The sequence below is a fragment of the Gopherus flavomarginatus genome, chromosome 2, assembly GCF_025201925.1.
Source record: "Gopherus flavomarginatus isolate rGopFla2 chromosome 2, rGopFla2.mat.asm, whole genome shotgun sequence".
Classification (NCBI taxonomy): Eukaryota; Metazoa; Chordata; order Testudines; family Testudinidae; genus Gopherus; species Gopherus flavomarginatus.
In genome coordinates, this window is record NC_066618.1 from 222,897,120 (window position 1) to 223,041,298 (window position 144,179).

A 144,179-nucleotide genomic window follows, 5' to 3' on the forward strand; every position below is an offset into this window, starting at 1 on the left:
CCTTTGAATTCTTGCATTTTGACAGCCACAGTTACTGTGAACTCCTCAAACAGGTAAAAATAACTTTGGAAGTGCCCCATATTAGGTTTGTGGGATTTTGACACATTTATAACACCATCGGAAAGAAAAGAAGGCAACTCAAAATTGAAGGAGTTATAGAGGAATTTGCAAGATACTTGTAGCTAATTCACCTCAGCCATTAATAAACATTTCTTCTGTTACCATTGTGATGATTAATTGAAGTTTTCTGAACTGAGACTAGAATCCCAAGTCTGATGATGCTACTTTCCATAAATCCAACTGACTACTTTTTCAGTGTTGGTGGAGAACATTAATTTGGGAGAAAGCAAAATTTGTTAAACAAATAAGTAGTTTCCCCTGTATCTGTTCACATCCATTTGGTTTTATTTCTAAGGCCATTTAAATACAAGAGTAATGAATCCTAAGTGGACGATGCTACTAGAACAAGAATTCTAATTTGGGTCCACAGGGAGGCAGAATGTACTAACAATAAAGAGAGCTGGGTTAGCTAAGGGTTAGGCTCCTGCATTTGTTGCCAGTGATGCCATGCAGGTGATGAGTGGAGTTACTGTGGGAAGCATGCCAGTAACTCAGTACTTACCATATTGGCGGGTAAGATGGTGACTTTCTTTGTTCTTCAAAGAAGCAGTAAAGTGATACAATAATAGATTGCAATTGAAGGGGAAAACAAAACAATTAGGAAATCAGTATTTGTATTCAGTCACTTACAATTAAAATAACACATTGGTTGACCACATCTCTAAGTGTACACACTTGTCTTTCGCTTCAGTAAGGGATACAAATATAACAGCCCCACAAGACTCCTCTAGTTTTATTTTGTAATTCATTGATGCTTTATTAATCAACGGAAGATGCATTTCATTGAACTGGATTAATCCTGCATAAGTAATTTTGAAATTTCCTGCTGAAGTTATTTTTCATTTCTGTGAACAAATCATTTATTTGGATTTTCATATATCAGGATCACAGAGATTTGCCACAGTCAGATTTTAATTTTAGCTACATCTGAGCTGGCTTATAAATTAGGGCACACAGTTTTGCATGAGAGTATCTTCTAAAATCTGTAATTGGTGTGGAACGCCGACATGCACAGAATACATCTGACAAGGTCCAGGGAGTTAGGTTCAGTTCCACTGATCAACATCTATGCTGCAGATTAACTGAATCTTTTATGGCATTACAAGCCCTCTAGAATTCATTAGTGTAGTTTCCCTTACCACTAACCACCCTGACCTCCAGCACTACCATTGTTACTTCTTTGTTCTGACTGTTAAAGGCCTAAACAAACCAAAGGCAAAACATCTCCTCTTTTATTGCTGGTATATAATAGAAAACAGGATCTGTATCTTCAATTGTACAGCAGAATATATTTTAATAACTTAGGGCTAGTACTCTTGTATTGCCACTTGTCTGGGGTTTCTGTGTCCACTCACATACACCCAGCATACTCAGTTTAAGGAGGATCTGTAAAATCAGATGACTCTTTCAACAAAGATAACTACAGTACTACATTGGTGAGTCAGTCGTATTCAATCCTTTGTGAGGTATTGCATGAATTTTCCTCATAGGTTGCCCTGAGAGGCAAGGAGACCATTCACACCTGCATTTTAATAGCAGGAAAACACAAATAAATGCTAATAATAGCCTTACATTTGGTTGCCTACACAAAACTTCAGGGCTTCATTTTTCAGTGGAAATTGTGGGTGCTTAGCACCTTTCAGGATGGCAATTAGCTGGTGGAAGACATGTCCCCGAAAGAGCAGACCATGCCCCTTTCAAGGCATGTGTGTGGGTTGACAGGTTAGCAAGGCTCTCTCTCCTCTTGTGCTTCCTGAGCACTACGGAGGGATACTACCCTGCTTGCATATAGAGGGGAAAATGTCTCATCTTCCCTTCTCCCCTCTCCCTTCCCACTGTGATACCAGCAGACATGATTTTGTCCTTTTTGAGACTCATAGCTATAGCATTTTAAATGAATTGGCTTTGGAAAGCAGAACGGCAGCTGTCACAAATATGCTCACATTACTTCATTTCTCTCCTCTTCTGGTATTTCCCTTTGCTTCTCCTCCACTCTGCTCTTCATTCCTCCTGTCCTCCAGTTTGTATCTTGGAACCATCTCTCCTTCTTTTCTTGTCATCTCGTCTCATCAGTTTCTCCTCTGACCCTGATCCAGGAGACCCTGTCCCCTTCTAAACCTCCCATCTTACTTTTCCTCTGACTAGTGTCTTTCTCCTCTCTCAGGACTTGCTCCCATTTCTTCCTTTCATTCCCATGTGCTCCTCCTAGCCCCTGTTCCTTCTTTTCTGTATCTGTCCCATCTCTCCTCTTTGTTTCCAGTTTCTCTTATGTTTTGCTTTTTCTCCCACACAAAATATAAGAATAAAACCCTCTCCTCACTCTCCTTTTTCTTCCCTTCTCCTGTCACATTCTGTACTCAACACATACACTTAAAAACATCCTCCTCTTTGTGTCTCTCAATCCATTTTCTTATCTGCCGCCACTCTTCCCTTCTGTGCTGAAGATTTTTACAGGCTTCCATGTCCTCTTTAGAACAGGGATTATAAAAACTTCACTGTGCCCCTCAGCCCTCTAACAACACCACTATTGCTGCTGATCCGATAGCACCACATCCGGCAAGATCCATCTCTTTCCTCCTCCTACCAGCCCAAGGCTACCACCTGTCCCAGCTCCTTAATCTCTCACCTGTATTAGTGCTACTAAGCTAATGAATGAAATACACATAATCAGAAGTGTTAATCACAGTTTTAGGGAAATTTTGAAGAGGGACAAAAAAAATCCCCATGAGTACAAATGAGAGTTTGGATTTACTTTAATGAGGATCCTTTTCATTTAATTTATTATGAAATGGATGAGAATTAATTTTTCCTTTCCCAATGGGCAGAGTACGTGACACTCAAAGACCCGAAGAAGTGTATTTCAGAAGTGTGCAATGGAATTAGTATTTTCCTGGGGTCAAATTCTGCCCTCAGACATGCATGTGGGGCTTTCGCTGATTTAAACATAGGCCAAGCATGTGCATTCAAGGGAAGAATTTGATTAATTACATTTAGAGCATAGAGTATATCACTCTTGGAGAACAGTGAAACGGTTATGCATATCTGCAAAATAAAAATGTTTACGCATCTACGTGATAAAAAATTTCCAAAGAATTTAATGTAGATATTATTTATACATACACTTTATAAGTAGGAATATGGCAGACAGTTGAATTAGTACATAAAGTTTTATTTAAAGTTTTCGCCCTACAAGCAAGCTTCATTTACACATTCTAATACTGTACAAAATTTACATTCTTTGTGACTTACTCAGTTAGCAATTTCCTTGGTCATGCCTTTCTGAAACATAAAGATTTACATACAAGCCTCATAAATCTTTAAATTATCTTGGTAAAAAAAGAACTTTTTAAAAGGACAACAAATACCCTTTTAAAATGGTACATTTTAGTAGAGACAAGTAACAGTCACTGGTTTATGGCAGACCTTATCTTGATCTTAAATGTCATTCTAGGTTTCCTCATTTAATATTGTAACGTTTCCTTTTCATATATATTTATATACTTTAAACAGAAATGAAAAAAGTCATGATTGCACCAAATATTTTACAAGGGATCCCTTGGATATGAACAATACAAATAAATACAAAACCAACTAAAATTGCACTCTACAGTAGAAATGGATTGAGATTTCAGGATATACACTCCACCTTTATGAGTTCCTTAGTGATGCTATCTGTGGCTTTGGAAAATAATTTGTTTAAACAACTTTGTCTGCATGGGCAGCTGCCTCACCAATTGCTTTACTGCATTTGTACAGCCTCAGTCTCTACTGAATTACTCCAGTTTTACTTCAGTGTAGTTCTGCTGCATGCAAGAGAGCTACATTGTCATAAAACTGGAGTGATGCCATGGAGAAATAGTCCCATAATATTTATTCTCCATTGTTTATATCACTCTCTCGGAAGCCTGAATGTATAGTTTAATTTCCAACCAAATTTATCCTTTTTCTATTCCTATATATGTAAAAAACACAATGATTTTCCCCCTCTGTCTACTCCTACTGCAGCAGAAGCTAACGTACAGCAGCTGTTTGCTTCTTGTTTATGTATCATCATCAATTTATATCAACAAATATTCACAGTTTTGCAAATACTCAACCTGATCCCTACTGCCTTTCACAGTGTAAGCATTTACAACTTTACAAATGAAGGGCCAGATCATGAGCTGGTGTAAACTGGAGTGCCTTTACTGATTTTCATAGAGCTATGCCAATTTACATTGGCCAAGGAGCTGGCCTGAGTGCAAAGTGGATGTAAAACACCAGTGATTCAGAATGGAAAAAGTGGTTACTAACCTTCCATAACTGTTCTTCGAGATGCATTGCTCATGTCCATTCCATTGTAGGTGTGTGTGCTTGCCACATGCACTGATGCTGGAAGTTTTCCCCCTCAGTGGTATCCGTAGGGGATTGGCTCTGGCGGCCTCTGGAGTGGCGTGCATATGCACCAGTATAAGTGGCACCGCCACCCCCCTCTTCAGTTCCTTCTTGCTGGAACTCCAACAAAGAGGAAGGAGGGTGGCTCATGGAATAGACATGAGCAACACAACTCGAAGAACAGTTACGAAAGGATAGTAACTGTTTTTTCTCCTTTGAGTGCTTGCTCATGTCCATTCCATGTTAGGTGACTCCCAAGCAGTATCTCCGGAGGCAGGAAGGAGTTCATGGATGTGTTAATTGTAACACAGTTCTGCCAAAGCCAGCATCATCTCTGGCCTGCTGGGTGATGGCATAGTGGATTATGAAGGTGCACACTGATGACCATGTTGTGGCCCTGCAGATATCCTGGATAGGGACTTGTGCCAGGAAGGCTGTTGACAATGCCTGAGCTTTAGTTGAATGGACCGTCACTATTGGTGGAAGTACAACCTGCGCCAACTCATAGCAAGTACGGATGCAGGTAGTAGTCCAAGGCCTTTCATCCTGTCAGCTACTGCAACGAAGAGTTGAGTTGATCTGAAAAAGGGCTTTGTATGCTCTTAGTAGAACACCAGAGCCCATCAGACACCCAGGGTGTGAAAACGCTTCTCCTCATTGGACGCGTGAGGCTTCAGGCAGACTACCAGGAGGAAAATGTCCTGGTTAACATGGAAAGGTGATACCATCTTTGGCAGGAAAGCAGGATGGGGACACAACTGAACCTTGTCCTTATAGGACACCGTATATGGGAGCTCCGACATAAGGGCTTTAATCTCGGTAACTCGCCTCACTGAAGTAATATCCACAAGGAACGGAACCTTCCATGACAGATACAAAAGAGAATAGGAGGCCAGAGGCTCAAAGGGAGGGCAGTGAGCCTAGAGAGGACTAGGTTAAGGATCCATAGGGGCTCCAGGCCCCAGACTGGGGGAAAAAGCCTTTCAAGGCCTTAAGAAACCTGATAGTAATTTAATGCACGAATACTGATCTGTCCTGGACATGGGGATGGAAGGCTGAGATGTCCGCCAGGTGCACTTTGATCAAGGAGAAGGCTAGACCCTGATGTTTGAAATCAAGCAGGTAGTCCATAATGGACTGCTGAGAAGACTGAGTAGGGGAGATCCCCCTGGTCTGACACCCAGCAGGAGAGCCCTTCCACTTTGCCATGTAAGTCGCTCTAGTGGAGGGTTTTCTACTCTCCAACAGAATGCACTAGACTTGACTGAAGCAGGCCTGCTCCTCTGGGTTCAGACATGCAGCATCCCTGCTGTGAGGTGGAGAGAGGTTCAGTTCAGGTGCAGCAACTTCCCGTGATCCTGAGAGAGTAGATCTGGGTGGTTGGGAAGTGTCCATGGGGGCGCTGTTGCTAAGTCCATGAGCATGCGAAACCAATGCTGGTGCGGCCATGCTGGGGTGATCATGATGACCTTGGCTTTGTCCATTTTGATGTTTAGGAGGGTCCTGCTTATAAGTGGGCTCGGCAGGAAGGCGTACATCAAATCACCTGCCCAAGACAGGAGAAAAGTGTCAGAGAGTTATCTGCTGTCGGGCCCTTGGAGGTGGCAGAATTGATGACACTTCCTGTTCCATCTGGTGGCAAACAGGTCCACTTGAGGAGTTCACTGCCTCTGGAAGATCATTCTGGTGATATCCAAGTGGAGGGATCACTCATGGTGAGAACAGAATGACCTGCTGAGGTGATCTGCCAGTGTATTTCGGACTCCAGGAAAATGTAGAGCCTTGATGTGTATGACATGCTGGGTACAGAATTCCCATAGTTGGAGGACTTCCCGACAGAGGAATGAGGACCATGCTCCTCCTTACCTGATGACATAGAACATGAAGACCATATTGTCCATCAACACCTGAACTGCTTGATGGGATAGTTGCAGGAGGAACACTTCGCACGCCAAACAGATGGCCCCGAGCTCCTGAAGTTGATGTGCAGTGCCAACTCTTCCTGGGACAACTTTTGGGTCCTTAGCAATCCGAGGTGGGCTCCCCAGCCAAGGTCCAACACTAGCACCAATGTGGTTTTTGGGGTTGCAAAAGGTACTCCTTCAGACACGTTTACTGGGTTGGACCACCATTGCAGAGCAGTAAGTACTCGCTGCAGAATTGTAAGGACTTTGTCCAGGTGGTGCCAGATTGATGCCAGCTACATCTGATGGGGTCTGAGCCTCAGTTGCGCATGTGTCATAAAGAGATAAATAAGAGTTAATAGAACAGAAGTACTTCATATCTCTTTTGCCTGTAAAGGATTAACAAGATCAGTGAGCCTGGCTGTCACCTGACCAGAGGACCAATCAGGGGACAGAATACTTTCAAATCTTGAGGGAGGGAAGTTTTTGTGTGTGCTGTTAGTTTTTGGTTGTTGTTCTCTCTGGGTGCTGAGAGTGACCAGATGTGCAACCAGGTTTCTATCCAATCTCCCTGATACAGGTTCTTATGTGCTCAGAATAGTAAGTACTAGGTAGATAAGGCGAGTTAGGCTTATGTTTGTTGCAAATGTGTATTTGGCTGGAAGGAGTTCAAATTTGTATTTTGCTGAAAGGATTTTAATTTGTACTTGTATACTTAGGCTGGGAGTGTATTCCCAGTGTCTATAGCTGAAAGACCCTGTAACATATTCCATCTTAAATTTACAAAGATAATTTTTACTTTTTCTCTTTCTTTAATTAAAAGATTTTCCTGTTTAAGAACCTGATTGTTTTTTTATTCTGGTGCAAGACCCCAGGGGACGGCGTCTGGATTCACCAGGGAATTGGTGGGGAGAAAGGAGGGAAGGGGGGGAGAAAGGTTTATTTCTCTCTGTGTTAGGATTACTTTCTCTCTCAGGGAGAGTCTGGGAGGGGGAGAGAGAAGGATGCGGGGGAAGGTGAATTTTCCTCTCTGTCTTTAGATTCAAGAAGTTTGAATCACAGTAATCTTCCTCGGTAACCCAGGGAGGGGAAGCCTGGGAGAGGCAACGGTGAGGGAAATGGTTTACTTTCCTTGTGTTAAGATCCCTCTGGGTCTTGGGGGTCCCCGGGCAAGGTTTTGTGGGGACCAGAGTGTACCAGGCACTGGACTTCCTGGTTGGTGGCAGCGCTACAAGTACTAAGCTGGTAATTGAGCTTGGAGGAAGTCATGCTGATACCCCATCTTTTGGACGCTAAGGTTCAGAGTGGGGAATTATACCATGACAGCATGTCAAACTACATAAATGCGCACTGCCATGTGCCGTAGCAGTCTGAGGCATATCCTGGCTGTGGTGATAGGGTGGCTCGTCAGTTGGGTGATGAGACCAGACATTGTCTTGAATCTAGGTTCCGGGAGAAAGGCCCTGACTCAGGTAGAGTCCGGAACTGCCCCAATGAACTCTATTCTTTGCACTGTGACCAATGTGGATTTTTGTTCATTTATCAAGAGACCCAGTGCTTGGCATGTGGCTTGCACCACCTGAAAGCTGCGATGGACTTTAACCGCGAATGACCCTTGATAAGCCAATCATTGAGGTACGGATAGATTTGAATGCCCTAGCACCTGAGGTAGGCTGTGACCACTGACATGCATTTTGTGAACACTCATGGCGCTATAGCCAGGCCAAATGGAAGCACCCACTCAAACCGCAGGAATCTTCTGTGTCCTTGGAAAATGGTAATACGTGTCCTTCAAGTTGAGTCTCCAGGATCCAGGGAGGGGATAATGGAGACCAGAGAGACCATGTGGAACTTCAACTTCTTGAGATACTTGTTGAGGCCTTGCAAGTCTAATATGGGGCACAGCCCTGCTTTGGGCTTCAGAATGAGAAAACACCAAGAATAAAACCCTTTCCCTCTTAGGTGTAAGGGGACTTCTTCTATGCCCCCAACTCGCAGGAGGGCTTGCACCTCTTGGGCGAGAAGTTACTCATGAGAAGGGTCCCTGAAGAAGGACAGGGAAGGGTGGTGGTAGTGGGGAGTAGAAATAAATTGTAGGATATACTCCACTGCCACAGTGCTGTGGACCCACCAGTCCAATGTTATAGTGGCCCAAGTGGGGAGGAAAGGAAAAAGGCGGTCTGAAAACAAGAGGGGTGCAGGATCCTAGCTGCAGACTGGGAGGTGGCCCTTGGGCATACCCTCAAAACGCCCGCTTGTTACCAGGCGGGTAGCGGAAGGAGCCCGAGTGGGAAGAAGGAGCTGGTTGTTGGCCTTGTCTGCACTTATAGCCCTTGCCCTTCCTGTGGTAGGGCTCCGGATGGGCCTGACTGGCTGGTCTTTGAGGTTGCTGTGGTCTGAATCTCTTTCTAGTGGGGGTCGATGTATAGAGACTCAGGGAACGTAGAGTAGCCCCAGAGTCCTTGAGCCCATGTAATCTTGTGTCTTGTGTCCTGGATTGATTGCTGAGCCTTCGTTGATAGCCCGGAAGACATCAGCCACGATGCTCGTCTCATCGACACGGCTGTTGTGATGGACCTGGTAGCTGAGTCCACTGTGTCAGAGGTGGCCTGAAGGGCTGCCCTTGCCACATTTCTCCCTTCATCCAAAATGGCCAGGAACTCTTGACTGGTGTCTTCCGGCAGCGAGTCTGCAAACTTGGCCACAGACTGCCACACATTGAAATCATATCTTCTGAGTAAGGCCTGATGGTTTGCCATCCATAATTGGAGGTTGGCAGATGAATAATTTTTTCTGCCAAATAAGTCCAACCTCTTGCCATCCTTGTTTTTGGTAACTGGGCTGGGTTGCCCTTGCCTGTCCCTCTCGTTGGCCGCAGAGACCACTAAAGAGTTTGGGGCTGGGGGAGAATACAAGTATTCAAACCTGTTTGCAGGAAATGGGCAGGAGAGAAGATGGGGTCTTCCATAAGGCTTTTACCAGCTTTACTACCCCTTCATGTACCTGGAGTACCATGCTAGATGGGGCTATCCCAGCCAGAATATCGAATAAAGTGTCAGAGGGTTCCACCAACTCCTCTGCTTCCAATCCCAAGTTTGCCACCATTCTCTTCAGCAGCTCCTGGTGTGTCTTGGCATCATCCTGTGGCACTGTCTTGGACAGTCCTGTCACCGCCTTGTTGGGTGAGGATGATGAGGAGCCAAAGGAGGGGGAGGGGCTGGCTCAGCATCCCTTGCACGAGTGGTCTTCACCGAGGCCTGAGGGTGCTTCTGGGCCCCTTGATCAGAGGGGAGGGCAGGAGACTGTTGCTAACCTCCTCCCTGACACCCCTGACACTGAGTGCTGCATCTGTGTCTCCGATACCTGGGGAAACCCCCATGGGTTCCAAAAGTACGATGGGGTTGGCCATTGGCCCTGGGGCCATGCACTGGCTGGTGGCCCTTGAGGAGCCCCCCCAGAACTGGTTGTTTGTGGCTGGACAGAGGGACTTGCTATCTCCTAAGACTCTAAGCCTGAGGAGGAAAGTTTCTGCCGGGCGGAACAATGCAGTGCCGATGCTGCATCCATGGCCCCTCCATGCCTGCTATCCCAGTGACTGTGGCTGGGGGACAGGTACTGGGGTTCCAGGTCCTAGTGCCATCTGTCCGCGGACTGACAGCGGAGCTTGGCAGATTGACCATGGTACACCGGCAATCGACATCTAGAGCTCAGGGACCCCAGAGATTATTGCTGTGAGTCCGGCGATCTGTGTCTTGGTGCCAGAGACCGGCTTGTGGTCCCAGCAATTGGCGTCATGGTCCTGGTGGACTTCGTTGCCCAAGGAGCGATGCCTCCGCTCCAGCAACCGGTGCCATGATTCCAGGTACCAGTGGCATGCTATGGATCTGCATTGACCATAGGGCAAGCGATGCCACACCTCAGGGGACCGGTGCCAAGAGTCCAGCGAACAGTGCCAGGAACTCTGGTCGGTATGGGCAGGTCAGAAGCACCTCTCGGGGGATCCTGCTTCGACATCAACTCCTGCAGTGCCAGGGAGCAATGCTGCACAGACAGAGACTGTTGCACAGACCCCAGTGTCGGCTTCACTCTAGAGACAACTATGCCTTGATGGGGCATTGGTAGCACCAGCAAAGACATGATGTCTTTTGTAGCCTGGAAGGGCTCCAGCATGGATGGGACCTACAGGTGCTGGGAACCTCTGCCACTACCGGGGGTGGCTGGTGGGTCCCTTGGAGGGCTGGGTTGCCTAGCTGGTGATGCAGGTGCCTGGCTGGGCTCCAGAGACATGCTGTCCCACATGGGCCTATGCTCCTCTTCGGACTTTTCCTTTTCAGTACGGGATGTCACAGAACGCCCTGTCCCAGTGCGCTTCCTTTGCATTTTAGCAGGTACTGGGGACTGGGACCAGCATTGGGAGGCCGGTGCCGGTGGCACACTTCATGCTGATGCCACTGTGCTCGGAGTGGAGTCTGATCTCAGCAGTTTGGAGACTGGCACGAGGGCCGACTCCATGAGGAGCGGTCTCAGTCTTATGTCCTGCTCCTTTTTAGTTCTTGGCTTGCAGCTCTTGCAGATGTGACACTTATCGCTAACATGGGTTTCCCCTCGACATTTCAAGCAGCTTTGATGAGGGTCGCTGATTGGCATAGGCTTTTTGCAGCGATCACAAGGCTTGAGGCCTGGGGACTGAGGCATGCCCCGTCCCTGGGCTAAGTCTCCTAGGGGACTATCTAACTTAGTTAGTTAATAGTATTACAGTTATTAAGAGAACAAAAGAACTACTCATCTAAGAACTATTTACACAATAAATAATAGGAAGAACACTGGGTAAGAGTACTTGCCGAAGCAAGGAGATGTTCCAGTACCATCACTGGCAGTAAGAAGGAATTGGGGGGGCCGGTGCTGCCTCTTATACCGGCTCATATGCATGCCACTCCAGAGGGTGCCAGAGCTGGTCCCCTACAGATACCACTGAAGGAAAAGCTTCCGGCACTGGCGCATGTGGTGAGCACACACATCTAACATGGAATGGACATGAACAAGCACTTGAAGAAGTATTTTATGTGCACTGTGTACAGGTCAAAATCCTTATGCAAGCCAAGAGGCAGTGGAGAACCAGGCACAGTGTTTGTTAGTCAATTACTGCTGCAAAAGGAAGACATAAGCATAAAAACACATAGGGCCTGATTTGCTACTGCCTTGCACCCTATGTAATCAAGTACAACTGTGTAAAGTGGGTTAAACATGCAACTTTTGTGATCTGGGAGCATTTTGACTCACTTTACCAGATGTAAATAACAAAACAAGGTATAAGGCAGTGGAGAATCCAGCTCTGTATTTTTCTGGATCAATAGAGAAAACCCTTCAAATTATGAACATCTGAAGGTAAACCAGAGACGAGGATTTTAGCCACTTACAAGAGACCCTTCAATTCTATGCATACTAATTTAAAAGTCTAAAGACGTACCATTATGTTTAAATTCAGTGTTCTTGTCTTTGAAAGCAAATAGCAAGTGTGTTCACTTCTAATGTTAGTGAAAATGAAGATAAATTCTTGTATGTTTACTGTATTAATGGACTGTGTTGTCTTTTAACTGCTTATGAGAAAAACTTACTTTGTAAACCCAGAATTTGAGGTTTAGGCCAAGATTTCAGTCACACCAGCTATAAAAAACATTCATTCCATTGATTTTAGTGGAGTGGTTCTGCATTTATACCAGTGTAACTAAGAGCAGAATTTGTTCCTAATCCTTAAAATCACTATTGCAAGAAGTGCTCTTCACTACACTTACACATGGGGACTTTGAAGGCAGAGTGTATGAGAAGCCAAGTTGTGCAAAAATGGAATGACATTTCTTTACCTTTTATGATCTTTTGATGCTGTGTTGCTTGCAGAGCATATGAAGTAGCTGTAGGTTAGGATTACAGAGGGGGAGACAGTTCTGCAATGCAGAGTGAGCTTTTCGGTGTCTGAGTTTTGAAGCATTCATGAACACAACATCTTCATGACTTCACATAGATCACATGCAGGTAGAATATAATGCACAAAACTGATCTTGTCTTTTCAGGCTGTATTTGCACATTTAGCCTTCATTTTTAAAAGTTAAAATCCATGTGAAGAATATTTCTGTAGCGGGAAAAAAGTTAAAATCAGTCTGAAATGGCAGTCTGTCAGCATGTAATGTTCGGTGTGTTCTAGCTACTTGCTTCACAAGACACCGGCATCTATCTGAGATGAGACTTTTTGTTTCCAGTTTGCTTTTAAAGCATAAATCTGAAATAAGGGGTCAATTATGGTAGTTTTGTTTTGCCAGGAATTCTGTTCTATTAAAATATTTACGTCACCCGTTATTACTTTCCAGAATGTAATATTGTTCATTTCAGTGCTTCTCGAATATTATTTGTTGTACGGTACACAGGCTGGCAGTATGACAGTCGAACATGCAGGACCTGCAAGTGGCTCAGCTACATCTCCTTCTAGTTCTGTCCAGGTTCCTTTCTCAGGACTGTAGCAAATAGTAGAAGATTTGTAGGCTCCCTATGACAGAACAAAATCTGATTGAAACATTGTGAGAGCAAACTTGAGACATTTTAAAGAGGCTCAGTTGTCATGAAGTGCTGAACACTCACCCTCTCAAAATCAAGTCAGTCTGTATCCACAAAAAAACGAGGAGTCTGGTGGCACCTTAAAGACTAACAGCTTTATTTGGGCATAAGCTTTCTGCTAATGCCCTAATAAATCTGTTAGTCTTTAAGGGGTGCCACCGAACTCCTCGTTGTTGCTCTAAAGGTGTCGTTAGTGAAGTATACAAGTATTGAGGGACTCAAAATCACTATTCAATTTTGCCAAATTACACCCCTCTTTTGTATCACTGCACCTCGTGCAAATTAAAATAATATATTCTAAAATATCTTATCTTAAAAGGAAATTGAAATACTGAAAAAATGCTAAAAGTTCCCTACAAGTGACTGATGCTCAGATTAAAAAAACTCTGAAGCTGTCTTAAATCAATCCATGTCCTCTTCCCCAACTTCATTAGCACATATACTCATGTACATCATGCAAATAACATTACCAAAGCTTTGCTTCTTTTTTCTAAAGTCAGCTATAAAGGGGCTGACCTTTCTCTTATCTGGCAGTAAATCGAAGGTCAATAGAGCTACCATGCTGTACAACTAGTGTAAGTTTGAGGAGAATCCGGCTCAATGTGTAGGTAAAAATATTTCAGTCCAAGTCAATGGGACTATTCATGTAAGTAAGGGAAGCAAGATCTCAAACATACATTAAAATTACACTTGTTTAATAACATCAAAATGTACATGTAGGGCTACATTTTCCAAAAAATTGCAAGTATTCTAAACTATAAAAATGTACATAGGTGCCAAAAGGCAATTGTGCAGACAGACGTACACTTGCAAATAGGCACTTTACACAGAAAGTTCCATCAATTTTAAGTTCCACTTAATTTTATGTAGTACTTTATGGGCCCAGTCATGTACCACTGAGGTCAATCCTGACTTCAAAGCACTGTATGACATCAACTAAACCTCACAGTAACAGAATAAAACAGGTAGCTAAGTACTAGTAGTCCCCTTTAGGGAAATTAGAATGTGAAGTGACTTGTGCCAGGCCATGCAGGGAGCCAGCGGAAGAGCTGGGATTATAACCCCAGAGTTTTTGATACCCAACTATGTGCTAAATCCTTTAGATGACAACATTTCACAGCACCTGTTTTGCATGCCCAATCCCCAGGGTTCAGTGGAACTTCTTGTTTTACATGTATGTGTGTATTTTATGGATGTAACTTAAGCAACAGTGTTTTCAGGCTAAGGCCCAGAGTTTTAAAGCTATTTAAGCACTGCAGCTCTCAGCGTTGCAATGCCTAATTGATTTAGGAGCTTAAGTCCCATTTTCAAAAGTGTGTTAGGCACTTTAAATCCCACTGTCAGTTAATGTCCTAATTGCCTATATCACTTCTGTAAATGAGATTTAGGCTCCTAAATCACTTTGGCAGTGCAACGCTAAGTGGAGCAATGCCTATATAGCTTTAAAAATCTGTAACTTAGCCCTTAATCTATATTTTCATAATAAAATAAATTTGGAAATGAAATAAGATTATTTCCATCAGAAAATCAATAAGTAATGTCAGCTTTACAAACCAAGCTGTAAATCAGCCTCAAGAACATTTTCAGTGCATCCAAGATTTTGACGGCCGTTGATTTATATTTTCAGCATTTCTTAGAAGGAAAAAAAAGAACAGGCAGAACTTTTTTCAGACAGTAACTAAAAATTGCATGAGGAGCCATTTTCAGAAAACAGGTACACACCATACTCCAACTGTAGCCTCCGACAAGGTAAATACTATCATCAAGAACTGCACATCCAGGGCCACTGCGACCTTCCAAAATAGGAGTCTGAAGAATATTCCACTGGTCACCTTTTGGATCATAGCATTCCACAAGCATCACATCAAGATGGGAGAAACCTAAATAAAATATTTAGAAAATAATTTAAAGCAGGCATCTTTAAGTTTCTAGATCCTTTTTAAGGCCACATTTATTTCAAAAGTACAACTGTGGCCACCTCTAATAGTTCCTGATAAATGGTAATAGTAATAGGAATAGGAATTTTCTAAAAAATATGAAAGTCAGGAGCTGCAAAGTCTGGATTTGAAATTCTGTGGTGAATTTGTATGCAGTGTTTTGGTTTGGGCCCATACCTATTTAAACAAAGTGAAAATACACAGTAACAGTTCCAGTCCTCAACTCCCCAACCATTATCTTGCATTTAACTTCCACAATCACCTGCTATCCAGGAATAAAGATATCGTACTGGCCTATCAGCTGCAAAACTATCCACTCCCCATCACAGAGATCTCCCACAGGCCAGCGACCACATTGTCTTATATTAACCTCCAAAAATGGGCCACACACAACAACTATATATGGAGACCAATTTTATGCTATTAACCTTACTTATATAGTTCAGAAGTCCCATGCCACCAAAACCAGTGGTCAACTTTTTCCACATCCACCCTGATCAGATGATGAAAGACTCCCAAATAACCTACCCTTACAATAAAGGCCTAAAATATTCCTGTACTTGAAACAAGCCAGCAAGATAGCTGCAGATGTTATCATAATGCAAAAATCTAAGTTATTCAGGGAAAACTGGCATTTATTTCATTCGGCCACTAGTGAGGGTCTTCCACCTGTAACTGGAGGAGAAGTGAGGGTAAACAGACAGAAAGATAAAGCTAGTGATGGGAAATGTTCTGAGTATTTCGAGACTTTCCAATGTTTAAGGTTTTGAAAAACTAAAATTTCTTAATGTTCAATTGTTTGTTTTTTAACTTTAACTTAGAACTTCCTGACTTCAGATGTCTGGGGTTTTGCTTTTTACAAATATTTTATTTACAATGTTTTAAATTAATAAATATTAAGACAGAACCGTAGCACTTTCTCAATGAAACTTTTTTATAAGGAAATTTCTCTATCTTTCAAAAAAAATTATTCTATTTCTTCCTAACACTAGTAAGTTTAGAAGAAAGTCATTTTAGAAAAGAATGATGAAAAATCTTATCCAATGTACAGATATGTAAGCCAGTTCCTCTAATGTTTATTTCTTTAACTAGTTCAATTTGTACTAACTCTTTAAAAAGCATCTAACCCAAGGTCCCTGTAATGAATCAAAAATAAAACCGCATAACAAACCTAACCAAACCAGCGGCTTCTCTTCATCCCAAACTAGAAAATAACTAAGAAATGATGAAAGCAGACCCCAAGTTAAGAAATGATGAAAGCAGACCCCCAAACAATATTCCTCCTCACCAACCAATTATCCCATCCTAGAAGTGGGGGCAGTGTTCCCTGAAGATCAACAGATCCAAGCTATTCTGGACAAACATGGGATGGGGAGTAAGTTTCAAAGTTTAGGTTGCCTCAAGTAGAATGTCTTGCTAGTAGCTACTATTTTATACAGATGGGGTTCCAGCTTGAGCACCAATGCTGACTTCTGCAGCAATAGTGCATGGCGAGAAGCTGTTCCTAAAGTAGACAGGTTCCAAGCCATTTAGGATTCTATCATTCAAAATCAACATCTTAAACGTCACCCAGAAACCACAGATAGGCAATGCAGAAGCACTGGTGTCATATGCTTCCAGAAAGATACTCTGCTTAATAAGCAGGCTGCCATATTCTGAACAAGCTTCAGTTTCTAGCTGATTTAAGGTGTAGCCTCATTAGTGTGCATTGCAGCAGTCATGAAGGAGCAAAGACATGGATTATGGTGACACAGACCACATCCACAAAAAGAATTGTCACTCTCTCCTGACGGAGACGAAAAAAAGCCTTCCTGGCCACTGCTGCTTTGTAATAATTAAACAGCAGCTGGGGTGCAACGATGCCCCCAGATTGTGAAAAGGTGGGTACAAGTCTTCCAAGCAAGAGATAGATATAATGCTCTCTCTCTCTCTCTGGTTGCTTTCTGCAACCAAATCAGTATCACCCCAGTTTTACTGGCATTGATCTCAGCCAGCTAGACCTCGTCCATGCCCCAATCTCCCCCAGACATTGAGTAAAGCATTCAATAGCACTGACTGGATCAGACAAGATAATGAAGGAGAGATGAGTATCAACAAAATGAACATACTGAAGCCCATGCCTCCCCACTAATGCTCCTATTGGCCCCATGTACACAAGGATGGAAACAGGGAGGGAGACAAGATGGAGCCCTATGGAACACCACATATGAGCTCCCTTAGAGGTGATGAGTAATTACTTGAAGCCACCATCAGGGACTGCTCAGCAAGGAAAGAATGAAGAAACCACATTAGAGAAGCCTTATGATACCACTCTTGTCAGGAGAAGAGCACCTACCAATACCACCACCACTGTTGTACTTGTACCATTTGCAGGTCTGTATCCAGATTGTCAAGGAGATCTGAGGCATCTAGGTCTCTGAGATTGATTCTCCACTGCCTTGTACCTTGTGGAATCATTTACAATTGTGCACAGTAGGTGCAAAGATATTATAAAACTCTATAAAATTGGAATGATAGCACTTATGCCCACTTTGCACAAATGTAAATGACTACACAAGATACAAGCAAAATGGGAGAATCAAGATCTGATGTGGAAGCCTACAGACAATATATATGTAAACAAGGAATTAGGTACTCAAAAAAGGCAAAACTAGATCTGTGCTCCAGCTTTCATTGGGGATCAATGCATCACACAATTCTGAGATCTTCACGTTAAGCCATTTTGAGTTAAGAGTGGACAAAAGAAGTCAGAATGATTTTTTTAAAGTGTAAATCCACTCTTTTTTGATAACAGCTTGTTAGATTGGCAACAATGTCTCTTCTTTCAGTGATCAAGTCTGCAAATTTTTTAGAAGGGGTCAAAATGTGGTTTAAAATTGGCACCATCTTATAGTCTAGACTGTGGAATCTACTATGGTTCTATAATTCTTATAATGTCCCTCTGAGGTAAATTGTATTACTGTCGCTTTACAGATGGGTAAATTGAGGCCCAAGGACATTAAATGATTGCCCAAGTTCACACAGGGATTGAGTTGATCAGCTAGAAATAGATAACAGGAGTACATGCTCCCATTACATGCTCTATTCTTTAGACAACATTTCCTCTTATCAAATATCTTAAATCTCAAGAAAGCCCAAACAATTTTAGGAACACTGCAATAAAATTACAGTCTTAGTAATACACCAATATGATTTGTTTTATATTTCTATCTTCTTTCTCATCAAAGGGAACAGAAAACAGAAAAGAGAAGGAGAATGTAAGACTTTCTGCGAAAGGGCACTTGGTGATATAGGTAGCCCATAACAATGATGCTTGCAAAATTATTAGTTTATGTTAGGAATGAACAGGTGCGACGAAATGATTTTGCATCACAGCAGAATTTTCAAGGGACCATAATGAGGCCAACCCAGTGTGATTCATAGATTCATAGATTCTAGGATTGGAAGGGACCTCATGGCAAGACCAAATACTGTCTAGACCATCCCAGATAGACATTTATCTAACCTACTCTTAAATATCTCCAGAGATGGACATTCCACAATCTCCCTAGGCAATTTATTCCACTGTTTAAACCACCCTGCAGTTAGGAACTTTTTCCTAATGTCCAACATAAACTTCCCTTGCTGCAGTTTAAGCCCATTGCATCTTGTTCTATCCTTTGGGGCTAAGATGAACAAGTTTTCTCCCTCCTCTTTATGACACCCTCTTAGATACCTGAAAACTGCTATCATGTCCCCTCTCAGTCTTCTCTTTTCCAAACTAAACAAACTCAATTCTTTCAGCCTTCCTTCATAGGTCATGTTAGCTAGACCTTTAATCATTCTTGTTGCTCTTCTCTGGACCCTCTCCAATTTCTCCACATCTTTCTTGAAATGCGGTGCCCAGAACTGGACACAATACTCCAGTTGAGGCCTCACTAGCGCAGGTAGAGCAGAAGAATGACTTCTCCTGTCTTGCTCACAACACACCTGTTAATGCATCCCAGAATCATGTTTGGTTTTTTTGCAACAGCATGACACTGTTGACTCATATTTAGCCTGTGGTCCACTATAAAAGACAGTTACTCACCTTTGTAACTGTTGTTCTTCGAGATGTGTTGCTCATATCCATTCCAATTAGGTGTGCGTGCGCTGCGTGCACGTTCATCGGAAGATTTTTACCCTAGCAACACCCAGCGGGTCGGCTGGGCGCCCCCTGGTGTGGCACCGCTATGGCACTGAATATATACCCCTGCCGACCCATCCGCTCCTCTGTTCCTTCTTGCCGGCTACTCCGACAGTGGGGAAGGAGGGCGGGTTTTGGAACGGATATGAGCAACACATCTAGAAGAACAACAGTTACAAAGGTGAGTAACCGTCTTTTCTTCTTCGAGTGCTTGCTCATATCCATTCCAATTAGGTGAATCCCAAGCCTTACCTAGGCGGTGGGGTCAGAGTGAGATACTGCAGAATGCAAAACTGCTAAGCCGAAGGCTGCATCGTCTCTGGATTGTTGCACCAGGGCATAATGGGAAGTAAAGGTGTGTACTGAAGACCATGTAGCTGCTCGACATATCTCCTGAGTAGGTACTTGAGCTAAGAAGGCGGCCGATGAGGCCTGGGCCCTGGTAGAATGTGCGGTAAAATGACCCGGAGAGGTATGAGCTAGATTGTAGCAAGTCCGGATGCACGCCGTTACCCAGGACGAAATCCTCTGAGAAGAGATGGGTTGGCCTTTCATCCGGTCCGCCACTGCAACAAAGAGTTGGGGCGTTTTGCGGAAGGGCCTCGTTCGGTCGATATAGAAGGTGAGCGCCCTACGGACGTCGAGCGAATGTAACTGCTGCTCCCTACGAGATGTATGTGGTTTGGGGAAGAAGACCGGGAGGAATATATCCTGGTTGAGATGAAAGGCCGAGACTACTTTAGGGAGGAACGCCGGATGTGGGCGTAACTGTACCTTGTCCTTGTGGAACACCGTGTATAGTGGGTCCACCATCAGAGCCCGAAGCTCAGACTCTCCTAGCCAATGTGATGGCTACAAGGAAGGCTGTTTTCCATGCCAAATATAGGAGTGAGCAGGTAGCCAATGGCTCGAACGGAGGGGACGTAAGTCTCATCAGGACTAAATTGAGGTCCCAGAAAGGAGCGGGGCATCGTACTAGGGGGTATAGACGCTCCAAGCCTTTGAGGAACCTCGAGACCATAGGGTGGGAGAAGACGGAGTGAGTACCTTCTCCGGGGTGGAAATTAGAAATAGCTGCCAAGTGCACTCACAAAGATGAGATAGTGAGGCCTTGCTGTTTAAGATACCAGAGGTAGTCCAAAATAGTGGGGATGGGAACCTCCGTAGGTGGGACATTCCGCCTTTGACACCAGCAGGAAAACCGTTTCCACTTGGCTAAGTAAGTAGAGTGAGTAGAAGGTTTTCTGCTACCCAGGAGTACCTCTGGCACCGGGGCAGGGCAGCGGATCTCCGATTGGGTTAACCATGCAGGAGCCACGCTGTGAGATGGAGGGATTGTAGGTCTGGGTGGAGAAGCCTGCCGTGGTCCTGCGTTATCAGATCCTGATGAAGGGGCAGGAGGATCGGGTTGGCTATCGAGTGGTCCAGCAACGTGGTACACCAGTGTTGTCGGGGCCACGCAGGGGCGATCAGGATCAGGCGAGCCCTGTCCCTGCGAAGCTTTACGAGAACCCTGTGCACCATCGGGAAGGGTGGAAAGGCGTAAAGCAGGTGGTTCGCCCAAGAGATTAGGAAGGCGTCCGATATTGAGCCTGGGGCGAAACCTTGGAAGGAGCAGAACCTCTGACACTTCCTGTTGTTGCAGGAAGCGAAGAGGTCTATGTGGGGAAAGCCCCACTTCTGGAAGATGGAATGTACATCTGGGTGAAGCGACCACCTGTGGGCGAGAAAGGATCTGCTGAGATGGTCTGCCAGAGTGTTCCGGACCCCTGGGAGGAAGGCTGCTACAAGGTCTATAGAGTGGGCTATGCAAAATTCCCACAGTTGGATCACCTCCTGACAAAGGGGGGAGGATCGAGTCCCTCCCTGCTTGTTTATGTAGTGCATTGCTATTGTGTTGTCCATAAGCACTAGAACACAAAGGCCCTGCAGATGATGTTGGAACGTCTGGCACGCGAGGCGGACTGCTCTCAGTTCCCGGATGTTTATGTGCAACGCTAGCTCTTGAGATGACCAGAGGCCTTGCGTGCGACGATGGCCTAGGTGTGCTCCCCAGCCGAGAGACGATGCATCCATCGTTAGGGATATTGAGGGCTGTCTCGGTTGGAAGGGCATTCCTGTACATACCAGGGAAGGTGTTAGCCACCAGTTGAGGGAGCTCAAAACGCTCTGAGGAACGGTGACAACCATGTCTATGGCGTCCCTGCCTGGGAGGTAAACTGAGGTGAGCCAGGTTTGAAGGGGACGCAGGCGTACTTTGGCGTGCTTGGTTACAAAAGTGCATGCGGCCATGTGGCCAAGAAGGCTGAGGGAGGTGCGGGCCGAGGTCGTCGGAAAAGTTTGGAGGCTTTCTATAACTGAAACTAGTGCCCGAAACCGGGGTAGTGGAAGGCAGGCTGTTACGAGTTTGGAGTCTAGAATGGCCCCAATGAATTCTATTCTTTGAGTGGGCACTAGAGTAGACTTCTCTAGATTGATCACCAGGCCCAACCGCTCGAATAGGTCCGTGACGATGGCAACATGCCTGGTGACTTGGGCCTCGGAGGTCCAGCGAATAAGCCAATTGTCTAGGTAAGGAAAGACGTGTATTTGCCGACGACGGAGGAAGGCGGCCACTACAGCCATGCATTTTGTAAACACGCGCAGGGCGGTAGAGAGGCCAAACGGAAGGACCGCAAATTGAAAATGTTGATGGTGCACCATAAACCATAGGTACCGTCTGTGCGGAGGGTAAATGGCGATGTGAAAGTATGCGTCCTTCATGTCGAGAGTAGCGTACCAATCTCCGGAATCCAAGGGTGAGATGATGGTCCCCAGGGACACCATGCGGAACTTCAACTTCTTCAGAAAGACGTTGAGTCCGCGCAGGTCCAGGATGGGTTGGAGACCTCCTTTTGCCTTGGGGATTAGGAAATATCGGGAATAAAATCCCTTGCCCCTGAACTCCTACGGCACCTCCTCTATAGCTCCGATGGAAAGGAGCGTACGAACCTCTTGCCAGAGGAATTGCTCGTGAAAGGGGTCCCTGAAGAGGGATGGGGACGGAGGGTAGGAGGGAGGGGGCAAAATACATTGGAGGTGGTATCCAAATTCCACCGTGCGTAGGACCCAACGATCCGAAGTTAATTGGGCCCACGCAGGGAGGAAGAGGCAAGGCGGTTGGAAAACTGAAGGGGATCCTGGGGAAGGACTGGTGCTCTGCTCTCGGGCGCACCTTCAAAAGTTCGGTTTGGGTCCTGCTGATGGTTTGGCGGGACCGTTATTTTGGCCCCCTTGGGAGCCCGATTGCCGTCTGCGGTTCCTGCGACCATGCCTGCTGCCAAAGTCTTGTCGTGGCCTGGGTGGGGGGTAAGGGCGCTGAGGCTGGGTACGGAAGGACCTCCGTTGGGTTTGCGGAGTATGCATCCCGAGGGAACGCATGATGATGCGATTATCCTTGAGACTCTGGAGTCTAGGGTCCGTTTTCTGAGAGAAAAGGCCCTGTCCATCAAATGGAAGGTCCTGGATAGTGTGTTGCAGTTCAGGAGGTAGGCCTGACACCTGCAGCCACGATATTCTCCACATTGTAATTCCTGAGGCCATGGTTCTGGCCGCCGAATCAGCAGCGTCGAGTAAAGCCTGCAGGGAAGTCTGTGCCACTTTCTTCCCTTCCTCCAGAAGGGCCTGGAATTCCTGGTGGGAGTCCTGTGGGACCAGTTCAGCGAACTTACCCACCGATTGCCAGGTATTATAATTATATCTGCTGAGCAGGGCCTGTTGGTTAGCCACCCGCAGTTGGAGGCCTTCGGCGGAATAGACTTTATGTCCCAATAGATCCATCTGTCTAGCCTCCCGCGATTTCGAGGCAGGGGCTTGCTGGCCCTGGCGCTCTTGCTCATTCACAGATTGAACGACCAGAGAGCATGGAGGAGGATGGGTATATAAGTATTCGTACCCTTTAGAGGGTACCATGTATTTCCTTTCCATGCCTATGGCCGTGGGAGGGACAGATGCCGGAGATTGCCAAATGGTGTCCGCTTTGGCTTGGATGGAACGGATGAATGGCAGAGCCACGCGAGTTGGCGCATCTGCCGACAGTATGTCTATGACCGGGTCTTCCACCTCCAGGACCTCCTCCACCTGGAGATTGATATTTAAGGTGACTCGCCGCAGAAGGTCTGGTGGGCTCGGAGGTCGATTGGGGGCGGACCCGATGAAGAAGTACTGGCTACTGCCTCGTCTGGTGAAGAGGAGGACAACAGACCCAGCATGGCTGGCTCATTTAGTGACTCCTGTTCCTGAGGAGCATCAGGGTCCGGGAACACCTGAGGGTCCAGCGCCAGAGCCGATTCGTCTGTACCCGCTGGAGGAGGGCGGCTAAGAGTGGCCTCTGGTGCGCGATGTTCTGACGGGGGCGGAACGAGATGGTACCATGGGTTTGCCTTGGGCCTGGTGATATGCCCAAGGCATCCAGAAGGACCACTGAGGCGCTTGTTCTGTGCCCTGAGCCTCCTGGAGGACACGTCTATGCGTTTCTGAATCCCCGTTGGCGGTGCTATCAGCGTGCAAAGACTCAGATGGGTGCCATGACGGCCATGGCGGAGCAGAGAGCACGTGAGGAGGAGCCCTGTGCGCAGGGTACCGTACATAGTGCAGCATCGGACAGCGGTACTGGGAGTCGTACCGGTGCCGAGAGGTTGACCAGGACCTGCGACCAGTGCGGTGCCGGGAGGTCGATCAGGATCGTGAAGCTCTATGGTGAGAGCAGCTGCGGCGCGAACGGTGCCTGGAGCTGGACCACCGTCTGGAATATCGGTCCGGAGAGCGGGATCTTGAGCGGTGCTGCGAGTACGACCGGTACCGAGAAGGAGATCGGTACTGGGACTGCGAGCAGCGTCTAGATTGGGACTGGTGGCGAGATTGGGAGCGCTGGCAAGACCTCGATCTTGAGTGCTGCCTGCCTGCGGTGTCGATGGAAGGTGGCCTGACCAGGGCAGGCTTCCCTGTTGACGTAACAACCCGCACCAGCAGTGCCGGGGGTTGAGGCAAGGTGGGCTCCGTTAGGGCAATGAGTTCCCTCGCTGTCGAAAAGGTCTCTGGCGGGAATGATAAGCTCTACCGAGGCGTGTGCCAGGGAGCTGTCATGCACCGGACTCGACGGCTCTTGCATGGCTGGAATCAACGGTGCCGAGATTGCCGGTGCCGCAGCAGTTGTTGGTGCTGGGTGGCTCGGTTTTGGCTGCTGCTCAGACTGTGGTGCAGATATTGGAGCCGCAGGAGCTTTGAGCTTTTTGGCACGCGGGGAGAGGGAGCGGTGCCGGGCTGGCTTCTGGGCTGGTGACGGCTGGTGTCGGGACATCTTTGCGGTGCCGGCGCTCTCCGGTGCTGACAAGGCACTTCTCCCTGGCATGGACTGTGTGGCACTCTGTGCCGAAGATGGAGGAGTGAGGGTCGCCTCCATTAGGAGCTGATTTAGACGAAAGTCCCGCTCCTTTTTTGTCCGCGGCTTAAACGACTTGCAAATCCGGCACTTATCTGCAAGATGGGATTCCCCCAGGCACTTTAGGCAGGAGTCGTGGGGGTCTCCCGTTGGCATCGGCCGGCGGCAGGCCAAGCACGGTTTGAAACCCGGTGAACCAGGCATGGGCCTGGGCACCGGGAGAGGGGAAGGGGCTAATGCCCAACCCTCTGAACTATATACACTAACTACGTTTACAAAAGGGTATTAAAAATATTAACTACAACTATAAAACTAAACTATATACACTATAAGTACTAGAACGAGTGAATAGCTAGGGAGGTGAAGATCAGCTAAGCCGCGCTCCACTGTTCCAACGACCGACACGGGTGGCAAGAAGGAACTGAGGAGCAGATGGGTCGGCAGGGGTATATATTCGGTGCCATAGTGGCGCCACGCCAGAGGGCGCCCAGCCGACCCGCTGGGTGTTGCTAGGGTAAAAATCTTCCGATGAATGTGCACGCAGCGCGCGCACACCTAATTGGAATGGATATGAGCAAGCACTCGAAGAAGAACCCCCAGATCCCTCTCTGCAGTACTCCTTGCTAGACAGTCTCTTCCCATTCTGTATGCGTGAAACTGATTGTTACTTCCTAAGTGGAGCACTTTGCATTTGTCTTTATTAAACTTCATCTTGTTTACCTCAGACCATTTCTCCAATTTGTCCAGATCATTTTGAATTATGACCCTATCCTCCAGAGCAGTTGCAATCCCTCTCAGTTTGGTATAATCTGCAAACTTAATAAGCGTACTTTCTATGCCAATATCTAAGTCAGTGGTTCTCAAACTTTTGTACTGGTGAACCCTTTCACACAGCAAGTCTCTGAGTGTGATCTCCCTTATAAATTAAAAACACTTTTTAATATATTTAACGCCATTATAAATGCTTGGGGAAAAGTGGGGTTTGGGGTGGAGGCTGACAGCTCGCGACCCCCCACATAATAAACTTACTCACGACCCCCTGAGGGGTGACGATCCCCAGTTTAAGAATCCCTGATCTAAGTCGTTGATGAAGATATTGAACAGGGCTGGTCCCGGTGTGCCCAGAATCTGTCAGAGATCCCACCCAACATTATAGTATACCCAGAACTAGTTATGATGAGGTAAAGACACTGACACTAGCAGAGATCCAGGTTCACAAATGAGTGCTTTGCCATTGAGCTATCAGAGCATCTTTACTACCTCAAGTCAATGGAGTATTTGTTGCAGAATCAACACTACAATCCACTCTCCCTTCACTTACTGTTCTTCTTTGAGCTCCTCATCACTGGGCAAATAAGAAGAAATGTTTTCCAAAGAACTCTTTCTCAAAACAACAGACTGCATTTTGGGAGCAAAGATGGCAAATACCCCACAACAGAGAGCAACTCAGCCAGGGCTGAAGCACAGAAGGCAACAACATGGTACAGCAGAAAATACGATTGTAACATGTTCCATTTTATTTGTCTGATGAAACTGAGAGATGCCACCAGGGAGATCAGAACTGTGGTCACAACTTCCTGAGTAAAGAGACCTTACTAAAGTGTGTATTACAGTTCCATTTAATTGTAATCAACACACGTTCAAATATACTTTAATCAACATTTTGCTATTCTATGGAATATATGAGTCAAGGAACACAGAGTACTTTGTTTACAACCCCACATTGAGTAGGCCAGATCTTAAGGCCGAATCCTCAGCTGGCATATATCAGTGATATTCCAATGGAGTGATGCTCTCTATTTATTAAACTGAGGATCTGACCCTCTATTTATAAAACATTAAGAGTCCAATGCTGAAACCCTTCTGGGAGCAAATATTAAAAATATGGAACTGCACTCTCTTTAGTTAAATGTACATAGTGTTGCAACTCTGTCCTTTACTTATTGCTTTCCTCTGTAGCATGAAAGGACAAAATAGAGCCTAAAAGAAGAAATGAAGAGGGAAACAGTTCCAGTTTTTACATACCTCTTAATTTTGTCATTCCAATAGAAAAAAGAATGGTGGAGCTCTGTGGAAATAACACTAGAATGACATTTAAACTGCTACAGCTGTGCAGCTTGTGTAGACATGACAGTGACAGCACAGGTAGTTAATCACTCCCATCACTGTAGTTAATCCACCTCCCTGAGAGGCAGTAGCTAGACTGACAGATGACTTCTTCAGTCAATTTAGCACTGTCTACACTAGGGGTTAGAGTGGCTTAACTACATCACTCAGAGGTGTGGATTTTCCACATTCCTGAGCAACGTAGCTGGGTCAACCTCACTTTTTAGTATAGAACTGTTTCAAAGATCAACATTTCAAAGTACTCAAAGACCAGTATTTTCAAACTTGGCACCTAAAAGTGGCCTGATTTTCAGGAGTGTGGTATATAGAGAGCTTCTACTCCTTCTTTCTTTTGGCCTGTCCCACCTCAGAATGCGCCTGTAGGCTACACAGAACTGGCTAACCTAGTTCTGCACTTGGCATAGAGGCACAATCTAATAGCACAGTGGTATTTACTGAGACTTTATGCTTCCCTATGGTCCCTATATGTGCTTAGTGAGCTAAGGTGCTTCAGCCAACTATGCATATAGGTGAAAATTTTCCAAAGTGCATGAGGCTATGTTTACAAACAAAGATATGATTGTATCATGGGTAGTCATAACCTTGTTGACATTAATCTAGCTAGAACAGGTAACAATAGCAGTGTAAATGTAGTGGCACAGGCTTTAGCACAGGCTAGCAACCAGAGTACATACCCAAGCTCCCTACAGGGATTGTGCTCTGGTTGCTAACACATGCTGAAGCTTGTGGCTTCATAACAAGGTCGTCCATAACAGAGTCATAGCAGTACAGCCAGGGGACATATTCTCAATCATGAACACCTCTTACAAAGGAAATATACCTTCATTAATGAAATGTAAATGAAGATGTCACCTTGCAAGAGCAATTTGCCTGTGAAATTTTGTATGTCTACATTGTTACGCTACATTTACACTACAAGCTAGGGGTGCAATTCCCCTGCTCGTATACACGTACTAAAACTGGTGGGTATGTACTCGGCATGGTTCAGGCTGCTTCTGCGGCCTGTTCTATTATGGCTACATTGCTATTTTATACTCACGTTATTTCAATGAGAGGTAGCTTGAGTATGTGTAAACAAGCAGGACAATCCCACCCCTTGCTCATAGTGTACACGTAGCCCTATTTTCCCCATATTAGCTTGATTAAAGCTACGTAAGCTACAATCATACCTTCACTTGTAATGTAGACACACTCAAAGTGACTTAAGGTCTCATTGGGACTTAGGCTCATAAGTTATTTAGGCACTTTTGAAAATTTTACCCATGGTCATTTTTACTGCTTCTCTTGCACTGTCAGTTAGTTTCCCCTTTTGTCTGTGTGGCTCTTTCATGCTGCAACGGGGGAGACAAAACAAACAAATTTGATTATAAAATGACAGACATTGTCAGGGAGACGGGGCAGGAGAGGTGCATGAAATTTCTTTAAACTCACTTTTTAAACTGTCTAGATTACACAGCATCCTTTTAACATTATTGGGAGTGGCATGTACATATTCAAAAAAGAACACTGGATGCCTATACACTAGTGATTAAAGAAAAGCTTTTAGAAGATGAAAACAAGAGACCTTTAAACAGAATTAATAAAGAAATTAAATTCACAGGCTACATTTAATATTAAAAAGGGATTTTAATTCTCTAGTCCTAATATTTAATGGATGGTTTTTCATTAAATCAGGGGGTTGTTTCTCTGTGAGGCTGTGAATAGAACTCTTACTTCACATCTTGGAAAATGATTTAGAGGAAAATATTGCTGTTACATTTGGGTCAAAGAATAATCTGTTTGTTTCACTGAATTCATGGTAATGACAAATTGTCCATGCTTTTGAGTAATAGAAGCTCCTGTTTTTTTATTATCTAAAGCATTCATTACTCATATATTTAATGTACTGTTATAATTTTGAAATAATTTGCATAAGATGTTTTTAAAACTGCTGGCTCAAGCATCCTGTTAAATTGTGTTTCAGGGTTTTTAAACTTAGTTTAACAATGACTAGCTAACAGAAATATCCTCTGTTCAGAGACAGGCCATTGAAATCTTGTTTTGTTAAAAAAGGTGACCTTTCAAATGGTTTCCTCCAATTGCATACAGTCGATCATTCATTACAGCCAAAGTGTGGATAGCTCGCTTTGTGTTCATGTCCTGTTTTCGGGCCCAGACGTCCATTACAGGATCGTAGCAGTACAGCCAGGGGACATATTCTCCATTATGAACACCCCCTACAAAGGAAATATACCTTCATTAATTAAATGTAAATGAAGATGTTGCCTTGCAATAGGAATTTGCCTGTGAAGTTTTGTATGTAGCAGTAATACGAAAAGAGACTTACCCGAAATATATATCTTGCCATTGTGCACTGCTCCTGCATGCGCTGCTAGAGGTTGCGGTAAAGAAGATACATAACGCCATTCATTCGTCTCTAAATTATAGCATTCCACACTGGACAAGTAGCCAGTTTCATTTCTTCCACCAATCACATACAAATTCTTATCAAGCCGACATGCATAGAAACTGGCTCTCCTAGAGTAAATAAATAAATACAAATGATCCAATTAGTTACTAAGACAATTCTTTCATTCTATTCTTTGAACTAAATTAGCTGTTACTTTAAGTTCTACTTCAAAAAGGAGTGTCTGTGGGTTTCAAACATTTAGGGCCATTTAAAATTGGATCTGGTTTGCTAATGAAATATGTGCTCTGCGTCAAATGAATACTTTTTGTTTTTCATGTCAAAACAATTAACACTCATACATCTGGCAACGAATATCTTTTTTTTCCAAAGCTGTTTGTTGCTTTAAATACCACTGAAGGATAAAAAGGTGCTTATTAATGTTTGGGGCATTTGGTACTTTGTAAGGATATAACAGCTTAGTAAGACAAAGTGAAAAATGAGGTAGATAATGTAACAATAATAAATTATCTTGACATTCACTTTCTTTATGGTCCTTCAAGGGTCATTGTTCCCAATTTACTAAGAGAACCACATCATCAAAATTTTTCTTCAATTATCATTTTTTTCTTCCTTCTGCAGTACTGCAAATAGAACAACTTTCCTTAAGCCAGGCATAGTATTACATTTCTGCCCTTTAACTCACAAAGGTCCAACTAACTAACTCTGATAAAAGTTTTAGCCATCTGCCTGGTTTCACATGCAACTCAGGTACACAGGAAACTAATTACTGTTTCTGGTCAGCGCTATGTGCTGACAGAACTTCTCCTACATTTTGCTTTCCTGGCTCCTTCAAAATTAATGCTAAGTGTTTACCACAGGAATAAAAATAGAGTATTTGGGGTGTTTTGAGACTTTCCTAGTTTGGGCCAATCCTTACTTATGGAAGACTCCCCAGATGTTAATGGGAGATTTCCCAGAGTAAGAATGGCTGCATCAGGCCCTTTACTTGTAAAAAGCATCAGTATGAGGAAGAAAACAGCAATGCTGAATAGCTGTACACTAGGACTAGTACGTAGTTTAGGCTGACAAGACTAAGAGGGCCCAATCCTCCAGTCCTTACTTTTGCAACACTCCCAAGGGAGTCACAGCCCAGACTGACACTGGTGTTTTAGACACTACAAGGTACAGTTCTAATTACTCAGTGTAACTGAAACACTATATCCAATTAATAAATTGCGAGTATAGCATATAAAGAAAGCAATTGGACAAGTTTTTCAAACTTGCGTAGCTAATATAAGACACCTAAATTGAATCTAAGCACTCAAGTTTGAAAAGGGGTGCCTTTGTCTACTCACAGCCAGTCTTTTGAATCACAAAATAAAGTTCCTTAAGGCATCACACAAATTGTCAAGTTTTACTTAGGCCTCGATCCTGCAAGTCTTTGCAAGGAACAACGCAATGAGCACAAGGTGAGCTGAGGCTATGTGTAGTGTTAGTAAAGCTAAACAATAGGCATAATCCTCCATACTAAACTGAAACTCCAAATCCTGTGTGTTGCAACTCCTTTGCAAAGTCTGTCAAGGGAGTAGAATGACCAAGTCTGATGTGGTCTAGCTGCTCCCAACTATGACCTTATTCTTACAATGAGGCAGGAGAGATTTGGTGCCCATGAAGCAGTGCTCTTGCTTATGAGTAACTGGGTTGTTCTGAATTTTCTGTGCTGCCTTTTATTTTTAACTTGTGTGTACCAAGGGCGGCTCCAGGCCCCAGCACACCAAGTGCGTGCTTGGAGCGGCAAGCCGTGGGGGCCGCTCTGCCAGTCGTCGTGAGAGTGGCAGGCAGGCTGCCTTCAGCGGCTTGCCTGCGGGAGGTCCGCTGAAGCCACGGGACCAGCGGACCCTCCGCAGGCAAGCCGCCGAAGGCAGCCTGCCTGCCGTGCTTGGGGTGGCAAAATGCCTAGAGCCACCCTTGATGGGTACATGGGCAACCTCAAACATACAGGATTAACCCCTTAGGCACAAGACCTAAATAACACAGGAATGGCTCAGAGGGAACAAGTCTCACACCAACTACCAAAAGAGAACACGGCAGAAGATGGCTGAGGAAAGGCTCTGGACATAGCTCCTGGCCTCAACAAGAGCTGTTAAAATAAATTATGACCATTTCATCCATCAATCAGTGGTCAGCTAGAAGTTGCTGCCATGTATTCTCTGCATTATCAGGTAGCACAAAACACACATTTTGTACCCTATCAATTTATTCTCAGACAGGTTAACTAAACATTTATAAACTTCTTCCATCTTTTCTGAGTACTGGCTATTTACAGGACATTTTAATAAAATCTATGTCCCCTATTGTTTTCCTGCATAGCTACGTTCAGCTAAGTCACTTTTTTTCTGAGTATGGTTGGACTGTATGGTGGGGGGTGGGATATAGAGGGTTTGTTGCTAGTTTTGGAGTTTATGGAAATGTATTGTGCCATGCTGCCTTTTGATATATATATATTTATATTTTGTTAATAACCATGGCCATTTTAGTATGTGGCAACTCAAAAATTATGTGGTTTTGTTGCCAAAATATTGTACATCCTCCTTCCATATGATAGCTTTGGAGGCCTGTACAATATTTACTAGATTTAGGAGGCATGCGATTGTCCAATAAAATGTAAAGTATATTTTAATGAACAACTTTCTTTGTGCAAAATTGCATATGTGAATTAGTTATTTACATAGTGTCAGCAATGCACCATGTGCTTAGACATTACAACTTGACATCAATAATATAAACATCTACATAACTGGCAGTCTCTTTAACTTTTGTTCAATCTCAATATACAGCACTTGTTACAACAGATCTTACTATTTTAACAAAAAAAAAAAATCTTAATACTGTCCTCTATGTGCACTCCTGGTTTCATCCACAGAGTGTCACTGTTAGGAGCAAAAATGAAAAAGCGTGCTTCAGTCTTCTGATTAAATGTGTATGTATATATATCTGCAGAAACTCCAACAGCAAGGATTTCAAGTTTCCCTCATCTTTTTTCTCTATGAAATACTTTATAGGAGCACTGTGTAAAAATAGTGCATAGTTAAAAGTCTTTTAATTGCTGTAAAATGTGCTCCAGACTACAATATAGTATGAAAAGTCTCAGCCTAGGAATTTCCCCCCAACAAAACTGGGAAGAGACTGTCCACTCTAGTAAGAAAAATTATACTGGACTGTTATTGTGGATTAGAATATTGGTTCTGCATTTTGCCTCCAGCAGTAGCCAATACTTGATGCTTCAGGAAATAGTGAAAAAGACCCCATAATGAACTTAGCTAAATTTTACAATGCTGTACATAGGAAAGGGGGACAAAATTCCTTCCTGATTCTCAGAGGCTATGAATTTATGCCCTGAAACGTTACATTTGATTACCAATCTTAGGCTGAATAGCTACTAATGTTATTAGTGATCATAACAAAGTCTGGATCTTTTAAAAGAATATGATCAGATTATTTTTTAAGGAAAAGGTTATTTTTACTTATGTTTAGTTTACTTACTAATAAATCCATAGATTAAAATGATTGTAAATTAATGTATTTGTCTCCATTGTGTTGTTTACTTTTTCATTTCACTTGGCTTAGGACAGTGAAACAAGGCTGGCAGTTTCCAGACAACTTCACTTTCCGTTTCTCATGCACTGGTACAATGCTGTATTTTTTAGGTTACAAACAATGCAGAGGAAACTTAAAATAAAAACTTTTAACTGAAAAAAATTAAATATCATGGAACTGTTTTGAATGATACTAAGATTTATAACCTGCAATTCTGGGCTGAAACTACCTGATGGTTTCTCTTCAGATCCAGAAATATCATTTGAGTCTGACATTTAGCAGCAGTGAATTCCATAGGTTGGGCAATATCGCTGCTATAACAATATTTCCTTTTATTGGACTTATTAGTTTAAATGCACTTCTCTTCAAAAAGTATCCCATTGTGCTTGGATCAGAATATTGGTCCATCTACAATTACGAAGAAGGCAGGACTGATCAATTTTTACTATGCCTTTCTTAATATAATATCTGACAAGTTATTTAATATTCACACAAAGTGTTATACACCAGTAAATATTAAGTATTAACTCAAGCAAACAGCACAAAATAATTGACTTTAAAGAAAAGGCAAAACATGCTGCTGTGGCACTCAGTCCATAACGGGGATTAGATGTTTGAATATTTTTTTATAACTCAAAAATGAGATCAGTCTAATATGGATTTCAGCATATGAGATAAAAATTCATCATCATTTATCCATCACAGATTTTACACAGATTTTTAACTTAAGAATTTACTGCATGTGCACAAGACCCATATTTACCTGACAGGCATTTAAAAGGAGCCATTATAGTTTATCTGGTTGATTATTTTCAGACTAAAATCCCTACGTGGACCATATTGAGCCAAAAGGACTCATTAAACAGACTGTATTGTCAACGCTGCCTGAATTGTGCCAACAGACATAGGGTTTAATCCTGCACTCTTTACTTGAAAAAAAAAGCTTATTGACTTTGAAGAAGAGCTCTGTGTAAGCTTGAAAGCTCTCTCACCAGCAGAAGTTGGTCCCATAAAAGGTATTACCTCACCCACCTAGTCTCTCTATTGACTTTACCAGGCATTTTGCCTGAGTAAGAAGTGGAGGTGGGATTGCTTTGCAGTTCTGTAATCAGATATATTGTCTTCTAAAAACTGTTATGTTAGACCTCGACGCAACCTCTGAGGAAGTTATTACAGGCTAGCAAGTAACAATACTCATTTTAAGAAATTCCTAATCACACTTTTCAGCAAATTCTCCATCCTTCGAGAGAGGCTCTATCCAGAGGTAACTGACCCATTGCCTGAGTTATGTATCCTAAGTGGAAGGGGAGAAGGTTAATTGTCTCACTCTAAAGCCCCCAGCAAAAGGGACTATTATGATTAGAACATTACATTTAAACAAAATTTTGTAACATTTTAAGTTACTAACCGTTTTGAACAGTGATTTATCACTAAGCAGAATAATGGGGAAATGCTGAGCAGTCAGAAGGTTCTAGAGGATTTCTAGTTCTTGGTAGAAACTCACCAGAAACTAAAGCTGACTTTCACTAGGGGCTTTGATCCAATGCCCATTGAAGCTAATGGCAGTCTTCCAAATGATTTCCATGTGTGCTGTATCAGGCCCTAAAAGCATCTATAGTATGTTAGTAACTACTTTATTGGTGCCTATGGATTTGCAACACTCTACCACTGGGGTAACTAGCAAAGAAAATACTATCCAGGTTTGTTCAAGAGATGGGTCAAATCCAGAATCTTGAGGCCCAGGGACAGCTTCAAGTTTTCAGATGGTTCAAATTTCTATGACTTTGGTTCTCTGGTCACACTCACATCAAGCAGGGGCCTCCTGGTTCTGGTTCAGATGTAGCTAAAACTCCACAAGATTTCCAGCATTTCTGAGCAAAATTTCCACAGGAACAACTCATGATATTTCATCACTACTGACTCCAAACACAAATTTTAGCTCAAGCTCAGATTCTGCCTCAAATCTGAAACCCATACCTAATCGAGATCCAAACATCACCTCCTCTGATCATCTGTAGTTTATTTCACTCTCTTCTATATCACAAATAAAGTGAGTATAGCACAGACCCACCAGGCATATTGTTTGACACAACACACAAAGTTAAGGTCACACTAATGCATACACAAATTTAAACTTTCTCTACTGTTTCTAGTGCTACTAAGCTGGCCATCACATGTCTTAATATTGTCTCCCTTCCCCCCTACCCCCTTCTCCTTTCTGAGTTGTGAGGAGCCTCTTTTCTAATCCAAATAAGCCTCGCTTGCTGCCATCCCTTAAGTCTGAATGAGCATGTAAGAGAGGACATCCTGTCCATCCTCTTCGCAGGACTTTTGCTCCCATAAGATCTAGTGAGGATTTAGATCAGAGTTACTTCAAATTCCCTAAGAATAGTGGCCAATTTCTAAGTTCACTGGCTGATTTACATACACCCAAGCACTTCTTACATGACTATTATGGAGTTAGCCCCGGTGTATGAGGAGTTTCTGTCAAAAAAAGTATTCTTGCTGATCCCCTAAAGTGTTTATACACTCCATCACATAACTGTTAGTTTTTTGTATCAGATCTCATGCAATTCCCAGAAACAAAACCCTTATTAAAGTAGAGTTAAGGTTGAAAATACAGTATGTGTAAAAATAGCTTAAGAGGAAAGCCCTTAATAGAACACTGCTGTTCTAATTATCTTAAAGGCAGAAAAAAGAATCCCAGATATTTGTAAGCATGTAAATGCAGCGTTAAGGTACTCCAAAACAGTCGAAGTTCTGTCCTTACATCCCGACAAACTACAGTGTATTTGGCTATGACAAGTATGATACCCACTAGAGTTGGGTGAAATTTTTTGATCAAAATGTTTTTTGTCAAAAAATGCAGATTCACGTTGATTTAACTTGATTGTTTTGATTGAAAACAAACAAAATTTCCAAAAATACTGAAATGTTTCATTTCAGCCTTTTCAAAACAAAACCTTTTGGTTTTTCAATTAGAGATGACTTTTCATTTTGAAATTTCCTTTTATTTTATTTTTTAAAAAATTAAAAATATACAATTGCTGGAAATGAGCACAAAATGTTTTGTTCGATCTGAAATGATTCCCTCCACCTGAATTTTCACTTTGCTGAAAATTTTTTAAAGAATTTTGTTTCAGGTGGACCCAAAAAAATGACATTAATTTTTTTTTTATTTTATTTTTGGAATTTCCAGCAAACCAAACAATCCATTATTCACATAGGTCTAAGAATCACTACTAGCAAATTAGTTAGAAGCTCTTTCAGCTGGAGCTCTCTTAAATCCTGTATCATTTGACATTTCTCCTATGGCCATCTTAAACAATGTCCATAGTGGCATACACTGCCTAGCTGAGTTTAAGGTGTCCATAGAGGCAGGGAGCTTGACTGCAGCAGATAGTTAAGAGTAAACAGAGTTGTAACATTTCCAGCACGTGGAGCTATGGAATTATCTTAAGAAGGTGGGATGGGAGTGGGTCAGGTCTTGTACAAAGTGTAAGAGGAGAGATTTTGGTGAACTGGAGGATACTCTTTTGAATTTTTTTCATAAAACATAAGTCAAAACTTGGATTTCCTGGCTTTCAAATATTTATTTTAAAACCTACAAGATTCCACTAAGGATTTCCGCCCCTTAACGATAGGATGCAGGGGTATGGTGCAGAGGTAGGTTTAAGGAACCTTTACATTCCTCTCGTCTTGGTGCTATTCTAGTGCCAGGCCACTCTCCAGTACAAAAGAAGAGTAGCACAAATGCTGCTCTAATTTGTGCAGGCCGCCAGCAACTCCTACTGGCAGACCAAGATCACAGAGGAGTGGGGCTGCAGGAGCAGCCAGATAAGTCAAGTTTAGGACCTCTTTGCACTGCTGCAGTGGCAAAAAAATATATCCTCACAAAGGAGAATTGGGGTCTCAATGTTTCTGTTGTCTATAACTGACACTGTACTGTCCTGTATCTACTGGACACTTTTTGTGACGTTCGGCACATGCAACATAACTTGGATGTGACAACCAAACATTTAGAAAATGAAAACGACAAACTCTGCAGCACATTTTGGAGACTTCAGAAAAGGACACAATCCTGCAGTCCGTACTTAGGCAACTCTCCCCCATTAAGTCAATGGGAATTTTGCAGGAGTTAGCACTGTAGGATTTGGTCCCTTGACTTTTGAATTTGGAATGCTTCAATAAAATTAGAAGCACAAAGAGAAACAACAATAAACTGAGATTTTATCTTCAACATCTTTACTAATTCTACAGCATTCCCTGTTTCCAGAACTAAGCCAACCCTCAGCTCCTCTTAAGACAACAAAAGAAATAGTGAAAAATTTGGAGCAGGTTTTTACCTCTCTTGCATGGGTGGAAGTTGTATCCAGCTGTTAAACCTGGGATCATATCGACTGACAAAGTTTGTACTGTGTTTCCCTGTAAAGATAGATTATTTTGACATTCAACTGTTTATTTCATGTACTTAACATCACCATTTAATATATTAAATATATTTTACATGTTGGCAGTTTTTATAAAGGGTCTCCTTTTTATAACAATGTATGAACTCAGCACATGTTGTTATTCAATAAATGGGGCACTACAGTATTTGAGCTAGCAAATATCAATGGTATAAATAAAAACATAAAGAATAGTCTTTCATTCTATAATAAGAACTTGGAAATATGTATTTGAAAACAGAAACCCTGGTATTTTCAAATCCACCATAAATAAAGTTCTCATGACACAACAGAAAATTATTGCTCAAGATGGGGCTTCTTCATGGCATTTTTATGACTAGAGGACTTTGTGGCAGTTTGAAAAACCACAGGAATAACATGTGCTTTCCTTCCTTCCCACTTCATTTCTATTTGGAGCAAGGTGAAAAAGATTGTTTAAATAACCAGGAGTTACGCAGATCATTAACATGTGTTGTGTGACCGCTACACTATTTTGTTTTTATTCTACTACCTATCTTTGGTGTAAGTTAGCAGGAGTTATACATGTGCATTGGGGGGAGAATATACTCTTAGAGTCTTATTCCAAGTGTGTTAACTAAAATGGGAAACATGAGCAACATAAGCCAGTTAACTAGCTTATCCCTGCTGTTATACCCCAGAATTGTATGCATGCCTTCACGATATTAAGATTGCACCTTATTTTACATACAGATTGACATCAAAACAAGAAGACTAAAGCAAAAGAGTGTATTGCAATTTCTGTGTAACACCTGAGACTTCAACACATGAGGGTCTCTGAAAAAGAAACCTTTGTTTATGTATGTGTGACTAAAAAATTGAATTAGAGGCTCCAAAAGACAGTAGGATAACCCAACCGTATACATCACAGTTAAATAAATGATCAGAGGGTACTCTGCAAGGTGAATATTTGACATTGTCAAATCATCTAAAGGATTGGTCCCCTTTGCTTCTTCTTTTGTACACAAACCCCAGGATACATTTATAAACATCAAACTCATAGATAAGAACAATGATCCAGCCACAGTTTTTAACTCTAATAATCTAAGAACGTGTTCTACAAGGATTTAGAGAAAGGCACATGTTGTCTTCTACTTCTGGAGGTAAATTTCTCCTCTGTACTCTGTGAGAGCATGCTTACAAGACAGGATGTGGTAGGTGACTGCTGAAAAGTGCAGTATTTTCTGCCAGATCCAGCATGTCCCTAAATCAGGATTGAGGCCCCATTTTGCTGGGTATTACACAAATATATCTGAAAAGAGAGGGTAAGATTCTGCCCTGCTGAAGGCAATAGGAGCTCCGCCACTGACTTCAGTGAGGCCAGGATTTCACCTGTGGTCCCTGCCTCAAAGAGCTTACAATCTGTAAAAACAATGAAGAGATGAAGGTTGGGGGCAACAGATACAACATACAAGAAAAAGAGTTGGGTTAGTAGTAGGCAGGCACACGTCATGTTAATTCCAGGTCTTTTTAAAAAATCTGTTTATATATTTATATTATAAAAAGTAGATTTACAGAACAGTTCATGGGCAGGTACTGAATACAAGCTTGAATTCTGGGATGGTTCTAATGCTGCTATTGATACTACAGACCAAGATCTCAGAGTTTATTGTGCCCTCAGAACTCCTTGGCGGTATAACAGCTTTTTAACTGTTGTTACTCTACACGCCTCTGATTTTGTGGTTCTATACTTCATAACACATTATGCATTGGTGCTAGCATAGGAGTTTCCAAACTGCCAAGCACAACATGCTTTAATGTGGATCCTCCAATCTATTCTTGGAATTCAGTTTGAAAGAAAATTGCATGCACCAGTATGCTTTGCACGTCAGCCTGGCGTGCATGTTAGGAAGTATTTCTCACTATGTAGAAACCGTGAACTGCATTTGAAAATAAAAGGGCTGCTGTTCCTGTCCAGTGAAGTGAGAACAGGGGGAGTCAGATTAGGCAAATCTGTGCAAGGTGAATGGGAGCAGTAGCTTGTTCCCTCTCCCCTAAATCCTGCAAGAAAATCTTCTGCCTCAATTCTGCAGTCAGGGCTTTGCGAGGCAGTGCTAGGAGTGTTGCCAGAGAGTAGCTGCATTCTTCAATGTACTCCCTTACAGATCCCACAGATAGTCAATGCTGCTCTTAGCAGCATTCACCCCCACAGGGTCCCGTTTGTGGCTGGTACTGAACAGCCATGAGAGGCTGCAAATGACAAAATGGCTCTCAGGCTGCCAGGGTGAAGAAGGAGTCCAAAATATGTCCTGGAGGGTCCAGATGCTCTCTCTAGAGGTTCCAAGTTGTATGGGGTTGGGAGCAGAGCTCCTCAAGTGTCTGCCAGTTTGGTGGCTCATACCCACTGCCCCTACCCCTAGTTTCTCCCATCCCAATGGGAACCTCCATCCAATGAACAAAGAAGCAGCAATGAAAGCCTAATTTTGATTCACATAAACAAACAAAGCAATGAACAATGAATTCTCATTTACACTACACACCATTTACACTGCTCTGACAGGTCAGTTACATTCACACTCATTTTAACACCCCTTCCCGCCCCTTTACACTGCCAGAATTGTATAAAAGGCCCTTAATGTAAATGATATTGGGTCTAGTGTGTGTAGGGATGACATGCTTTATTTAGTCTAAATAAAATATAGAAGTAGTCCAGGAATAAGTGGACAATGTATAGTGTATTATATTCATGTCCAATTTTTTGTAATGTATCAGATCCATCTTTATTGGGGTATACATGTACAGTGATCACCAATATCAGTAGTGCTCCTGTCCCAGATCTATTCTGTTCATACATTACGTTTATCTGGTATTTACAGAGTTTGAAAAACTTGATCCTGTGAACCAATTTCTTACATGGAAGTTGTTTTACTCCTAGGGAGAGTGTCTTCAACTCACAGAATAAACTTCAGACTCTAGTAGTTGATTTAGATGCCTTTGCACTTAAGATATTAAGAAGGATGGACTGGTGGACCATCTGATCAGGAAAGCGGGGTTCAATTCCTGCCACCGACACAGCCTTCCTGTAGGACCTTGCTCAAATCACTTAATCCCAGTTTCGTCATCTGTTAAATGTGAATACTTATACTTCTTTCTCAAACCTTTAGTCTGTCTTGACTACTTAACTGTAAACACTCTGGTGTAGGGTCTGTTTCTTACTATGTGTATGTACACAATGGAGCACCCCAAACAACAGCCGGGGAGCCTGGGAACTACCGCAATACTAATAATAATTATAATGAAACAACATGTACAGCAAGCTCCTACTTAGAATACAGGAGATTCAACAACAGAGATGAAGGGTTTTTTTCTCAAGATATTTAGTGATGTTTTTAACTGCACCGGAAATATGCTTATAGAGTGGACTGAATTGTTTGTCTCAGATTTTAGGAAGTGAACAGATGTAACAATTTTCTATAATTTGGTTTAGTGCAGATGCTGAAATGGGGTGTTCACAATAAAATATATGCAGTATGTGTAATTTCAGCTGGATCTTCTGGTGGTTTAAAGTAAAAATGTGTACCTGCAAGCTGTTTTATGGTTTTCTCAGTCATAATTATCTCTGTTACACAGACTGCTACAACTACAACTTGTTCTTCATGTGCAAGCTTTCTAACAATGCCCGGACAATTTTGTGAATTTTGCAAGGCACAGTGTTCTCCTTTTGCTTTGTTCACAAGACTGTTAAATTGTTTAATTTCTCTTTGCAGTAAATTTATGAAGTAATCAAACCAAAAGAAGGTTGCAGCGGATAATCTATATGGAAAGCTCTTGTACAAGACTAGAAAAAGGACCAGTTTGAGAGTCTTGAGACTCTAGATAATTAACACATTAACAACTTTAGCTGCAAGTGTCTGGTTAAACATTGAAAAGAGAGCATTCATTTACTGCAATAGCATTATTATATTATTACTGGAAGGAAACTGGCAATGAGGGTTAAAATTCTGAACAGCTGCTGCCTGGTGCCTTCACTTGAAGGAGTCTGTTCTGATGCCTCTGGCATTTCCCAAGGGATGGGACCCGAGGAACAGTGGAAAAGCTAAAGCTCCAGATATTTATTATGTCATTGGCCGGGACATAAGTGATCTTAACCAATTCAATAACTCAATCAGGATCGTTCACTGCCTACTGCATCACTTGATGTGATATATTAAAATCTGCACATGCTCTCTTTTAATGTTGTGTACATACCATTCGGGTTCCACTGGTCTTCTCCTCCCAAAACGAACAAGAAGTTTTCTACTTCCACAACACAGTGATGGGCGCTATTATATGGCATAACTGCAAATAAAACAAAGTATTCTTTATCATTCTCTATCTGAGCACTCTGTTTATTTAAAAATTTTTACTTTAGCAAAGGTACAAAACATGACTCTGCAAAATCTGGAACTGGATACGTAGGTAATGCACAGCTCTAACTATGTATGTGCAGTGAATTTGCAGCAGCCAAAATCTGATCGATTAACAATAATCTCACATAAGGGTATCCTGCAAATTACTGAAGAATAACCATGTTACATGAATTATGGTTACTAAGACTACTCACACCTGTCTGACTGACATCTACAGGCATTCTAAAAATAAGAGACACATGAAAATGGACCAAGAAGTCTGGTATTTCTCTGAAAACAAGACAGAAAATGCTAGGACACATTAAAAAAACCTCATCCCAGCTTTGTTCTGTTGGCAATGCTTCCACAGCAAGAGTCAGTATGTTCAGTAGCTTTCTATTACACAGCAATGAACAAACTGCATTTCCATACAGTTTTAAGTTTTTAAATTAAGGTCCTGCTGATTTAATGCTTTCTCCAAATGTATACGCTTAATTTCCTGTACAATGTCATTAGCAGCACAACCACACATTTTCTATTCATCTAATCAGGAAGCCCTTCATTAACAAAGATCAAAACTGTGATATTAGGTCTGCAATATCCTTTTTTGGGAAGTGTTTTTAGGATTGTTATTATAGGCCTTGGCTAAAACCATTATAACTCTATTTTTCTTTTCATTTCCATTTTCCACAGCAAGAGCTAAGGTACAAAAACAGATTGCTTATATACCGTAATGTGTACTGATCTGTGTTATACAGCACTATTGTAATATCATAAGGTAAATGTAAACTAACATGGTATTAGTTATCATACCACATGCAGTAGTTTTGGCCCAGTGACACCAGTAGGAAAAATGATGTCCTTGTTCAGCTCATCATATGGGCACCTTAAATCTAGGTGAGGACAAATGGGGAGGTGATGTGCATGTACAGGCAGGGAACTTATTGCTTGACACGGATCAACAGAGCACTTAGGAAACCACTGCAGTGGGAAATCAATATGACTCAGGGCCAGCTCTTACTTTGTGCTCTTTTGCCAATGCCAAAAAAAAAGCAGCTTATCTCACACTTGGATTATTTTGGGTGATATATCTCTCATTTCATTTGTCTTATTATCTTTTATTTTTCTCAGAATGCAGTTATGCAGTATAGCATATGCAAATAATAATAAGAAGAAATATGCATAGCTTTGTTATTTAGGACACATTTTCTTAAAGATCAAGTGGGCTCATTTAAGCTTCTTACTGAAGTTTTTGCAAGGCAATGATGAATAAGCAAGGTGCATTTTTAGTTTTTAGTAAAGGTTGAATATTATTTTCATAGTCTGTACTCTTACAAGCCATATAAGTGAAGCAATTCTTAAATTACGCAGCCTGGTTTAGTGGAAATGCATTAATGAAGGTTATTTGCTACTGGTAAATTTTATATACCATGAAGTAACTGGGACTAGACACTCTATAGGGATTTTTACCATATACAGGTTGCTAGCATGCTGAACGAATTTAAACACCAGAGGTTTTGATATCTTATTAGTCAATGCACAGTGTTTCTCCCAAATGCAAAATATTTTCCGCATTCTTTAAATTTCAGTCACTTTCCCCATTTTGTAAACCTTTTCTTATAAACTGGACCTTAGCCATTTTTCATGTAGTTTGAGTTGCAAGATGAGATTGTATTCCATAGGACAATAGTGTTTCTTTCTCTACATGCCGAAAAGGGACTCTCCAGCCCCAGCAAGCAGAGCCACCAACTAATATCTACACAGCTACTCTGTTATTTTGTAAAATTAGGATCAAGCCAATGACTTGTATCCATAACCAAGTTCTCTCTTGTTCTCCTTTAGTCAATTCCTGAAAGATCTTGCATTTACCAAAAAACAAAATGCACACAGTACATCACCTGCAAATATTTGTTACCCTTTGTGTTTGCATTACTTTGTTTACTCCCCCACATTGGTACAAACAGAGAGGGTCAATAGAGGAAGAAGTTATATTTTAAGTTTTTCAGCAACTGACATGCACATAAATGATCATGCATCCAAGAGTCCCATGCTTAGAAGGACAACTAAGGGTAGGTCTACACTAGGGGGGGAAATTGATCTAAGATATGCAACTTCAGCTACGTGAATAGCATAGCTGAAATCGAAGTATCTTAGATTGAGTTACCTACCGTCCTCACGGCATGGGATCGACGTTTGCGGCTCCCCCTGTTGACTCCGCTACCGCCGTTCGCGTTGGTGGAGTTCCGGAGTCGACAAGAGCTTGTTCGGGGATTGATATATCGCGTCTAGATGAGACGAGATATATCGATACCCGAGAAATCGATTGCTACCCACCGATATGGCCAGTAGTGAAGATGTATCCTCAACCTGGAAAACTTAAGGGCTTAATCCTGCTCCCACTGAACTAAATGGCAAAATTCTCACTGACTTAATTGGTGCAGGATTGGACTTTAATGGCCCAAACCTTTAGTTGTTGCTCAGGTAGAACTCCTAATAAAGTTAATGGGAAGTTTACCTAAGTAAGGGCTGCAGGACTGGGCCTTAAGAGAAGAGGTGACTATGACATGAGTCTACACTAGCTTTGCTCAGTTTCCTGTAATATTATAGGCAATATTTTGTGCTCAGCGCTACATGAATTTTGACTGTGATATTGTGCTCCGCAAGCTCTGAAGGAGGCAGAATATCAGTTAGTATCTGAGAGGAACTTCTTGCCCTGAAATTGCAATATCCCCACAGCTACATTTTTAACACCTAAGTATTCTCAGTGTCCTTCATAATTCTGAATTAGTTATGAATGAAAACCATGAAAATGTGCAAATTTTATAGCTCTAAAAATGCCCTTTAAAAGAGAAAAAAACCTCTAGCTCTAAAATGTAACTTTTAAAAAACTGGTGTCTTAGTTTTGCACACAGTCTAATTTTTCCTACTGCATAATCAAAACATATGGGTGGGACAAACCAAAAGATAAATTCAGGCTCCAATAGCATTAGTGGAATCTATTGATGTCATTCATGTTACAAGGGTGTAACTGGCGCAGAATTTGGCCCTCCACACGGTCTGACCATATAGACCAATACTCTCATTAATTTTCTGTCCGTCCCTTTGGCTGCTGATTTATTTTAATAACATGAATCTCAACCTCTCATTTTTAGATTTCAACTCAGGTGAACACCTGCCTGCCCCATGAAAAAGGTATTTGAAGAGAAGTTTGTATGCCATGCTCAAACACAGCCCAGTGTGAGTTTTTAGCGTGTCAGTCAGTGAGTTAGAGGGAAAGGGTAAAGAGAAGCTAATCAGGATGAAATGAGATTAAAGGCTGTCTAATTTTACAGCAACTGTGATCCATCAGCCACTGTGAAAGTGACAGTGGAAATGAATGATGGAGACAGACAGGTGGGGCTGTACATTTCACTGATTTATCCTCAAATGCACTGGGCCTTATTTTATTGAGTGAACATGACCGCATTTATCATGACTGTCATCTAAACCCACTTCCCTCCATTTAAAAAGGTCACTTTACTAGGAAGAAGTAGGATAGAGGCACTTTCAAAACAGATTTAAAATCTAATAAGACATGTTTATAAAGCCCTGTGCAAGAATTCTCAACTTTATTAAACGAACTAGTAGAGTTAAAAGAAAGGGGAAAAGACCACTAAGTAAAAAAAGAGGAAGGGCCTTGGTTATTTGAGGAATGTGCTTAGATCCCAAGGTGATAAATGCCTTAGATTCGGAAATACCCTAGACAGACAGATATAGATTAGATAAAATAAGCAGACATCACCTCTTCCAATCCTCCCTCTCTTCAAAGCTCTTGAAGTCTAAGATCTATCAACTCAGGCTCCAATGGACCAAAAATGGAACCCAGGAGACCTAGCCGGCCTGAAGGGTGAATGGCAACTTCTCAGGTAGCTAGGTACCAAACTTTTTAGAGCTTTTTAGGTTAAAACCAATACCTTGAATTATGACAGAAAATGACTCAGAAATCAGTGGAGATAATTGTGGAATGAGCTGCCTCTGAAACACCTCACTAAACAAATGATCTGCTGCATTCTGCTTGAGCTGATGTTCCTGAATGCTCTTCTGCTATAGTCCCATGTAGAAGACATTCTAGTAATAAACACATGTAATAATGTGTACCCTGCAGAACTCATTAGAGTTGGCCATATTTGAGATGACAAAAGGCACAGATAACTATAGCGATGCCAACATCTAAAAACAAAGGCTACAACCTTATAGCTAAGGACTAATAGAAATAAAAAGCACTTCTTGGCCAATGCTGCTACATGGCTATCCAGAAGCAGTGGGGATCCAACAGCACATGCAGTCTCCGAACCTGTGTCACAGCGGGCATACTCCCCTGGTATACAGCTGGCCATGCTTTGCACTGCTTCCCCAATTCAGTTTTGTCAGATTAAATCTCAGCCAACTCTCTCTCATCCTAGGCATAATCTCTGATGGGCCCTAGAAACTATTCAGCTATGCAAAAACTCCTCTTGCTCCTCCCACTCTAGATTCCCCGGCTGGCTTGTCCTCATTTCAGCACCAACCAATGAGCAGGTCGAAACAACAGGAGTGGTACGCCCCACATCGAGAGGACTACAATGTGGATCTTTATTCCTGCTTCCACCAAAGGAGGAGAGCTGTGACAGACACACACACACACATGCACTTGCCTCCCTTGCTTTTACCCCTCAGCTACCAAGAGCTCACACAACACAGCCTGAATCTGAGCAATGTTATCTGCCAAAATTCCCTCAAAAACTATATCTGACTCTGGTCTTTCATGTAAACAAATTAGATAAGTAGATTTGTCACTGCCTAGAACAGTTTATCTGATTGGGATTTTTCAGGTGCTCTGAGGGAGGTAAAGAAAGCTTTCTTCACCTACAGCACAGCCACAGCATAGCATTTCAAAACTCTAGATGCCCTAGTCATGCTTGTCATCTGTTGTAGGTCATCAGTATACCATCATCACCTGTGAAAATGAAATAGGGCAAGAAAGTGTTTTAATGGTCACTATGGGTATGTCTACACTACAAAATTAGGTCGAATTTATAGGAGTCGGGTTTTTAGAAATTGTTTTTATACAGTCGATTGTGTGTGTTCCCACACAAAATGCTGTAAGTGCATTAAGTCGGCAGACTGCGGTCACAGTACCAAGGCTAGCAACGACTTCTGGAGCGTTGCACTGTGGGTAGCTGTGGGTAGCTATCCCACAGTTCCCACAGTCTCCATTGCCCATTGGGATTCTGGGTTGAGATCCCAATGCCTGATGGGGCAAAAACAGTGTTGGGGGTGGTTCTGGGTACATGACGTTTCACGCCTTTTTTCCTGGGTTACCTGAGCAGATGCCATACCATGGCAAGCATGGAGCCCATTTAGCTCACCGTCACCGTACGTCTCTTGGGTGCCGGTACACGTGGGACTGCATTGCTACACAGCAGCAGCTCATTGCCTTTTGGCAGCAGACAGTGCATTACGATTGGTAGCCATTGTCATCATAATCCTGGGTGCTCTTTTAGCCGATCTTGGTGAGATCAGTCAGGGGCACCTGGGCAGACATGGGAATGACTCACCCAGATCACTCCCATCTTCTGCCGAGCACCCAGGAGATGATGATGGCTAGCAGTCCTACTGCACCGTCTTCTGGCAAGCAGCCAGGAGATGATGATAGCTAGCAATCATAATGCAGCATCTTCTGCCGAGCACCCAGGAGATGACGATGGCTAGCAGTCGTACTGCACTGTCTGCTGCCAGCCTAAGATGTAAAAGATAGATGGATCAAAACAAGAAATTGCCCCAATTTGTTTTGTGAAATCAATGGCCTGCTAAACCCAGGGTTCTGATTTCAATCCTTGAGGGGGCATTTCTGCGTGACAGTTGTTTGTGTTTCTCCTTGATGCAAAGCCACCCCTTTTGTTGATTTTAATTCCCTGTAATCCATGTCATCAGTCGCCCCTCCCTCCATCAGAGCAACGGCAGACAAGTGTTTTGCGCAAAACCAGGCGATGAGGCGACGGCAGAGCGGTGACAAGAGGGACATAGTCATAGACTTCTCACAAAGTACAGGCCGGGCAATGTGCCCCGGCAATGTGCACATCATGCTGATGAGCTCTGCAAACATGCTGGCCAAATAGGAAATGAAATTCAAAAGTTCGCGGGCCTTTTCCTGTCTACCTGGCCAGTGCATCTGAGTTGAAAGTGCTGTCCAGAGCGGTCACAATGGAGCACTCTGGGATAGCTCCTGGAGGTGAATACCGTCGAACTGCTATCCCAAATTCGACCCGGCAGGGCCGATTTCAGTGCAAATCCTCTCGTCGGAGGTGGAGTAAAGAAATCGATTTAAAGAGTCCTTTAAGTCGGAAAAAGGGCTTTGTCGTGTGGACGGGTCCAGGGTTAAATCGAGGTAACGCTGCTAAATTCGACCTAAAGTCATAGTGTAGACCAGGCCTATGTCAATAGGAGCGGATAGTGCCTTTCAGGACATCAATATTGTGGTCTCTGGGCTGGATAAGATTCATTTCGCATAACCTGAATCCAGATAGTTCCATTAGCCTTGGGGAAGCAAACCAATAAAGCAGGTCCTTTAGTTCAACAGATCAGGTACCTGCAAACTCAAAAACGCAGGGGACTGTGGTTATCTCATCGCAAAGGTATAATATTCATCCCCCTGACCTCCAAACCTATCCTCCAAACAAGATCCAGAGTACAGCTGGTTGAATTATTTGTTGTGAATAAATTACCAGATATGTTTAACCTTTTCTTCTGTTCACAAATCATTTACATAAAGATCATTTTTACTATTTTATTTGCGATTTGTTTTTATTCAACAAACAGTTTATACAAATAAATGCCAACCTAGGAGTTTTTGGTAAACTGTTCACTTTGAATGTTAACTATTTATTATTTGTGGTGCATGACTGGTCATGTAAAGCACCTGGTATGAAATTCTAGCCCCAATGAAGTCTGAAGTCAATGAGGGTTTTTCCATTGACTTCAATGGAGCAAGGATTTCACCCCTTGGTATTTTCAGATCATCATCAGATGAATGAAACTTCAACCAGTAGAATAATGAATTACAAACAGTGAATAACAAAGACCTTTGTTCTCATGTAGGTTTGGTCGAATTGATCAGCTATTTCAAATTTGAGCAAATATTTGTGAACTCTGTTTTTCCAGTATTAGAGCAGCTCCAATATAGAGTGTGAATGAGCTGAGCCAGAAACCACTTGGGACAGTCCAATACTAATTGCACCAGGTCCTAAATTGACCAAGACAAGTCCCTATTCCCATAGATGTTGAAGTCACCCACTAGAGGAAGTCTCAGAGACTCCAGCAACATAGCGGAGAATAACTCTATCAGCTCAGCTAATGACTCAGGAGTCCCTCTGCTACTTGGTGACCTCTACATCATCACCAGCCCTATCTTAACTCCATATAAGATTCACAAACAAGATGGACACATGCTATTAAATCTACATTGGGGTAGAGGTCCTCATTCAATTGAGGTTGGAAGTAACCAACATAACTTCACCTCTCAACACATCCATGAGAACGTAAGAACATAGCATAAGAACATAAGAACGGCCGTACTGGGTCAGACCAAAAGGTCCATCTAGTTCAGTATCCTGTCTGCCGACAGTGGCTAATGCCAGGTGCCCCAGAGGGAGTAAACCTAACAGGTAATGATCTCTCTCCTGCCATCCATCTCCACCCTCTGACAAACAGAGTTTAGGGACACCATTCCTTACCCATCCTGGCTAATAGCCATCAGTGGACTTAACTTCATGAATTTATCCAGTTCTCTTTTAAATGCTGTTATAGTCCTAGCCTTCACAATCTCCTCAGGTAAGGAGTTCCACAAGTTGACTGTGCACTGTGTGAAGAAGAACTTCCTTTTATTTGTTTCAAACTTGCTGCCTATTAATTTCATTTGGTGACCCCTAGTTCTTGTATTATGGGAATAAGTAAATAACTTTTCCTTATCTACTTTTTCCACATCACTCATGATTTTATATACTTCTATCATATCCCCCTTTAGTCGCCTTTTTTTCAAGCTGAAAAGTCCTAGCCTCTTTAATCTCTCCTCATATGGGACCCGTTCCAAACCCCTAATCATTTTAGTTGCCCTTCTCTGAACCTTTTCTAGTGCCAGTATATCTTTTTTGAGATGAGGAGACCACATCTGTACACAGTATTCAAGATGTGGGCATACCATCGATTTATATAAGGGCAATAATATAGTCTCCTTCTTATTCTCTATCCTCTTTTTAATGATTCCTAACATCCTGTTTGCTTTTTTGACCGCCTCTGCACACTGTGTGGACATCTTCAGAGAACTATCCATGATGACTCCAAGATCTTTTTCCTGATTTGTTGTAGCTAAATTAGCCCCCATCACATTGTATGTATAGTTGGGGTTATTTTTTCCAATGTGCATTACATTTACATTTATCCACATTACATTTCATTTGTCATTTTGTTGCCCAATCACTTAGTTTTGTGAGATCTTTTTGAAGTTCTTCACAGTCTGCTTTGGTCCCCTCAATTCAATCTAAACTAAGTATCAAGTAGGCAGCATCTGGGCAAATAAAAGTCATAGGAGTCACCCAATGCATATTATATATGTTTTCTATTTAGTAACATACTCTATTTTAACGAAAATATAAACGATAGTCAATAGTTAAAAGTAAGTTACTAACAGTTGTTAATTATTTTGTTTCTCTTTTTGGAATAATACTAGCAAGATTTGTCCAGCACGGTTCTCAGTTTAAAAAAATCTCTAGTGGTTAAATTTTTCAAGTGTATGCCTAAAATAAACACCTAAATTCAATTTAAGCACCTAGACAGGCAATCTGATTTTCCAAGTTATCAAGCACCTATAGCTCCCACCGAAAACAAGTACTTTAAAGTGCTTTGAATGTGAGTTCTTTAGGGCAGAGACCTGTCTTCTTACATGGGTGAAATTTACTCTTGTGCACGTTAGTGGAAACTTAAGTGGTGTTAAGCCTTGTGCTGTCTTCTTTACCCATATATTTGTAAAGGTCCTAGCATTCTTTTGGGCCCTACATCAATAATAAAATGAAGTTATCCACCTGGACTTACATCTGCAGTGCACAGATATATGAGGATGATGCTGAGTTTACATTCTAGTACTTACTGGCTCCTGTGCATCTACATGCTGACGTTATCGTAGTCATGTACTGCTCAGAAAGCACCTTTGGACTTCTCTGCACTCCTTAAAGAGATTCTGCTCAGTGCAGCCAAACTGCCACCACATTTTCTGAGATGTGAAGTCTACAGAAATGTGCCAATCTTACTGTTACGAAGTACAGTAGTGAGATTTAATGTACATTATTATGGGAATGTTAATAGTGACTCTTTTGGGACCCATGAATATTTGTTCTTGTGTTGTTTTTCTCTACTTACACGTCACCTGCCATCACTGCCAAAAACTCTTTACTGAATTCACACCATCCAGAGGCCAACAGTTCATCAGGCAACATTTTGTCCACAACAGTGAACTATGCAATATCACATCAGTGATGTTTTGTCCCCAATAGCATATACTGTATACACACTCAGGCCTGGATTTATGATCTCTAAATTAGAGCCCAACATATATTACTAGGGATGACATCTCGTCACAACTAATAGTCTTATGATGAAACACTCACGCGCAACATTTTGCACAATAAAATCTCATCACAGAAGAAATGATGAATGGACCCTGACGAGATGAAGCCACAGCAAAACCACCACAGCTCCATAAAGAAATACCGTGCCATCCCATGAGACGCTGCTGGATCTTTCAAGATAGCTGTTTGAGGACAAACATTCCCTCTTCTAGTGGCACTGAATTAAAAGCAGACCTCCGCCCCCACACCCATGACAAGCAATTGATCTCTTTTCTGTGTCTGTTCTTGGCTCCACCTCTGCCTGAGAATAAGATTCACTGACTTCAATGGTTACCATTCTGTTCCCTGAAGCACACCTTTCCGACCCAAACCAACCACAAACTCTATCTTGTGGCTTCCCAGCAATCTCAGATCCCTATCAGATCCTCTCCCAGCCCCACAATGATTAAAAAGTTTCCACCCAAAGGCTAATCTAACAGTCTTTCATTGAGTCCCCGTTTCCCGCCAGGCTTGGTCTTTCATTCGCTTAACTTTCAATCCTGTAGCTTCAAACCCTGGTCTCGACTTACCTCCTGGCTCCTGGTAACAAGTTTTCTCCAGAGGACCCCAGTGCTGCTATTTCTCCCATCAGCACTGAAATCTTTCTAGGAGAGGCCAAAAATGGGACTTTTGCACTAAGCAGGATCTTCATGGGGATGGCAGGTGCCAGAACTCTGTCATATAGTGAAAGCATATTTTGAGAGTAGTCCTTATAAAGATATATTACATTATATATTACAGTATTCTTCTTTTATAATTGTGTTGCTATGAAGTTTTGGACTATTACTGCTGAATACTGTAGTATTTTTAACAAAAGGGAATCTTCCAGCAGGGGTCTACTCCACCGGCAGCAGAAACATAGCAGAGGGGAAAGGAAGAAGCTCAGTAATGGCTTACTTTCTCCCCCAGTAAAGGTACACCATGGTAGGAAGCCTGATGCAATTTCTGAGTGTCCAAAACTCCCAGTGTGATCAAGAACATTGAGTGGGCCCATGGATGTGTATTTACTGGCATAGTTACTCTGATGTGCCTATAATGGCTCTGAGTTGCTGAGGGTCCCTGACAGTGGAAAGTCCACCAAGGCAAATTTCAGTGGCACAAGATGGCCACATGTTTCTCTTGTGGGCAGCCCACATGCAGTCAACACAGTCTCCAAAGGGAGTGGTGCTGGCTGAGAAGATGCTGTGGTCAGGGCATCCAGGTGATTCACTGATTTATCACATCTCTACTGCAGCCTTTACAGGTGGGGCTCCTAGAGATACCATGGCATGTAACAAGATGGTCTGCCCTGTTAAAGACCACAGGCCTGGGGCCAGCCAGACCTATTCATTAATTTGGCACATCTGAGGAGGGGACAGATGTTTCCTATAAAAAGCCAGGCTATCAGTAAGGAAGAGGTCCAGGAGCAGTAAGTTGCCTGGGAGAGGCTGCCAGAGTCCCCGGGGAGGGGAGGCAGTGGGAACCTGAAGGGGAAAAGTGCCATCAAGAGCCCTGGGAGGTGGTGGCTGGTTAGAAGAGCCAAGAAGAATCCTGCAGTAGGCCCTGAAGCAGGAGGGACTGAGGAAGGCAAAGGGGAAAATCTTCTTGGAGCTGTAGAGCAGGATGAGCTATGTTTGGAAAATAAAACTGTGCCTGGAAAGAGACTCTGGGTGTGGCAGTGAGTCCTTTGTGGACTAGGCACAAGCCAGCACCTTTCACAGAGCTTGAAACTTCCTCCCCTGGAATTCCTTAGAGGAGCGGTAGCGCTGCAAATAACAGCTACCAGGGCTCTCATACATGGCATCTCTCTGTGCCTGGCTGAGTGAATCTGACCCAACAGTTTGTTCCCACACAAAATGGACAATAAAAGTGAATTTTGAAAATGTGCTAGCTAAAGTGCAAACTCTTATGGAATTCAGCATTCAGAGTGAGACTTTAGGGCAGGTCTACACTAAAAATGTTGTGTCGGCACAGCTGCATTGATGCAGCTGTGCTGCTATAGTGCTTAAGTAAAGATGCTCCTATGCCAATGGGAGAGAACTCTCTCATTGGTGTAGTTAAATCACCTCTGCAAGAAATGGTAGCTATGTGGATGGGAGAAGTTCTCCTGCAGACATAGCGCTACCTACAAGGTGGGTTAAGGTTGGTAAAACTACATCATTCAGGGGCGTGGATTTTTCACATCCCTGAGCAACGCAGTTATACTGACATGGTCTGTAGTGCAGACCTGCCCTTACTCACACATAAGCCTGAGAAGGCAAAATTAAGTTTTCCAAAAAGAAACACCAGAGGGAGGAAGTGGGACAGGTGGCAGTTCTCTTAGTACCCATCCTAGAAAGGCGCTCACTGGACAGGGAAATGGACTGTCCCATAGGCGTTTCCTCAGGCTTTGGGGAAAGAAATTTGACATGTTCAGCACAATAGCTGAGGTATGCAAAACCTGCCTGAATTACTTACTGAGTTGATCTAAACATAGGGGTAATTGAGGACATTTGTTTGAATAAACAACACAAATCTGTTTTGACAATATTTGCATCCCCTTTTATTTGCTTTTTATGAATAATGGTATGAGAAAGTGTCACAAGCACTCTGGCAAATATGTATTCACATGAGCATTCATGCCAGAAGTTTTGCACTACCATCTTGAAAACTCTTTGTGGGTTTGGGACTCATCCAGCCAGGAAACAAACAATGTCATGTTTCTTAAGTGAGCAATCACACAGTGTAAGTATCAAACTACATATAGTTATTACTTGAAGAAAGAGTGGCGGCAAACAGTTTCTCAGCAATACACAGGCTGACATACGTCCACATAAAATCATTCATGAATAATTTTAAATAATGAACACATTCATAAACATTAATGTCTGTTCATAGATAACTCACATGCAGAATAAAGAGCTACATTTATGGAAATCAATGTCCATGGTGGTTCACTCAATTGTTGAGCATGCGCAGTATCTCCCCAAAAATAGTAACGTAAACTTATCTGTTATATTTATGCACAAACTGGTAACTTCAACAGTTAGCACTTTAATATATTTACTATAACTGAAAAACTACTCAACAAATTTAGTCCCACAAAATGAAAAACAACTTTGTCCTTTGACACAGTTCTGAGTATAGTTGTGTGAATTGTTTTCAAAGAAATTCAACATATGCAAAATATGAACACTTTCACAATTCATTGTGAATTCAAGTTCAAAACTGGATCCTGTTTTAGTAAACTGTTGATACCAAAGCATACCTACATCTGAGCAAATCTGTTTTCATTATAGCAACATGCAACACTGAAATAATCTGACATCGTTTCAAAGCCAATTAACATTTTTGAGAAATTTCATGAAAACTTAAAATTTCAGGGCATGTAAGTCAAGAAAACAAATCTGGAAAATTTCACAAAAAAGGTCACAAATTTATGCAACCCCAACTGTCAATGAATGAAAGTACGAGTTGAGAATGGAAGTGTGTTTACAACCTTAACTACAGAATAAGTTTTACTAATAATGGAATTAATTTCATGTGTCTTTAATTTTGATAGATAGCTAGTGATCTCCGTATCCATGTTTGTGGTTACAAACTGCATCTATTTTGGCATTTCTTGATCAGCCACATAAATGCTGTACAAACTCCAAAGTCCGTCAAGTAAATTGCGATAGTTGCAGTAGCCTGTTGTCGCATTCCTTTCTTACCATTTTTCATAAATTGAAGTTCCATACTAAGCCACTAGATGGTGCACATTGTTCTCAGCTCCCTCCCACCCCCTTCTCAGAAAATCATTTAAATTATACTTAAGCTTTTCCTTTTGCAGCCAAGCAAAAACAAAGAGGTGAAATGCAACACAAAAAAGACATAGCCAGTTTCTTTCCAAGCAGTTCACTTCTGTTTGTTCCTCATGTTCAGTTTGAAAGGAGAGAAATCAAACGTAGTGCACAAAAAACAAAAGCACTAGGCACAAATCCTGAGAGGTACAAAGCCCCTATAATTTCCTTTGAGAGACTGCCTACTAACTGCAATGGGAGTTGCAAGTGCTCAGCAATGCTCAGGATTTGGCACAGTATCAGTTATACCTGCTTTGTCTTATCTGGTCTCAGTTCCCCGAACCCAAACTGCACAAGAATCAGTCAGTGATTCCTCTGGCAGTCCACACACATCTGCTTTTCTACTCCACACTTCAGTCCCAGTGAAATATATCAGGCACAGTTCCCTTTCTTACCAATACATGGCAAAAGCTCTATCTTATAATAATGTTGAGGAACCTGGATAAAAACAATGTGCCTGTCTTTGTCAAGGAGAGTAGTTCCTCATTATGGGAATCAGGATGGGTAGGGAGGATCTGAGGGAACTGTGGTACAAAACAGAGACTTCCAGAAAAAAATCATTCTAAAACACACACTTCTTTTCAAAGGAAGCACTGTACTTTACTCAACGCCAGTGAAGTTGCTGGATAGAATAAGGTCAGACATATTACAGCTGTCTTCTTTCTCTTTCCCTGAAGAAAGCCATTATGGCTAAGGCAGTAGAGTCTTGGAAACATGCCCAGGCTTTCAGAAATATACAAGGGATTTACTATTGCTCACTTCTCCATTCTGAAACCTTTTCCCTTTTCCCACCACTTTGGTCCCAGGGTCATAGCCGGAGGAAGGATGCAATGTTAGACCAGTTGGAGCAGGAGATTTTGGAGCTGGAAAGGTGACTGGCATCTTGCCCTGGGGATCCATCCCTCTGCCGAGAGTGTCAGGAGAAGCGGAATATGCTCTGGGTTCTCTATCACCTTCATGTCCAGGGAACCTTCGTTCAATCCTGCACTCAGCTCCTTTGGGAGATCGATTGTGGCCCCTCATTCTTCTACATCCAGAGAAAAATAGGAACGCCAAAAAGTGTATTACCTGTCTCCTAGTGGAGGACAGCACCCCTCTCATAGATCTGGTGGAGATGTGGGGAAGGGCCAGGGCCTTCTATGCCAGCCTCTTTTCCCTGGATCCGACCGACAATGATTCCTGTGGGGTCATGTGGGACGAACTCATTACAGTCAGCAAGGGCAACCAGGAAAGGTTAGAGCAACCCCTCACTCTGGCTGAGTTCTTGGAAGCCCTCTGTCCGATGCTCACCAACAAATCTTGGGGCATCAAAGGGCTGATAATGGACCTTGACTGCATTCCGTCCTTAGCCCAGATCGTGCCACTGTGAGCCGAGTCCATGGGGAGCAGGGTTCTCCCTCTCTCACTCAGGTGGGTAATGCTTGCCCTGCTGCCTAAAAACGGAGACCTCTGCGACCTAAAGAATTGGTGCCCTGTTTTGCCCTTCAGTATGGACAACATAGCTGTAGCAAAAGTCATCTCACTGCAGCCTGTGCCGGTGGATGTGATCCATCCCGATGAAACCACACCATCCAGGGCCAGACCATCTTCGATAATCTCTATCTGGTCCATCTAGCACGTAGGGATGTTCTGTCATTCATCCTCCTGTCCCTGCAGCAGGAGAAGGTGTTTGACTGGATGGATTACAGGTATCTCATGGGCACTCTGTGGGCTTTTGGCTTCAAGGCTTCTCCAGGTGCTGTACGCCTCTGTGGAGTGGTCAAGCTCACCTGGGCTTTGACCAAACCTATCATCTTCAGTCAAGGGGTTTGTCAGGGCTGCTCCATTGTCTGGACAGCCCTATATAATTGCTATCGAGCCCTTCCTTTGTCTCCTCCACAAGAGGAGGGCTGGTGCTTCAGGAATAGGACTTTTGGATGGTTCTGCTAGTGTACGCTGATGACATGTTCCTCGTGGCCCAGGACCTGAGAGACCTGGTGCAGGCGAAGGCTTGCCAAGCCCTCTCTTTGATGGCGTCCCCCACTGCAGTCAACTGAATCAAGAGCTCTTGCCTGATGTGAGGTCAGCTGGCAGGCAGACTCCCTCCCACCTGCGATCTGTGCAATCCAGTGGAGTGCAGGTCTACTGCTTTATCTAGGCATGTACCTTTCTGCCACTGATCTCTGGAGAATTGCATCAATCTAGAGGCTAGGGTGTCTGACTGGTTGTGGAAGTGGATGGGGCTGCTTCGGTACCCTTACTTTTGGGGCAGGACATTGGTGTCAACCAGCTGGTCCTGTCCATACTGTGGCACTGTTCAACACCCTGAACCTATCCCAGGGACCCTGGACAGCCTCCAGAAGAAGACCCTGGAATTTTTCTGGTCGGGATTGCACTTGGTCTCTGAGGATGTCCTGAGCCACCCCCATGGTAGGCGGGACAGGGACCAGTTCATGCCTTCCACCTTCATGCTCCGCAGAGACTCCTTCACAGTGCAGATAGTCCGGCATGCAGCATGCAGCATGCTAGCACATGCCTTCCTCCGCTGCCTACAATACAAACCAGAAACTCTTTTATCGCCACCCAAGAGGTCTTCCCCAAACCCCTCTGAGCTGCTGTTCTTTTACCAGGACCTCTTCAGAACCTGGAAGGTAGTTTCAGTGACCAGGTCCATAGCAGCTGCTGACTACATGAACCTCCTTGTAGAACCTCTACATGTGCCGGTGGTGGTGTCCCCCTTGTTGCTCCAGAGGTTGATCCTGGCTGGTACTACCAGACTCAGAGACCCCCCCGACTATGATCAGAGGTACTGGGTGGACGCCACAGTGCTCTGCCCTGTTGTGTACTCCAGGAGGTGAGGGCAGCCTTGCCTCCTGCTTCTCTCTTCAGCTGCTCCTAACATGTCACCTGAGCTGACTGCACAATGTCCAGCTGGTCTGCCTCCAAACCAGGCCCGGAGAACATCTGTACATTATCATGGTTCAGACCATCTATTTCCTTCCTTTTGTGTCCCACCCTGACACTAAGTGGCAGGACCTGCTGCCACCCCAGGAAAGTGAGGAACCCTGATGGGCCAGCCTGAATTCCACTCTGGCTCCACAGCCCACCAGGAATATTAGCTGGCCACTCCTCCATGGAGCCATGAGCACGGGAATATACCTGGCGTGGCTGACAAACTCCATTTACACCTGTTCCTTTTGTGGTGAGAAGGAGAAGCTGGCGAACATCTATGTAGGGTACATCACATTGCAACCTCTCTTCCGGATCCTCCAGAACCTCTTACTGAGTTCTGGCTGCACTTCTTCACACACCTTCTCATTTATGCATACCTATCTGTGGTCACACAAAGCCACAGGACCTCCTTGTCAGCCTCCTCCTGGCGCTGGCCAAGATGGCCATCCATCATTCCAGGAGGAGGAAGCTGGATTGGGGGGTGCTCTGCGACTGTTGGGTTTATGTCCATTCCCTTGTTCAGTCATGTCTCCAGGCAAAGTTCCTCTGTGCAGTCCCCACTGACTGCCTAGACATATTTGAGGAGCGTGGGTGCTGTCGGGGTTTCTCCGCTCAGTGCGCCCTTCTGGTTTCCTGATTTTTTTTACCTTTGACTTCACTCCTGCTCCTTTTTTCATTTGTTGTCCACAGAAATCAATTGTAGCCTGGGCTAGTGGTTCTTCCCCCTTAACTGAGGGCACAGGCTTGTAGTTATAGGTGGGCCTAGACCCGCCTGCCCTAGTGCTACGGATAGTGTATAGATAGATGGATACATATAAATACATAAAACAACAATTTTGCATCCTCACCCAAAATGTGGTCTTACCCAGGCTCCCTATTACACATATATCTCACCTGAGACCCACATCCACTAGTCCAGATTGCTCTCTCTGCAGAGACTGGGGGATTCTCTTCCTCTCTCAACTGGCCAAGGGAGAGAAGGAGAGTGCGGCAGCAGGGGATCTTTTCCTCTAGACCCTTTTCAAGAGCAGGGGTGCTTCCTTTCCTCCTGGCTGGCAGTGGGGAGGAAGCACTGTCCTCCTGCCTTTTCTGTCCCCCGAAGAGGCGAATTTGGAAGTTCAGCAGGTGCCAGAAAGGGAGCACTCAGCGCAGATGCAGTCTGGGTCTTTCTCTCTCTCTGCCTGAGACCCAGACTTCCCCCTCCCAACTGGTATAATGCTGGGTGGCAAGGGAGAACAACATAGGGTGGGAATTTCAGTTGCCCCCTGCTGCTGCTGTGTGGAAACACCAGGAACGGTTTTAAACAGCTGCTCAGGCAGCTCAGTCAACCAGCTCCTGGCTTTGTTTCCACCTATCCTCCCTGAGCAGCAGCCCTGCCCATGAGACAGAGATGGATGCTCCACTTATGCTGATGCCTAATGTGGTGTGCAAAGGAGGCGTAAGGAGTGGACTAAGCGTACACACAACTCGTCTCCCAGCACAGGGTCTCCTGCCATCATGGTTCCACAGCCTGTCAGAAATGGTTCTAACCCTTGTACGTACCCATGCACACACTAGTATCTGTGTTGTAGTCCTAGCACAGCTACAACAACACTGTCAGACATTCCCGTGGAATACTGCACCACCATCAGCGGCTGTGTCAGGGAGGACAAAACTATAACAATGGAGTCGGATCTAGGAATGAACAAAGTAGGATTGCTTAATAACAAACACTCCCACATAGCCTGTATCTGAAAATTTAACAGAAGCTTCCTTGTTAGTGAGTTTGAATTCTAGTTAGAAGAGAATAAAAAAGGGCAGAAAGGGAAAGAGAAAAAAAATCTAGTAAAAAGAGGGTGAGAAATGGAATAGAGAAAAACAAATACGGAGAGTGTGATAAAAGCTGCACAGTGGTAGACAAAATTATTTTCTTTATTATGTGTAAAGCACAATTTGCTCAGTGCCCTACAAAACACAAAATACAAACTGTCCCTCCCTGAAGAATTTACAGTCTTGCAAATGGAAAAAATAAACACAATATACAGATCTTTAATCCAGGGTACTTGGTCAGCACAGATTTATTCTAACACATAGCACAGCTCTGCATTCAGGTAGAAGAAAAATGTTTAAAAACAATTAAATTGCCCTTAAAAACAATTTAAGTTTAAATTATAGGTAAATAAAATCTCAAAATTCTAACAAATTCCACAAATGCCAAAAATGCAGTAGTTTGAGATATTTGCAAAGTCAAACCGCAAGGTTAGATCATTCCTCATATGACTGTACTTTTCATGTGCAACACAACTACATTGAGTATTTTGCACTTGCTGTGCATAGCCTAACAACTGCAGTCTGTTCTGTCTAGTAAAGAAATGCTTCATTAAAAGAACAAACTGTATAAGTAGGGGCATTGCCAGCAGATGGAGGGACATGATCATTCCCCTCCATTCGACACTGTACTGTGTCCAGTTTTGGGCACCACATTACAAGAATGTGGAAACATTGGATAGAGTCCAGCAGAGGGCAACTAAATGATTAGGGGGTTGGAGCACACGACTTATGAGGACAGGCTGAGGGAACTGAGATTGTTTAGTCTGCAGAAGAGAAGAATGAGGGGGGATTTGATAGTTGCTTTTAACTACCTGAAAGGGGGTTCCAAAGAGGATGGATCTAGACCATTCTCAGTGGTACCAGATGACAGAACAAGGAGTATTGTCTCAAGTTGCAGTGGGGGAGTTGCAAGAGGGTGATGAAGCACTGGAACGGGTTACCTAGGGAGGTGGTGGAATCTCCTTCCTTAGAGGTTTTTAAGGTCAGGCTTGACAAAGCCCTGGCTGGTATGATTTAGTTGGGGATTGGTCCTGCTTTGAGCAGGGGGTTGGACTAGATGACCTCCTGAGGTCCCTTCCAACCCTGATATTCTATTATTCAAACTCCTTGTAGCTACACTCTTAGATACATAGTTTGGACAGGTAGCTGTACTATATGCAGGGGTGGCTCCAGGCCCCAGCACGCCAAGCGCGTACTTGGGGCGGCATGTCGCAGGGGGCGCTCTGCCAGTTGCTGGGAGGGCGGCAGGCAGGACGCCTTCGGCGTTTGCCTGCAGGAGGTCCACCGGAGCCACGGGACCAGAGGACCCTCCGCAGCCACGCCTGCAGGAGGTCCACCGGAGCCGCGGGACCGGTGAGCGGCAGAGCCTCCCGCAGCATGACGCCGTGCTTGGGGCGGCGAAATGTCTAGAGCCGCCCCTGACTATATGAGAGACCTGGAGTCAATTTCAAATAATATCTCTTCTGATTTAATGTTTTCTGACATTTAGAAGTAGTTTTTAGTGTTAAAGCATTCCTCACAATAGATAGAATATGTAAATGATTTGTGAACAGGGGCTGCTAACAGGGAGTTTCGCAAGGGAGTTCTTCAGGTGAAGGAGGAGCAAATACAGCATCTGTGGGGTAAGTGACTGTTTGCAGTGTGTGTGTTTGCTTGTGTTTGGGGGTTACTTGCTGTGTGCTGTGTGCTGAGCTTGTGTTTGGCAGTCTGTTTGTTTGTTTTGGTTGTTTGAAGGACCGTGTGCTGTAGCTGGCAGTTAGAGGCTGAGCTACAAAGGAAGGTTTGAAAGCTAGAAGCCTCTGGTAATTGGCTGAGCTTTAACCAGTGGACGGGGCATTCACTCAGGCCAGGGCTTTATAAAGCCGTGCACAAGCGACCAGGGAGCTTTGCGAACAGGGGCTGCTAACAGGGAGTTTCGCAAGGGAGTTGGGAAGGGGAGTAGGAAGGGAGCGGGGGTCCCTTATCGGTCCTATCCGTGACCCATTAGTCCCTTGAAAACCTATAAACCAAACTACATCCAAAACCTTTCTCTTTAAAGCAGAGCATAGCGGACAGGGAGCTGCAGACAGGGGAATTTGAGAGGGAGTTTGACAAAGGGAGGCTTACGATGGTTAGGAAGACCCGCCACACCTGTGGCAGCACTGCTTCTGTCTCCTCCACCTGCGCCTGTAGCTAGACAGAGCACCAGAGCATGGATGCTTCTACCCAGATTCTGGTGTGGTTTTGCAAAGAATGTAACTTGCAATTTCCACTTACTGATATCCAGGCTGGGGGAGGCATCCAATGTGAAAGGTGCCTACTGGTGGAATCTCTCAGGCAGCAGGTGGGAGAGCTACAGGAGGAGGTAGCTAGTTTGAGGAGCATCTGTATCCACGAGCAATTCCTGGACAGTGTCCATGTGGAGACAGCTGAGGTAGCTGTCCCAGTTCACAGGACTGCTGACACACCACTGGTGGAGCAGGAGATGGCTCAGGGTGGACACTGGCAGCTGGTTACTTCTGGCAGTACCCCTGCTGCGAACCCTCCCGCCGTGGTAATAGGTAATCGTTATGCTCTTCTTGATACAGGAGAGAAGGAATCACCCCCTACAGTAAAGGAGGAGCAGCCCCTTCCCTCTAAGGCTGGGAGGTCTGCTGCCACCACTGAAAATAGGAAACGTAGGGTAGTGGTGGTCGGAGACTCCTGACATTTCATCTCGGGAGGTATGCTGCCTGCCAGGGGCCCATATCTGAAATGTTACAGAGGCATTGTCTAAGATTATCCGGCCTTCTGACTACTACCCCATGCTACTCATCCATGTGGGCACAAATGATACTGCAAGGTGTGACGCTGAGCGGATCAAGAGTGACTACAGGGCTCTGGGAGTACGGGTGAAGGAGTTTGGAGTGCAGGTGGTATTCTCTTCGATTCTTCCTGTCAAACGTAGGGGCCCAGGCAGAGACAGATGCATCATGGAGGTGAATGCCTGGCTGCGAAGATGGTGTCACCAGGAGGGCTTTGGCTTCCTCGACCACGGGATGCTATTCGAGGAAGGACTGCTAGGCAGAGATGGCGTTCACTTTTCGAGGAGGGGACAGACCCTATTTGCACACAGACTGGTTAACCTAGAGAGGAGGGCTTTAAACTAGGTTCGACAGGGACAGGTGAGCAAAGCCCACAGGTAAGTGGGGAACATGAAGACCTGGGAGATGGGTCGGAAACAAGAGGGAGCGTGGGCTATAATGGCAGAGAGAAAGGAGGGTCAGGGAAAAGCTGGGAGGCAAGATCAAACTAGTATCTTAGATGCCTATATACAAATGCGAGAAGTATGGGTAATAAGCAGGAAGAACTGGAAGCGCTAATAAATAAATACAACTATGACATTGTTGGCATCACTGAAACTTGGTGGGATAATACACATGACTGGAATGTTAGTGTGGATGGGTACAGTTTGCTCAGGAAGGATAGACAGGGGAAAAAGGGAGGAGGTGTTGCCTTATATATTAAAAATATACACACTTGGACTGAGGTGGAGGTGGACATAGGAGACGGAAGTGTTGAGAGTCTCTGGGTTAGGATCAAAGGGGTAAAAAACAAGGGTGATGCCGTGCTAGGAGTCTACTACAGGCCACCCAACCAGGTGGAAGAGGTGGATGAGGCTTTTTTTAAACAACTAACAAAATCATCCAAAGCCCAAGATTTGGTGGTGATGGAGGACTTCAACTATCCAGATATATGTTGGGAAAATAACACCGCGGGGCACAGTCTATCCAATAAGTTCCTGGACTGCATTGCAGACAACTTTTTATTTCAGAAGGTTGAAAAAGCTACTAGGGGGGAAGCTGTTCTAGACTTGATTTTAACAAATAGGGAGGAACTCGTTGAGAATTTGAAAGTAGAAGGAAGCTTGTGTGAAAGTGATCATGAAATCATAGAGTTTTCAATTCTAAGGAAGGGTAGAAGGGAGTACAGCAAAATAGAGACAATGGATTTCAGGAAGGTGGATTTTGGTAAGCTCAGAGAGCTGATAGGTAAGGTCCCATGGGAATCAAGACTGAGGGGAAAAACAACTGAGGAGAGTTGGCAGTTTTTCAAAGGGACACTATTAAGGGCCCAAAAGCAAGCTATTCCGATGGGTAGGAAAGATAGAAAATGTGGCAAAAGACCACCTTGGCTTAACTAAGAGATCTTGCATGACCTACAAAATAAAAAGGAGTCATATAAAAAATGGAAACTAGGTCAGATTACAAAGGATGAATATAGGCAGGAATGCAGGGGCAAGATTAGAAAGGCAAAGGCACAAAATGAGCTAAAACTAGCTATGGGAATAAAGGGAAACAAGACTTTTTATCAATACATTAGAAGCAAGAGGAAGACCAAGGACAGGGTAGGCCCATTGCTCAGTGAGGAGAGAGAAACAGTAACAGGAAACTTGGAAATGGCAGAGATGCTTAATGACTTCTTTGTTTCAGTCTTCACTGAGAAGTCTGAAGGAATGTCTAACATAGTGAATGCTTATGGGAAGGGGGTAGGTTTAGAAGATAAAATAAAAAAAGAGCAAAATAAAAATCACTTAGAAAAGTTAGATGCCTGCAAGTCACCAGGGCCTGATGAAATGCATCCTAGAATACTCAAGGAGTTAATAAAGGAAGTATCATGACCTCTAGCTATTATCTTTGGAAAGTCATGGGAGACAGGAGAAATTCCAGAAGACTGGAAAAGGGCAAATATAGTGCCCATCTATAAAAAGGGAAATAAAAACAACCCAGGAAACTACAGACCAGTTAGTTTAACTTCTATGCCAGGGATGATAATGGAGCAAGTAATTAAAGAAATCATCTGCAAACACTTGGAAGGTGGTAAGGTGATAGGGAATAGCCAGCATGGATTTGTAAAGAACAAATCGTGTCAAACCTATCTGATAGCTTACTTTGATAGGATAACGAGTCTTGCGGATAAGGGAGAAGCGGTGGATGTGGTATACCTAGACTTTAGTAAGGCATTTGATACGGTCTCACATGATATCCTTGTTGATAAACGAGGCAAATACAATTTAGATGGGGCTACTATAAGGTGGGTGCATAACTGGCTGGATAACCGTACTCAGAGAGTAGTTATTAATGGCTCCCAATCTTGCTGGAAAGGTATAACAAGTGGGGTTCCGCAGAGGTCTGTTTTGGGACCAGCTCTGTTCAATATCTTCATCAACGACTTAGATGTTGGCATAGAAAGTACACTTATTAAGTTTGCAGACGATACCAAACTGGGAGGGATTGCAACTGCTTTGGAGGACAGGGTCAAAATTCAAAATGATCTGGACAAATTGGAGAAATGGTGTGAGGTAAACAGGATGAAGTTCAATAAAGACAAATGCCAAGTGCTTCACTTAGGAAGGAACAATCAATTTCACACATACAGAATGGGAAGAGACTGTCTAGGAAGGAGTATGGCAGAAAGAGATCTAGGGGTCATAGTGGACCACAAGCTAAATATGAGTCAACAGTGTGATGCTGTTGCAAAAAAAACAAACGTGATTCTGGGATGCATTAACAGGTGTGTTGTAAACAAGACACGTGAAGTCATTCTTTTGCTCTACTCTGCGCTGGTTAGGCCTCAGCTGGAGTATTGTGTCCAGTTCTAGGCACCGTATTTCAAGAAAGATGTGGAGAAATTGGAGACGGTCCAGAGAAGAGCAACAAGAATGATTAAAGATCTTGAGAACATGACCTATGAAGGAAGGCTGACAGAATTGGGTTTATTTAGTTTGGAAAAGAGAAGACTGAGAGGGGACATGATAGCAGTTTTCAGGTATCTAAAAGGGTGTCATCAGGAGGAGGGAGAAAACTTGTTACCTTAGCCTCTAATGATAGAACAAGAAGCAATGGGCTTAAACTGCAGCAAGGGAGATTTAGGAAAAAGTTGGACATTAGGAAAAAGTTCCTAACTGTCAGGGTAGTTAAACACTGGAATAAATTGCCTAGGGAGGTTGTGGAATCTCCATCTCTGGAGATATTTAAGAGTAGGTTAGATAAATGTCTATCAGGGATGGTCTAGACAGTATTTGGTCCTGCCATGAGGGCAGGGGACTGGACTCGATGACCTCTCGAGGTCCCTTCCAGTCCTAGAGTCTATGAGTCTATGATCACAAAAATCTGTTTAGAACAATTGTTGAGGTCAGTATCACCTCCAGGTTTCAAAAATATATCCATTCACATCATATAAGTATGCTGAAAATAGGTTTAATTTTCATAAATATATATACTAACCATTTGTATAGCAGTTTTCATCTAAATTAAGGGCCTCATTACAGACACTAGAGGCCTAATAATTCATTCACAGTGCACTACTGCCAGCCTCAAACATTCATGAGTCAGACTCCAAAAGATCATCTGATTGGCTTAAAAAAAAAAGATAATAAAAAAAAAAGTAGCCTGGGGTTCTTGTATTTGCCTTCTAGCTTTTGAGCCTTTGTGGGTAACAATTTCAACAAGTTTTTCCCTCAATGAGGGCTAGAAACTTATTTTTTACAAATGAAAGTAATTACTTGAGCGCAGGAGTAGGAGCTTTAGGTAAAAGGCCAAATGTTGTGGGAAGTGAGATAAAATCACAACAGCAACCAAAATCAGGCTCTAATTAAGGGCTAAATTGTGAGTTTACTCTCAGACCCATGGCAAGGGGAAGCTTGTAGTGACACTGCCTCAGGACTTTGAGCAGACCAGGGATGGAACTATGACTCTGAGAGACACAATTCTCTTCCTGGCTTCCCCTTTCCTCCAGAGTCTACCAGAGTAACTGATTACTTCTTGGGCCACACTGGCTCAGCTGCGATTGCCAGCATGTTGGAAGGGTAGAGCTGAGGCCATTCTCTGCCCCCCGTGTCCACTCCTCACTGAAGAGGAGGCTCTCCCCATGACAGTGTCATGTGATGCCAGCAAGTGAGGCACAATCTTACCTTAATTAAGTTTCTCATACAATCCTGGGGCACTATTCTCATAAAATATAAGTAAATCTAATTAATTCCAATGGGAGTTACTTGTATAGTGAGTTCAACTGCAGTAGAGCCCAGAGGCCCCCATAAGGAGCAAGTCCCTATGCAGATGGGCACTGAGGGATGGTTCTGTAGCAAAATCCTTACAGACAAAATATAAACAAAGGGAGAGTACTGCTCAGAACTGCGTCCCTTTCACTTGCATAAACACACTCTCTCTCTCTTTCCAGGGCCAGAGAAAGGGAGCTAGTAGGGGAGTTTTCCCTACAACAGAAGGACTAAGGTCAAAGCTCACTGAAAATAACAAAGAAATGATATTGGGCAGAAATAATCAAAACAAACCACTGGTGAAAGTTGGAACAAAGACACAAGGTGCAAGCATGCTTTCAATACTGGACATTTCCTTTGTCATTTTCAGTGAGACAATGAAGTCAGATTCTCTCTCTTTATGCTGGCTAGCAGGGTATGCATCCTTCTCTCCTACCTTCCGGTCACCAGCTGGCTTGTGTGTGTGTGAGTGAGATAGAAACAAGGCGGGTGAGGTAATATCTTTTATTGGACCAACTTCTGTTGGTGAGAGAGACAAGCTTTCGAGCTTACCCAGAGCTCTTGAGAGACAGAGAGAGATGGGGAGCTTCCATGTAGATAAAGGAGAAGTAATTTAGAAAGACACTTTCTGAGACAGAATGCAGGGCTGCATACAATCTAACTTAATATACTAACACCAGACTCACTTCAGTGCACTACCCTCAGCCTATCAAACTGAACTTCCTTCTCTTCGCTAGTGGCTACTTCATAACAGGGAGATGGTACATTTACAGGGAGGTTTGAATAAGTTTTCTGGAAGTAAATTAGTATCTACTATCTTTGATTATTAACCCAGTAAGAGTCCCTGGTGCAGTGGAGTTTAATACCCAAAGTGAACTGTGAAAAAACTGAAGAGACTCCTTTGTTACAAAAATTGGTTCATCTGTCCTACACAAAAACAGGCGCAAGACTTCCAGAAGATTGATATGAATGTCCATGGTCTATGAAGAGGCAGGCAAAGTGCTAGATCATCAGCTTCAGGACTTCAAGAATGCCACTAATGCAAAGCAGTGTTGAACAGGAACCATTCAGGTTTCTAGTAGACTCAAGTTGCCCTTTGCACATTGATTTAAATGCAGTGACACCAGGGATAACTGTGTCTCATTAAACTGAATATAGTCCCATTGACCCTTTCAGGCACGGGTGGCTGGTGAAGCTTCCCCTGGGGGTGGCTAGCTCCCTGTCCTGCCTCCTCCACCCTTGGCCCCGCCCAGACTCCACCCCCACCCTCCTTCTGCTCAGCTCCCTCCCCGCTCAGCCCCCCCGCCGCCAAGTCCCTCCTCACATCCCCACCTGCAGCGAGACTCCCCTGCCTCATCCCTCCTCGTGCTCCCATGCCACGAGACCCCCCCTTCCTGCCATTTTCCACATCCCTCCTCACTCCCCTGACAGATTACGCCGCCCCACCGCAGGATGCCCTTGCCTGCCGCTGGCTCACTGTGTCCCTCTTCACTTCTCCACCAGCTGCGAGACCTCCACCCACCTCCTCACCCACCCACCTGCCTGCTGTTTACTTCCTCACTCTCTCAACAGAGCCCCCTGCCTGCAGCGAGACACCTGCCAGACCACCACTTGCCCCCTCACCCCCCTGCCCACCCACCACTCACTTCTTCACCCCTCTGCCTGCCCATTGCTCCCCATCTCACTCCCGCACCTGCCCACCGCTCTCCTCCTCATCCCTCCACCTACAGCAAGACCCACGCTCTCGCCTCCTCACCCCCCCCCCTGCCACTGGTCTCCTCAATCCCCCGCCCCCACAAGGAAGGGGAGTGAGGAGGGATGCTGAGAGCAGCTAGGACCTCTGGAGAGAAGGGGGTGGAGTGGAGGAGAGGAGGAAGACTTACCAGGCAGGCAGCAGCAGGTGGTGAGGACCTTGGGGGAGGGGTGGAGCAGAGAGAGGAAGAGGTGTCCGGTTGTGAATCAGTGGCAGTTTAGCCTTCCCTGGCCTATTATACCAGCCACCCATGCTTTCACTGCTTATCAGTAAATGAAGGCTATTTTCAGCACATCAGCCTTCCCAACTGGTAAAGAATACAGCCTTTCTGGGTTTAAACTATGTACTGGCAAAGAATAACTCTCTTTTATTATAATGACTGTGATCAAGACCAGGACTCAACGATGCTAGGTGCTGTATAAATACACAGCAAGAGAGAGTCCTTGCCCTGAAGGCTTTACAAAACCACCTCCAAAACTGTTAGTCAAAGTGGCTCTTTCCAGGCCTCCAGCTATTTATCACTAGTGAAATACCCATGAATCATCATAAATCACTGCTAAGTTACATACGGTCAAATGTTTCCCCTCCTTTACCCACTAAGGGCTTTGTTTTACTCCGACTGAAGTAATTGAGAGTCTTGCTCTAAATCAGAATTCATTAGCTAAAATTTTCTACCGTGACACTCATATTCTGGATCAGCATTTCCTGCCTACTCAGAATTAATTCTAGTTGTCGCTTTGCAAAGAAAGGGATAACTTTCACTTCTTTCAGTTTTTCATATCTCCCTTAGACATTCAAAACAAGACACTAGTTCATTATAACTGAAATGTGTCATGTCCAAAGAGCCCTGTGTAATTCTGAGTCATATTTAGACCTTTTACTATGTTGGTGTGGTATTACAGCTTTGCTTACACAATACAGGTACCTTGGCCACAGTGGGAGAGATCATGTTCCCCCTGCCCTCAGAGCCACAGGTATTGGAGTCAGAGCCACCAATGGCATAGGGCCCTGCATGGACAGCTCCAGCATCCCACTGATCCCATAGGAACTGCACCTCACAACTTCTATGTAATGATAGGGGATCTCTGCAATGATCCTCCCCCTCCCATGCAATCCAGTCTTTTATATGGCTAAAGCATTCTGTATATGAGAAAGGGTAACTGATAACTTTGCCTGACAAACACAGGCAAATACCCTCAGTGCTATATGATTAAGTGATCAACCCTTTGGGAAAATTTCTATAGAAATTACTAGGAGATGAGGATTTTTCTATAGAAAATTGTTCTCTATTAAATTCTATAGGATGATTAAAAATCGGGAAAGATTAGCACAATCTAATTAATTCAGTTTTTTAAAAGAACTATTCTAATTTCTATAGAACATTATTGGTTTCATGCCTATGTAATTCTGCAGGACTTTCCCATAAGAGATTATAGATTATCACTGTGTTTCCTATATTAAAAATCTCAAGTGAGAGCTCTTAAACAGCTGCAATCATTTCAAGCAGGTTGTTGCACTGTATTATAGGAAAAAAGCCTACCATAGCAGTCCTTTCTCTGTGGGCGAAGGCCTGGCTGTGGAAATGAAGCATCTGGGGTGAAGCCAAACAACTCTCCCGGACAAGGGAACACTAAGGAAGGGCTTTATTGCCGTTATAAATCTTTGAGTTAAGAAAAATCAAATTTCAGAACATTTTAATGTTCATTCTTGAAATTTCTGTTGCTTGGCTAGAAACATTCTGTGAACAGAGGGGAGAATGATTGCTGCTGCTTCGATTGTAGTGGTTTTCAAACAGGGGTACATGTACCCTTAGGGGGTATGCAGAGATCTTCCAGGGGGTACATCAACTCATCTATATATTTCCCTAGTTTTAAAAGAGTCTACATAAAAATCACTAGTAAAGTCAGTACAAACAAAAAGGTCATACAGTTAATAAGTTGTTTATACTGCTCTATATACTAAGTACAATATTTATATTCCAATTGATTTATAATTATATCGTAAAATGAGTCAGTAAGCAATTTTTCAGTAATAGTGTGTTGTGACACTTCTGGATTTTTATGTTTGATTTTGTAAGCAAGTAGTTTTTAAGTGAGGTGAAACTGAGGATATGCAAGACAAATCAGACTCCTGAAAAGGGAATAGTAGTCTGGAAAGGTTGAGAGACACTGTTCTATCTGTTCTCAATCAATGAAATCCTCCCCGAAAAAGGCCCACAAAACACTAAAGGCTTAAGTGCTGCACAGGGCCTTGTATGGACCTTTTACACGGGAGTGTAGTTCTCTGCTTAGGCAGAGATTGATGGGCACCAGTCACAGCACTATTTATTCCAACAATTATAATTCTACTGAATAAAATGAAGTTTAAATGGTCTTGTGCATACATTAGGGGTAATATAGCGGGGAGATAAGGACTGCTTGTGTACCAGTCTGAAAACTGAGGTTCGGATGCCACAGACAAGTCAGTACTGTAATATTGGCTACCATTTAAAAAAAAAATTTCAGTCATCTGGGGTTAATGCAGATAAACACTGTCCTATCTAAATGCACAATGGCATACATACAGTTATAGACCTCTATTCAGCGAAGTACCGTACTTAAACTATGTTTAACTTAAGTTCTTTGCTGAATAGCCATGGACTTAGGCACATGCTTACATATATTGCTGAACTGAGGCCATCATGTACAAACATTTTTCTGCTATCACACCTTTTGGTTATATATGGTTTTATGTTTTAGTAATAAAGATACCCTTTCAATTTTACCTCAACCATAGGACAAGCTCATGAGTCAAATTCTGCCATCAGTTACATGCACACAATGACATTGACTTCAGTGAGGTTGCACAGATATAACTGAGGTTCCATGGCCTTTGGATATTTTTTCCAATAGTCCTTTGCTATTCAACCAGAAAGCCAATCTTTTTGGATTTGGCAAAGGTCTGAAGTCACTTAAAATGCCTTTTGTGTTATTTCAATGGGAAATGAAAAGCACATTTTAAATAATACCATCCAAATATATTTTAACAAAATATTCCTGGACATCATCCTCTGAACATGCTGATCCAGAAACAGCGCTTTTCCAACATCCTCCTTCTTTGCTTGACCTAAATCAGGGCATTTGCAATTCTTCCAGTTAACTTTTTTGAAGAAAAACCATTTGAACATTCAAAATAAAGGCTTAGGTGTAGGTGAGAAGCTATTAGAAGCTGCAGCCAGCTCAGTATTTTTACTTAAAATATTCACTTTTTTTCTGGTACAGTACTATAAACTTGATTTATCTAATAGTGCTTTATCCTTACTCATCTCATGTTTACTTTTTTAATGAAAGCCAAAGCATGTGAATTATATACCTTATTTGTTATAAAAATGGAAATTTTAGAATACTGCATTCATAGATAAATGGCTACTGAAAGCTGAAGCCACACAAAAAGTCATTAGTAGTTTATGGCTGTTTAGTGGGCTAAGTGAAACATGTTGGTATTCTCAGGCTAATTCCTCTCCCTCTTGTCTTCCCCAACTGCAAAATACCACAATTATCCTTAATTGGCATTCTTGTTGACAGACTCAGACAAAACCCAAGGACTGATGGCCTAGCCAGGGGTAATCAATTATTTTTTTTGTCAAGGTCCAAATTTCTTGGTCAAGGTACAGTCAAGGTCCAGACTCCAAAGAAACCTTTTTCACACCACAATAACAATAATGTAATAATAAGTAAATAAAAAGATTTCGTGGTTCGTTCAAAAGCATCTTGTGGTCTGCATTTGTCCCATGATCTGCCTATTGACTATCCCTTGCCTAATCCAAAGGCTGCTGATGTCAATGAAAAGATTCCCAAATGACTTCAGTGGGCACTTTGGCCAGCATAGCATGTATGACTTGGGAGGAGTTGGAATAAACTATACTGGCAAAAGCATAGCTTTGCCCATATAAGTTGCATCCACAGTAGGAACACTTTACCAGTATAGCTACAACAGCAAAGCACTTCTATTGTAGACCTGGCCATATTCACCAAGAAGGTGAGTTACATTACAGAGACAGCATAGGAAGCTTGCACTACAACCACCTTTGCTATTTCTGTTCTGTGAATGACATGAGGACTTCAGTCTCCTAGGCTGTCAGGCTGGCACATTTCCAAAGCAATGAATTCATTTTTTAAAAAGATTGTGATCAGGCAAAGAGCTGAACCTTTTTTTAGTGATCTGGCTGGTTTTAAACAACTAAAGTCATGGGACTTCCATTATTTCCCAAGGGAAACTATTCCACAATCTAATAGATCTCAGTGTCAGAGAGATTTCTGGATATTCAGATGTAATTCATATGCATGAATTATGAGCTCCTGTTGACATCACATCCATTGCGGCATTCTTATGGCCTGGTTCCTTTAAAATTATATGCGCTAGTTACACAGGGTTTCTGTGCACTAGGGCAAAATGCCTTTTTAAGGTTCATACATTATTATTCAATTCATTTACACTTTTTTCTCAATGAGAGTGAACAGCTCTCAGTTACACACCCCACAAGTGCACAATCCCGAATGGAAGTGGAGTCGGAAGAAGGATGAGCACACAAAAATAAAGCTGCCCTGTGAAAAACACGTTAACTCTTTTATGCAGATATTTACATTGGTATTCAGATAAAAGAAAGTAATAATCGATATAACATTTGGTACAACACATTATGTTTATGAAGTCATTCTTCTTACAGAAATAAACCCTCACATATGTATTTTTAAGGCTTTGTTTTCAGTTTTTACTGATTTTTACAAAAAAATTCTGGGGTTTTGCAAAAGCTATTATTCATTTTATACTGATTTTCACCTGAATTTTGGACCACTCAAATACATGAAAATACTGATTATGTTAAGAAAATCCAATATATTAATAGACAGATGTGTTTGTGCTAATAATAAATTAATCTAAGCGCAAATATGAGGCTGTCTGTTTAAGTAGGACAATATAGTGGAATACACACACACACCAATGCATGTGCATATGTGTACGTAATGTTAATGTACAGTTCATGAAATAAACCACAGCATTAAATTGCTTTTACTTTCAATACTTTTACTTTTCCCTATTTGTTGCTTTTTTTCTGTCCTCTGGTCTCCCAATATTAATGCTGATAATTACCCAGAAAACTGTGAAGTTAATTACTGGCACTGATTTTCACCTGTTTTTTAATGTTTGTAATAGACACTGATAAGTTCCCAGGAAATTTTAAAACAAAATGAAAATCAAAAACAAAGGGCCTTGTTTATTTGATAACATTTCAGACCTGACCTAAATAGAAATCAAGAAAATAAAAATATGAATCTTAACAAAAGGGATCCTGAACAAGAAAAAGGAGAGAGCTACATTCCACAAATGATGACCCAGCAGAGTCAAACAAGGAACTGAACCAATGAAGACAAGAATGGCGAGGAATTTAATATTTTCATCTTTCACCATTAATGCTATACGTGAAACTAAAAAAAGCTAAGACAAGTTATCAAAATCCACTTTGCAAATGTTATGTATTAAAATGACAGTTTCCCAGCTTTCCAAAGGCAGCTGTCTTCTGTTTTATGAAAAAAACGTTGAAAAAAGTCTGAATAGTGTTTCACTTCCTTGCAAAAATGTGATTATTTTGGTGAGAGTTTCTTGTGATGAGAATATTTTTGCTCAGCTACAGGAACTTCACCATCCTCTCGGTAATCCATTTGTACAAAATCAAAAATATCACAATATATACAGAAACAAAAGGAATACTTTTTGAAGCAAACAACCAGAAACACACTAGAGTTCATTTGCATCTCAATACATGCCTCACTCCCATTAATACTACGTGAATTCCAGTCCAATTAAATGAGAATAAACACATTAATTTTACCTGAAGTCATGCAAGAAACCAAAAACCACATTTGCAGTGAGGATGCTATTCATTCAACACAACACATACAAGACAATTTTGCAAGAAGGCTGTTCCAGATAGCTGGAACTGCAGAGAAGATTCTCTCACAAGCAGCGTCCAGACTTAAAGAGAACTGAGTGCTAGAGGAGTAAAGGGAATTGGAAGCATATCAGGTCTGTAAGACTGGAGACAGTCCAAGAAGGATTTTACGACAAGGGTCTTGATCTACTTCCAAGCAGGTAGCAGTACCTCCAGGAGTCATCAGCTTTAAATTTTGAACAAGGCTCCATAGAAGCCTGCCAACAGAGCCTACTGTGGAAACATGCTAAATAAACTTACCTCCTTATTGTCTAAGGAGGACCAGCTGGATCACCTCACTTTCTGGGCTGAGCCAGTCATCTCTGAGTTCCTTCTTTCTACAGATTAAGGAAAGGTTGCAAACAGTTGTGTCCTTAGCTTTGCTCCAGATTGACTTTCCACCACTCAGGGCTTGACAATTCATGGCTGAGCGTAGGCAGTGAATCTGACCTAAGGATAGTCATTTTTAATTATATCTTGAAATGATGAGATGGCAGTGGAATTTCTGCTTATGGAGGTGGTTCACACTTCTTTGTACGTCTGAGAAGGAAAAGCAGCAGCATTCCAGACATGCTGGAGTCTGGAGGGCTAGGAGTTCAGAAGGCCATAAAGAAGGAGGATATAGTAATCAAGAGGAAATGAAACCATGGATAGAGATGGAGTTACGGCAATGGTATGTATAGGCAATGTTGTAGAGATGGTGAAGCAAGATACGATGCCACATGGAATATGGGAAGAGATGGGAAGTCCAGAGTCAAGGACAGTGTCAAGATTATGAATAGGGGAGGCAAACAGAAGGTCTGAGCCAAGAAGATAAATAGAGGGAACTGAGTAATTGGAGGATGCTTTGTTTGTCTAAGAGAAGCATTTTTGTCTTTGAGACTTTTAGCTGACAGAAGATGAAATGAAGTCACAAGGTTACTTGGTCAAGCCAGGCACAGAGTCATTAAAGTTATCAAAAGATAAGAACAGTTGAATACCATCAGTGTAAAAGTGGTAGCTAAGGATACTGTAATCAAAAAGACAAATACCTAAGCTCAAGGAAGAGTGCTGACATTTCTTGGAAATTATTTCAAATTGTACTGCAGGAGAGAATAATATTGAAAACACAAATAAAGCATGCATTTTGACAGCTCGCTGTATTTTCACTCATTCTCAGAGCTCCATATTGCTCTTAGATATGCAGGAGTGCATCATTAATGGGAGTTACATGGTTGAATTCCCATGCATCATGCTCAGAATGAGAGTTGTGTGGCTAACCTATCACACACAAAAATTACTCCTTACTGACTTCATGCTTCGCACAGCTATATTGTCACTTGCCCATGTGGTGTAAACCTCTGGCCTGTTGGAAATTTGCTTGGTCACATCAAATAAGATCCCAAGTTCAGACATACTACTATATATGTGTTCCCCTCATATGAGCTTTTCTAAGTATTTGTGTCACTTCTTTCATGTTCGTGATCTGCTGTTTTGAACATTTTAAAAATGAACTAAATATATGGATGGAACAAATAGAAGGAATTTACATTAAAACAGTTACATTTAATGTAATTATTACATTTATTTATTGAGGAGAGACAGTGTGTGTGTGTTTGGGGTGGTATGGTCACTACATCTATAGATCTCCAAAACATTTATTAAATCCATCTAGCAGAGAGTGTCAAGGCTTCTGCCTTCATAATGTGCCAATGCTTGTTCAAGCTTTTCAATGCAGTGCTGAAACCAACCTCGACACAGCACTGAAGCAAAAGCCCTGGTACTTGAGACTACGGAATGAATGGAGTAAGGTATTTGACATTTATCAGGGCTGCCAAGAATTGCTCAGCAAGCTAAATTTGTGATGTACACATGTGTATGATTTACGCATGTTAATGATAAATACAAACTTGAGGACATGTCAAGAGGTTTAGTTCAGCCCTGCTCCCCACTTCACCACCACCTTTTATTTTTCAATTATAAATCAAGTGTGTGTGTGTGGGGGGGGCCTCTAGCAGAAAGAAATCCTCAAAACTGCTCTAAGCTTATTTTTAAAAAAGCAAAACCTCTATAATGGATGAATTCATTCAGGGGGAGAGTTTTAAAGGCAGAAATGGCATTTAGACACAATTAAAAATGTCTCCCCAGAATCTTAAATGGAGATACAAAATCCACAACTGATGTTATAGAAGTGATCAACATGGGCAAGGAAAAACTGAAGAGGAGTTTTCAGGAATGGATAGGAAAAGGTGGCCAAATGTTTACAAATATGTCAAGGGCAAAGAAACTCTTTTATTGACCCCTCAAATAGAAGGCTTGCCATGGGAATCAGCACTTCAAATCCACTCCAAAAGAGTAGAAGGCTAGAGAATGCTGTGCTTAGTGAGTAAAGGAAGGAAAAAGTATTGTCATGAGTGGGAAAAGTTGATGCAACAAATTTTCTGTAAGCTGCCATGGAACATAGAAGGGAAGAGAAAGCAGCATGGTCCAATGGACATGGCACAGGTTGGGGAGTGAGGAAACCTGGGTTCTTGAATGCTGACTTTTGCTGTGTGAACTTGGGCAAGTCATTTAACTGCCCTTTGCCTCAGTTTCCGTTTTCATAAAATGTAGAAATATTAATGCTTGTGCAGCTTTAAAAAGTGCTTTTAGAACTACTGATAAGGACTAAAAGTCGCTATATAATTACAAAGTATTATTATTTAAGATCCAAGAAGGTTTATAGTAAAGGAGACATATTAAAATTATATTCTGCATGAGCCAGAGTGGCAGATGCAAAAAGGGGCTGGACTGTGGAGGCAAATGGCCAAGGACAGCCTGCTATATCAAAATATGGTAAAAACACATACCATGTTACTCGAAGCATGGGTTACCTCACTGATGACATAACCTGGAGTGGAATTGAAAACACCAGAATGGAATTGATCTGGTGAAAGATGGAGACAAAACGCTACTTTTACATGAGTACACAGAATGAATTAAGTGATTAGCTGTGTATCATTATCAGTGAGTCATAGACACAGAGGAGAACAAATGTACAACACCCTCTAGATGTTGTGTGGTTGGCTGCTGGCATAAGGGAGAGTAGGTTCAGTCAGGGCAAAGCAGGATATTCAAATGTTCTCAGTCCATCACTTTTCTGTGTACAATGGTCCAAACACTGCAACCCTAAACAAGTAAGTCTATCAAATGGTCAGGTAGAAAACAGAATGGTAATTAAAATAAGGATGAAGTAATAAGAAAGAAAGGACTGGTCCTTTTGAAAGAGAGAGAGAAATAAAACTCTCCAATCCAATGTCTTTCTGAATGCTTCACTGTCATCCTTTCTTATACATCACCTATGTTACTACACTTTGGTTGGACAAAGGATGTTGGTTTTTAAATTGTTTTAAAACCCAAACTGGCATACTTATTGAGCACAAATATTTTACTGCCCACAGATGTATTTGCCAATACTTTCAGTGCTCATCAAATCCTCTTTGTGGTTTTAACTGTATGATGTGTTCCTATTTTGAGAGCTTAATAAAAGTTCCAGTTAATATGTTATTGAAGAAAGAAGTACTGATGTGAAAGAAAGACCAGCCGCAGTTTAACACCAAATGGAATATGCCCTCTAAGCTTTCAGAAACATTTCCTAATATTTTATCCATTCATGTTTTAAAGAAGAAAATCCTGCATTGAAAGGGAGGATTCACTGTATATCCAGAAAACTGTAAGATACCGTCTTCTCATCACTTCTCATCATGCAGATGAATATATTACAATTCAAGAAATAGCAAAAATAAAAATAAAAAACAATGACTGCATCATTTTTTAATCCTGTGTAGTCTATGTTCAGGTAGCAAGAAATTTAATTCCAGTTGGACCAGACTCTTGTGATCTTTTTTTTCTTTCATCTAAGATTTATTTTAAATGCTAAGAGGTATTACAATAGAAAAGCATGTATTTTTGCCCTGGTTTACACCCATCATCCTTACCATTACAACAAGACAAAAGCATTAAAGTAAAATTAATCATGTCAAAAGATTTTAGCAAAAACAAATGAGACCATGCATAAAGCATCGCTTTGTCTAGTGTGAAGTCACGCTCTGATTAAAAACATATAATGAAAGTGAAAGTAATACATCATTGCCTTAGCAGTAGGGTTTTTTGGAAGTGCTATGCAAGTCTGCACACAAAAAAATCTTTATAGGTTATGGCTTTTGAAACTTACAATTATTATAGTTTAATTTTAACACATGAAACATTGGGTATTTTTAAAAATTCAATCAATCTTAAATGTTACAGTTACAAAGAAAAAGTAAGGTGGTAGTCTAAAACAGGGGGATTCCTGGTAGGTTTTATTGTTGATAATTAAAATATAAGCAGCAGCAGCAGCAGCAGCAGCAGGCATGGGGATGTGATACTGAAAGAATCATTTTCAATGCCCACCAGGTAGTTTACTCAGTTTAAAGGAGTATTGAGAGGGTATTAAATGATGAAGCACCCAGCAGCAGGGCAATGCTTCTGCTGCTAATTGGGGCCACTGAACACCTGTCAGTTCAAGATTAACTAGTGCTACTGATAGCAGTAGTAGCCTATTTCTGCTATAAGACACAGATAACACCCAATTACTTTAAAGCGTGTGTGTGTGTGCATGCATACATGTGAGAATCTGGGTGACTCAGCAAAGAACAGTTTACTGTATTAAATGTGTTCACTACACATTACCATGTACCTTGTAAAATCTTCTAATGTGCAATAACAAATATTTCAAGATATATAGCATTGTGCATCCATTTATCTCAAATTAGAATTGAGCCCATTGAAGGTAAAATTAGATGCCAATATATTATTTTAAAACACCACACTTCCCTCTCTCTCCTTTGTTCCCAGTCTAAGAAACAGCCAGGCTGAGAGAAGTACTAGCAGGGAAAAGGAGAAAATACACAATAGTACTGGATTGTAAAAAATCAAATGAGCGCATGAGCCATAACAGTCTTGCTTACAGAGGATGACATTAAAATCGGAAATGGGTGCACGTCTCCTCTCCTTCTCTGGTCCTATGAAAAAGGTGAGTTATTTTCCTGATACCTTCAGAATTACTCCCATTAGTCCTGATGCATTAGTTGCTTTGCGAAGCCAGGAACAGAGAAGGGGGCAGTATCCCTTGCCAATGGATCTAGTCATCTAAGTGTGAACAAAGCAAAATTTTTATTTTGCAAAGCTCTCATACTGAACAGCTGTGGTGCTCAACCTGCAACTCTTTTCATACCCCTGAGTATCGTGGTTTTTGTCTGTGGTTTCCACTGGATGATATTCTTGCTCTGCTTCTACCTCACATAAGGCACCTCATGGAGCACTGAGCAAATGGACTGGTGCAAAAGCCACCCCGTCTCTGAGAGGTGAGGGTAATCACCACTTCCTAACAGGTTAACAGGCCCAGTTCAAGAATATCTGGGGCTCCTTCCTGAGCCATTTGATACAGTCTCTGAGTTGCAGGATTTTATTTGCTATCTTCTCTTCCCATCCTCACCTGCCCCATGCTCTGATGACACACCACTTCTAGGAGTGAAGGGAGAAGAGGGGAGAATAGGTAATATGGACAAATCAGGGTCCAAATTCTGTGCATATTTATACCAGTGTAAATCCTAAGTGACTCTTAAGAAGTCAGTGGCACTTGTTAAGATTTACACTGGTATAAATGAGCATGGAATTTGGCCTCTGGGGAGTGGATGAGGGATGTTAGGAAAACAGCTGATGAAGGTTTTCTGTTAAGGAAGAACATCCATTGTATCTCAGACACTGAAGAAATAAAGAGGGAGAAATCCTGAATCTCCATGGGGCTTATCATCACAGCACTCTGTCAGCATGATGCAGCTCATGCTCCACCCTATGGTTCACTGCAGAATGAGCAGTAAATTTTTCACTTCAGCTGATGGTGTCGTCATGACTTGGGCATGCCCTGTGGCTCTGGGATGGGCAGCATTGTCTGAATCAGTTCTGCTGGTAAGACAGATACAGACGAGGACCCTTTCCTCCCTCCCTAGCAGTCAGGAATTGGGGTAAAAATAGGAAAACTGTTTTTTCAGACACTATGCACTAGGACAGAGTGGGGGAGAACCAGAGAAATATTCCTTTTCTAAGAACCAAAATTGTGGGGTACGAATAAAAGAGATATTACAACAGAAAATAAAGATGTCACAGTGTACTGCAATATTTGTTTCATGTTCTGCAACAAATATAGATTGACACTGTCTGTGATAACTAAACACCACTATACATGCTGATACAATGCCACGACTGCAATGCAATGTCAGGGTGTTGTGCTGTGATTACTTTCTGGTTCTCTCCAAATCCATTAATTTATGATATTCCTCTCCTGCTCTTCAAGTTTATGTACCACGGTTCTGTAGTGTTAGTTTATGTTTTATGGAAAGATTCAGAAGAAAATTCTACTCACCTTTCCTTGTTTCCCTTGGTTCCTGCATTTCTCTGTGGTGAACTAGGTAGTGGTGGTGGTGGTGGTGGTGGGTTATAGAATTTTAAACAGCTTAATGGCTATTTCAACCTTTCATAAGGGTTTTAAATTGTTACCTTTCATTATTTAGGGGGTATCTGTAATATGTTCTAAGAAGATGTCCCTGTTACATTTGACCTTTTCCACTGTGCAAATATTGATTTTTTTGTGTGTTCCCAATACGACATAAGATGTGTCTTCACTGCACAGTTAGCTTGAATTATAAGTTGAGTGTTACCCCTAACTTGACTCGTGTCCACACACACAAATCTCTACTTCAAGTTAAGTGGTGCTTTAAAGCTCAAGGTAGATCACTTGCTGACGAGTGTGGGGGGCTGATGCTTGAGCTAGCAATGCAGAGGGGATGCAAAAGCTGAGTTACAACTCATCAATGGTAATCCAATCACTCTGCTAATCCGATCACTCTGTGCCGCTAACCAAATCACTCTGTGTAACTCCAGTTTGTTTTACAGTCTGGTCACTATCACTCAAGCTAGATTTCAAAAAGTACTATGCTAGCGTGCACTAGGGAACTCTGAATTCACACCAGCAGGGTCTACACGGACCAGTTATTGTGCATCACATTAGGGCGCACTGCAGCCCCGTGCAGACAAGGCCTCAGATAACTGCTTGCTAGAGGGCAACAGAAAGAATATGCTTTATTTTGGTAAGCTGCATAAAAATAGTCTTTAAAAACTTCTTGAAGTTCAGAATGATACTTTTTAAAAAAATGGACACTAGTCCAAATTCATCCTTTGCATAACTCAAATTCAGTCATTTTAATTACACTGTGTGTGAACTAGAGCCAATTAATTTAGAATCTGAACAATTTTCTTTACCGGAACATACATATAATATTAGCATGGTTCAATTTTTCCCCAAACTAATGGATAGTATCTATTTAAATAATCAGCTGCCAAATTTCATTCCTATAAAAGTGTATTTGCAAATATAAGTAGATTCAGGACACTGACTAGGTCCTAGATCAGGGGCGGGTAAACTTTTTGGCCCAAGGGCCACATTGGGGTTGCAAAACTTGATGGAGGGCCAGGTAGCGAAGGCTGTGCCTCCCCAAACAGCCTGGCCCCCGCCCGCTATCACCCTCATCCCACTTCCCGCTCCCAGACTGACCCCCTCAGAACCTCCAACCCATCCAACCCCCCCTCTCCTTGTCCTCTAACTGCCGCCTCCTGGGACCCCCTACCCCTAACCACCTCCTGGGACCCCACTCCCTTTCCAACCCCCCTGCTTCCAGTCCCCTGACTGCCCTGACCCCATCCACACCCCCGCCCCCTGACAGGCCCCCTGGAACCTCACCGCCTGTCCAACCCCCCCATTCCCTGTCCCCTGACTGCTCCCCCCAGAACCTCCACCCCATTCAACTGTCCCCTGATCCCTGTCCCCTGACTGCCCCCGGGCCCCCCCGCCCCTTATACAACCCTCCGGCCCTGGACCACTTACCACACTGTGCAGAGCGTGCAGAGCAGCATGTCTGGTTGCTACGAACATGCAGCTCCACCACCCAGAGCGCTGCCCATATGGCGGCATGGCTCTGTGATGGTGAGAGGGCCGGGGGGAGGGGCTGGGGGCTAGCCTCCCCATCTGGGAGCTCAAGGGCCAGGCAGGACGGTCCCGCGGGCCGTAATTTGCCCACCTCTGTCCTAGACAGTGAGTATGCAATGAAATAATATCAGTCATTCAGTTGTAGGCCAAGAACTTCAGTCAGGAATCTCCTACTCTACAGAGAGCTTTAGTTCACTTGGGCCTCACTGTGAAGTACTGTATTTTACAAAACAACATCAGAAAAATAGATTACTTCTATCTTATAAAAAACATTGTTTGTACTGATTATTATTATTCTACGGATTTTTCTTAAAAATAAACTGTCATGATAAAAGGCAATATCATCATAGTTTTGATGACTGAAATGTCGTTATTGACATGTCTACCAGAACGGAGTGATAAATGCAGACTTTTCTAGACTGTAGTTCATATCTTCTCTTTAATATTGCTTTTCTTACACAACATCATCTACTACTAATTCAGAGTATTGGTACCTAGGGAGTCTTCTTGTTGTAGTTCGTAGATTATGCCAGTTTAGTTTCACTGTGTAAACCAGCTTGAAGAAGCATTATTTCAAGCACTGCATCTCATCTGTCTTTACTTTTGCTTTGTCTTAAGAACAAAATACTCTTTTGACTTCACCTTATTAAAAGATTTTGTATAAAAGTATAGAATTTTGTAAAAGATGTTTCATTGTGAAAACTGGAAATCCAGGTTTTACTAGCTGTCCAGTTTAAGAAGTATGGCTTCGATTTATGGCTCAAAGTTGTTCATTTATTATTTTATCTATACTGCCTTGGTTAAAATTTAGTTTTATTGACCACTGCAGCCAGTCTAACCACAAGGGGGCAAATACACACACAGCCTGCTGCTTTCAAGAAACGGATTTGATTCCATGACCAAGTTAGAGTGGGAATTGTAACCAATATAACAATAAGTTCCAAATCTCAATGCTTGAGGCAAAACACTTGCTCTAAAACACAATCACCCTTTAAGAAAGGAATGGGGTGAAAAATTCTATACATAAAGCCTATAAGCACTATTTACTATAACTGATACATACCACTAATATGCTGTGAGCAATGGATGTAGAGGACAATGGGCGAAACTACCTTTAATGACTATGGACAAGACATAAAGGCTGAAGAGGGAAACAAAAGTGCAAAACACAACAGATAGTGTGTTCTAAAAGGCATTGGTTAGCCAGAGAGCTGAATCTGAGAAATTGCCTTCAACTTCACATTATTTTTAAAAAATACTAGCTTATATGTGTTGCAGTATGAAAGCTTTGCAAGTTTACTTTTAAAACTTACTAGAATGATTTTAAGCCAGTTTTAATTTAGGCCTATTCCATTACGAAATTAGCATCTTCTGCAATCTCAATTTATTGCTCCATTGTGAAACCTCTTGTGATACATAAACAAATCTCTGAAGGGAAACAAATCAATAAAATGTCTAATTTAATTAACATGGTTTTAGATTCATCAAGACAACTCTACAAAAAATAAACCACTTACTTGTCAGTATTTTCCATGTCTTCTTTTCATCATCATAATACTGAACCAAATTGCTGGGTAGCCGGTCAGGTCCGGGAGGCAATCCTCCGACCAGTAACAGCATTTTCTTATTGGAGCGAATTCTTCACCCAAAACAAGAGAAAAGATGAATAATTACATTATTGTAGAGTATTTTTAGTGGCTACAAAATCATAACCATCAAAAGAATGTTCACTGCTTGCAGTTTTCTATTTCATTTTTTGTATTTCTTTCCCCAATCATGTCTCAACAATTTTTTGAACCAAGCAGAAAAATGATCAGAAAAGCTGCATATCCCTCTACTCATGGAATAATAAGCTTCCTTTATGCAATTTGTTAGAGGTTCATTCTAGAACGACCTTTTTCTTATATTATCCCTTTAAATCATCACTCTTTACAGATGAATACACATGAAATGCTCTGGAGTTGTACTAAGGTTAAGCATTAAAGTTGCATGTCAAAAATCGTATTAGTCAAAATCGTTATTATAAGCCATTCTACACTCAAAGAACCTTGAAAAAATTAAGGTTATGCAGAGAGTTTGTGAGCCAACTCTTTAATCATACACTGAACTTAAAGTACTACAGTTTAGTACAATTAGTAGCACCAGGCAAACAGTTATGGGTTAAACGCTAACTTACATGTACTTTTTTGTTTGTTTAATTTAGCCCAGACTCCTGCTTTTCCATTCCCCTCCACCCCCCCATTTTCTTTGGTCTCCCCCTGTGCACCACTGGCTATAGCAACACCAATTGGTAAAAATGAGACTGTGATGTTGCTGTGAGCCTCCCCAGAGTGGAGCCCTGCCAATGCTTGCTACTGATCCAGCGGCATGAACCTGCTCGACTGTGCAAAGTCACTCTAATTCCCTCTCTCTGTTTTTCTACCTTCTCCCCCAGGGGGCAACCACTGAAAGGAGTGACTACCCACCCATCAAGAGCTGGCAATTCGCTGCTATTAACCGTGACCGTGATTCCCAATCTGCTTGGCAGTTCTTAAGAATAGGACTGCAATGTCTCATATGCAGTAAAAGCGGTTATATGCACCCTGGCCTCCACCACTATACCTGATGAACGTACATTTCTTTGCAACATTAAGGGATTTAGCACAATTGTACATGAAGAGAGGAAGTCAGTCCTAGACCCCCAGATGAGTTCTGATGCTTTAATAGTCACTTAACATATAACTTAATTTCTATCAGTCACCCTAAGACTGAAAATGATAAATAGAGAACCCTGATAAAACAATTCATTCTATATATGATGGTGATACAGCATTTTAAAATACATCCATACTATTTATTGTCCATAAGGGACAGCATGTTTGCCATAATACACTCTTGCTATACACCACTGCTTTGTTGAGCAGAATGGTGTTATTGGCACTAATTTAGATATTTTTAATGAACATTTCTTGCAAGGAAAGCCAGAGAACTCCATTAATCAAGCTCCATTATTACTAAATTGTGTACTCACATCAACAGGAGGAACTCTGTGCATAGAAACTTCATTATTAGTAATACACTCCAGTAGAGGGAACCTTATCACTGATGTCCATACATTGTTTTTTTAAAATACAGTTTATATTATTATTTGGCAAGACTGTGATTGTCTGACAGACTAATTTAAATTTATGTTCATACTGTATCCCATTAAAAAACTGTGCAAAATAAACTCTAGCAAGTTTTGATTTTCTTTCAATATTGGTTGCCTTTAGATATGTGCTATGCCACCTGATTTTAATCAGAGGGGGAATGTACAATAGGAGATTCCATCCACATTAAGCTTAGGAATCAATCCTTTTGGATGGTACTGTGAGATGCTGCTACACAGAGTATGATTATAGTTCTAGATATTTGGGAAATACCACAACATATCAGAAAGACAGATAGTGGATGCTATAACAGATAGCTTTATTTATTCTGAAATTAATTAAGGCTTTTGTAAGTTGTCAAATTGACAGCACAGGAAATGGAAACCCACAGAATTTATAAGCATGGATAATGACAGAGCAAGATTCTCCACTGTAGTACCAATGTGCTTGAACCCTGATTTGGAGGGAATCATTCATGGACAATTCAGTCTTTGGCCTATGCACCAAAACTTCTATTTATTGTCAAATGATGGTTGTTACCAGTCTACTAGACTCCATATGTAAGTGAGATCAGAAATTGGCTCACAGTCATTGCCAGAAGTGTCCAGATTCAAACTATGACTTAGCTGTCAAAGCTTCCATATATGTTACCAATTCCCTGAGATATTGAGTTCTTCCAAATAAAGACTTTTAATGAAAGTATGTTAGATAGAAAATATGCAACATAAGTGAATGCAAAACTCTTTTTTGTGACTGCACATGTAACTAGAGGCACAGCAAACTGGAGACATGTTAGTTACGCATAATCATCCCTAAGGATAGAGAATAAATTGTTTATTCCAACCCTCTTGTGTTACATGTTATAGTTATATCACAATCAATTCTACCTGTATTATAAAAATGTGAACGCTCTTGTAAGATCTAGTTGATAAAGGAACATATTTCAGTTTTCAGCTTTCATCTAATAAACCCCTTTCTCCTCACAGCATAGTGAAAAACCAATGAACAAATAAGGCTTAATGGCTAAGGTGCAAAATGGAATGTCAGACTTAACTTTGAATTTCAAGACTTTGGCAGCATGCAATCCACCCTCAATTTTATTTAAACAAAACCCAATTTGTATATTTACAGTATCCTAAAGAGGGAGTGACACATCTATAAAAGAAATATTTATTTTTTAAATGTTTTAGTCAATGAGGTAAATAAGAATAGTTTTATAAAAGTTCATATGAATTCAATAGCCAGGATCATTTTGAGGAAAAGCATCTGGATCTTCCAGATAATTACTATATGTTTTTTATCTAAAATATGCACTATTAATTGATTTATGTTCAGAAACATTCCAATGTATTGGGTAAATACAAGTGTCTATATTTCTTTATAAAGTATGTTTTATTGGGTTGGTAGACTAGATTCAAAGGTGCTTTTCTGATTTTTGGAGTAAATGCATCTATTCTAGGTTTTGAAATATGTATTTTTATTTACTAGATCATACTATATCCATGTTTGATATTATATCCAGCAATAGTATTATAGCAGAATGTTAACCTATACGCACATATTAAAACATGATACATGTGAAAAATCTCACAGTTCATAGGCAGTTCATAGTAAATTAAATAAAAACAGTATGATAAAAGCATAGTTTAAAGCTCATGTGATTTGCTAGCATAACCCTAAGAGAGATATTTTCCCTATTATATTGCTACTTATTTGTTATTTTGGTAATATGCAATGATCATCTGAAACACTTCAGATTACAACAGAAACACTTTCTTTTTATATTCTATATTTCATAGCATTGTATGTCACATGACATATTAATAGGATCATGATTCACGTTCACGCTAATATGGCTATTTATATTCCCTGATACTCAGTTAATACAAGTAGATCCCAACCTGGGAAGGTTGAAATGTTGTTGACTGTAGCAGGCATACTTGTGTAGTATTAAAAGCTGATATATGCTACTCTAAGTATCCTTTCCTGTAAACGGTTTTTGATACCCAAGATCCAAGGGGTCTATTCTCCCCGATGCAGACACATAGTTCTGTTAATTATTATTATTATTTTCCATGATAGCTGCTTCGATATGAAAATCTCAAAACACTTAAGAAACCTTAATTAAGCCTCAGAGAACCCCAAGCCATGTGGAATTTATTTTACCTATTTCAGGGTGTGTAAAGTGAAACAAAGGTATTTTAAGGCCAAAATTTTAAAACTTGGATGTCTCAAGCCACGCACAAAAGCCTATATATTTAAACATCTATATGAGTAGCCTGATTTTCAAAGATGCTGAATTCCCACAACTCCTACTGACTTCAAAGGAAGCTGCAAGTGCTCAGAATCTCTGAAAACCTGACCACTTATTTAGAAGTCTACGCTAACTTTACATTCACAGATTGAAAATTTTAGCCCAAACGCATGCCTATATGGCATTCTTCTTTTGGTGGCGTGTTCAGTACACAAGTATAGACACCCTAGCATAGGTATAACTGCAGTAGAGCCAGTGATGCACAGCTTAGGCAAGTACAATGAAGACACGCCTGATGGGTGCAGGTATGTACATGAGTACATATCCTGCATGGCTCTACTAAGCCATACATCCCCATCTCCACTGCTAAAAATAGCAGTGTAGTGTCCTGCTGCCTCCTTGCTGTTGGAACCTTTCCGCTCTGCAGGAACAGACTTCACCAATAGGGAAATGCTGTGACAGGAGGAAGACAGGGAGAAAGACTCAGGCAGCTCCCTGCTATTGAGCCTTTCCCTGATGCAGGTAAAGACTCTGGCAGCAGTGAAACGCTTTGGCAGGGGGGGTTCCCCAGTGCCTCCCCCTGCCAGATCCTTTCCTTGCTGCAGTGAAAGATTTTGGCGGCAGGGAGCTACTGAAGCCTTTCCCTGATGCCTGAGTATTTCACCAACAAGTGCAGCTATCCACTGCACTGTGGACTTTTCCTGCTTTTCAGAATGGCATGAAGTTACACATATCCTACATACTGCCCTGCCAGTCGTGTGTAAAATAAATGTAGTCTAAGTGACTTGCTCATGGTTATGCAGTGAGTCAGTGATAGAGACAGGCACAGAACTCAGAAGTCCTGACACTCAGTCCCCATCTAAAGCAACTATTCAGTCCTGCCATCTCCATGTTAAAGTAAAACAATACCAGGGAAAATATCTTCCTTGCTGATTTATTTTTTCTGATTAACCACCCCCTGTTGGGCTTTCCTCATCTCTGTAACTACTGATAGCAGTTCAGAATTCTCTCTGTTGGGGAAGAAAGGAAAATCCCACCTATTCCAGGTCTGAAAGATTTCAAACTGAATAAGAAAACATCATATTAATTAATGTTTAAAGAATAGATTGGAATAAAATACAGAAATATCAGTCTAACAACTCTTTACACATGTTGTGTATGCCATTAAAAGTAATGAAGAAAACTGCATTTTAGGGGGGATCCAGATTGGTGGTTATGTTAATCAAAGAACAGAAATTAGTAGATAAAAATGTGACCCCCAGTTCAGTAAGCCATGATCTTTATGAACATGTTTAAATCCCATTGAAGTAAATTAAGTACTTTGCTGAATGGGACCTATATAGGCCAACCTAGCACTATTCAAAATAATAAGTAGTAAGAGTCCTAAGAAAATGATACTGGCAGAATGAACTGGGTTAGTTACCAGTATAAACAATTATTTTAAGGCTTAGATTTGACCTAAAAGTTAAAAATACATTTAAATATACAGCCTCATTCAGCCGTGGTGTTAGTCCATTAGTTTAAATGAAGTTGCCCAGGGATTAGTTTGGCCAACAGTGTCCATGACAGTTCTTGGAAAACTTTTTTCCCAAAAAGATGCATCTGAATGGAACAGTGGCCAGTTCATAATGCCCAACAAAGGTCCGAACAGAGAATCAGATTGCTGCACTGCAAATCTCTGCTGCTGCTGTGGCCATCCTCTTGGCCCAGGTTGAGGGTATTGGTCTTGCAGAATTTGCAATAAATCCCTAAAGAACCACCTTGCCAAGTTCTATACAGCCTTTTTTAATGCAAGATATGAGCCATCTGAAGATTGTTTACTTTGATGCTTTTTGTCTTCTGCAGTTTAGATGGAAAGACAAAATAAGTTCTGAGGCTTCATCAATCTCTTTTTACTCTTTATGGGCACTTTGAGAACTCTTTTCACAACATGTTTACATCACAGCTTTCCTTTTTCATGCTCTGGTTTAGGGCTGAAATTTGGGAGGATTGTCTCTTGTGGCTGGTAAATTGACGTTGGACATAAGTGGCAGGGATGTTTTAAGAACTATCTTAATGCTGGGGGAGTGCAATATAAGGTCTTCTAAGGCTTCTAAGACCCTCTCATTTCACAGGTAACCATGACTAGAAACATTCATTTGACAGAAGATACCACGATACAGAGGTTCAAATGTGGGCATACTGACAGTTTGGAACACCAAATTTAAGTTTTGGTTTGGATACAAATTTCTGGATAGGCTTTATTAGATTCAGACACCAGTTGGGGAAGTATATGTGTCTGGGATCTTTTATCTGACCCTAAGATAACTGAGAGACACGGTGGGCGAGGTAATATCTTTTATTGGACCAACTTCTGTTGGTAAGATAGACAAGCGTTGTAGCTACACAGAGCTCTTCTTCAACTGGCAGAACAAGGGTCTAAACTTTTAGAGTACTCAAAGTGTGCCCTAAGGACACACCCTTCTGTAGGAAATCTGGGATGTGGGGAATAATTTTTTCTTAGGGTCGCTGTTTTTGTCTCATGCCAATATATGAATTTTAGCCAAATCCTGGAGTTCCCTACATAACAATATCCTAGAAATGATTTGGTTAGAGCAACTTTTTTTCCCAGCATATTCCTTTCCTTAGGAGGAGGCACCTGTGAGGAACTGAATGAGAGTCTTGTCATTCAGTTTGATGCCACGCAGATGGCATATACTCTTTCTGTTTTTATTCTCTGTATAGGTCTGCTTAGCAGAGTACCCAGAGACAATGCATATATTGTAGTAGAATTAATAGCTACATCTGTCTAAGCCTTCATTTGGTGACTCCAGGAAATAACGTTTTTCCCCTTCATTTTCTAAGGAGAGGAAGGGATGATTGGGGATTAACATGCAGACTATTTGAGGGATTGGGGATCTGGGACAGGAAATGATGTATGACGTTAGGTAGAGGTTGGGGGAAGTTAACAAGTTGGGGGAGTGACCTGTTGTGGGGATTGATGTCTGTTTGTGATCCTCTTGATCTATTGAAATGTTTTAATTTTTGTCCAGCACACAGAGCACTGGATAAGTACTTCATAAATAAATAAGACACTCATTCCTAGAACATTTTTTGAATCTCTGTCTTGTGATTGACCTTGGAAGCAGATGTCTAGCTTGAGGTTGACTGTATCAATGAGAAATATGATTGAAGATTTCACGATTAAAGCACTATGGTGACTGTTGATGAGGTTGCCTGCTAACCATTATGCTTTTTTTTATGTTTGTTTCCTTTTATGTACATTGCCTATATGATTATCAAGGGAATTTCCACTCACGCTATTAAGATTAATGATTCCTGAGGTGACCCAGAGTACCTTTCAGACTTTTTTACTTGGTTTCATGTTGTTACTAACGTGATGGTTTCTGAGTTTATTCTGAAAAGTTAAGATAGCAGGCTTCTCTGTTCTTAGTTCCAGGACATTCAGATTGAATATCTTCTTATTAGGTGGTTAGATCGCCTGTGTTGTTATATGGACTAAGTATGGGCTGCTATCCTTGAAGGTTGTCCTCCATTATTACTGTTTCTCTTGGAAACATCCAATAATATCCTTTTCATCACTGTCTCCTTACATTGCTAGCTTATTATTCATGTTGACTAGAGATTGGTACCAGTTCTTCATAAAGAATCTCTGCAGCTATCGCATATGGAATCCTGCCAAGCTTGTTATATCAATACATGAAACCACTGTTTCTTGTAGCTTGAGTTAGACACTAATATGTGCTTTCTTAGCGCGTGTTCCATTGTGAATAACCAGCCAAACGTATCTTCTTGAATCTTTCCTCTGTCAAAGGCATCTCTCATCTTGTGTCACTATGTTGAAACAAGCTTTTTTTTGTGGAAATTCATTATGAATCCATGTTTCTGTATTTCTGTTGCTGCAGAGTTAGTTGCTTCCTATACTTGCTCCTATACTCCTATGATTATATCCACACTAGAAAGTCATCCAAGCACAGGTATTTGTAAATTCACTGAGACCTGAGTTTTGCAACCATGTCTACTAATAATTCAATGAATCCCTGAGGCACTCAATGAGATCTCAATTGAATGAACTTATACTCACAATGTTTAGCTTGGTAAGTGAGAAATAGAAACCTTCCATGCCAGTTTTTTTGGCATGTAGACCTTTGAAAGATCTATGAATGTTATTAAGTTTTTTGATGATATGGGCTTTTGCTTGATTACAATGTTGGAAGTATGTGTCAGGGTCCCCACAGCTGAACCCAAACCCAGAGCATTGCCTTCAGACACATCCTTAAACCCTGCAGCAGGGGAGAGTTCCTGGCTGCTTAATAGTGTTCCATGCCTGCAGCTATGTTTCTGGTTCTGCTCCCTACTCTCAGCTTCTTCCCTGCTCCTGCCTCTTGAACTGTGTTCCTAGATTCACCCCTTGTTTTCTCTTGGCTCAGAGTTCCAGATTTCTGCTCCTGCCCCTGCTCCAGCTAATAATCTGGTTCTGATGCTTGAATTTTGATTCCTGGCTCTTGATAATGGTTCACTACCTGGACTTGGTATCTCGGCTCCTGATTTGGGCTCTTGCCATTAGGCCTGGTCACCTCTGCCCCACTAGGCCAACCTCCTGCCCTGATCATTAGGTAAGACTGACTACAGCCTGGTCCCTAACAGTATGTGGCTGTATGGCGTACTCTACCTCAATTTATTCTTTTCTGCTATCTGTGCTTCCTTTTCATTAGGAAACTGAACTTAGGAAATGAGAAATGCTGCTATCTCAGTAGAAGTGATCTTGGCTTGATTTGTCTCCTCCATTGCCTCTGTTCCTAAACATGTTTCTTTTGTATCCTGAATTCTTTCTAAAATTTCTGCCTGAGTCCCACAGGAGCTCTAAAAGGGCTGTCTGTTCCTTTAAGGTTGGTTATCTTCTTTTCCTCTTGGGTTTCTAAAGGAAAGACATTTTTATTTATTTATATTTTTTTGTCTGCTGCATCAGCTTGTACTTTTCACAGCTTCTCCCTGAACAGTCTGCTTCTTTCAAACTTGGCAGGTGATAATAGTTCTTCAAAGTTGGCTGTCTGCCTTCCAAGGACACAGCAAGAGATATCTACTAGCAACAATACTGGGTGCCATGGTCCTTAAGGGAAGTTTCAGGAGCCAGTGATTATCTCAGCTATGAAAAATGATGCCAAAAAGTATTTTGGATGATAGATTTTAACTTCCTGTCCTTTTAAACTTCTATATATTTTACTTTGTTACACTAAGCAGGAGCTGGATGGCAAAGCCAGTGATGAGTAGAGCTAGATGGGAAATGGTTTACCAGACAGATTTCAAAATTGTTCCCACCCTGAATATTGACAGAAAGTCAAACTCAAAAAATTTTAGTGAACCATAAATAATAATACAAAAAAAATCAGTTCAGGTCAATTGAAACATTTCATTTTGAAATCTTTGTTTAGAGACTATCGAAACGTTTTATTTTGATTTCAAGTGGAGTGGAGTGGATTTCTGAGTAGAGAAATTAATTGAAACTAAACCATTCCTGCCAAAAGTTTTGGTTTCAACAAATTAGCATTTTCCAGAGAAAAAACCATTTTGCTGAAAAATTCCCAACCACCTCTACAGTGGACTCCAGCCCAAAATTTCTCCTAAGGGGCCCCACTAGCTTCCCATATGTTTCTTCTTTTGAAAAGACATCTTGTTGTGCAGTAATAATCATGGCCTTTGTCAGGGATGAAGCTGCATTCACTTTTTGGGATAGAGGGGGACTTCACTGCATTTTCTAAGAATTATCTGAACTATCAAATAGTGATCTTATTTTTACTGGGATTTTCCCTCATTGTGTGTTTAACAGAACTCAGATCTCTTTCTTGGGGACAAACATTAGCTGTTGATTTTATTTTCTATCTTCAGCTTTTCCTCAGAAATATCCAGGTTGGTTATCACTCTTTTGAATACAGAATTGAATGATTCTACTGAGGCTGACCTTTCATTTACAATAACCAGTAATTACAGATTCAGAATTTCAGCATTCTCCTTCCTCCATTGAGGAACTTCTCTGCCTTCAAGATCCGTGTACAGAAGGAAATGTGCATGAGGCTATCCTCATTCAGCCATCCTTACCTCTGCCCTCCAGGGGATCGGGATGCATGTTGGGGAAAGGGCAGCAGAAGAATGGATTGGGGGTGAGCAATCCCACTCAGAACACCAGTACGGTTGGGGAACATGCACATCCTCCTCCCTCTGGCTCCACAGTACTAACATGTAAAAGATAATACAGCCTGCCTCTGCTTGTTCCACGAAGCCTCCTCACTGATGGGGCTCCTCCTTTAGGTGAATTTCTGGGGCAACTGCAATTACAGCAGTGTTCTCAAGGAGTGGGTCACTGTGGGGAGAAAGCCTCACTGAATGACTCAGGTGGACCACCTAAGAATCCTCAAAGCAGGTTTCATGTGGTAGAGGATAAATGCACATCCAGCCCCTTCCATACTGAATGACTGAGGAGTAACCCTGTGAAGAGATTTCCACTCTCATTAGCACCTTCCCAGGGAGATATTTTATTTTTCTGCTAAAAATAATGGGATCAGAGGATGTGGTTAAAAAATCTCTTTAGCAGAGGACTTGATCAGAGATTCAGAAAAGGGCTTTTTTAAAATAAATAGCCTATACTTCGTTGATGGTCCCCACACTGGAGACCATCAAAACAGACCTTGGAATGCTGTAGGAGATGATGTGTTTCTCCTTGCTCACAGTACAGCTGGGCCTAGAAACTGGATAGCACTTAACCCCACTGTATTTGTGAAGCATTTCATCATCTCATCTGTCTAATAATGATCCCGCTGAAGAATTGTCCTGACCCACTGTTTAAGTAGCAGTCCCGCTGGAGTCTCAGTATCCCCTTCCACAATGGTCAGATCTTTAATCCTCCCTCTCTGTCTTGGATATATTAACATACCTACGCTTACACTTTGGATGCACAAATGGATGCACATAAGGCAACTGAAACTAATTAGGATTAAACTGACTATAGTTCTTTGGTTCATTTCCCTGCAGCCTCCAATGTCAGTCTCTATTCGGCACCTCAGTTGAGAGAGTCCTGTTGCAGGTACAATTTACAGATATTAATTCAGGCACGTAAGGCACGTAAGCCTACTGAAGTCAATGGAAAGCCATGATCCAATTCCACTAAAATCCATGTGAGTCTTTCCACTGATTTCAATGGCAGAAAATTTGGCCTTGTATTACCAGACCTCTGGATATTTGTATAGAGGTTATTACAGCAACCTATGTACTATCCTCTTTATCATATGGTACAAACACACATATACACATAGTTCCAGAAAAAAGAGTTGGCTTGATTCTGTTCTCACTTATGCCAGAGTAAGGCCCTGACTCAGTAAGAAAAGCCAATGGTGAAATTACCATTGACTTCAGTGGATCCAAAATGTCTCCCATGTGATTAACTTTAAGCATGTGAGTGATCCCATTGGGCATATAGTTAAGCACCTAGCTGAACCAGGGTCTATATCAGGAGCAAAGAAATCAAAGAAGTGACCAGTGCAAAATTAGTAAAAGAGATATCAGAATAAAGTTAAGTATGTGCTTAAGTGGTCTGCTGAATCAGAGCCCAATTATTCAGCACCGTGAAGGATCAAGCCGCTAGCATACCACTGTGTTTAATGGGAAAATTACTCTTAAACTTTCTTAAAAATTACAGTTTAGTTGTAGTCTGAAAGGTAACTTTGCAAAAAAAAAGTCATTATGGGGTTCCATCTTTATTGTCTCTGTGGCTTCCAGAAAGAATCTGCTTGGTTTATAGGTGGAAATCTGTTTTCTTTTACTAACTGAGACTCCTGAAAATCCAACATGAAAGTCAAACTGGACTCTTTCTAGCTCACGCATCAGCAACAATACAGATTTTGCATTTGGAACTCAGTAAATAATTCTGTTCCTTCTGCATGAGCCAGAATAAAATCCAGTTCCCTCTCCCATAGCTATACTGGCTTTGCAGTGCTGAAAAGAGTGAAAACTTATTTTAGGCAGTAAAGTAAATAGATATGTCTCAGAACACATTCAAGGGACATCTCTACTAAGTAAGATGGTACCATTGTTATGTAGTTACTTTTGAAAGCAAAACAAGCATATGTTAAGCTTTCTGATATTTACTCTTCCTACTTGGTAAGAATTTAAGAAATGTGAGCAGGTCAAATCCCAAAGTAGTTGTGTGCTATAATTTTCAAGTAGTACATTAGAGACAAAGGTGTTGTTTTAAGTAAGGAAGCAAGTTACCAGGTGAATTTTTAGTTTGTGTGTGATTTTCCCAATTTCTTCTATGCTTACCAAGCAGATGTCTATGTCACTGTGCTGTTTACTTCTCAGTGATTAAAAACTTTAGTGTACACAGGGAGTAACATCTCTTAAAGACCCATGAATCCTTTTTGAATAACCTTTTATTATTTTTTGAAGTTCTAATCTATTAAGGTAATTATTGCTCCCAGGAAACCAACAGTGAACTTCTCGTCCATTTATTTTACTATTCAGTAATTTTTAGATATTATTTTTCAAATTTATAATTCCAGAAAATGTTGCCATATCTTTTTTCTTAAAAATAACGTTTTTACTGAATGTTAAGCCTATCAGAGATCATAGTTTTAGCAAATATATACACAACAGACAGCAAAAGCTTGTCTGGATAGGTGTATAAGTTTGCCTTTATTTCTTTCATTTCACTAGGTAAAACAGTACTTCTTACTCAATAGACTAGTGCTTTGTATGTATTCTGAGTCATATTTAGTCAGTAAAGTAAGTAGATAAGTTTTCATTCTTGTCAGAACTTCAGAGCCAGTATAGCTAAGAGAGAGGGATCTGGATATTTAAAGGCATGTGCAGATTAGTACAATCTGATGGAACAATGAGGTGACCTTAAGATCATCAAGACACAACAATGGATCTTGAATGAGTATTATCAATTTTGTGCTCTGAAATCCAGACCCAAATATGAAAATACACAAAATGCATTCTGTACCCTAGTTTGTTTTGGTACTTTAATATTTTAACACTTCATGGAAGGTTGCATGTATGTTTGTACAACTAGATTTAAAATGTTTTTGACCTACCACTTGTGATGCTCAAAACAAAACAGAAGCTAGTTACAACATTGTTTCTACACATACACAAAGTTGAGAAGGTGACAGTGTGTTATTCACCTTTTAAAGTTAATAAAAGGATGTCTGGAATATTTTCAACAATACCCAGATCTATTGGAAATAAAAATATGATTTTCTTAGTCTCTCTTAGCCAATTAAACAACTGCCATTTAGGATCCAATTTAAGTCTATTAAGTACAATCCTTTATGTACTTTTCTGCTTGAAGGAAAAGACTGCTTCCAGCAGCAGGAGTATCAGATTCTTACAGCATCCATGACACTTGTAAGCATTCAGTGGTCAGAACACCACTACATATCCTTCAAATGATATGGACCAGTGAAGCTGGAAGGTATCTTCACTGAACCAAACAGCCTGGTATCTCAGCAATCCACCAGGACATGAGCCCCAGCATGCCCCAGGGTGGTGTGCAGAATCTAGACTGAAACAGGTAGTGGGTTTTGCATTTTGTCAACTGTTCTGAAATCTGTTGAAATCTAATGATATTTACCAGAAATACTTTTTGCTGCAAATGTTTGTATTTATTTTTTATTCCAGTATCTAGCAATAGGAATCATTTAGATACTTTGGTGATGGGTGCAAACAAAACCCTAAAACAGACAGAGATAATAAAGGAAGGCACTTATAATATTTCTAAAGCTAAATCATCTTAAAAATAGATTTTCAAAAAATATTCTGCAATAACAGTAAAATATCATGTCATTTAAAATCTTAACATTATTCCACTCTTTCCTATCAATACCAGGTATTAATAATAGCCCACTTAATATTAATAGTTAAAATGCAGAGCAAAATCTTCTAAACATGCATTGATTTTTGTAATACTGTGTCTCCACATTTGCTTTATATCATTTCATTTTTTGAACAAAATGAAGTACATGCCTATTTTAAGAGAAGAAAAATTAAACCCTTCAAATATCCTTTTAATTTAGTTTCCATTTACTAAATACTCATTAAACTATATGGTATGCTTTCACCTCCTGATACTAACCTCACATTGTCAATCTTCTACATCATGATTCATTACCTCATTAACACGAAAATAACTGAGATGTCATAGATATAAACATTATGAAGTCACAAGTTTTGATGCATAATATGTAATTTATCTGAACATCAATAATATCAGAACAAGTATGACTGCAATTCTTCTTACAAAAATCAATTAATGGGATTTAAGTATATGTATTATAGTTTAAAATGCATTGTATTGAAGATGTATCCCCTTTTTTAAAGAGAGAAAATTGGGGGGAAATGGCCTATATAGTAATAATTACAAGAACTTCTCAAGTCATGCACGGTCAAATCTAACACTTACACTTTAATGCTGTGGATTAGGTGTGATATCTTATGGAGTTATGATGATTACCACAACAGAAAGATGGGAAGCTCACAAGATAGTAACTCCTAATGCAAACAGCCCAGGGAGCTCATAATAGGATTTAAAACTGACGCTAGTAAACCATGCCTGTTTCCCATACAGTCTTCTTCCCACATTATATTTTAAGAGGCAGCTACTAAATTGTAATCCTGTTTGCAATACACACCTCTAAAAACAGTTTTGTAAATGGATAGCTACACATATACGAAACTATACGGTGCTGTAGTGTCTGGAAAACAGCGTAGTATCTTTTCCACTTTGCTGTATTTGCAGCCACCCAGCACTGACAGTGGTGTGCAGTGGGAAATTACCCCTCCCTCTCTTTACTCTAGTCAGTTTCCCGTTAAACGTGTCCTAGCTTCATAAATTTATGGAGAGATTTGAAAAGACAGAAGCGTTTTTCTCTCAAATATTAGACAGATCAGCATCAACTTCGGCATCAGCAACTTCTCTGATCACTGAGAAAAGGGGAGGGAACAAGAAAAGTTTGTTTGGCAATGCTGGGGGAAGAGGGGAGCACTGCAATCCTTCATTTCCATCTTTGTCTGATTTGTAATGAACAAGATGACACTGAAGAGATATGACACTTCATTATCCAAAGTCCATTCCCGGAGACGAAGGTAGGTTAAAATATTACAAAGAGGTACAGCTAGCTAGGGCTACAGCAAAACCTTCCAGAAACGTTAGCTGCACAGCACAATCACTCCATATCAAACTGACCGCACAGATCATAACTAATGGATCCACAACACTACCCACGTTTTTGCTCCTTTGGGGTGTAATACACTTGGTATTTCTCTGATGCGATTGTGGGTTTTATATCTGATACCTGTGGCTGTGTCTGCCCCCCACCTGCAGCTCAGTGTGTGGGTGTGCGAGAGGGGGCTCCCTCCTCCCCTCTGCATGCTCTTCGCCCCAGCTCTCGTCCTTTGTTGGATCTTTTCAGGTTGAACTCAACTTTTACCCCTCCAGGCATTTATTGAAAATCACTAAGTTTGTGGCTGAATCACCCCCACCCCCTCGCCAGCCACTGTCCTCCATTCAGCTCCCCACTTACCTGCTGGCCAGGCTCTGCCTGCAGTGCTGCCTGAAGGGCATCAAGTGGTAGTTCATGGCGTCCAGCAGCAGCTTCTGGCAGACCGGGTCGGTGCGCATGAAATCCACCGACTGGACCCGCTCCACCAGCTCCGGGGCCGGAATGAGGGCGAAGCGGAGGCGCTTCATGAGGTCCGGGGCGTATTGCATGCGGGTCTCCCGGTCGTGCTCCAGCCAGAGCACGGACATTTGGAAGAGCGCCAGCTCCGATTCCACAGGGGGAGGCAGCGAGTCGAGCAGGGCGCGCATCTCCTCGAAGTTAAGCAGTAGCACGTCCTCCACCAGGTACTTGTTGGCCAGCTTCTTGGTTTCCTCCAGGCCGTGCAGGGCGGCGATCTTGCACACCTGCTTGTAGTTCTGCACCGAGATCTGGTCGTTGAGGAACTGCACGCACAGCTTGGTGACCTGCGGGATGTGCAGGATCTTGCTGACCGACAGCACCTCCTCCACCGTGTCCAGGGACAGGGTCACGTTGGCCGTGTACAGGTACTCCAGCACCAGGCGCAGCCCGATGGACGAGCAGCCTTGCAACACCAGGTTGTTGATGGCTCTGGGGCTGGCCAGCAGCTTGTCCTCTGGGGAGGAAGAAGGGGTGCCTGGCTCCTCCTGCTGCTGCTCCTTGGGGGGTCCCCCCAGGCCCAGCCCGTCCTGAGCTCCCGGCCCCAGCGCCAGGGGTTGGGGGTGGCCGCCACCGCCACTGCTGGAGAAGAGGGAGCGGAAGTACTGGGAGCAGGAGGCCAGCACGGCCTTGTGGCAGTGGAACTGCTGGCCCTGGGCCGTCAGGGTCACGTCGCAGAAGAGCTGCTTCCTCCACAGCAGGTTGAGGCCATGCAGCAGGTTGTCGCTGTGGCTGGGATCGAAGGTGGAGGTCCTGTCCCCGGATCTGGACATGGCGAGCAGCCTCAACGCACCTGCCTTTAAACCCTCCTCCAACCTGGGCAAAGGGGGCAGGGGAGGGAAGGGGACAACAATAAACACAGAGCTTTACAGCAGGCCTGGAGCACTCATCATTGCTAGATGTGCATGTTTGCAGCGACAGACTCTCCACTCAGCCGCCCCCTCCCCAGAGCAACGGCCCTAAAGCCATGCACAGCAGCAGCAAGCTGGCGCCGGGTGCACCTGGGGGCTGGACGCTGCACAAGCTCCTGGGGCTGGTGCCTGGCGCGGGGGCTTTGTCCTCCATGCACAGGACTTGTGTAACGAGGGAGCAGAAGGAAGCAGAGGGGCAGGGAGGCGCGCGGCTTGGAAAGCCCCCCCCCCATTTGCAAATCGTGCTTGTTTTTAGGGGAGGAGCGAGGAGTTGGGGGCTGTTTTCAAATGTGAAAACTCTGCGATGCCCCGAGAAACGAGCGATGCCCTGAGAAAAACCACAACCCCCTCCCCCGTCAGCCCAGCGCGGTGATACAGCCTCGGCGGCCCCCAGCCCAGCCTGTTGCTCTCCCTCCCTTCTGCAGCGCCGGGCTCCGCTGCAGCCAGCGCGCGTTTGTGTGGCCCCCGGCCGGGGGTGGGGGGTCTCGCGCTGCCCCGCGCTCCCGCCGCGCCACTTGCGCGGCTTGGCAGGAGTTGGCAGCCTGGCGCTGGGCAGGCGGAGGAGGAAGCCCCCGGGCTTGGGGGCGGGGGGAGGCCGCTGGGCTTGTCCTGCCCTCTGGTTTCTTCGCCTCTGGGCAGGAGGCGCCGCCGCTTTTTAACTCCGCGAAGTGTGGGAAGTTCGAGTCGGGGGGAGCCCGGGGGCGCCGCTGGCATCTGCCTCCCGCCACTCCCGGAGACCCCCCCGCTGCGCCGGGAGGCGCCGCCTGGGGCCGGAGCTCAGGGCGCCGCGTGGGACCCTGTACGGCACCTTCGCGGGCTGGAGAGAAGGGGGCCGGGGCTGGCCACATCCCGCCTCCGAGAGAGCTGAGCCCGCCACTGCTCTTCCCCCTCCTCGGCGGGACCCTCCCGGGCCCGGCTCCTGCCATTGCCGCGCGGCCGCTCACTCCTCACGAGCACTTGCTTTCCTTATATTTTCCTTATTTACTGGCGGGGGGGGGGCTCCCGAGCCACTTTCCCTGCCCCGCTCCGGCTGAACCCCCCGACCCCCACTTTGCCTTCCAGCAGGGGTTTAAGAAATCTCCACGAGCCTCTCCCTTTAAGTGGACCCGGTCAATTCTCCCCCGCCCCCCCCACCACACACACACTCTCCTCCTCCTCCTCCCTCCCCTTCTTTCTTTCTTGTTTGCCCATTTCTTGCAATTGGAGTTTATTCTCCAAAGGCGTTTGTTACACAACTCCCCCCCTCCCCGCCAGCACACACACAAATACACCCGCTCCTCCCCAACAACAAACAAACCAGAAGACACAAGAAAATACACACAGACGGCTAGACACAAGGCCAGAAACTTACCTGCTCCACAACCAGCGGCCAAAGTAAAGGTTCACTTAAGCTCCCCCCCAAAAAACATCAATTGTCCTTCCTTTTTAAAGGTTTGATCGCTCCTTCCAAAAAAACCCCAACCTTCTGGTTCCCAACTCGGAGCAGTCACTCTTTACAATTTATTTTGTCGTACATCATTTGATCACCATGAATTAGCAACAGCAAGAAAATGTAGGAGAGGGAAGAAGGAGAGAGAAAGAGAGAGAGAAAGAGAGAGAGAGCGCAGAGCTTTCTGCAAGAGAAGAAGAAGAAAAAATGTACGTGTGACAAATTATGCTACCAAGAAACAACACATCATTATCCTTGGGCCTGGGGCTCAGTGAGTCGTAACGAGAGTAATAGGAAATCCACGGTTGGGGAGAGAAACGGTCGTGCATGGCCAGTGGAGAGAGACCATACAGGGGGATGGATGCTGGAGAGACTCGCAAAATTATGGCTCAAGGCTATTGTAAAAATTGTCGAGCGTAAATGACTGCGATTTCAAACATCTTTGGAAGAAAGAAGGGGAAAAAGCTACCCCCCCCCCCGTCCTCTCTGCCTCCCTCCCTCTCTCCCTCTCTCTCTATAAAGAACCGTCAAGTTTTAGTGCGCATTGCTAATTAGTCAATTTCTCTCTGCCTTCACAGGCTGGCGACTTTGCTGCTGAGCTGAAACTGCTAATTTCTGTGACCAGCTTTTTTCTTAGCTGTGATCTGGATGAATGAGTAGCTGTCTCACAGAGATGACAAAAATAAACTCTAATCCCCCCCAAAATTTCCACTACATCTTTCTCATGCATAGATTTATGATCTTCAAGCGCCTTGTGCAATATGCAAACTTTTTGTGTGTGTGTCTGTTTATATACCGTTCAATTCAGGTTGCACTATATTTGTATTCTGCCTTCCCCCTGGATGGGAAGGAAATAACGTCTGATCTTAATACACAATATATTGTCACTTTTTTTCTCCCTCAACGTTGCATTTATGTTATTAGTTTGACAGGTTACATCCTCCGTCCTTGCATGTGTGGTGGGGCTCGGGGTGAGGTAGACAGGAGAGGAGGAAAGTGAGGCTAGTAAATGGTATTAGTGGTAAAGCGTTCCTTTTACATTTGTTCCCCTGCACTATTCAAGATTTATGATCTTGTTTGAAGGCATATTTTCTCTATCGTTTTGTGTGGTTAGACAACCGTCTCTGAACTTCACTGTCAGCTCTTCAACAGATAAGGGTTCAGAAGTCACATTTTTTTTATTGGAAGATTAGCATATTGTCAGATTTGTCTTTCGGTTTGGAGACTTTGCAATGCAGAAACCTGAATCAAATGGCAGGAAAGCAGCTGCTATTTCACAAACATAACCTTTCAACTTTCTGCCAGATCTGATGCCTTAGGAACGTGCACAGCTCATGGTTTTTTGACTCCTTTGTAGAATTAACAATTGGAGGGAATTCTTTTTTAGGCATTTTGGCTTTTTTCTTACACCAAGGGGCATTTTGGTAGAGGACATGTTCTTCACACTTTATCTCATGATATACTGCACCCTCACATTTATAGCTCTGTTCTTCTGTTGTCAAGTCTCCATTCAAGGGGTGTGTGTGTGTGTGCAGGAAGGTATGTCCTTGAATGAAATGTACATGAAAGGAGGCTGAAGAGCACTTACAGAAAGTTTTAGCTGGTGTGAAATCCATAAGCACTACTCTTTCCAGCGAATAACAGGATTCTTATCATTAAAATAAACACTAAGGGTGTTTTCTTAAAAGGCAACCCTCATTGTCTTTCTCCTTAACTTGCAAAAAGATACCAAGATCTTGAAATGCTGGAACTGAAAGAAGCTGGATTGTAACTCCCAGGACAGTTCTCACTTTAACTTGCTTTTCTGGCAACCCAAAAGAAAAATCTACTTTGCCGTATCTTTTCTTTTTTTTTTTCTTATAAAAAAGCCCCCTCCTTTTAGAGCAAGAATCTCCTTCCTACTCTGTAGTGCTGCCTTCCCTGGATGTGAAGAGTCACTAAATTGTGGTAGATGGGAAGAGCAATTTTTATATCATCTTTATGCTGTTAAACTTTGCTATATTACTGCTGTAATGGCTGTAAATAATCCCAGAAGTTTTTTGTATAGTTCTTCATTAAATGATGTGTCACATACTCTTACACGCTATACATTGCAAAAAGATGTCTTTGAAGGTTTTGACTGACCCAGGCAACATCTTGCAGATTTCTAGCACTAACACATTGAAATGCTTTGCTCAGTGGAAAACACCATGGCTTGTTGTTTTGTTTTTCACTTTGCTACCCAAACCAATATCAAAATGAAGCTTAATCTTATTTCCATAAATGAGCTTTGGCCACTTACGCATTATAAACGTGTAACCTTCTCTCATGCTGTCTGAAGTGGCTCACAAACTGGTTGATTGTTCCGTAATTAGATTTCACCAACCCAGTAACTCTTAAACCACTATAAGAGTCTTAAACCCCACTATAACAGTATGGAATCACAGATAGTCCCCTTGGGCATTCCTGTCTATCTTGCTACCCAGGCAAGATGGACTGTGTGATAGATGGTCACTTTACACTTTACACCAAAAATCACAACAATATTCAGGTTACTTCCAGTCCCAAAGGACCGGTCACTTACCTGAGGCCATTTATACTCAGATTTCAAACCAAAGACAATGCCTGTAGCCATTCCTGTAATAAACTAACTAAAGATTGATTACGTAGAGGAAAAAATGAGAGTTTTTTTGCAAGGTTAAAACTGGAAACATATACATACAAATGAGTTACATCTTAGATTTAAAAAGGTAATATAAGCATCTGTAATAAACAGCTCTGTATATCCTTTAGGATACAAAGCATGGGGATCTCTTGCTTATGTTTAGGACTCTTTGCCCCAGTTTCTCCTTGTCAAGAATTTTTATTCCCTTCACCTTAGAATCCAAACTGATGGGATGAGTTCAGGCGCAGGCCTCTTCTTCCTGGAGAGAGTGAGAAATGCAGTCAACAAGGTCTCTGTCTTTTGATGCTATACAATGCCTCATTTGCCTTCAGTGGACCATCTTGTATGCAGGACAAGCACTTTCCCTTAATTAATGCTTCTTTTCCTGTTTGGTGAGTTACACAATTAAAGAAGTTTACAATGCAAACACTCAAAACAACTATACCATGCGAGTATCAGAGGGGTAGCCGTGTTAGTCTGGATCTGTAAAAGCAGCAAAGAGTCCTGTGGCACCTTATAGACTAACAGACGTATTGGAGCATGAGCTTTCATGGGTGAATGCTCCAATACGTCTGTTAGTCTATAAGGTGCCACAGGACTCTTTGCTGTTATACCATGCAATGCAGCTATTGTAAGTAGAATTAATACATGAAGCATCCTACTAGCATCCCATAAAATCTAAACATTGAACATATTCTTAGAACATGAATATCTATTTTTAACTATACTAGCCCACAGAAAAGCCAGACTGATTTCCAGATATGCATTTGTCAGTGTTCAGTGAAGCCATGACATCAACTGGCACCTGGTCTGCCAGCATCATACCTTCAGCAATCAGAGTCTTTGCAAGAGAAAAAACTGAGTTAAACCAAATTGGGTAACATTTTCAGAAGTCCAGAGGATTTAGGCTCCTAAATGGTGCAGGAGTTTTTAAAGTTTTACCCCTCATGTCTATGAAATATAAAGTTATTGTTTATCTCTTTGGGCAAAACTGCCTCCTCCCATGGAAAACGAGCCAAACTGCTCACTTGTTCCAAAAAGGGAGGAAAGGGTGTTCTCCTTACCCACTGGAATGAGCAGGGGAGTGGCTATCCAGAACTTACAGATCTCCTGAGAACATCACAGATTTCAGTGAATTTACTGAAGATCAAGCTCATCTACTTGCAGGCTCTGAGCTTCCACACTAGCTCCTGAGCCTTCTTGCCAACAACTGGGCAGTGCCCCGACCCCACATGGGAGTTGCACAGAATGGAGGGCTCTGCCTCAGGCTGTTACCTTTTCAGCAGAATTGCTGCTGGCTGCTGAAGTGAGGTTAATATATGTTGTCCACCAACCTCTGTTCCTTCATTTCACCACATTCCTCGCATGTGGGTTCCTGAACCCATGGAGGGTTCTTTGACAGTCTTGTGAAAGGGAACATTGTGCTGCAGATGCAGCTGAACCCCGCATCACCACTACCACCACTTCCCACCAACTGTATAGGAAGGAGGAGATAGATCTTCATGAGCGTTAACATGACAAAATAGGGCCCTGTCTTTAAACTCCCAATTAACAATAAACTCAGTAACTGACCGGGGTAAATATTTTCAATACAAAATCATTTAAAAAGGATTATGGTTTTTAAAATTCCCTGTAACATGCATGTGTGTAAACTGAATCATAGCTCTATATTCAATTTGTGCTCATTTTTTTTAATTTTTACATATTTTGTTGCTGTAGTAGACTCATGCCGCAATAGACACCATCATACAGATCAAAAATCAGCAGGTGCTCTTTGCACAGGATCTTAATAAAGAACAAAGGTGAGTATCAATCTGAAACACCTATCTTTTTGTTGTAAAACCTGCTGGTGGTAACTGAATTTTAGCTTACTTCATTGTTTGAGTTTGTGGCCTGATTTAATGTGTGTTAATATTAATTTAATGTCTCAATTTAATGTTTATTTTATTTAATTAATTAATACTACTAATAGTAATTAATTATTAATATTCATAGTATGGGCTTTAGGCTTGCCAATCTGTTTGATCAGCAGATAAAAGTTCTTGTCCCAAATCAGGCTCTACAGAATTTACAAAGGACCCTCAGGGGTATGACAGGAAGCTCACACTGAGACAGATATAGTTGTAAAGACTTTTTTATTAAAATCAATGAAATAGTAAGTAAATGGTAAAATAACCAGAGTTACAAAGTTACAATTGCATTGCTGCTATTCAAAAGATACATATGATAATATAGTATTATATGCAGGGCCGGCTCTAGCAATTTCGCTGCCCCAAGCACGGCGGCACACCACGGGGGGCGCTCTGCCGCTCGCCGGTCCCGCGACTCTGGTGGACCTCCCGCTGGCTTCTCTGAGGAAGGTCCGCTGGTCCCGCGGCTCTGGTGGACCTCCCGCAGGTGCGCCTGCGGATGCTCCACCAGAACCGCTGGACCAGCGGACCCTCCACAGGGACGCCTGCGGGAGGTCCACCGGAGCCACCTGCCGCCCTCCCGGCAACCGGCAGAGTGCCCCCCGCAGCATGCAGCCCCAAGCATGCGCTTGGCGCTCTATGGCCTGGAGCCAGCCCTGATTATATGCTACAAAGCTTTAGTTAATATACTCACACCCTTCCTCGATAACCTGGTGGTAAGAGACACAGGACCAGACTTGCAGTTCAGGTTTCTCAATTCTTGAGTGAGGGATGCAGTGCTTAAAGAATCTAATGCTAAGAACTATCAAATCTAATTTAGGGTTTACTTGACTAACTTAAACTTAAAATCAAAATCTAATAAATTAAGAATAAAACGTAGAGAACCCAAGCTTAGCCTACTTCCCTTGAAACGTAAAGTTTAAGAAGAACAATACAGCCTACTAATAGTAGCAGTCATCGTAGATAGATATAATAGAGAGAGCGGAGGAAGTAAGTGAGAATAAGTAAGAATACTCTAGCGAGGTGGGTCACCTCTTTTATAGGGTACAAGTGCTGGTAATCCTTCCTCCTATGCCCAAATTTCATTCCTCACCCACAAAATGTTAAGGTATGCTTACTTCATAGGCTACTATGTATGTGCGTATTGATGACATAAGTTTCCTTATGGTGCGTCTGTTAAGTCTGTGGGTACAAACTGAAACCCCCCCATGCCATTCTTCATTGTCTGTTGGTCTAGATAAAAGATCCTCGACATATGTGTGGATACTTATCTATGTAGGTAACAAGTTATAGGTCAACTTTACTTTTCTGGATAAAAGGTCTTAATATAGATATGCTAACTTTGCCTTAGCTTAACATAAAGGATATGACCTGTAGGTCTCTTGCAATACAGCCAAACTTACTTTAATATAAATCTATAAACCTATTACAATAAACCAAATACTTAAACTATAAGAAAAGATATATAGATATAGATATATAGATATAGATATGCAAGCAAGCAGGTTAATCCTATAGGCTACAATGTACAGAACTTGCCTTTGATTGATTCGGGCTGCTGAGCACAATCAGCAACTTGCATCTCTGCCACTATTACTTTGAAAATGGCAGGACAGACATGACTAGTTGGTAGCACTCAGAAGTATCAACCTCATGTAGATGTGATTTCTCATTATAGCAAACTAAAATTCACTCCCTCCAATCTTAAATAAACAGACAAGATATATCAGTTCTTCAGGGCAGGGATAGTGTCATATCGTATGTTTGGACAGCACCTAGCACTACAGCATGGAAGACGTATTCTTGTTAATATTACCACTTATTCCAGATAACTTTATATAATACACCACTTTGTGCATTTTTTCAGGTGAGTTAAATTGTGACTGTGAAAATATATCTGGTATGACACTCCTCACCTGTCTATCTGTATAGACATATTTGTATATGTCTATACACAGACAAACCTTGTTAATCCACTTTCATATAACAGCACCTTAAAAATGTATGGAAGGAAGAAGTAGTTAGAGCAGAGGACTGTCAGTTAGGATATTTGGATTCTATTCTTGACACTGACTCATTGCCTGACCAAAGGTGAATCATTTAATTTTTAGCAGCTTTGTGCTCAGTTTACTTGTGTTTAAAATGGGTATAATAATACTCTACAGCATTTTACAGGGATATTATAAGGCTTAGTTAATTAATGTTTGTCAAGTGCTTTGAAATCCTCCCGGAAAAGGTGCTGAACATTATAAATACATATTTAAGTAGAAAACTATTGTTACTATAACTGAATATATACAGAGCAGAAATTTATTGATAACATATTACAAAGAATCATGATCTCATCAAGTACTCAGTCTTGTATTTCTGTGTCTCCAAAGCTTGAATTGAAGTCTAGGGGAGCTGTGGGTGCACCAGAAGGACCACTTTTGACCCTAAAAGCAATGAATTGCACAAAAGTCAACCACAAATTTCCACCCACTAACCTTTACAGCAAGTCAGACAAACAGTCACTCATGTGAGATTACACTGATGTGCAATCAAGATGGAGCAAATAAAGTGTTTTAAGTGAATAAAGCATTTAGAAAACCAATAGTTTTTGAAAAACAATTTAGATTTATTGCATCTAAAAGAGTTGTCACAAATAGTTTTTGGGGCAGAACTCAGAACTATTAAGGGAAGCAGCTAAGCTTGGGGAAATTACAGTCAAAAGGCAAGGTAGGTTAAGCAAGTCCTTTTGAACAGAGCCATGCTGTAAATAAAAACCCTCTAACCATTGCTCCTTTACATGTTGTGTACCAGATGACTGGGAGCTCATACACTCAGGTACATAACATAAGTTTTAGTAATTGCGTCTGCGCTATGGCCTCATTTCAGGGGAACCTGAGTATCCTTAAGTCTCTATTCTGAAAAACATTTAAGTACATGCCTAACTTTAAGCACATTCTTAAGTGCTTTCCTGAATAAGGCTACTTTCCTGAACTGGAGTCTGTATGTGCATTTACCCAGGATGGATTAAAACTTGCACTGGGCTCATCGTAAAACTGGGGAAGGAATTCTTTAGTGATATGTGGCAGACAGTCTCTTAATTGGTTGTCCTAAAGTCCCACCAGGAATCCAGGACATATCCCTAGAATATTACAATATTCTTTCTCAATTGCTTCATTTCCTGATGCAACTTCATGGTAGGACAGTGCCTATGATACATGATGAAGGAGGTGCTTGTAGGCCAAGGGTAGGCCCTAGAAGTTGTGAAAACAGCTGGATTGCAGTAGTTGTACTTGGAGTGAGTCTTCCTACTTGGATAGTATTTATTTCTTAGATTTAAAGTGGTTCTCAGTCTATTGATCACAACCTCCAAGGGAATGCTAATAGTTATTTGTGAGAGGATTGCAAATCTGTTTCCATTTCTTATCTCCCAAACTCACAATGATTTTCAGAGTTAGATGGCAGGAACACCACATAAACAATTGCACCACTTCCCTCAGTGCCTCATTTGAATTGCCTGGTCCCTCCTCTGAGTTCTAGCACAGAGAATTGGTGACTGCTGATTGACTTTTGAGGATATCATGATATAAAATAATATATAGCGTTAACTTTGACCACTAAGCTATTTATTCATTAAAACAGTGATGGGGGCGTAAGTTAAACGTAAGCATAAAAAGCAAAATAAAGAAAATGCAAGTTAAGGCTTATACTCTATCTGACTGCCTTTTCACAGGACTGTGTTTAAATAGCACAACCTCTTTCCATTGGCAGAAGAAGGAGCTCTGTTGACTGAGATTATATATCATTACTTTCCCAGCAGTCTTGAAGCACCTTTAGGCTATGTCTTTATTGCCAATGCTTGTTGAGGTCAACACTATAACCTCACCTGGAGTTCACCTTGATTAGCTATAGTGAGGTAAAAACTACCTGGGCCTTGTCTCCACTAGGATTTTACAGTGAGATTGGTAACTCGAGTTAGCTATTTCACTTCAAAAATGCACCTTTTTGTCAATGAAGACATAGTCTTAGTCAGTGGCACACTGAATGAGGGGAGAATATGAGTGGGAGGAGGAAAATAAGTCGCTAGTTTGTTGAGGTTTTTGTGCTGCTCTCAGAAATGTGGGGGATTAACAAGGAAATTAGCCTTTTTTTCATCCTGGTGGAGCATTCCACTTTAGGTAGAATGTTCTGCCTTAAAAAAACAAAAGATAGAGAAACAAAATTGCATGGGGGACTGGATGTTTTACGTGATTGATGGTGGATACAGAGCCTTTCAAGCTAGATGGCTGGTTCAAATCTGGCTCAAGTCAGTAGAGACTAAAAGCAATTACAGTCTGATAGTTGACCGGAGCCTATGTGAGATGAATTGGTTGTCTAAATCCAGTTTCTAGTTCACGTAACAGAAAACATGATCACATTTGGCACTAATTGACATCCTGCTGGAGTATAAATAGGGAGCCCAAGGTCTGAATTGGCATGGAGAGTCTCCTACCCTCTCATCTTTAGAAGTGTCCTGCCAGATCTTTCCAATGGTTCCTCACAGGATTCAGTGGGGAATGGAGAATATTTTATATGGCTCTGCTTGTGTTATACCACTGGATACACTTTAGTCTTCATCATTGCCAGGAATCTGGCATCATTCATAAGCAATGAATTCAGCTAAAAATGAGAACAAAAGCAAACAAAAATGTAAATATTTTAGAATGTAAATTCTGAAAAACATAGATGATGTATAATAAAATGATACATGCTGTCAAGGGCTCTCGCTAATAGTACCAGAGTGTCATCTCATTTTTGATTTGGGTGCCGGAACCACTCAAGTGCACTTGGTGCAGGTTTTCTGACCCACTCCACCTATGAGACAATATTCTTGATCCACGAGACCTTCCCTGATGGCATGTATTTATTTATATATAACAGTAAGTAAAACTTCCAAATGCCTTAGGGCTGAGAACCGACACTGGACAAAATGAACTGACTTGTATCAGAGGAGTAGCCATGTTAGTCTGGATCTGTAAAAGCAGCAAAGAGTCCTGTGGCACCTTATAGACTAACAGACATTTTGGAGTATGAGCTTTTGTGGGTGAATACCCACTTTGTCGGATGCATGTAGTGGAAATTTCCAGGGGCAGGTGTGTATATATATACAAGCAAGAAGCAGGCTAGAGATAACAAGGTTAGTTCAATCAGGGAAGATGAGGCCCTCTTGTAGCAGTTAGTGTGTGAAAACCAAGAGAGGAGAAACTGGTTTTGTAGTTGGCAAGCCATTGACTTGTAACTTCAGCCACGTACGGCTAACTGAGAGACAATGTCTAAGTTCACTGTTGGTGTACGGGTTACAACCCTATTGACTTACATGGAGTTGTGCCCACTCCCAGCAGCTATGAATCTAGCCAATCATATTTTATTGACAGTATAATGGAGAGATAAGAAGAATGAAGAACAGCCCTTTGCTAGGGAATTTCATTTTCTAAATTAGACATATTTTAGTTATAGGCACCTGTAAAAATGTTTAAAATGATAAAACGTAAGGATATCTGTCCTCCTTTATCTTAAGAACAGCTACAAGGATTTACAATGAACATGATTAAAAGCAAATATATATATTGCAGCTGGTTTCAGACTTTGGTCTCAGACCTGAATGGATTTAACTGCTGAGAGACAAACCCTTGAAAATGGAATTAATAATGGAAATTCTGGCATGTTTTTAATGTAAGTGGTACTGCTATAACACTTATGGCTCTGTACTGCCCTAGGTCTACTTACAGATCTCCTAGTGACAGTTATAGGCTAAAGATACAGCAGTGACCCAAGTTGGAAGTTACAGTTCAACATATCATAAGATTTCATGCAGTAGCTCCATGGACTAAAATGAATTTACCACATGGAATCTCACAACATATTGTGCGGTAACTCAGAAAATAACTTGGATCATCACTGCACATATATATATATATATATAATATGCATTAACAGCATTTATAGACACTGATCTATTAAGCCGTTTTCGTACAATACCTTCAGACCTTTGGTATGAAGGAGAAAAAAACCCATCATTAAAGCTATGGTTTGCCAGACAATTACTTTGTCAAATCTCAAGAAATTGCATAATAAATTGTATACATGCATCAAACATGAACAGCAGAGGGGTATAACAAGCTGTGTATTTCCAGTCCACTTGTTCTTTCATCTAAACAGTAGCTTTTGTTTTGAAGAGCAAACCCACATTCTTTTCAAAGCCATGCATAAAATGTGCATATACATTTATCTATTAAACTAAGTAGAAATAATTGAAACACTTAATATGCACAGTAATAAAGAAACGCATGAACAACTTCATTATTAATGTCTATTGATTATTTATGTTTTCAAATAGGCAAATGTAGCTACTAATATTTTATCATGTTAGTCTATATGTTCATTTTGGCTTTACCTGTTTATTGGCAAATTTACTATACACATTATGTGGTGTTTTTATTGCTGTGCACTCATTTGCTATGTGCATAACTGAGGTCAGTGTACGAACTGACTAGTGTTTACTCAATTTGATTACTATGTAGCACTGCTGAGACTATTCCCCCTTTGGAAAATTAACTGTACAAGGAAGCTCAGTAAATCTTTACTTAAAAATTCCAAACTTTAGATTGATTTCAGCAGTGGGTCTGTATTGATCTAAAAAGCTTTGCGTTCCTAACTAAAAACTAATCTTTATTTCACCCTTTAGTGACTGCAGCCATAAATATGTTCACTTGTACTGGTGTTTAGTGGATTAATGGTTATTGGAGATTGTGGCTTCCAACTGAGGTTGGTAAACCTTAACCTTTGGAGGACAACATGAAGGCATTTACCCCATGTCATCTATAATAGCTAGGTCCATTTTTGACAGTTACCTGAATGTTAAAGAGGAGACAGAGCAGGAGATAGGAAATAGAGTGCCAGCAGCTCACTTTAGCTATTAATCACTTATTAGACTGACTACTGTATCTGACTCTTTCTGATGCAAAATTATTGAAATGAATCAGTTTGTTTCTTTCATGATACCAGGTAGGAATTTTAAATTTTTTTGAGCACAATATCTTGTAGCTGAATTAGTTAGGTCTTAAAATTAAGACACAACTAATGTGTCTTTTTTTCTCGTATTTTCACACTATTTGTGAGAGATGCTTTACACTAGTTAATGCAGCTTCTCTCACTGTGCCTAACAGAGGATTTTTGAAGGCAGCTTGTAGGGAGCTTTGCATTATAGTCAACTACAATAAATTATCACTGAAAACAGAATTATATCAGTTGTTACAAAAACATTAATTGCATTAAAGCTTTAAAGTAAGGTTTATTCCTCAACATCATTTTCAGAAATGGATGTCAATGAGAATATGTTTAAGCTATGAAGGATCTGGTCCTGCAAACCCTCATTCAAACAACTTATTCTTACTCAAGAAAGTAATTCAATTGAAATCATGTGAGTAGCAATTATTCCTATGAGTAAGGTTTGCTAACTTAACTTTTCATTAAATGTAATAGTGATAATTGAAAACATGAAATGTTTGTTCACAAGCAAGAAAGAGAAGGTTTCAGTGGAATATGGAATGCACAAAATGGTAGATATCCATGACAAAAGTAATGGGCACAATTCAATATTCCTTGCTCAAAAAATATCAATTGACTTCAGTGGGAGATTTTCTTGGGAAAGAAGTACTGAACTGGGCCCAAATTCAGTGCAGTGATATAATTTAAATTTAAGTTGTGCAATCTTATAACTCTTGCTCCTGCAAGTATTCCCATTTGACTTCAGTGGGACTACCCATGTGAGAAAAAGTTTGCAAGACTGGATCCTTAGTTTGAAGATGAGTCTTAGACCAGGTCTACACTACTGCGGTAAATCCATCTAAGTTATGCTTCTTCAGCTACATGAATAATATACCTGAAGTTGATGTAACTAGATCCATTTACCGCGGTGTCTACACTGTGCTGTGTCGATGGGAGGCGCTCTCCCACCAACTTACCTTACGCTTCTCGGGGAGGTGGAGTACAGAAATTGATGGGAGCAGTGCCAATTTAGCTCCATAGAGAAGACGTGCCCCTAGTTTAATGTTATTCTTCCTATCTTTGTCAGTTCTTTTATTTTTGTAAATCATATTCCTGGGAAGGGAGATTGCTTTTGTAATACTAAAGAATTGCAGTTATTGGCAGCTGTTGCAAACAATTCTAGTCAATATAAGTCCCCCAGGATATTTTCCCAATATCAAGGTAATCAGGGCTGGTGGGATATGATCTGGGAACAATTCCTACAACAGATTTCTAATCGTGGACCAAAAATCACAATGCCAGAAGACATGCTGATGGCTTACTGTGCCTTGAAATTCTCTCCTAATATCTTCTTGTAAATTTTGCATTTGTTTGGTTTCTTGAACTATATGTAGTGGTTCAAACAAACAAAGATAAGGGGATTATAGGAATACGGAATATCTGGGCGGGGCATCTAGGCTACCCTTATTCAGCAATTTCATTTGTTTTGTGTTTATCCTCACAACACTATTCCTCTCTCCCTTATTTCCTCATTTAAAATTGCTGAGTAAGTCACCAAGAAAGATTAATAAAACATACATATATGTTGTCACAGGTATGACCAGAATTCAGTTGTCTCACTGAGGGGATTTGTGGAGGCTCACACAAGCCCCTTGTTAACAGAGCCAACTCTAGGGCTCTGTAAAGGATAGTTTCAGTTTTAATAATAAAGGAAGGCTCTAGCTCTTTCCTTCGCAAATTTTGCCTTTAAGATGCAAACCGACTGCAGAGAGTGGAAGGATCATGCTGCTGCACTCCACTTCTATAGCAGGAGGCTGTGGGCACTAAATCTCTCTCTCACGCACATTTTAGGTATGAGCCAGCTAAGTTTCTGGGCTATCCTAAAAAATCAGCTCACTAATCTTCACTTAAAGCCTTATGCCCGGTGTATAGTGGTGCGATAATCAGAACAGACAGAAATTGGTTACATTTGGGAGTGAGACAGCGAAAAACTATTTTACAACTTACCCCAAAGTGCTGAGGCCAACTCTACTTGTTAAAATGTTCAGCCCTTCTCTGAATGCTTATTATTGATAAAACTGTGCAAGATGCTGGATGGGAAACTCTCTTCTTGCCTCTCCCGCTACTACCTCCAGATATGCGTGTGTGGGAGATACCTCATAGGCTATGTCTGCGCTTATGGTTGTGTGTAGCATATATACACTGCACACTCCACTAGCATGGGTACAAACAGCACTGCAGACGGTGAGGCACTACTTAGGTGAGTGGAGTAAAGACACGTTGGAACCTTGCTAGTCCTCTAGACACTTCCTCTGCAGCCCTCCCACTCCAGCAGCACACAAGGAGCAGCTGGAGAAGAAATGGGGCCAAGTTGTTGCTGCAGTCATTGAGAATCCTGTAGCCATGGTAGCCCATCTGTACTTCCACCAGAATTTGTCTGCTCAGCCCCAGTCTACAGAAAGAAAAGCCTGTCCTCCTATGCACCACTCAGGAGAGATCCCCTAGCATGATCCTGAGAATACCCAGTCCTCACTTTTGACATCAGTTGGAGAAAGCTTCAGCACTCAAGTGAAAACTGCCAACTCATGAATCCGAGGTGACCTGTTCTCACTCTTCACTTGACCATCACACAGCCAGAGTCTTCAGCATGACTAGCCTGCCACGACTGCTTATTGCAAAAGTCACAAGACACTTGCATGCCGATTCTGCTCAGGCAGCTCTGAAGAACAGCTGCCCAGAAGGGAAGTCAGTTCACAGACTCATACATTTTAAGGCCAGGAGGGACCATCATGATCATCTATTCGGATGTCCTGCACACTGAAGGCCACAGAATCTCACCCACTCACTCCTGTAATAGACTGACTGACTTTGGCTGAATTACTGAAGTCCTCAAATCATGATTTAAAGACTTCAGAGAATCCACCATTTACACTAGCTTAAACCTGGAAGTGACCCGTGCCCCATTCTGCAGAGGAAGGAAAAACATCCCGAGGGTCTTTGACAATCTGATCCGGGGGGAAAATCCTTCCCAACCCCAAATGTGGCAATCAGTTAGACCCTGAGCATGTGGACAAGACCCATCAGCCAGACACCTGGGAGCCTGAGTGAATTACTGGGGATGGGAAAGCACAATGGATCAGAGAGGTGGATCACAGGTGGGTTAGGGGAAGAATGTGAAACTGATTTTTTTTGAGAGAAAAGAGTATGGAATTGATACATTTTTAGAGTGTGGAGAAAAAGGAGGAGAGAATTTTGTTCAAGTAACATCATGTGTATCACTGAGTGAGGCAGAAAATTTTGTGGGAGCCTCTTGTTAAAATTGTGGCAGCACATCACTCGTATTCTAGCCAAGATCTAAGTGATGTCACATACAGTAATAATGCCACCTCCTTTGAGAATGCAACACAGCTTAGAGTATTATAGGCAAAATACAAAGAAATTAAAAATGACCAAATTATTTCACATGGGCTTGATGTACACTGAGCGGCAACAAAATTGATTTGATCAACAGAAATAGCTGCTTCTAAGCTAATATGATTTATTGAGTTAAAAATCCTCTTTTTCACATTGCTTAAATCTGGATCTACGTGATGACAAATCCAAATGTGCCATTTAAGTCTATCATGTAAATAATAATGAGTTTTCAAAATTAGAATGCAGATCAAAATAGATCTCTAAATTGCAATGGTCTCTTGGGTCAAAAATGCACTTATTGAATAGTTCACAAATATGAACTGTTTTGATTGTGAGCTCCTATTTATTAAGGTCCATGTGAGTAACTTAAATATTTGAGTAGTACTGTTGAACTCAGTGGGACTACTCAGATGTGTAAAGTTACTTACAGGCATAAGTGCTTGCAGTGCTTAGGTTGTTAGCGTCTTAGTCCAGGGAATAATTCTTGTACAGTACCAAGTACTTTATCAACACTTAGACTATACTATTTATTATCAGGAAAATAATATTTCTACCAAAACCACATGCAATGTGATATTTTTTATTTTGTTTTGTAATGCAGTATTTTACTGCAGAAAATGTAAGCAAAATGATTAGGGACAAATTTTTAGCTGTGAGCTGGTGAGTGCACCTTTAAAAATGATGGGCCCCACTCTCTGCACCTGCATTTGCACTCCTAAATCAGCAAATACCAACTTGCCAATTTGTATGGACAAAATTTGCATGCAGAAATGTGGGATTTTGTGGGAGTACTGGTTGCTCCCAGGCTTGACATTTTGGCCTTTAATATTTAAACAGCTAAGTTATTCTTCTAATTGTTCAGCAGAAGGGAAATGTTTTCCTCCTTGACACAGTTCTCACAAACAAAAGGACTGAACCTGCAGTGATTCCATGGGTAAAACTCAGCCCTGTGCAGAGGGCCAACACAAAATCTCTGTACCATTTAAGTCCCACTTAACCTCTCAGAAAAGCCAAAATAGCCCTATTTTGAGGGCGTAAGTAGGGTTCAAGTGGCCCATAGGCCTTGTACTGGCCCTCTGCAACAAGACAAGGTGTAAAAATAATCAAAGTCCAAGTATTTGAAGGACAAAAGAAATAATCAAAGGCAGATTAGGGAAAATCAGCATCTTTTCCCACTCTGCACCCATCTCATTCCATATAGACAGAATCCATCTCTTCCTACTTCCTCTGAGTTAATTGTAACTTGCATTGAGTAGTATCATGGAGAGAGGCATAAAAAGCAGTGACAGTAATAGTGCTCAAGGGGAATTAGCAGCTCTACTGCAGAACAGAAATCTCTGAGTAAATGTCCTGGCAATAACTGAGCCAGTTTGATACCAGTCAAAGTCCACACACAAAATACCCCTCTTATAGTACTGTCAAGAATTTGAGTCTGGTAAGCCTCAGGGCACACTGGGAGTCCATTTACAGTGTTCAGCATTTAGCTGATTTTTTCTTTATTTAGGTTTTGAATAGTTATTTTTTATTTTGGCAGATAAATACTCATGGCCAAATAGTGCGCTTCCAGCACTGGCACCTGTAGGGGGCAATGTAAAGTCCCCCATCTACACCTCGGGGGGCACCAGCAGGTATTATGCTTCAAAGAGAAGAGTGGGCATTATGTCTTTCAGATGGAGATCTGAAATTGTAGTAAGAACATCTTTCAGTGATTTACTTGAACTTTATTCAAGACTTCTCTTTCCTGATGGCTAAAGTGCTGCTTGTAAAATGCACTGCAACATCATCAGTCATTTCACGCTGTACCCTGTATTTTTTCTCCTCTAGGCAAATGAAAGTGATGCTATCATAATTAGGACAATATCATGGCAATTATCTCAGTGACAGAACCTGTGATTTTGAGGTTTTTATTTCTCACAAGACACATTTATATAAAGATGGGCCTGAACCAAAACCCTAGATCCAAACAGCTCACAGTTATAGGGAAAATCAGAGCTGAGTCTGAATGATGTGCCTGGCCCCTAGCACAATAATAGGCTGACAGTAAATATTGGATCCAAACATTGGAGAAGTTAAGATCCAGAACCAAATTTTACAGCTTAAGGTCTGAATTAATTTGGTCAGACTGGCTGTGTTCAATGCAATGCAATGGAGATGCTATCTGGCTCCTTGGAAAGGTTATATTTTGTCCTCTTGTACACAGCGAAGATATTGGCAGGCTTTGTAGACCCATTGGAGCATCTGTGCCCATTTGTCTGTGTTTCCTTTCCACCATGTAAGGAGGTGAAGACATTCTGCTGATCCCCACAGGTCTCCCCTGTGAGAATGAAGACATCCAAGCCAGTCCTTGCAAGGCAATGTAGACATCCCATAGTGAAGATGGGTTTACCCAAAGAAAGGGAGGCCCAGGAATCAGTACTGAACATGTATACTAGAAAAGGTAGGGAGAGAAAACCCCAGGATCTGTCACAAATGTTAATTAAATTCATGACTTAATCAAAATTTACTCTGATTCATCATTAACATTTTTCCGAACAAACTCAAATTGTTGCTCACTAGTTGGTCTTCTCCAAAATGTTTATGGAAAATAAACAGACTTTCTCTAAGGCCTGGTCCACACTACAGCGTTAAATCGATTTAAACAGCGTTAAATCGATTTAACGCTGTACCCGTCCACACTACAAGGCACTTTAAATCGATTTTAAGGGCTCTTAAAATCGATTTCTGTACTCTTCCCCAACGAGAGGAGTAACCCTAAAATCGATATTACTATATCGATTTAGGGTTAGTGTGGATGGAAATTGAAGTTATTGGTCTCATTCTTTTACTGAGCTACCCAGAGTGCACCGCTCCGGAAATCGATGGTAGCCTAGGACCATGGACGCACACCACCGAATTAATGTGCCCTAGTGTGGACGCGTAAAATTGATTTTATAAAACCAGTTTTATAAAACCGGTTTTAATAATTTCGATTTTATGCTGTAGCGTAGACGTGGCCTAAGATTCCATTGAGCAGGTATCAGATATGGAGAGTTCCCTTCCCCCCCCCCATCACCCTTCTGCACCACAGCAAAGACTTAATGTTTTACATTGTTTGAAGAGTCATTCAAGCAATTCCACCTGGTCTGTAGCACAGGGTACTTCTTGGTGCAAGAGACATTTTGCAGTTAAAGCTCTCAGGGTGTGTTAAGAGCTACACAGGAATGACCGAGGTGACTACAGACTCTCAGTGCAATGACCTGCATGTTTTGTGCATTTTTTGTGACTGTCTGGAAAATTATATAGAATTAAATTAAGGCAGCATGCAAAATGAACATGCAGCACATCACCACAGTCTCCATCCTTAACGGCATATGCTACGTAGCTCTCCATTATCAGACGAAAAACCCTCAGGAGACAGAGATCAAAGGCTTTGCTTTCAAGTGATTTTGTCTCGCAGCTTCTTAAATGATAATGTAAAGGTTTTAAAAAACATTTAGCATAATTTCTACTAAGTGTCACAGCCTAGTGAACCATTAAAAGTGAACTAGTTCATTGAACCGAACTGAAGGGAACAGATGGAATTCCACCCTCAGTATGCTTGAGAGACTCCATGAACAATACAAAGTCTTCTTTTAAATCTCCTCCTCTGAGCTCGTTACCAGTGCAAATATGTGGTGGGCTCTACAGTCACAAAGGCTGTGGCTCTCTCCTCTAGTAAGCCAGGCTGTACTGTATGATTTTTTTAAAAAAATGTACCTTAATTTAGTTTTGCTTTTTCTCTTTGTTTCTCACATAATGTGATGGCTGGAAAAGAGGGTGGACACCCTGATTTCAGCTTGCCAAAGCTTTTTGCCTTACCATCAATCCCATTTTCTCCAGATTTCACTTAAAAACAAAACAAAACATTGTCCTTGGGAGCAGATATTTGTGCCCCTGCAGTTATGAAATTCTACAGGAGTTTGTTCTTAGTTACAGTTGCTGCGTTTGTGCTCTCGTGCTCTCTTCTTTACATTCTCTTTCCTGCTACCTTGCCTAATAGACAAATAATGCTGCACAGGTATGCGTGACCTTGCTCACCCCTCTTTTTTAAGAGCTGTTTACAAGTTAATCTTCATGGAAATTTGGATCTTTATCGCAGGGCTGAAATTTCCACAGAGTTCGTGATTTTGTAAACAGAGTGTGAGCCATCTCCTCAGGCCAGTTTACAGTAAAGGCCAGTAGGGTGCCTCTAAGCTTCAGCAAGCCATGTAAATCAGTTATGCAGCAGTCCTAAGGATAATCAGCCTGGTGTAGAGGAGAAAATCTGTACCCACTCTGTAGCTGGGAGGTGCGGAGTTGCTCAGGGAACAGAGAAATCATGCAATATGCTCCTGTTCGCCCAGAAGCAGCCCTCTCCCCACAATCCAGCCTGGATCACAGGGGTTACTCCAGGACTAGGGCTTCAGTTACAGCTTTACAGGTGACTCACAAGGGAAAGACATAGCATCCTTTCCCCCTCAGACAACATGTATCTTTACTGGAGTGCTGTGGTTGCAGGGGGTTGTCTTCTCCCATTTCCATTCCTCAGGGTCAGAGGTGGATTTTCAGCTTGATGAGCTCTATGCTTCCCCTGAGGTCATCTTAAAGGGCTTGACTGCCATATGTAAAGTGGCCAGGCTAGCTGGAATGATGGATTCTGCCCTGAGGAGAGACTGGGTGGCTGATACATGGCCACATGAGAAGAAAATTACTCCTCCTCAGGATGCGTGCTGCCTTCCAGAGCCCAGACTAGAATCATAGAATACCAGGGTTGGAAGGGACCTCAGGAGGTCATCTAGTCCAACCCCCTGCTCAAAGCAGGACAAATCCCCAGACAGATTTTTGTCCCAGATCCTTAAATGGGCTTCTCAAGGATTGAACTCACAACTCTGGTTTTAGCAGGCCAACCACTGAGCTATCCCTCCCCCCACTGAAAAGGTTCTCAGGTCTCCATGCTGAGGACAGTAGTAAACCTAATTTTTGCCCAGATTCATTTTCACAGCACACAGTTTGAAGAACAACAGCTTTTCACCTTTCTCCTCAGAATGATACACCCTAGCTAATTATGCTTCTGAGGATTGATATGTTAGTGGTCTGAGTCTTCTCTCACCTTTACCAGGTTTATGTGGGTGCAACTCTGCTGACTTCAGTGTTATTCCCAATTCACACCAGTGCAAGTGAGATCAGAATCTGGCATTTTGAATCTGTTCCTTTGCATTTAAAATATTACTCACCCATTAGAGATCTCTCCCAAAGACCATTAAATTGTGAAAATGTAAACTAACCTTCTTCAGTGTCCATCTCCACATCGTTTCAGCATTTCAGGCATGTGTTCTTTAGTTACAGAGTCTGCTACATTTTCAAAGATCACGCTAGCCATTTTCATCAGCTCGGTGGCATTCTGAAAGTGTATGGTAAGAATCAACATTTATAAACTGGTAACTGTAGTTGTAAAGAAAGGTTTTTAATTACAATGGATAATTTCAAGTCTTCTGTTGTGCTGTCTGTGAACCATTAGTACAGGAATCCAGCGTACAAAAATCAAGCCCAGTTTCTCTCCAGCTTTAATACTGGTTGAAAATCAAGAGAAGAATTTTACATAAATGGTAGCAGTAGGCTCAAACTGAAATTTGGGATACAAACTCCTCAGGACTGTGGGGCAGTCTGAATCTGAAATTTGCAACTCTGGCCCATTTCTATAATGGACTGAACTGGACCCCCAAATGTAAACACCTCTGAACTTCGGGGAAGTTTGGACCCAAGCTTCATTGCCCAAGGCTAAATGCTGCCACATGCTGCCCCAGGGTAATGCTGAAGGAGGTAGGGTTGGGGGTAGGTAAGGAGGGGTGGGGAACCTCTTTCCTCCACACAAACAGCAAGACAGAATCTTTCTCATATAGTTTGGGGCATTAGCAGAGACGGCCAACAAGACAGCACATTCCTAAGGGGGCAGGAGCTGCTGGTTAGTCAGGCGTGCTTAGCCCTTCCCCATTTGGCTAGAGCGTGTGCTGCAGTCAGCAGCAAGCTCTAACCAAGGGCACATGGCTTCTCAAAAAAGCAGCAAAATACTCTCCTCAGCACATTCTCCTTGCCCACCATAAGATGTCTTGCCTTTGCTGACAGAAATCTCATCCTTTGCAAACGATTCATTTGGCAGTACTTTGGTCTCCTTCCTTTCACTGACCAGGGTACGATTTAGCCCTACAGTTCTTCTGGCTGTCAAACCAGTAGTAAAGCAGAATGGAAATTGGGCTCCCAAGTGTCTTTCTGGTCAGGGCCGGCTCCAGGCCCCAGCGCACCAAGCGCGTGCTTGGGGCCTCACGCCGCAGGGGGTGCTCTGCCAGTTGCCGGGAGGGCGGCAGGGGGCTCTGGTGGACCTCCCGCAGGCGTGCCGGCAGAATGTCCACTGGTCCCACGGCTCCGGTGAAGCATCCACAGGCACACCTGCGGGAGGTCCACCAGAGCCGCGGGACCAGCGGACCCTCCGCAGGGACGCCTGCGGGAGGTGCACCGGAGCTGTGGGACCGGCGAGCGGCAGAGTGCCCCCCGCGGCGTGTCGCCGTGCTTGGGGTGGCGAAATGGCTAGAGCCAGCACTGTTTCTGGTATCACAAATTGTGTCATTTTGGAGAAAGATGGCTTGCACCAACAGTCAGCCCAGAAATGACACTTGCAATTAAAAGTCTGAATAGTTTATATTCAGCAAGACATGCTTCTCACCTAGGGGACTTCCAGATTGCTACAATGAACAGAAATGGCCACAGTCTACCACTGAGTCTCATACGCTCTTATCCGGCCATTTCTAAACATTCTAAATACTTCCTCCATGAGACGGTGGTTAGCTTCCAATGGCAAAGGTGGTGTTGCCCTGGATACTGGCAGATGCTTGTCTCATTAAGTGCCCAGTCCTGTAACCCTACTCATGTGAAAGTAACAATGGTTCAAGGATTGGTCCCTTCATTTGTAGACACAGACAGGAAAGAGTGTTCTCTGATTCATTATCATCTTCCTTTCTTTTTTTCCTTTCGTCATTTACATTGCATGCATATACTTCAGAAACTTGGCTTCAGTCTTGATTGAAATATTTAATGAATATTATTCATTGCTGATATTCTCATGATGTTGTTTTCATTCATTTTAAATCTGCCAAACTTTCCCATTTTTCAAGGATGCCTGGCCTTTTAAATAAGGGAAGCCTTCTGATATTTTTATTGTATCTTTTTTGGACCTCATTGGCTTGTTGCTGTTATCATTTTGACTTTGATTAAGGCAAAATGAATAACGTCAGACTCTCCATTTCTTAAATACCTCATACTTTGTCATTATTGTCCATAAACAGTTGATACCAATCAACTTTCTTCAACTCATTCCATGCATAATATTGGTGTGCATCTATAACCATTCACAAATATTCCCAGAAGTGTTTCCAATCTGGTAATATTATGATAACTTAGCCCCAAGGGCTTATTAGCTTCCATGTTATTCATTTCACCTAGTTTCATTTCCTTGGACTAAGTCCAGAATAGCCCCTGGTCTTGTTGTTTACTCCTCAAACTGAAGATGCAGTTCTGTATACCACACTTAGAAACATGCATCCATCCTTAATGACTTCACTACTGCTATACCCATCAGTGTTCAGGGTAATTGAAATTCCACTATAGTCACTGCCTCTGTCTGTTTACAGCTTATTCCTTATCTATATAAGCATTTCCTGATCAACTATTTTGTTTTAACCACATTCCGGGTCCAGCTCAGTTTCTTTGTGTTTGTTTTATACCATGTTAAAATGTCCTTATTCATGCTCTTCCTCTCTCAGATTTTTGGTAAGTTAAATGAAAAAATAGCATTATGAGGCTCATATTATCTGATGTTTTCCCCGCAGTTAGGATTAGATAAGTGCTCATCTTAGGACACTTGCCAAGTATACAATGAGTGGTTGCTCATGTCTAAAAGAAAATGGAGAAAAAAAAATAAGGGGGCAAAGGGAGGGAAGCTGTTCCAAATATACAAGTCATATGTGGTCTCTTTTCTACACAGTTTTCTTAGAAAATTAGGTGGGTAGATTAAAATTGCAACTTGAGTTGCTTTAAATCACACAACCTGCATTTGCTGAGGAAGGCACCAGGAGTCTTACTGACTCTGGGAGCATTACAGGGTCATATTTTCACATAGCATAACTGATCTTGAACAATTTCTCCAATTTATTAGGCACAAACAGGCTTTAAGAAGCCAGTGTGTCATTTTTAACCTAAGCAGTTTTTCCTTAAATAAAACTTTGAGTTAGATTCTCCTCCTTGTATACTCTGGGTATGGTTGTAGGGTTTTTTTGCATTCATTTTAAAAAAGTCCTGTCAAGGTTTTAGTATTCGAGAGCAGCGACTCTCAGCTTTTACCATACTAAGACCCAACTGGGACTTGCCCCTTCTTGAGCAATTTGGGAAAGACAGAATGGTCACAAGCTCCTGACACCTGTTCTTGTGTGTCAGTTAAGAAGCCCTTCTTTAGAGCAAGGGTTGAGACAGCTGGACAGATTATTTGGCCTTTATTTGAAGATCCAAAACATATCTTTGCTCCTTGTCTTAAAAATGTGCATCAGCATCAGCAGCTGTGGTGATTACTTCTTTCGGGGCCAGAAGTTACAGAACTGAAAGTATCCACACAAGTGGTTTGTGGCAGCTTAACCACCCGTTTCCCATTGAAAAAATCCAAAAGGTTCTTGTGAATCACACGTTAGGAAGGGTACAGCACTCTGTACAAGCAGTTGCAAAGGCATCAGTTACTGTACTATCCAGGGTAGATTTTCAAAGCAGCCTAAAAGATTTAGACACATGGAATTTCAACCAAGGCATTTAAACCAAATAGAGAGTAACAAGTGCAAATTCCAAACTCATACCCAGAGAGGCAACTCTCATTACATTCAGAGACAGTTTAACCCATGTATTGGAGGGCAAACATGGGCCCTGAATTGCAGTTAATAAATGCATTAGCACTGCACTCCTTGTCTGGATTCAAAGTACTATTCGCTAATGTGGGATGCATATTGAGTGCTTGGGTTACTGGGCGATGAGTGGTCAGTATGTCACAGTAAATGTGTGTTGAAGCTCTGAATTCTGCAACTACTGAATCTCATAGAGATTTAGTCTCCACAACTTCTGCTGCTGATGCTATTTTGCACTCTTGAGAGATTTCAGAGGGAGCTGTATATATGGATAAGAGGGCAGAACTTGGCATATAAGATATACACCTCCCATACTCATTTCAAAACCTGTACAGTCACAGTCCTTGAGATCCCTTGAGCTCAGACTGCTTCAACAGATGGGTCTGGGAAGCACACGCACAGGTAGCTTGCAGATCGGGCCTTTCAGCCTTAGTGTTAGGATTTATATATTGTAAATCCAAAAACTATGTTCAAGGCCTTGTAGAAACACTAATATGCATTGTGGTAGTGAACAAAAATGACCTTTCGTATGGCCAAGATAACGGGCAGATTTGCCGTGATAACAACTAATAAAAATGTTGATACAGGAAGAACTTGTTTAGTCTTCCAAATGGAGTAGCCTTTTGATTCTGTGAGGTGCCGAACATCTATCTTCCATTCACTTAACTGGAAATGAGGATGCCCATTACTACAAGACTGAGCCCTTACAGCTGGTGAAATGTTTCTTTTGTTTTGTCCCTGCCTGCAGGTATATGGGATCTTGGGGAGCAATTACCACACAGGTGGGGTGCCAATTAATTTCTTTATTAAAGGGAAAAGGAAGTGGTGGGAATTTAACAATGAAATGCGATGGGATGGTGTGTATAGGGTGTTTACAATAGACAATGATGGGGGGGGTTCTTCTTATTGAACAGTGTAGGGAATTTTAACAGTGGGTTACAGTAAGTGGGGTTCAGCACAATGGGATACAGTACAGTCAATAAGCAACTTAACTTTATATAGGAACAACTCTAGATACAGTGTGGAATGCAAAACGTACCCAAAAGAAAATGCAAAATAAAATGGTAGCTTCTATATAAAAATGGTATACAAAGTATATTAGAGAAATGGAGGCAACTAATGGGGTGTTATAACCACAAGTAAAATGTGAGTCACAGTGCAATAATACAATATGGGTGATAAGTGAAATTATGCAATGTAGAAAATTATTGACTTAATTTGTGAGGCTGTGATAGCAAGAGTGTACCTAAAAGCTGGGTCAAGAAACAGGAGGGGGGAGGGGAGTGAGTGATTAGTGGTATCTGATGAGAGGTCACTGCAGCTGCAAGCAGTGGTGAGACTCTGAAGCCCAGAGCAGCAGTCTTCAGGAGCCTGCGGGCTGGAGGTATGGGAGACAAGAGCAGCTGGAGCGCACTTAAGGGGAGTCTGGGAGCAGCAAGAGGGGAGGGCGCTGAACGTGTAAGCGATGGGAAGGCACGTGGAGAATGGGGGAGACGGCTGAGGGAAGAAACAGGCTGCAGCAGCGGAGAGCACTTCAGGGAAGTTGTGGAGCAGCAGGGTGAAGACAAACTGAGCAGTGTGATGGTGATCTTCGGTAGGGGAGGGGCAGCGGAGGAGCAGGGGCACGAACACAGGGGATACAGGGAGAGGCAGCAGAGAGGTGTAAAGAAGGGCTAGAGGGACACCCAAAAAAAAAAAAGGAAAGAAGTGGCAAAAGGTTTGGGAATTTACACGGGATGGGGGGAAGCAGCAAGGGGTTACAACAGGGAGACACAGAGAAGTACACAGAGGGGGAGATTGGAGAGGGGGAAAAATAGACACGGGAAAGTTCAGGGAGAGATTGGGACAGCGGGAAGATGAATTCAAGCAGTAAAAACATTATCTATCCTCTAACTTAATCAAACTTATATAAATTACAAGCAGCTTATACAAAGCAATAAAACAGGTACAGAATACAACCAGGCAATGGCTTTTTTAAATCTATCTTAACGACTAGGCAAAACAACAAATATCACAATTCTAAGCAAACTATAACAAGCAACTATACAGAGCAACAAAACAGCAAACTATAACAAGGCAGGTGAAACTTACAAGCTCTACAATCTTAGCAAACTATGACTTATTAAACTAAAAAGCAAAGACTACAATGCCCCTTATGCTATGGGGAAGTTACAGAGGGCAGAGTGGTATGTGCCCAGGGTACAGCTCCCAAGGCAGCCCCCAAGGAAGCCAAGGGATGGTGGCTGCAGCAGTGGATACAGCTGAAAGCAGGGAGCAGAGCTTAGCAGCGGCACAAGCTTATTTTTAGCAGCAAAGCGCTGCGGAGTTTAAGAGAGGTTTTAAGACACAGACCAAGGTTTAGCCTGAGTCTGTGTGCTAGGGAAACAGAGCCAGCAGCTAAAGTAATAAAATAAAAGTATGGAAAGTTTCACAGAGGGATTCTTACCAGTCCCCAAGGCAGCAGCAAAGGCAGAAGCAGCAGCAACATCAGAAGAAGCAAGGAGGGCTTGGTATGGTCTCGATAATCAGTAGATCTCTCAGGCAGCAATTCGTTCTTCATGGGAGGGGGGCTAAAAACTGGGGGTACTCTCAAAAATAAAACGAGAGCGGAGAAAGGACCCCCCAAAACCCCTGGCTGATAAGACCAGGCAGCAATGCAGGAACCTTTCTGATGTTTGTTTCAAAAATGTCTGTTATTAAAGGCAAACTTAGGCAGTTTCCCACCAGTAATCCTGATAGGCTCCCTCTGTCACAGGGGAGGAGGCACAGGGAAAAAACTGCAGGTGAGCACAGAGACATGCCTGGGCAGAGTCCTGTGCAATAGGTGACTCAAACGCACATGAGGCCTATGACTCATGCCCAGGATCTTAAAAACACAATAGGTCTTGCAGCTCTGGACATTGCCCGCCCTACACCAAGCCCAGGTTCAACAAGGTGATAACAGGACTAACCCTTTGAACAGGGCAGTGGTCCCACTTAGCACGCAGCACAAGTGGCCATCCCTTTGAGAAGGGCAGTGGCCCTGGTAAACAACTTAACAGCCAGGGAGGGGCTGCCACAGGAGGAGAACAAAAACAAAATGGAGTATGGGAACAGCTATAAGAAACAAAATGGAGTAGGGGGATAGCTGTAACAGACATGTTTCAGATTTTTTCCTAGTACTCCATGAAGTAAAATGTACCTGGCAGATATTTCCAGTAAATAGCTAATGCCACTGTATTTTCTTCATGCCTCAGCATCACTTGAAGTTATTCGTGAAAGAATTACGACATCCATTCATTTTCCATATGTTTTCCAGTAAAATATAATATTGTACATAACCTTGCAGTTTAGGCATCGCCCGTTCTGCAGTGCATGTCTAGTGTTTATTTCAGTGTCTGTGAGAGACCCAGGGTTAAAACTATTGGAGGTCCAGATGACATCTGGCTTCTCAGCTCCTCCAGAATATTGGCTGCAGTGTTTATCAGTGCATTATTCATCAAAACTGATGATGCAAAGTACAACATGCTGTCTGCAGCTCAGGGTATGAGTGGAAAGAAGTTGGCAGAAATGCCTAGTGTTCTGTGAGCAGCATGTAATCAATAGTCTGGGTGCTTGTTCACTTTATGTTGATGACTATTCCCTCTAGTACATCTTTGTATGTTTTTGGGTTCACTGTACTACCAGCTGTGTTATTTTTTGCTCTCTCTTCTTGCTACCAGCCATGATAGATAGAGCAGAATGGGGGCAACCTTTTGTTGGGGGGTATTATATCAAAGGAACTAGTTACACAGAATGTGGCAATGAGAATGGAGGAAAAACATTTAGTCAAGAATTTCTAAGAGTAGTTGATATTTAAAATAAAAATCAAAGAAAGAAAATAAATGTAATGCTGGCTAAAATATTATTGTCTTTCAGCTAAATTCTGCTCTGAGACTAACATAAATCCAGCATGACTTCGCAGACTTCAGTAAAGTTACTCCCAATTTACACCAGTGTAACAGATCAGAATTTGAACTTTTATAGTTAAATTTTAACTGAAATACCAGAACTTGCAAAACATGTCAGATTGTGAGCTGGGGTAAAATGGCATGCTTCCATTAAAGTCAACGGAGCCATGCTGATATACACCAGCTGATGATCTGGCCCATTATCTCCCCCCCCACACACACACACACAAAATGAGGCGTTGCTTACTTTTTTCACCCTTAAATCTGATGTGAATTTGATGCTTATGAAACTGAAGAATTATGCTAGCCGGGACTTATTAGCAATGCATATTGCAAACAATGACTTTGTACTAGCTTTTTTGCCAGTGTACCTCTGTTGATTCACAGACTCCTGTTATTCCAGTTCTATGCAAACATGGACAAAAGCAGGCAAGAATGGGTCCAAAAGACCCTTTTGTTTGTAACTAAAGCTGAGCATCACCCTCCAAAATCATTAATTTGAAACATGAAGCCAAATAGTCTATACAAGGAAGAAGTAAAGAGACAAATCTTACCTTCTCATTCAACTGCTCTTCTCAAAGAAGGGGCATGGCTGCTGATTCTTTACAAGTGGGTCAGGTCCCCACTGCTGATTGCACAGAGGCAGCTAGAGTTGTGGATCTAGGTGAGCTGTGGAGATCGGGACCCCAGTCCATCTATTGTCTAACTTTCTCCCAAAAATACTGATGATTAAACCACCTGCAAACAGAGAACATTATCAGAACAGTTTATGAGTGGTGAGTTAACCTGGATTGACATTCAGCTGGGTTAATATATTTCTGATACTTAGACATAGCTCTTGCACAATTGGATTCTGTGACTTAACCAAACAAACAAACAAACAAACATTGATATTGATGCCAGGCCCCTATTCTAGCAGAACCAGGAAGTTTGTGTGAGCAAATATGCTTATTCTCAGACAAGAAAAAATGACTAAGTCAACATTTTTTTCGCCCTCTACTGGGCTTGTCCTATGCTCCCTTATCGTTGGGAAGAGATCTGCTGTAGGAAAAATAAAGAGGGTGGAAAGAAAGGAGTAATAGAGATTTTGAAGTAAAAAAATCTAAAACAATAGAGTTAGTGTGAGCTACAGAAGTGTCACAGATAGGGAGGCCACATTTGCCAAAATCCACACCAGTGGACATCTGAAGATCAAACTTCTACTGCTTCATAAAGTATGTTAGACTGAGTAGCCAACTTACATATCTCTGCTGCCAAAGTGTGTACTTTTTCTGACTGCAGAATCACAGTTGATTTAGAGAACTGCTCTCATCACCTCAGTCAAAGCAGTCCTTTGCTTTGTATAGTTCATTGATATAGTTACATATTCAGGTCAAGATGATTACCATATAGGCTTGCTGACCCTACATGCACTAGTTCACAAGGAGAGCTTTCCGTTTTCTAACCTGTTCCATTCTTTGCAAGTGTATTTTGATTGCCCTGCCTTAAGTCTTTGGTGTGATCTTTTTTTTCTTTCTGGTGCTTGGGCTTTGGGCAATATTTTGGGATCTGTGAAAAGCTGAATACTTGGTCATGAATTCTTGCAATGTTGTCACTTCATCCTCGATACATACACAATACTGGAGCTTTATTGACTAAAATCCCAGCTTGAAAGCCCTGAGCTGATGCAATAACCACTAGGAAGTTACCTCAGAGGTCAAGAAATACATAAATATAGACCTGAAGGCCTGCAGTAACAGACTGATGTCCTGGATTGGGCACCTGAAGATTTTTCACGTGCTGCAGTTTCTCCTGTGCTTTGAGGAAACAAACCAACATGAGTTGGTTGGATAAGAAACCTTCTTATCCAACTCTGAGAACAGAGTATTGAGATTAGGGTGGAGATTTCTACTTTTGAAGGGTCTGTATAATAGGCTAATGGACAGGGTGCTTCTCTGAGGAGTAATGAAATTGATGAATAAGAGGGAAGAAAAAAAGGCACTCTCACTCCCTTCTCAAAATAGAAATCCAGGACACTTTACAGTAAATGACAAAGTGGGAAAAACAGCATTTATCCTTCCCTGACCCTCCTGCTGTTCTCTCCTAGTCTCAGCCTCTCTCCATCTCATCTAGTTTTTACCATAGCATCACCCTCAGACACATCTAATCAATTCACCTACAATCTCCTTCACAGTCTGACTCCATTTCCTCCTGTACTCGATCCAACGCAACCCATCCTCACCTCCTGGCTTGGAATCTCCCCAAGCCCTCTCAGTTTCCTCTAGCCAACAACCCCCACTTGCTAAGAAACACATCCTCACCTGAGACCTAGGCTCCACGTGGAGAATCCCTCCTCCTCTCTAACATCCCCACAGCTCACAATCACTCTCATCTCTGAATCTTCTCTCAGCTGACACTTCTCCACACACAAGCCCTGCAAGCTAAAAAAGCCTAAGTGAAAACTGAGCAAGCATTTAGCCCTTAGGACATATTGGTATATAATACAGTATATCCTGTGTGGAAAGCCTGTAAAAACAACATAAACCAGAATGATTTCATATAAACATGTTAGTATTGAGGTGCCTTATTATCAATACTAACATGAGTATTTTGGACAGTAAAACAGAATCATTCTCACTATCACAAACCCTTAAAGACTATTAAGTAATGTAATATGTGGATATAATGCCACATCAGGACCAAGATTTTCATAAGTTACTCGTGATTGTGAGTGCCTCAATTATTGAAAGTGCTGAGCATTCACCCTCTGAAAATCAGGCCCCTTTAAGGTGTCTGAAGATGAGCATCAAAAAATTTGAGGTACTCAAAATCACTAGTTACTTTGAAAATCTTGGCCTAGGATTTTGAGGAGAAATTACTTAATTTCCACACTTGTGTATGATGTTTCCAGAACCCCTCAATATGGTTAGACAGCCTAATATAGAAGACTGGGTACCTAAAAGATTGTGACAAGAAGGAGTGAGAAAAATTGTTCTTAATGGCTGAGGATAGGACAAGAAGCAATGGTCTGAAATTGCAGTAAGGGAAGTTTAGGTTGGACATCAGGAAAAACTTCCTAACTGTCAGGGTCGTTAAGCACTGGAATAAATTGCCTAGGGAGGTTATGGAATCTCCATCACTGGAGATTTTTAAGGGCAGTTAGACAAATACCCGTCAGGGATGGTCTAGATAATACTTAGTCCCGCCATGAGTGCAAGGGACTGAACTAGATGACCTCTCGAGTCCTAAGATTCTATGATTAATACTGCTACATAGTTAAAGTGGCAATATCAATCTGCAAAAATGATACTTTTGAAAGGCTGGTATTTTGCTGTCATAGCCATGAAATGAGTCAGTTTTAAAGCTGGAAGAAAACTGAGCTTGTGACATTCTTAACCAATAAGACTGGATTATACAATTTAAAAAATCAGTTGTACACTGATTGGCTGAGTCATTTTAGTGTCACAATCCCACCAGGTGCCAAAGCCCTGAAATCCAATTGTAAGATCTTATGGGTTTGTTTGTTTTTCTATAACATCTCTAAAAATTAGGTGTTTATACAAATATATGCAAAAGCAAAAAGATATAACCCAATCTACATTGTGATTCACCAGATATAAATACCAGGACATGGTGACTGAATAATCAGGGAATTGGTAAGGGAATATTGGGCCTCCTATTTTCAGGGTCAAACACAAATTCCCCTGGGGACAAATAGCTGCTATGGATGTAATGTCTAACAGATGTGGACAAGCAGTTAGAATATTTAAAGTGCATGCACAGGTATTTGCAGGGGCATGTACAAGTGTGCACAGTTTCATGCATACACAAGCTTCAACGAGAGGCCCAGCTAAAACTTTAGCCCTAAATATAGGTTATTTTCATGGTTGTAAAATCATTATTAAAGCAGGCTAGAAGCAGGTTTGTATTCTATTGACTGCTAGCACTGCCAGTGTCACAAATTATATCATTTTCTAGCAATATAGCTGTTTCCAGCACTAGGTTCAGCAAAGCCAAATGGAATTGGCAACTTTAAAAAAAATACATTTCACTGTTTAATTCTGGTGACAAGTTCTTCTTGCCCTGTATTCTTTGCTCCTGGGCTCACGAATATGGCTACAGTTTTCTTTTAACCTAGAGACATAGGTAGCTCAAAGAAAGCGTGGCATTGTACAAGTTGTTCAAGCATACACAGGGTTGAATTCCACCCTTTCAAAGTGATTCAGTCCAGTGAGCTGGATCCCTTTTAATGTTTTACTAATGCTATGATGACCACTATGGGCACCCGCATGGCCCCACAATATGCCAATATTTTTATGGCTGACCTGGAATAACGCTTCCTCAGCTCTCGTCCACTCACGCCCCTTCTCTACCTATGCTACATTGATGACATCTTCATCATCTGGACCCATGGGAAGGAGACTCTGGAAAAATTCCACCACGATTTCAACAGCTTCCACCCCACCATCAACCTCTGCCTGGACCAATCTACATGGGAGGTCCACTTCCTAGACACCACGGTGCAAATAAGTGATGGTCACATTAACACCACCCTATACCAAAAACCTACCGACCGCTATGCCTACCTTCATGCCTCCAGCTTCCATCCCGGGCACATCACACAATCCATTATCTACAGCCAAGCACTGAGGTACAACTGCATCTGCTCTAACCCCTCAGACAGAGACCAACACCTACAAAATCTCCACCAAGCATTCTCAAAACTACAATACCCGCACGAGGAAATAAGGAAACAGATCAACAGAGCCAGACGTGTACCCAGAAGCCTCCTACTGCAAGACAAACCCAAGGAAGAAACCAACAGGACTCCACTGGCCATCACATACACTCCCCAGCTAAAACCGCTCCAACACATCATCCGGGATCTACAACCCATCCTGGACAATGATCTCACACTTTCACAGGCCTTGGGTGGAAGGCCAGTCCTCGCCCCCAGACAACCTGCCAACCTGAAACATATTCTCACCAGTAACTGCATACTGCACCATAGTAACTCTAGCTTAGGAACCAATCCATGCAACAAATCTCGATGCCAACTCTGCCCACATATCTACACCAGCAACACCATCACAGGACCTAACCAGATCAGCCACACCATCACCGGTTCATTCACCTGCACCTCCACCAATGTAATATACGCCATCATATGCCAGCAATGCCCCTCTGCTATGTACATCGGCCAAACTGGACAGTCGCTACGGAAAAGGATAAATGGACACAAATCAGATATTAGGAATGGCAATATACAAAAACCTGTAGGAGAACACTTCAACCTCCCTGGCCACACTATAGCAGACCTTAAGGTGGCCATCTTACAGCAAAAAAACTTCAGGACCAGACTTCAAAGAGAAACTGCTGAGCTTCAGTTCATCTGCAAATTTGACATCATCAGCTTAGGATTACACAAAGACTGTGAATGGCTTGCCAACTACAAAACCAGTTTCTCCTCCCTTGGTTTTCACACCTCAACTGCTAGAACAGGGCCTCATCCTCCCTGATTGAACAAACCTCATTATCTCTAGCTTGCTTGCATATATATATATACCTGCCCCTGGAAATTTCCACTACATGCATCTGATGAAGTGGGTATTCACTCACGAAAGCTCATGCTCCAAAACGTCTGTTAGTCTATAAGGTGCCACAGGATTCTTTGCTGCTTTTACAGATCCAGACTAACACGGCTACCCCTCTGATATATGATGACCTAAATAACAGTATAAATGTTTTCAAAAATATTTTTGATACCTCTGTATAAAAGTACTGTACACAAAGAGGTGTAGGCAGGAAACTTTAAACACTCTTTTAAATATCAGGCTGCCCCAGAAGCATACACTCCCAAGCCTCCCTTCGGCTACTATGAAACAAAAAAGGTTTGCATAGCAGATATTTAGTAGGCTTGGGGTATTGGATAAGATGCTCAGCATTTCCTCTCCTAAACTTCTGCGTAGTGTAGCATGTGTTGTTACATAGCTAGAGTGCTCTATACCAGAAATAGATGCATTTTTGTGGTGGATGAGATGAGTCTCATGTACAGCTTGTAAAGTACTGTAGGATCCTTTTAGATGAAAGGTGCAAGATTTTTTTTTAAAAAAGCCTAGTAGTGGCGTTGTTTTCTCCCCTTGACTTTTATTAAGTAAATGATGGAAAGTTTGGCCACTACTTTAAAGATGGGGACTCTTCCAATGTCACACATTGCATTGTGGTAATTTAATTGTCCTTGGTTCTTGGGCAAAGACAGCAGTATAAGCAAGAAGCTGACCATAGTAGCCATTCCATTACTGTCTGTCACCCCATCTGAGCTCTGCAGATGCTAAAAAATTCCTCTCTGCACCAGCTCAAATGAGGAATACTAACTATATATAATTCCAACTGTTTGCTCTTGAGTAATACAAATCCACCTAATGCTGCAGAAGAGCACAGGCAGAGACACTCTGTGACCTTTGCTCAATTTAGTCTTATGAAATATCACTGTACTGAGGCTATGAAACCTGAGGAATAGAATCATTATTATTTCAGTACAAACCCCGTGGAATTCTGAAGAATTCTATGAAAGGTAAGTTGCAGTCAGGGTGTCTGGTATCCTGCAGCATTCAAGACTGAGGTTCAGGATTCCTGGGATTGTATGGCAGATTCTGAACAGATTCTCTTTAAGCAAATACTGGCCCTCATGGTCCTTAGAATGTGATTTCATCAGGATAAATGTATGCAGTTCACAGTGACTGACTGTTATTCGTATACTCAACCCACAAGAACACTGAACCTTTTAGGCCTACCTTGAAGTAAGTCACAGCAACTAAAAACAGGACTGCAATTTTTTCCCCTTCATTTGACCCTTACTTTTGTTGTTATGGGAATTAACAACAGCTCTGATTAGCATTTTGTGTTTTTAAGTAGGCTCTTACAGATAGAATCATAGAAAAAGACAAATCTAATTAAAGAATGAATTGTGCAGTGGGAGACATACAAGCAAATTACTTGTAAAAGGGACTTTCCTCACGGAAACAAAACATCTGTTTCTATTTTTGCCCTTGACATTCATGCAACATAGTGAACCACTAGCTGGTTGGGTTTGTTGAATATTTTTGACAATGGCCATGACATAATGTAATGATCTAGTTTCCTGAGTATAAAGTAGTTTGTTTCTGGAAAGCAAGCCTAGTAGATCAAGCATTCAAAGTCTGGAGCTGAAATTCGTGGCTAGGCCTCAGGCTTCCATTTTGGCCGCAGTCCAATTCACTTTGACCAGACTACTGCTCCTTTCGATCACCTCCATTGTCTTTGTAACACTGTTCACAGCAGGACTTAATGCAGTCTACTCAGACTAGGCTAAGGAAGGTGGATTCCCCAAAGAGTGACAAAGGTGCATAGCAGAAAGCAAAATGATGCTGTTGATATGACATCTGTGCTCATCTCTTGTTCTTTTTCCTTTTAGCGTTTGTTTACTCTTTGAGCTGGGGGTGTGAGTTCCAGCTCGAGGAGTCACTCTTATCATTTTTAAAACCAAAATATTTGGGAGTGGGATTTGAGTTGAAATGATTTTTTTGTTTTGAAATTTTAGAAAATGTTCACAAAAGAAAGGTGCTTTTTTAAAAAAAAAGGTCAAAATTGAAATGAAATGATCAAAACAAAACATTTTGATTGATCCAAATTGACTTATTTTTCAGATTTTTAATTCATGAAAATATTTGAGATTGACTTTTTAATCTCAATTTGGGATGGGAACATATTTCAATATATCAGAAATTTTTACAGGATGGGAAAACCATTTCCCATTCAACTCTATTGTGTGCTACATCCATATTATAAATACATTGCTTGACATTTGGACCTTAAATATATGGATAATGTTAACCTGTCTTCCATTGCCTGTGTCTGATTTACACTGTAAGCTCTGTGGACTGTGATTCTGTCTTGCTTTATGTCTGCACATCACCATGCACACTCTTGGTACTCAGTAAATAATAGAGAGGAAGGAGGAGATGGAGTGGTAATTCTATTTCATGTGATAAGGTGTTGTAGCACGGCAGACCACTCACCGGCACGGTGCCTCCTTCTCTGGTTGGTCTGGAAATTAGCTCTTCCAGCTCTGGAATGCCTCCTGCTGGCCAGTATCTTCTTTGCTGTCGCCTGTGTCTCCCTTTTCTAGGACCACCCTTTAGTTCAGGCCCCACATCCCTCCCAGCCCTGCAGCAGTTCCCCCACACTAAGGGATCTTCCCCTCCCTGGAGAACTCCAATTCCCCAAAGCCCGCCTTGCCTCAGTGATCGACTGCCAGTCTTCATCTAGCCTCGTCCCTCAGGGGCAAACTGCAGTTTGAAGTGGCCACTCATCATGGGCAAGGGGTTGGACCTGCTGCCTTTTCCTGGCCTGGCTGCACCATTGCAGCTTCAGTACCACCACAGGATCTTTTAGCCCTGCCTCAGCCTGGGGACTCGCCTGGCCAGAGCTCCCCAGCTCTGCCTGTCCTTCCCCAGCACTGCTCTGTTTGAGATACCCTTCTCTAGCCAGCAGTCACGTCCTTCCAACTTCACCACTGGAGTGATACTCTCCCTGCTTAGTTCCCAGCCCTTTTATCAGGGCCAGCTGGACCCTGATTGAGTGTGACCACACCTGTGGCTGCCTACCCTATCAGCCTCCCTTGGCTGCTTTCAGCCCCAGCCCTCTCCAAGGGCTGGCTTTTAACCTTTTCATAGAATCATAGATTATTAGAGTTGGAAGTGACCTCAAGAGATCATCTAGTCCAACCCCCTGCTCAAAGCAGGACCAATCCCCAAATCCCTAAATGGCCCCCTCAAGGATTGAACTCACAACCCTGGGTTTAGCAAGCCAATGCTCAAATCACTTTTCTGAGTCAGAGCCAGTGACCACCCCACTACAGGTGTATTTAGCATTTTCCTCTCATGTCAATGAGACCTCCCATCCTGCCAAAATCTTTCTATGGTTACTATGAGCTCTTGCAGTCACACAGATAGTGTTAAGAATTTGACTGAGTGACAAAACTGTGACTCTTGATGCAACTTCCACTGATGATTTCTGGAAAACTTTCACAAGAAAATGATAAAAGACAAAACACCCTATCACCTGTGAGTGAACACTTTTCACAAAGCGATCACTCTGTATCTGACTGAGCCGCCTCATCCTCAAAGGAAACACCTTCGCCAGGTCTACACCACAGACCTATATCAGTATTACTATGTCACTCAGGGTGTGAAAAAATCAACATGCATGAATGACATAGGTATACTGACCTAACCCTCCATGTAACCAGCACTATGTCAGTGGAAGATCTTCTCCCGTCAATATAGCTACCACCTCTAGGGAAGGTGGATTAACTGCGCTGGTGGGAGAAGATCCTCCATCAGGATAGTAATGTCTTCACTAAAACTAAAATGTTTCCCAGAAAGAACATTTCCCAAACTTGAAAAAGAGCTCTGTGTAAGTTTAAAAGCTTGTCTCTCTCACCAACAGAAGTTGGTCCAATAAAAGATATTACCTCGCCCACCTTGTGTCTCTCAAATATCCTGGGACCGATTGGGCTACAACAACACATGTACAAAGTACTTAACAAAACATGAAATGCATGGCTAAAAAATGAGAACTAACTTGCTAGAAAGTAGTATTTCAGAAAGGGCTCTGGGATTATAGTGGATCACAAATTGAATAACAAACAGCAAGGTGATTCGGCTGAAAAAAGGCTAATATCATTCTGGGTTGTATTAACCGGAGTGTCATATGTAAAGAGGTAATTATCCCATTCTACTCGGTATTGGTGAGGCCTCAGTAAGAATACTGTGTCCAGTTTTGGGAACCACACCTGAAGAAAGATGTGGACAAATTGGAAAGTGTCCAGAGGAGAACAACAAAAATGATAAATGGTTTAGAAAACCTGATGTATGAGGAAAGGTTAAAAAAAAACTTTGGAAATGTTTAGTCTTGAGAAAAGAAGATTGAGGGGAGACCTGATAACAGGGTTTTCAAATACGTTAAGTGCTGTTATAAAGAGAATGGTGGACAAATAACTGTATGTTTAAGCAGCACTGAAGAAGTGTCTTTGATCCCTTTATGCATTAGATTGCACCAGCTTTTTCTGTTACAAACTCTGTTTTCAAAGATTAAGAGCTTACACATAAAGGTCTCCAGACAGTCTTAAAAAAAGAAACTGAATTCATTATTATAACCTGGGACAATGGATTTCCTAACTTTGACCTGGAACATCTCCTGGAGATATAAACACAGACCACCCTATTGCCAAGGCAAAAGAGGAGTGTTCTGCTTCTTCATCACCATTCCTCCTTGCATCACTCCACCCAGACTCATACGGACACCCCATCTTATTTTTTCTGTATGGAAGAAGCTTGATGGAGGTCTGACCGAGGGACTGGGTGGACCAGGAGAGTTGCAGCTCTCTACAGCACTAACCCAGATCTACACTCTGATTTCCAGGTGGAAATATTGGCCAGAAGTCATACAGTTCCAAGCTGTTTTATCTCCCCCCGGGTCCTCTCTGTGCCTTCTATGGAGCAAATGCAGAGAGACTCAGAGAATTGTAGTGTAGCTCCTTCAGAGGCTGACCTGATGGAGAGAAGGGCTGTAAATGAGGGCAAAATCTGGATCAATAACTTTAATTACCAGAATTTAAAGCAAATTATAGTCAATGTAAATTTAAAGCCAACACTAGCAGCTAAAACAATACAATATAATCTGTGATTCACAGCTGCTGCTGCTGGTAACTCTTTCCGTGTGATTGCTGTAAAATGACATTCAGTCCAGGGACATTTTCAACAAATTACACTATGCTATGAAACAGAATGGACTAAACCAAATTAATGCCAAAGATGTGTCTGTGCTCCAGGTCATACTAGCTTTGAGGCTGAACCCCTGTTTAGAAAAGTGTAAAGCTTATAAGCTACAGAACAAGTAAGTAATGCATGTAAGTCCTGAGCAAGGCAAGTTCACTCGTGGGCTCTGTTGTACTGTCTACAGGTTGTGAAAGAGCATGAAGACTTCTAGGTTTGGTATCACTCATTCCCCAGCATGACATACATAAAGCATGTAAGACCTCATTAAGACACCTTCTGGGATGAGGTGTAAATGAGGCTTGCAAAGAAGTCAAGGGTTGGAAAATGAGAGATGGAGAACTCCCTGACTGCAGAGCTAAGTTCCACTCACAAATAAATCAAGACAACCAGTCTTTGCAGACTGAGAGGCTAGTACAGAGAAAGAAAATAAAAACCTTTCACCCCAGATTCAAATTGAGACCAAGATTGGAGCAGGACAGTAACTAAAAGTTGCTACTGCTGGTGGAGCACATATAACATGAACTGGTGGTGGTTCTGGTACAGATCCAGGTAGACGAATGTCCAGAATGCAATAAAACTAGCAAGCTGATGGAAAATCTCCTCTGTGAGACTAGGAGGATGGTCATGGGACCTAACCTGTTCTCACTCTTTTCAGGGTCTGAGACACTTGCAAGGCAATGTGGAGAAGCTTGCTTTGCCATTACTCATGCAGTACCGCATAGCACAGGCTGTAGCATGTACCTGTTCTGTGGATAAAAGGCTTTCCCCACAGGTATGTCAGCTTGGCACATTTCACCATCATGACATTCACCAAAAATAAAAAGCCAGCTAATCCTAAGGCCTGGAGGAACTGACGCCAAGCAATAGCCTCTAGTTGCTTAACAAACTAAAAGAACTAACTAAAAGCTCTATCAAACCTGTACCACTTTCCTCTGAATTTAAACAGCAGAACATATTCAGCGTCAAATGGAAGCTGTATTTTCAGCCCTGGTATATTGCACCTGCCATTTTTGGTAAGGCCCCTAGACCATTGCACCCATGAAAAGCCCTATGTTGAAATGACACTGCACGAAAAGCCCTATGTTGAAATGAAGTGGTTGGCTGAACTGGCTGCTGGGTCACATCAGATGACTGTAAAAACATGTCCCAGCCTTTCAGGTAGCCACCCTAGGTAAGGTCACACAGGGCAGCAGAAGCTCTCTCCTGTTTCAGTCCAAACTGCCCTAGTACTAACAATGTACCTTGTTTTTAAGATGGGTTCAAAGCCACTGTCTCATAACATGACATAAGTCATGTTTCCAGTGGGGTCCCACAGGGATTGGTTCTTGTCCGTATGCTAGTAAACATTTTTATCCATGACCTGGAAGGAAACAAACAGCATAAAATAATACTGATAAAGTTTGCAGATGACACAAAAACTGGGGGAGTGGTAAATAATGAAGAGGACAGGTGACTGATTCAGAGCAATTTGGATCGCTTGGTAAAGTGGGCACAAGTAAATAATATGTGTATGATTATAGCTAAATGTAAATGTTTGCATCTAGGAACCAAGAACATACGCCATACTTACAGAACTCTGAAAAAGATTTGGGGTCTTGGTGGATAATCAGCTGAACAAGAGCTCCCAGTGGCCAGTGCAATCCTGGGATGCATGAACAGGGGAATCTCACGTAGGTGTAGAGAAGTTATTTTACCTCTGTATTGGACACTGATGTGACTGCTGCTGGAATGCTGTATCCAGTTCTGGCACCCACAATTCAAGAAGGATGCTGATAAATTGGAGAGAGTTCAGAGAAGAGCCACAAGAATGATTAAAGGGATTAGAAAACATGCCTTACAGTGATAGACTCAAACAGCTCAATCTATTTAGCTCAGCAAAGAGAAGGTTAAGGGGTGACTTGACTCCAGTTTATAAGTATCTCCATGGGAACAAATATTTAATAATGGGTTCTTCAGCCTAGCAGAGAAAGGTATGACATGATCCAGTAGCTGGAAGTTGAAGCTAGACAAATTCAGACTGGAAATAAGGCCTAAATTTTTAATGGTGAGAGTAATTAAACACTGGCACAATTTACCAAAGGTCATAGTGGATTCTCCATCACTGACAATCTTTAAATCAAGACTGGACGTTTTTCTAAAAAATATGCTCTAAGAATTATTATGGGCAATTTCTACGGCCTGTTATACAGGAAGTCAGACTAGATGATCACAATGATCCCTTCTGCCTTTAGAATCTATGAATCTATAATGCATTTGATAGTAGAAATTTGGCTTGGCATTCACTGGGAGATAGTAACAAATGGGATATGATAGGTTGGTATAAGACACTGGTCATCAATTCACATGGTTTTGTCCGTAAGCATTAGAGAATTTTTTATTAATAGCACAAGTTAAATATACAGCAAAAGACACACTGAAATGGTCATAATTATCTTTAGTGAATGTGTATTAGTACATAATATTGTCATAGGGGATGATATACAAACCAGGGGCTTGTAACTGAACATTTCTGGAATTGCAAGATGAAATTGTGAAACTGGTAGCAAAATGAAATGACCCCACTGAATTTAACATGAATATGTTTGAATTACACATAGAACAAGAATCTTACATTGTTCACCTCACAAGTATGAATGTACAATTTTCCTGCTGTCTTTTCCCACCCTTTTTGTTCTTTTCAGCTATTCTGTGATTAACACTGTCTTGGGTAGATTTCAGTATTTTCCCCGGGTTAGCAGGATGTGATCTAGGTGCTGCTGCAGTATGAATCTTTTAAAAGCAGCCTAAGAAATATTTAAGACCCTAGTCTAGGAGGAACAGCTCTCCCAGGCATAATTTTTGGTGCTGGTTGCAGCAGGGAGCGTATGCTGTGAGGAAAGTATTATTTTTCTAAATGGAAGGTGTCAGATGGTCACGCAATGTGACTGCATGTTCGAGATCACTGCCTCCCATCTGCAATTTGTGACGTGTGAAAGATTCTGCCCAAATGTGCTCATCGACTGGAAACTCTCAGCACTTTTTTTTTTCTTATCAGGAGAGACCAAGATAACCAATGGTTTACAGATCAGGGATCCTATCAAATTAATATCATTCTAGGATAAAATCTGCTTTAAATACAACTGCTAAACTCTAGCAAAGTTAACTAGTACATACAAGTTCATTCATCTAATTAAAAATCCCTACTAGTAAAAGAAGAATATACATTGCATTTTTTAAAAAAAGCATTTTGCTCATACCTTTTACAAGAAGGCTTCATATAAAATGTGACAGTCTTTTCCAGTACTAACTAATGCCATCCATTTAGAACATCTACTAGGCTTATGACAGGAATTAATGTACTGGGGATAGTTTTTCCCTGTCCAGCTTTTCTCTGAATCACATGAGCTGCTTGCTTTTTCTGTCTCTTTATCAGTTAAATGTATCCTGATGTGGCTGGAAGCAAAGTAAGGATTATTTGCCTCTAGAACAGCATCTGCAGAGTCTCCAGCAGTGGAAGTGTTCTGAGTAGTGGATCATTTGATTAAACCAGGATGACTCTCTCAGAGACAAAGTTGGGTTTCCCTCACTTGGAAGGATCGCCACGTTGCTTTGGTGATAATATAGTTCCATCTGGCTCTGAGCTATCTGCCTCCCTATTAGCAAAGCAACCTCCGGAG

The 144,179-nt window shown here is 42.1% G+C and overlaps 1 protein-coding gene across 1 annotated transcript; it reads right to left on the minus strand.

Moving 5' to 3' along the window:
- Positions 1-12,795: 12,795 nt before the first annotated feature.
- Positions 12,796-100,313, minus strand: KLHL14 (kelch like family member 14). The gene is made up of 8 exons (XM_050941994.1): positions 99,385-100,313; positions 83,944-84,065; positions 41,293-41,382; positions 36,985-37,063; positions 28,979-29,169; positions 28,710-28,868; positions 14,727-14,884; positions 12,796-12,936 (listed from the first exon to the last, which is right to left on the minus strand). The coding sequence occupies exons 1-8, from the start codon at positions 100,311-100,313 to the stop codon at positions 12,796-12,798; spliced, it is 1,869 nt and encodes a 622-aa protein (XP_050797951.1).
- Between the last annotated feature and the right edge of the window lie 43,866 nt (positions 100,314-144,179).

Coding starts and splice junctions, on each gene's coding strand:
- KLHL14 (XM_050941994.1), bottom strand. CDS start 100,313: ATGTCCAGATCCGGGGACAGGACCTCCACCTTCGATCCCAGCCACAGC. Junction 28,869..28,978: donor TGGCAAGATATATATTTCGG/GTAAGTCTCTTT, acceptor TTTCCTTTGTAG/GGGGTGTTCATAATGGAGAA. Junction 14,885..28,709: donor TGGAGGAAACCATTTGAAAG/GTCACCTTTTTT, acceptor TATTTTATTTAG/GTTTCTCCCATCTTGATGTG.